The sequence below is a fragment of the Myodes glareolus genome, chromosome 25 (genome assembly GCF_982192425.1).
Source record: "Myodes glareolus chromosome 25, mMyoGla1.1, whole genome shotgun sequence".
Lineage (NCBI taxonomy): Eukaryota > Metazoa > Chordata > Mammalia > Rodentia > Cricetidae > Myodes > Myodes glareolus.
Window position 1 is genome coordinate 15334875 of NC_142050.1, and position 144179 is coordinate 15479053.

Genomic DNA, 144179 nt, shown 5'->3' on the forward strand with positions numbered 1-144179 from the left:
CCATTGCCACCAGGAAATGAATGACCTTCTTCTATCTCACATGTGATTTAAAACTACTTTAAAAGCCAAAAAAATAGTATGGTCATGTTTAAATTGTTAAATTTCATTGTACTGTGTTATAAATATGTTGCATATGAGATGTTCTTTAGAATTTGATAGAAATTCAAACGTGCCTTTCTGGTTATTGTAGTTCAAAAGTTTGGGACAGAATACTCATTCTCTCTCTCATCTGCACATAATCCAAGTGCTTCATTCTTAAGTCATTGTCACTGATACCTACTACTGAGTTTTCTAGAAAATAAGGATACTTCTCATTATTGTTGATTTTTACTTCTTTTTGTAGACTGACAACTTTATATAGCATATTTAAAATCTATTTATAGTCATTACTATTTGGTAGGTTTTACTTGTTTCATCCATATTGGTTATCCTAAAGTTACTATATTTCATGATTTGCATTTCACTGGATATGAATATTGCTATAGTTTATTATATTATCTTTTATCTGGCAAGTATTTTTAACCTCACTTTTTTTAAAGTTTCTTCTATATTTGTTTCTTTCTTATCATCTTGTGATATTATTTTATCAGCATGTCATCTTGTGAACATTTTGAAACAATCAATAATTAATTTTTAAAAAGTTTTTCTTTTCCTATTAATTGCATTTTCTCTGTGTTTTTCTCAACTCTTTGATGAGTTATTGTATACTTAGAAATCTCAAATTTATTTCTCTGTAGCCATATGAATTTATTACAGGATTGTGCAATCACTTCTCATGCAAGAAAGGTGACCCGTGTTCCCCGGCAGGATGAAGAAGGAGAGTGTCAGTGGCTGATCTGGGTTTAAGGGCCTCTGATGCGCTCTCTCTCTCTCTCTCTCTCTCTCTCTCTCTCTCTCTCTCTCTCTCTCCCTCTCTCTCTCTCTCTGTCTCCTTCTCCAACTCTCTCTCCCCATCTCTCTCATCCTACTGACCCCCACAAAGTCCATGTTTCAACACAAGCATGAAAAAGAAGAGAGAGCTAACTCATCCATGTGAAATTCTTTCTTACCATTGCATCTTTCCATTCTCCTTCTGCCTGTGTAGAGCCGTTTTCCAGTGTAAAAGGAAAGCTTTGTTATTTCCAAAAGTGTGTGTGTAGAAAGGTATGCATGGTGTATATGTATGTATGTATGTACGTATGTATGTATGTACGTATGTATGTATGTATGGTATATGGTGTAAATTCTCCTGTGTTAACCTTAATCAACATTGCTTGTAACAGGAGAGCAGAGGGAACAGAACTGTGATGCTTCATTCAGTGACAGCAAAGCTTGGATTCTGTCTTGGTCTCCCTCTGTAGTGACACGCTTTATAAGGAAGAGACTCTTTGATCTCGGTGGAACCACACAGTAAGTGTGAAGTAGCCAATCAGGGCTCTTGGGTCTTGTTGACGCCTGGATTTGAGCACTGCCTGTCCTTCCTATCTTTTGTTGACATGCTCCCTTTGTACCTCTGTTTGCTCCCTTGCCGCTTGTCTCAAATAATGATGCATATTTTTATTCTCTTGTTGTGTCAAATAGATTGTATTACATCCTACCCAACACACACACACACACATACACACACACACACACACACATGCACAGTTGCTGCAGACTCTCAAAGTGAAGAAGTACAGAACTTGTTCCTACAGTACTTCTAGCTTACCTATTTTCTAAACCCTCCACTTTCTATGAATCCCCATGTCTAAAGCTCAGAAAGAATCACCTGTCCCCAGATAAGTGACTACATCAGATCTTTCTGGTTTTATTTAAAGTGTCTCTTGACTTGTAAGTAGAGGGCATAGCTCTTCATTTTCAGCTGTGGACTTTTCCCTGGACAGTGGGCACTCTCTTCCCTACCCACTCCCAATGAAGTGGAGGGAAGTTCAGTAAGGACAACAAAAAAGGCCCATAAATTAATGTTTTGAACCATTGCCCCACCAAACGCTCCATGGGTCATCTTACCAAATGTTTCCTGTCTGCAGTGAGAGTAAGGAAGAACATGACTTTACTCTAAGTCTGAAGCAACTAGGACCATGAACTTGGTTGTACATGCTGAGCTGTAGCTTGGTATGCATCAGCAGAGCTGAGACTGTCCTTTGAGGGGCCTGTCTGGAAGATTCATAAAAGTTTAGATGATCCATGGAAAAATTAATGAAAGAAATGTCATCCTTGGTCCAGCTTTTAGCGACCCAGGTGCAACGTAAGCTCTGTCTCTGAGACCAGTGACAACAAAAGACAATTAGGTTTTTCATTGCCTTCTCCACTCCATACAGCAAAACTGCATTCCTTAGGACTAGCAGAGAGAAGCTCAAAGGGCCACACCCTAGATGTATAATACTTGGAACTAGCAAACAGGCGACTCCAGGCTTTGTGGAAGATAATTTCTCTCCTAGGCATTAGATTTCTTACCACCTCATTTAGACCACTTGTTGATGATCAGAGGAATAATTCTTTATGAGGTGACAGTTAAACATCAGTCCATTTCAGGCTGTTAGATGACTCAGTTCCTTCAGAAATATGGCGTGTACTGTCCACTTCCTGCAATGATGCTTTGGTGAGAAAGGCATTTCTTTACTCATCCGTGGAGGGCATTCACCCATGCAACTATGAATTTGTGGCTATGAATGGAAGAGCTCCAAGCCTCTTGACTAGAAAACTCATGCAACAAAGTGCATCTTGGAAATCTGAAAAGAAAAACGTCCAATTCTGCTTCTGAAATGATCATTCAGGAAGAAGAGCAGATCCCACAGCTAGGAAACGATTGAGTCTATCAGAAGCCACACTTGGTCAGCTTTCACTGTGCTGCTCATAATGAATTATTATTATGATGGGAAAATGATACAAGCTTGGTATGTACTTAGAATAAGAATATTCATGACAATTCTGTCATGCTGTGATGGATTCAGAATTAGGACTTATGATCCCACGGCTCGTTCTTCGATGAAACTTATAAAAATCCACTTGAGTATATCACAACTTTTCTTTCACAAAATGCACTTTTCAGATCCATGTGTCAATTAGCAAGCTTTGAAATAACTCACCGTGTTCTTAATAAAAATGTCTAATCTAAAGGCCAAAACTGAACTATAATTCAAATGAAGACTATTTCTATTTTTAAAGCCCGAAAATTCTTCAGTTAATACTAACAGAAAAATAGGAAAGAATTGGAAACTTGTCATATGCAACTACATGAAAGGCATAAGTGTTATCTCAGAGGAAAAGAAGGAAATGTCAATTATTTTAGTACTGTTTTGCTGCAATCTTAAATAGCAGTATTGGAAGTAGATCAAATCATACCTGCCCTATCAAGAAATTTCTATAAACAGGAAAAATTAATAACACACAGCAACAACTTCTGGCAATAGCAGTTCTTGCTTTGATATGCCTAGAAGGTCCACAGAGCCAAAATAAACACCACACTGTCCCCAAAGCACCTCAGCTACTACAAAGAAAATGAAGCCACTTCTGTCACGTTCTGGGGCTGACCCAGAGAAAATATTCACTCATTTTTTGAAACAATGAAAGAAAATATTCATTTGTGCTGCTCAGATGGTAACTCATAAAAGGATTCTTAGCTAGCAGGTAGCAAAGTCTAGGTTTACAATGGTGACTATCGTCTCTTTTATAATGAGAGAGGCATGCAAATCATTTCAAGGGGAGGTCCTATGCGGAGTGTAAGAGTTCTATCAAGTGTGACGAAAATAATCAAGAAATCTTTCCAGAAGGCTTGCATCAGTGACTGCAAGATAGGCAGCATCTGAGCTCATTTTGGAAGCACGAGCAGGATTTAGGGAGGTGCAGAAGCAGGGTCAGGACCCATCAGAAAGAAGGGTTAGCATAGGCAAGAGAAGGCCTGAGAGCCTCCCTCCTTCTAAGCCCAACAAAATGCTCAGGACAGCAGGCAGAAGGACGGATGTGCGAAAAGAGGGGCTTTGGGGTAACCATAAAAACATCTTGTAGAAGTATTTTTAATCCATTTAGAAGATTTTGGATATTTTTTCTAAGTTTCTGAATGTACCCATTACTGTATACTGGGAGGCTTATAAAAATTTCTTTCGCTGATGGGGGAGTAAGAAGACTCAGCCAGGGCAGGAGGAAGAGAAGTTTAAGGATTCAGGGAGAATTCAGTCCCCCAAAGAACTGTAGGTATCCCCCAGGACTTGGTTGTCAGTAACACCCAACTCTTTATATGAGTGGGGAGATGGATCCATACGTTGGAATCAGCTCTGAGATCAGTGATTAACATGGCACAGGCCATGTTGACCAAACAGGATTGACAGCACATTGACTACCAGGAAACATCCTGTGACATGGCAACCCAGGGTTCAGAGAAACATGGCTGCACATAGGCACAGGTGAAATTAAACATTGGATCTAAAGTAGGAAGGCATGCTGGGTCACTTAGTAGAGTGGGGTATTGTAATGTCTTTGTAAGGGTAAACAATGATAAAATAGAGAAATTATGCTCTTACAACCATTTTCTCTTTTACAAGTCATTGTGCATTTCATTTTTTTTCTCCTTTTTTTGAAACAGATATCACTATGTTGCTCTCTGGCTGGTCTGTAAGTAACAGAAGACTGCTCGCCCCATCTTTCTGAGTGTGTGCATGATGTCCAGTGTTCAGTCCCAATTTCTTAATAGACTTATTTTACATTTCATTTTAAAATTCTTTAAGAGCAAATATTATTTTCCTATTAGGGTTTCAACAAGGTTCTTTAGAGGTAAAGATTTCTTAGAATCTCATACATAAGATTATAGCTCAATATTAAGTGGACTTCTAACTAACGTTGCCTCGTCTCTTGAGAGCTTGCAGTCCGAAGATGAAAGGAACCAATAGCCAAGTTTGTCACAGGTCCTACAAAGAGCCTAAAGTTGCCTCCCTCACTATGCCAGGCAGGCAGCTCAGGCCTAAATCCTCCTGTTGAACTCTATCCACTGGCTATGACCTACTAGTAGGTATAATATATAGATTCAGGCTATGAGTCTGGGGTAGATATTTGAAAATGTATCTGTGATCTCCTGAGTAAATTGTGAGCATGGGGACCTTGGGGAAGGGTTAGAGGGGGGAGGGGAGAGGCAGGGAGGGGAGCAGAGAAAAATGTAGAGCTAAATAAAAATCAAAAAAGGAAAAAGAAAGTCTATCTGTGAAAGGTGTTTTCTCTTCAAAAACAGAGACTTCATCTTTCCATTGGGTGGTGCCTAGAACAGCCACAACCAACTTCCTGAAGGTTCTGTGTCAACCTGAGGCTGACACATATTGACAACTGTAAAGCTGCCACTAACGCCAGGGCTCAGATCAAGCTACACCTACACACACACAGCTGTCTGCTCAGCTTTAGCTGGTTTGAAATTGGCTTTCTGGGACTTATAGCTGAAATCATCCTATGGTGGTTTCAGTGAGAATGGCCCCTATAAGTTCATATGCTTGAATGCTTGATCCCCAGTTATTGAATCTCTTTTGGCAAAATTAGGAGGTATGGTCTTGTTGGAGGAGGTATTTCACTGAGAGTGGGCTTTGAGATTTCAGAAGCTCACACCCACCATCTCTCCCTCCCTCCCTCCCTCCCTCCCTCCCTCCCTCCCTCTCTCTCTCTCTTTTTTTGCCTCCAACTTGAGAATGAGATGGATGTAGGCTCTCAGCTATTTCTCCAGCAACATGCTATACTTCTGACCATGCTAACTGACTAACCCTCTAAAATTATAAGCGAGCTCTATTTTATTGAATTCTTTATTTTATGAGTTGCCTTTCTCATGGTGCTTCACCACAGCAATGGGATGGTGACTAAGTCATATCCCAACAGGAAGCTGTAGCAAATACAGGAAATAAAATCACAGAGGAGCAGCTGCTAGTGGAGGATTAGAGAAGAACCTTGGAGCTCCCCTGCCAGGGCTGGCTTTCATTCCACACCCTTTATCTGCACCTTTAACCTTAGGGGGTCACTTAGGCTCCCATGCTTACTTTTATCAGCTACAAAATGTGGACGATAATGCTCATTTCGTATTGTTAGAAACAATGAATTAATAAAAATAAATAAATATGCAAAAATGCTTAAAACAGTGCCTTCACCTTGTCCCTGCCCCTCTTCATTATAGACTTAAAAAATTTGACCATGCAGTTATTTATCACTACAATATGCAAGTATATGGGATAGTGCTTTTGTAGATTTCAGTACAAGCTTACAGCATGATGGACTGCCTAGATCCAGGACTGAACCTAGAACCTTTGGACTATTCATTCATTTAACAATTGTTAAATCCATCTTACATGAAAAACATTGTATATAAACAGACACATTTATTTAATAAAATCTCCAGTGAGTTTCTTCTCTCCTTTCACCATGTAGGTTCTGGGAGCAAATGCAGATTGCCAGGGTTCGGGGACAATGCCTTTGCCCACTGTCTTAGGGTTTTATTGATGCAAAGAGACACCATGACCACAGTAATTCTATATAAAGGAAAACATTTAATTGGATGGTTTACAGTTCAGAGGTGTAATCCATTATTATCAGGTTGGGGAGCATTGCAGCATGCAGACAGACATGGTGCTGAAGAAGGAGCCACTTTCTAGAACTAAAATTCTTTGAATGAATCCACAACACTAGAAAATACTCAGTTTACTCCCTAAAGGATTTTTATTAAATTAGATTTATTTTAATGATTTAATTGCACTGTTTTCTGAGAATTTCATATATAATGTATTTTGATCATATTCAACATTCCCTTTTCCTACCTTCTCCCAGATCCCCTCCACCACATTCTCCTTCCAACTTCATATCTTCCTTTTGACTGTTTTAGAACTCAAGAGGTCCAATTATTACTGCCTGAATGAATCTTGGTGTGGTGCCGTCCAGTGGAGCATGGTCAACTGACCAGTGATCATTCTCCTGAAGAAAATTAACTCTTCCTTTTGCAGTAGACAACAACTGCCTACGATTCCTCAATGAGGGCAACAGCATCTTAAGCCCTCCTCTTCCAAGCTAGAAAGTTGACTGGCACGATCTTGTGCAGGTCTTATGCAGGCAAGCACAGCTGCAGAGACCTCATGGGTGCAGCAGCTCTGTCATGTTCAGAATGCACCATGTTGCAGCATTCTTCTCCATGTCTTGACTCACATGATCTCTTCACTCTCTCATCAGCGGTGTTTCCTGAAGCTTGAGTCCAAGAATTTGGAAAGTAAATAAAGAACAAAACACACCACTGCAAAACATCAGAGCCTATAGATACACTGTTATCCTGTAAAGGCTACTATTACTAGGTTTTTATAAAAAGGATTTATAAAAAAGATTGAGCAGTATTGCTAATATGACCAGTGCAAGTAATATGTTGGGTATCACAGAATTGCACTACTCACACATCCAGATGTTTTCATGGGAATTATTTGTGCGTGAAATCATGTACTCTGAGAGCTGGTGGATGTCAAGGGTCGCCTAGGGGAGCGCTCATGCCAGTGCGTGAGGCAACCCTCTCTACAGCATCTAACCCCATTGACAAGCTTCTTTCCTTAGACATCCAGCCGATTCTTGTGAGAGTAGAAACAATGTGCAGCATGATTTGGTGAGAGTGGGAGAGGCGTGGAAGTCGGCCAAGCATATCGTCTCTTTCTTCCAGGAAACTTACTTTTTCAAAACATTGATTGCCTAGAAGTGAGCAATTTAGTCTGCTGTCTCTTCCGCATCGTAATCACACCCCCTCCCCCCAACACCAAAACTGCCTTCTGGCCACCCTTCTGGCCAAATCTATCTAAATATGTCCTGGAATGTTGTCGCCCAGCCCTCTGGGAGTAGCATGAACTCGATTTAGAAACAAGCCTGTTCCCCAAAGCTTCAGCTATTCTTTGATGCTCAACCCTTATCTTGCTCTATCTGCCTTTTTGTTTATATTTTTGAAAGCCGTTGTACTTACGAAAAACAATAATCATGATCAAAAACCTCCTCCTTGGGCTGGTGAGATGGCATGGTGGTAAAGTAGTTTGCCACCAACCCAAGTTTGGTCCTTAGAACTCACATGGTGAAAGAAGAAAACTGACGTCAAAAAATTGTCCTCTGGCCTCCATACATGCACAATGGCACACAGGGTGCCTCCACAATACAAAATAAACAATAAATTACTATAATAATTTAAAAAATAATCCTACTTGTCATTTTAAATACCTCATTTTATTACTAGCACTAGCTAGCACTTGCATAGTGCTTAATGTATAATAAGCACTTCTAAAAGTCTTTTATTTTATGTGTGTCTATGTATGTAGGTATGTACATGTGTGAGGGAAGTTGCTTACAGAGACCAGAAGAGGGCACCAGACTTCCTGGAGCTGGAGTTACAGGTGGATATGAGTCGCTTGATATGGGTACTGGGAACTAGAATTAAGTCTGTGCTCTTAACTATTATGCACTTTAAAAAAATACATATATGTTAACTCAACTCTAATTTAAAAAGTTATTGAGCCAGCACTCACTCATTTTATTCTCATTTTATAAATTAATAAACTGAGACATGCAAAAATTCAAAGGCTAAGACAAGGCCATGCTATTATATAGAAATAAGAAACAAGTCTGAGATTTCACAATAGATAAGAACCCTAATTTTCCTCACTGGCACACCTTCCCTCTGCCATGCCACCTCACCTCACTTTGTTTTGCCTAAATACACAGTGCTTTTTAAGTCATTTTCATTGTTAAAAATTTGCCACTTCCACTGGACTATGGTGGTACATGCCTTTAATCACAGCACTCGGGAGGCAGAGACAGACAGATCTCTGTGATTTTGATGCCAGCCTGGTCTACAGAGCTAGTACTAGGACAGGCTCCAAAGCTACAGAGAAACCCTGTTTCAAAAAAAAATGCCACTTCCTTCTGGATTTGATGTCAAAAGAAATTGCTGTGAAAAACTGGTCTGAAGTTGTTTTTCATCAAGCAATTCTCTTTTTGCTATACAAGGGTGTTGTGGATGATGGATAAGCACTCTACTACTCAGTTACAAGATCAGTAATGTGCTGTGGGAGAATGCTCTTGTACAGTGTAAAGATTTGTCACTCATATTGGTTTGATAAAACACTGATTGGCCAGTAGCCAGGAAGGAAGTATAGGCAGGACAACCAGACTAGGAAGGCAGAGACACAGTCACCACTCAGATGCAGAGGAAGCAAGATGAGAATGCCTTACTGAAAAAAGGTACTAAGCCATGTAACTAAACATAGACAAAATTATGGGTTAATTTAAGCTGTAAGAGCTAGCTAGGAATATGCCTAAGTCATTGACCAAACAATGTTGTAATTATTATAGTTTCTGTGTGATTATTCGTGTCTGGGTGGCTGGGAAACAAAAGCGCAGTCTCCATTTGTTGTAGGGAGTGGCTGCTTGTTCATCCTGGCTGCCCAGATAGCTCAGCCCTGAAATAACCATACAGAAACTATATTAATTAAATCACTGCCTGGTCATTATCTCTAGCCTCTTATTGGCTAACCCTCACATCTTGATTTAACCTATTAATTAATCTGTATATTGTCACGTGGCAGTGACTTACCAGGAAAGATTCAGCATGCCTGACTCTGGCAGCTCCATGGCAGCTCTCTCTCACTCTGTTTTCTTCCTCCCAGCATTCAGTTAAGTTTTCCTTGCCTACCTAAGTCCTGCCCTAGCAAAAGGCCAAGGCAGTTTCTTTATTCATTAACCAATGAAAGCAACACACAAACAAAAGGACCTCCTGCACCATCCATTTACATCCATGTGTGTGTGTATGTGTGTGTGTTTGTGTATGTGTTATGGTGTGTCTATGTGTATGTGTGTGTGTGAGTTATGATGTGTCTGTGTATCTGTGTATGTGTGTGGTGTGTGGTATATGTGTGTGGTGTGTGTGTAAGTGTATGTATGTGATGTATGTGTGTAGAACATGGGATGTGGTGTATGTCTGGTATATGTGTGTGTGGTATGTGTGGCATGTGTGTGTGTGTGTGGTATGTGTCTATGTGTGGTGTATATGTGTGTAGTGTATGTATATGTGTGTGTGTGTGCCTTGTATGAGCGTGGTGTGTGTGTATGTGATATGGGTGTATGTGTGGTGCATGTATTGTATATATGTGGTCCATGTGTAGGTGGTGTGTGTATATGTGTATGTGGTATGTGTGTAAAAGAGATGTATATGTGGGGTTTGTGAGGTGTATATGTCTGTGTATGTGATATGTGTGTATGTGGTATATGTGGTGCATGTATATGTGGCATGTGTGTGTGAGTATATGTGGTGTGGGGGGTGCATGTGTGTATGTGGTATGTGTGTGTGTGTATATTTGTGGTATTTATATGTGGGGTGTTTGTGTATTTGTGTATGTTCACTTTTGAGACATAGTTTCACTAAGTTGCTTCAATTAAAAGTTAGCCATCAATTCACTTCCCAGGACTCAAACTTGCAAATCCTCATACATCAGCTTCTCAAGAGGCTCAGGAGTTCTGTTCTACATGGAGAGAGTGACTGATCACCTGTTTGCTGTTAGCAGTTACCTTCCTCAGAATCTTCCAATAGACAGGGAGTGTAAGAGTCACAAAATCTTTTACAATTTCACATATCAATATGCTCATTCAGTGCATAATTACAAAAAAAATTTAAAAAAGAGTTTACAGAAACAGAGGTGCTTCACCTAGGGTGAAAGCACACCTTAATGTAGAGCAACATGATTCAGGATTTATGAAACCCATTCTCTTGCAAAAGCATTTTCCCAGTCCCTTTGCAAAGGTTGCGCTTCTGGGCCCCATCCTGTTTCTGCCATGGGCAGATAATCATCCAGTTACTGTCTAAAGTGAGCAGGCAGGAACAGGCTTCCACAGAGCTCCATGAGGCTGAAGAATAGCAAAGGAAACAGCATGCGTCTGCAACCATCACATCTCCGTCTCCTGACAGATTCACAAGCATCCACCTGTGCTTGTCCTGAAGACTAGCAGAGTTCCAGAACCCAGGCCACCAGGGCCACCCTTCGGGCCTTCCTCCTACACGATTAATATATCACAGGCAAAGGACATTTTAATGAGGGCAAGTTTACAGCACTTACTTGAGGCCAAGGGCATGGTACAATCTTTATCCTACTTCTGCGTCTAGCTATTACAGTTCTTTAAAAAGAGTTTAATGAATTTGTATTAAATTATCTCTATTAACATGTTTCTGGATCTCTTTGAAAGTTTCTATTCACATTTAAGAAAAGGTGTGCACACCCATAGCGTCATGCTTTCCTTTGTTGAGAAAAGCAGGTCTTATAGATGTTCCCCTCTTACAGTGCAGATCTGAAGGGGATGTAAGCAGCCAATCCAACCTCACCTAGTTCTATAAAGGGCTATGAAGCCTATGCTGGTGATATGACCAATGCACATTTTATAGCAGCAAGAGAAGCCCGATTATTTGAAAGGTTAGCAGTGACATAACGAGATAAAGGGGAAAATAGGAAAGGAACATGAAATGGGGATGGGAACGGGAGGGCAGGGTAAAGGAGGCAGCATGAGGAGGAACAACTAATACTAAAGGCATTTTAAAAAGCCATGTGGAAATCTACTACTGTAGAAGCTTCCGTGTGTGTGTGTGTGTGTGTGTGTGTGTGTGTGTGTGTGTGTGTGTATACATATATGTGTGTGTTTATGTATGTATATGGAGGAATTTAAATATATATATTTATGGGAAGGAATTATATATATATATGTATATGTGTGTGTGTGTATGTGTAACATTACCACACAAGGCATCTTTTGCTACCAAGTAAGTGCCCCCACCACAAAGAATAGGTAGACTCCACCAAATACTATAGACTACTGCTAATGCAATTGGCTGTTCACTTCCCCTAAAGTTAAACCTTATTTCTAAAGACATCTTTAACATATTATTAGCGTTCAGGCATTATGCTGGTCTGCCCCCTGTCACCTGGCAGGACGTGCTTGTCAGATCTCAGGCAAATTCCTAGCCAGCCCCAGGGTCTCATGTCTGTGCATGAGCTTGTCACTGTTCAGGCAAACACATAGTCAGTCCTACGGCAGTATGTCACCACACAATTTACACAAATATGCTGTGTGGCTGTGTAAGGCTCAGTACGCATGTGCAAAAGGCCCCCTTTGAAAGCTAGCTCCCCACCATTCCTTGCTCTCTTCACCACCTTCCCTTTCCCAGTCTACCCCATGACCCCTATCAATAAACTTCCATGTGGGTTTGTTGTATATCATGATTCATCTAGCTCTTGCCAAGGCTATTGTTTACTCTCCAAAGCCTTGGCAAGTCTAGATTCATCTTCTAAGCTACAATACTTATGGCATCAAAAATGGGGAGAACCGAGCCAATGCCAAACTACAAGCTTCAGCCCTACTGACTGGCATTCAAGGTACGGAAAGGCACTGTGCATGCTACCAGAGGAGAAAAGTAAGCATCAGTATCACTCAGCTATGAACCCCTGTGACCTACAATAGTTGTCTACCTGCAAGGCAGTGCAATCATGGCACAAATTTTATGGGAGTAACAAGTGTATTTGATTAAATTTAAAGCCTGCTCCATATATGGAACCCATGCCTGATACTTCTAAAGTGACCGAAAGCCTGAGACAATACAGGTCAGAAGTCTCAGAAGAAAACTTACTACTAATATTATACTAAATAAAAACAACAATAAATGGCTGATGATACTGCTGTGCCCATAGATCAGGATATTGTTCAGTTCTCATGAGAGAAGCTTCTTGCAGTATCCAGTTACTAACACAGAGACCCACAACTGGACAATGCACAGAGTGAGAGATGCTGGACTTTGTCACATTCCTCCCCCTTGAGTCATAGCCATCTTCGCAGAAGAGGAGTTGAAACGATGGTCAGAGCCCAAGGTTGTGGATGACTCCAAGGAAACAGCATCTTACAGACTCCACAGTGCTGGTTCACACATGAGCTCGCAGACAACGCAACAATGTGCACAAGACCTGTAAAAACTCCAGCCAGACAAACCCGAGCACTGAGAAGGGGAACCAGGGACAAGGTCCCATTCCTAGTCACAGAGCCATTTGCAATTGATAGCCGCTGGGAGAGAGAAGATCAGTTTTCTCCACTGGAATAGCACTGGGTATGTCTACCAGATTCCAGAGCAGATCCCATCTCAGTAGTTGATTCACACAAAAGGGATCCATGCTTTTGTAGGTTTTTGTTGCTGCTGTTGTTTTGTCTTAGTATTTTTGTTTGTTTGTTTTATGTCTGTTTTGAGTTTGAGTATTGTTTTGGCTATTATTATTATTATTTTAAAGAGAGAAAAAGTATGCAGTTGGAGGGCTAGGGAGGTGAGAAAGACCTGGAAGGAGTAGTGGAGGGGAAAGAATATGATCAAATATATTAGCTGAAAACAAATTTAGACTCAATTTATTTTTAAATAAATTTTAAATAAAATAGTTCATTGTGCTTTTATGAAATAACACTCCTATTTTTTTTAAGACAAGCTATAAAAATAGAGAAAGGAACAGTATGAAGTGATGTAAGAACAAGCAACAGTACAGTGTAACCCAATGCAATAACTGAAATGAATGCATGCCAATAAAAACATGAATACCAAATGAGAGAAAGTGTGGTTATCTAAGAAACTTGTCTATGTAAAATAAAGGACTTTAAGGGGTGTATGTGCATGCTTACTGTAAGACACTAAACCTATAAATAGAAAGCAAAAGCATAAGTTTACAGAAATCAGTTTTAAGGAGTCTAGAAGGTAAGTGGGAATGGAGCACCCGGCTTGGGCCCTGGGCAGCTGGAAGGAGGTGTGGGCCAGTCTGAGGAAGGTGCTCTGCTTTTCAGAAGCTGGAAGTTTGAAAGGAAGTTTAGAATCTGACAGAGATGAAAGAAGAGTGGAATAGGAGGAATATTTTCCCACAAACACTCCTAAATCAGGAATTTGTGTGACTAAGTCATGATACATAACTGAAGTTTGCGATGAGTCTAAAAAGATGTGAGTAATTTCTCTGTACTGTTTTTTTTATGTATTTCTGTTCATGAAAGAGTAATAAGCCCCTTGGGGAGGGCTATAGCATTTGGAAAGCTTCCCACCCAGAATACAAAACATTCTTCCGCTACCATGAGTCCTCCACAATTAACGCCTGGCTGCTCTCCTTACTTACTGTAAGACTGTGAACAATTCACCCAGCTTTTCTGTCTTGCTTTCTCAGCTATAAAATGAAGATCCCATTAGCATTAATAAACTGCTATAAATATTAAATGAGGTTATATACATAAAGTGCTTGTGCATGAGATTAGAATATATTACTTCACAGTGAGTGGAATTTATGTTCAACCCATAACTGATTTTTTTCTTTCTCAATATTTTTAAGCCCTAGACCATTTAATACGTAACCATTGTTATTTCTGTTCTAATATAATCTGCCCTGGTTGTTTAGAACACCATCCACAACTGGTCCTGAGCCTGCCTTATGTATTGGCTATCTGATGTAAATGGAATGGCTTCTTGCTAAAAATATATCCTCAATGTGGTGTGAATGGCCCTCTGTACAATGAAGTAAGCACTTCCTTTCCAATTAGACATTAGTAGAAACGATATGATCACACCTAGGGGCACAGAACATCAAACAATCATCCATGTTCTGCATTCATGAATCTGTATTCTCTTGTCAGGGAGCTGGCACTAGACAATATCCAGAGCCGCAGCTGGGAAGCACATGCTTGGTATAGAAACAAAAGCATAAGGCCACCAGGAGTATCAGGTTTGAGGGGCAAGTCACAGGAACGGTAGACTGGTGTGGGAGAATTGTCTGTATTCTGTCAATCATATTTTAATAAAACGCTGATTGGCCAGGCAGGCAGTATAGGTGGGAAAGCCAGACAGGAAGTAGGGGTGGAGCAAAGATACTGGGAATATTCTGGGAAGCAGGAAGCTCACTCCGCCATTCCTGCCCAGATCACCGAAGAGGCAACATGTGAGCTGTCACACTGAAAAAGGTACTGAGCCGTGTGTCTAACATAAATAATGATAATGGATTAATATAAGTTACAAGGACTAATAAGAACTCTGACTTAATGGGCCAATCAGTTCATAATCTTATGGAGTCCTGTGTGTAATTTTCTTTGGGGCTTGCGGGCTGTGGGGTACCCGATGGGACAGATACCCCAACAAGCCGGCCCTTCATGTTACAGTAGACTAGTTGCCTTTAACTCCATCTGACAAAACTTCCCATAGTCAGTCCCATTCAGACTTCAGGTGACTAAAGCATGAAGAAGACAGAAGTAAATAATTTTGTCATAAGCTTAAAGCTTTATGTAGTAATAATAACATATGGATTTCATATCACAGACAAGTAGAAATGTTACAGGGTGGTGTTCTTGCATCCAGATGATGTCTGTCTCAGTAAACATAGTCACATGTGAAATTAATGTGTTCTACCTTATCACAGCAGAAATCATGTTGAAGACAACGCATCTAAAGGAAAGTCTTTGGAGAATCACTCGGAAACGAAGAAGACTTAACTTCTGCATGGTGTCAGGTGAACTCATGAGGAACTTTTCCCAAAGACACTGCTTGGTTCTGGCCAATGTCACTGCAGGCTCTGGTGATCATTTGGAGTCTCCTCTAAGCTGCAGTCCCCATTATCTTCCTAACAATATTTCATTGATTTACTTATCTGCCTAAAATACCTGAGATTCACCATCATACATACATTATGGAAGCTATTATTTTTTTTTAAATAACAAATTAACAAATATTAGTAAAGGTGTAGAGAAACCCAAACTTACATGTTCTATTGATGGGACTGTAAAAAGAAAAGTGTGGCTGTTATGGGAAACAATATGGCGGCCCCTCTAGAACGTTCAGAAGGTTTCATGTATTACAGCTAACTCTCCTTCCGCCTGTGTATTACCTTTGTGTCACTCGGACAAAAATAGTCTAGAGAAATAACTGAAAGCAGGGAGGGTTTATTCTGGCTCACAGTTTCTGAGGATTTCGGTTCAGTATGGTGGGGAAGGCAAAACAGAGTCTATGGAGGCAGAAACATGTACCTGTCTCCCCACTTCGCAGCAGAGCAGGAAGCGGAGACCATAACCTGGAACCAGGGGCAGATGTAAGCTTCCAAGACCCAACTCTAGTGACATGCTTTCCCGGGCCAATCCCGATCTCCTTAAGTTCCACAGCTGTCAAAATAACACCCCAAGCTGGAAGCTAGAATTCAAGATATGAGCCTCTGAATATCATTTCTGATTCAAAACTGTACCAGTGTGCCCTCAAACAAGAAAAAGAACTAACAAACAAAGATGTATGTTCAAAGGAATGTAAAGAAGGATTTCTAAGAGACATGAACTCCCCGGGGCTGGGGGGACACCTCAGTGGGTAAGAGCACAGATGTATGAGAAAGAGGTCTTGAGTTTAAATCCCCGGGACTTACACATAAGTTGAGCATGATACATACTCCTGCAACCCCAGTTTTGGGAGATGGAGATAGACAGACACCAGGAACTCAATGGCTGGCCAGCCTAGCTGAAATGGAGAACTTCAGGTTTAGTGAAAGACCCTAGCTCTCAAAGTGAGGTGGAGTAATAGAGGACGCTAACTAATGCCCTTCCCTGCTTCCCACAGGCTTAACATGGGTACGCGAAATAAACCAACCGCAAAGGACAACTACCATGATGTGCCTAGAGGCCTCAGACTCCTAGAGACCACAAGCAGAAGGGTGGGTTCCAGGGGCTAATGACATGGCAATGACAGGTTACTTAAGAGTGTGATGTTTCATCTTTATAAGATAAGAAAGATTCAGGAGATTGGTCCTACAACAAAGACAGTCTAGCATTACTGAACTTCATAGTTACAACCCGCTAAAATGATAACTTTTAGTTGTATGTGTTTTACCACAACTCCTAGAAAGAAAGCACCCTCAGGTGCCATGATAATCCACATGTGGCCTTCTGAGGACGAGCATGTGTGAGGTCTAGAAATGGAAGCCCTCCAGGATGGCAGCCCTGCATCCTGTCTCAGGGCTTCTCCTTGTCACAGTCACACCTTGCTCTCTGAGCTGAACCAAGGAACTCCCTCATGGAAACCTCTACTTCCCATTTCTGTACTCGGGCACATTCTATCCTTCCACACAGCTAGAGTAGTGAGTTTACCATAAAGTCAACCAAACGGGAACAGCAGGCACATTCCAATTCCAAAGTGAATTGTTAAGATTTTTTTTAAGAACCTTGCCTCCTTAGAAGAAATTTACATGAACTTTCAACTCCACTAAGCTTGGATGCACACTGGCTATGTATCCCATAGGTGGTGAAGATGTCCCTGCCACCACGAGCCTCCTGTGGGCACATTGACCCCCTTTGGGGGATGTTGTCACATGTTATGTCCATTGCATTTATTTTATTTTATTTTATTTTTTAAATTTTTTTCTTTTTCCGTTCTTTTCCTTTTTTTCTTTTCCCATTGCATTTTATGTGTTGCCACAGACTGTCCTCTGCTTCATAGGTCTTCCGAACCTTGTTGCCTGTTTCCAAAGGCAACATTTGTCTTCCCAGCTTCCTGGAGCATGGTGTGGATAAACACATAGATCAGCGAAGAAATAAAATCTCTGCCTCTAAGTCATTAAGAAAGTTATGAGCAGAGCCAGTTATGGAGTTGAGCTTTTCGCATTTCCTACCCCTAACTCATCCTCTCTCATTTGCCTAATTAAAGGCACACACACTTCCCCTTAGAAACTTAAGGATACACTTTCTATGTCAAGCTAAATAGGCTTAACTTGCCATCCTGAGCTCTATGAAATAAATCTCTGTGTTAAGCCACTGAAGGCAGCTTAAGAAAACCAGGGCCAGAGATATAAATAAGCCATATATAAACTTGACAGTGCAACTCGGAGACAGCAAGAGTTGGATTCAATATCTCTATCTGTAAACAGTTATTAAAATATGAGATGCCTTAAAAGTACAACATGCTAGGTTTTTCATATGGAAACCAGAATAGGGTCCAGGACCTCAAAAATGCAGAAGAGGTAGATAACGGTGGTTCACACATCTGAATTCATTGCTAAGGAGGCAAAGCCTAAGGAAGGAGGATTATCACAGATTTGAGGCCAGTCTGTGCTGCAGTGTGAGAGAGACCCTGTCTCAGCAAAAAGAAGAAATGCAGGCAAACAAATAGCAAGGGGGAGACTTAAAGAATCCATGTGCAAATGCTTCTGTATGTTCAACCACGAATAATACTCCGAATCATTAACAGGTCAAATTAGTAAAAATAAATAACATTTACCTTTTACCTAATATATAGGGGCATTTTGAATTTTTCCACGCACTGATCCACTTTAACCTCTTGGTTATGAATCAGGTGCTCTTGATGCTGTTTCATGGAGTTTAAGAGTGGAGATTAAGTATCTTCTAGACAGAGCTGATATTCACTGTCTATCCTTCAAGATGGGCCTCTACCAGCAAAGATTTTCTCTCTCTCTCTCTCTCTCTCTCTCTCTCTCTCTCTCTCTCTCTCTCTCCATACACACACACACACACACACACACACACACACACACACACCTACCTACCTACCTATCAAGCCATCTTTAACCCAAATTAAAAAGAGTCTAGACCCAATGACAGCACAAGGTTAGTCAGGAAACAGGCAGATAAAAACCTGATGAACTTAAAACCAACAAACAAAAAAAACCCCACAAGTATTGGATCTATGTAGGCAACAACAAATTCAGACTAAGAATGTGGCGATGCTCTGCTTTTAAAGTTTTGAATTGTGTTAGCCCATTTGATCACTTCCTTCCCCTTGATTGGCGTATTTTATTAGAATCGCAATTGATTTCAAAATGTGGCAAAAACACGCCTGTCACATGGAATAAACAGGAATATATGTTTCATGTTGTTCAGTGACTTGTTTCAAAGAGTTGTTTAAACTGTAAACCATCTTTACAGAAGGCAGAGGCAAGAGAAGGCATGTTACCATCTCATCCCTGTAGTACAGACGAAGGCATGTTACCAATCTCATCCCTGTAATACAGACGAAGGCATGTTACCAATCTCATCCCTGTAGTACAGATGAAGGCATATTACTATCTCATCTATGGAGTACAGATGAAGATATCAAAACCAGTCACTGTCTACCAGGAGGGCAAGAAATTCTAACTAGAAGAGTCTAAATACGGAATCAAGACATTGTGCCAATACTTTAAAGGAAAATGTCTCTGCAAGATTTTTAAGAGCAACAGAGCAATAACTTGACTTTAAGTCAATGGTTGGTTTTTATGAATATCTTTAAATTTCAGTCTGTTTTTCCTTTTCAGTTTCTCAGAAAGTGTTGGACTACAACACTCCCCCCACCAAAAGTTAAAACAGTAATAAAATGCTACAGAAATAGAAAGACAATACTATATATAAAATATAATCCAACAATGCATTCCTGGAAGTATAAAGCCTGGTTAAATTACTATTGATATAGTGTTTTTCTTATGCATCAAAAAGAAATCTAAAATAGAAGTTTCTGATGCAAAATCGTGAACTGAAGATATTTTTCCTCTTATTTTATCTAAATCTTTCTAAAAGTAAACCAAGACTACGTAAAATCACCAAAACAACTATCAGCAAATACTAGTTCCAAGAAAATTTTGGAATGCAATAAATAAATAAATAATATTGAAAAGGGCAAGGCATGTACTTTATAAAAGTTGTTAGAATTTTATAAAATCACTTTATAAAAATGTCAGAATGCTCATTTCAATCCTAAAGTCACCCTGAATAAATACAGCAGGTGATGTTCATGGTGGGACCAGGACAGGGTGCAGAGGCTTTAAACCTGGCATGAATAACTGCAAGTGAAATGGTATCATTTACAGCAGAAAATAGGAATTTCAAGCAAGTTGTGCTGGTTAGTTTTAACTGTTGCTTGACACTACCTAACATGACCCAGTAGGAGTCTTAATGAGTCATTATTTAGATGAAGTTGACCTACCAGTCTCTGTGTGTGGGTTGCCTAGATTAATAATTGATGTAAGGAGACCCAGCCCATTGTGAGCAGTGCCATTCCCTAGGTAGGAAGCCCTGAACACCTTAAAAGGGCAGAAAGCAAGCCGAGTATAAGCAGACAAAGATTCCTACATTTATTCTCTCTGTGCTCCTGACTGTAGTTATGAAGCTTTACATCTCTACCCTGACTCACTGAGATAATGATATAATCTGAAGTTCTAGGCTGAGCCAACATTTTCTTCCTTAAGTTGCCTTTTGTCAGGATATTTTATCACCATAACAGAAATGAAATTAGGACAGAACAACAAGAGAGCTAACTGAAACATTGAATTGTTGTGAAGTATTTCTTTACACTGTGTGAAGATGTGCCACTGTGATTGGTTTAATAAATAGCTGAATGGCCATTAGCTAGGCAGCAAAAGGTTAGGCAGGACTTCTGGGGACAGAGAGCTCTGAAAAGAAGAAAGATGGAGCCATCAGAAGGACACAGAGGACACAAGATATGCAAGAGAAGAGGTAAACACCATGAGTCATGTGGCAACATGTAAATGAATAGAAATGGGCTCTTTTAAGTTATAAAAGCTAGTGGGACAAGCGTAACATACAGGCCAAACTGGTGTGAGAGGTCCTTTTTGTCTGTGTGTTGCTTTTCTTGGTGCCACGGACCGGCTCAGGGGAGCCACTCAGACCGTGGGGGAAAACAGGGCGAAGGACAGGAGTAATCAGGATACGGCGAGGAAATTGACAGACAGATCATTCTCAATGTATTTGAGACATGCTGATGCAACTTTATTCTTTTAGTGTGAGGCTTTTATATTTTTACAAAGAACTTGGTAAAGGCATACATCATCAGATTATAAAATAGAAAAGATCAGCACAAAACAGTTTTACAAAGAGAATCTTTGAAGATGCTTTGGCATGGGTACAAGGACTTTTGTTCCTTCACATTCTGTTAAGTCAGCTTTTTTTCTTGTTTTTTAGAGAGGCCACTGTTCTTAAGTTAGGCCATCTTTATCAGCTTATACCAGGTGGCTGGCTGGTTTGAGCTAAGTGACCTTGTGTGCCTGGGTGGGAAAGAAGAAGGCTACTATCTTCCTGGGAAAGTTTTCTGCTAGGAAATTTCTAAGGCATAGTCTCAAACTTGTCTGAAACTCATCTCATACCATTAATCTCAACTCCCTTCCCTTCCCGACTCTCAGGGTCAGATGTTGTAATTAGCCTAGGTTTTCTGGCCATAAGGAAGGCTGCATAGGCCTCCTGTTAAATCACACGTATTTCCCAGGTAAATGCCTAATCTTGTTTTCCTGTAGAAGGCTTCTAAGGTTTTTCCTAGTAAAATTAACTCCTTTTGTTCCGCATCATCAAGGAATTATCCTAATGATGACCCTGCCAATTCCCAGAACTGGCTACTTCTTTTAAGGCTTTAATGAATGGTGGGGCAGAGCTCGAAAATGTCCTCAGCAGTCTTGTTCGTATCGGCAACTGCCTGGAATAGTCTGATCTGTTAGCAATATGTAGGAATCACAAAGAACACACAGACAAGGGAAAAGACAAACATATGGCTCCAAGTTGAGTCAGTACAAATGGCGACTCAGGTGGTATTATACCACAGCTGATTGCCAAGGGACCACCTGGGACACAGCTCCGAGAAGCACAGATCCCAATCCTCCAGCAACACCTGCCTATCCAGTCAGCATTTCTCCTACACTGGCGAGACAGCTGTGGATGTAGCATCTTGGTTAATGAAAAAAGAAACTGCCTTGGTCTGTTGATAGCGCAGAACTTAGGTAGACAGGGAGATGGAACTGAATGCTGGGAGAAAGAAGGGTGGAGTCAGAGAGATGCCATGGATCTGCCACCGGAGAAAGACATGCTGGAACTTAGCTGGTAGGCAACAACCTGGTGTTGGTGCCCAGATTAATGGAGATGGGTTAAATTAAGATGTAAGAGTTAGCCAATAAGATGCTAGAGCTAATGAGCCAAGCAGTGATTTAATGAATACAGTTTCTATGTGTTTATTTCGGTTCTGGACAGCCGGGACAAACAAGCAGGCCCTCCTCCTACACCAAGCTTTTAAAATGAATAACAAGTCTCAGTGTCCTTATTTGTGAGCTGGAAGTTCAAGGAGAAAGTTTGTCTACACCAAGTCTAGAGACCGTCTCCAAAATCAATAGGCAATACAGAACATTGGTAAAGTCATACTGTAATGCTATACATCAAAAAATCTAGAGGGTAGTAGATGACAACACTCATGGGCAATCTAGCTAAACCCACATCAGTTTTGCTAGAAAGGCAATAATTAACATGTAAGTAGAAAGTAATGAAGTAACAACACAGCAGACATAGTACAAAGATTTGCAATGTTAATCAGCAATGGAGTCAGAAATGGAAAAGACTAAAGAGAAAACCTGTTTCCTCTAGGAAACAGAATTAAATATAGGAAAGGATGAATCAAAAAAGTTTATCCTTTTAACTATCAACTCTTCCATTTTTATGGAACTAGTTAGTTTTTCAGGTACTGAGTTATCAAACCAAGAACTTTTCACATGACAGATAAGCGGTCTACTATTGAGTTGTTGACTGTTTTGAGACAAGGTCTTGCCATGTGGTCCTGACTGGCCTGGACTTGCTCTGCAGACCAGGCTGTGCTCGAACTCACAGAGATCTACTTACTTCTGCCTCCACAGTACACCACCACGTCAGATACACTACTGAGTTTTCACTTCAGTCCGCCTTTAAAAGACATGTGCATGCATTTATTTGCAGGAATTCTGAATGCGTGCTTGGTAATTGTGTCAGATATCACTACTGTGTTGAGTCTGTAACTTTGAGCTTGACATGCAAGGTGAAGAAGCAAGGCAAATACACTCAAAATGCTGCATCCCAATCCTGCCTGAGAAGAGCATCCCCACACCTCTGTTAGGTCTGTGTTCACACAGTGATGCTCTTTCTATTCTGGCCAATACAGTCTGGCAGGCTATCAACTGTTACCCTTTGAGAAGGTCTGGAGAGGAAGAAGCGATTGTGTTTCATATGAGTGGCAGGCAAAAGCAGAAAGAGACTCTTTGGACATTCTCGTTCAGTCTTCCCTTCTTTGGTGCAGATGGTAGCAACAGGCTACCACATGGGCTTTCAAATCCTGCCCTTCATATCCCAGGTACAGATCTCCACAGTTCACATATGCTCTGCATAACCTGTGATTCGGGGGCTAGCGTTTTAGTAATGCTTAGGAGCTACAATATCAAAGGAATAGCTTGATTTTCTAGAGTGTGGCAACCTCATATAGCATCTACTAATTTAAGAAAAATGGTTTTCACAGAGTCAAACTTTGTATAGACTATGACTCATAGAGTATGAGAAAATTAAAGTTAGAAATGCAAACATGACAACACAAAGCTTCATTGTTTGGTTTTGTGCCAAGAGGAAATGATATCTTAAAGATAATAACAATGCTATGTCTCTGTCAAGCTCTCATTCTACATCTGACAGAGTAAATTTTTATAACATATTGAGAAGATATTCATTATTAACAGGGAGCAGAATGTAAATATTATCAGATAAAAATGTCAGTGACATAGTGATAGCTAATTTTGATTCCCAAGTGGATTGGATTGAGAAGTGCCTAGCGAGTTAGCTCTACTTCCTCTGCCTAAATCGTGAGGAGGTTTCCAGGGAAAATAATCCAGGGGGTAAAGACCATTCCTGAATTTAGCGGCACCATGCCACAGTCTGAGACTTTGAGTGGGGTGAGTAGCAGAAAAGAAAAAGCCCACTAAGCAGGCACTGCCTCTATCTGCTTCACGACCCCTGTCCTATGAGCCGAGAGTTCTGCTGGGCCCTCCCAGCAATGTTGGACAGAAATCATGAACAACAACAACAATCCAAACAACTAATCTCTTTGGTCATTTAGTGAGGTGTTCTGGTCACCATGATGGATAACTAAGTAAAGCAGATAGAGTTTGAACAACATACTTCTCCTTAGTGTAGCCTCAGATTCCCAAAGCTATTGACAATAGCTGCAGCCTGCCTGCCTTTGCCAAGTCCTTACTCGGCTGTGTGTGTTTTCCACTTCACGTCTCTTCTTTGAACCTGTTGTGTGGTTTATTTAAAGTCTTTGCTGTGAGTCTCATGGCATACTTGTGTCTCTTCTGTTATGTAACATAATTGCCTACTACATTATATGTCCCATAAAGATGCTGAATAAATATTTACTGAGTTGTTTAAGGTGGTTTAGGTAGACATGCTTTGACATTTTCCACAGAAACAATGTGCAACGTGTCCAAAATTATTCCGTTCCCAACTGTATCTAAAAAAAAAAGAAGACACAAAGTCAACATTTTCCAAGTCATTTAACTTCACTGCTTTAAATCTTGTGGCTTCATCTTGACACCAGTTAAAAGATTGCCAAATGTTCAAGCCTTTCCCCCAGATTCACATATTTGAAAACCTGTCTCTAAAACTTCCGTTTCTCCACCCTTAACAACTGAGCTTATCAAATGGGTTTTAATGCAGGCAGAAAGACAAACCAAGCATAGTGACATCTTCCAAATCCCCATCACATAAACTGCTTGCTTCAGGGAAAGCTTCCACTGTTGTGTGCCCTAGTCTTGCTCACCAAACTTTCCATAAAGCATGGAAGTAATAAACAACTTGCTATTAGTCATTAGTGATCTGTGCCCATAAACCACATGTGATGACCTCACATCTGCTAAGACTCCGTTTTTATGCTGCCTCTCTTGTGTCCTGGATTAAAGAAGAAAGCAAATGAGGATTTCAAATACGTTGGCCACATGCAAACTCTATTTTAAATTAATCAGGAAACATTTTCTCCATGCATATGAAAAAACTCAATTTACTTCATACAATCATTGTCGTGTATTAATAAAAATAAGGACAAGCAACATATTTTCTCTCATTATAATTAATATAATAATAGCAAATGTTAAAAAAGAAATAACATTCACAAACTGGGTATCCGGTGTCTAAGGTGACAGATAATGCAAAAGATAGATTGGTTGTGTTAGAAAGACACAAGCTTCATCCAGTAAAATTTTAATAACAATTGCTTACCTATAAGTAAATGTCAAAGTCTAAATGATACACAGCAGGGCGCTCTGGGTTATATTTACATGTTTACATTTTTAATAATGATATAGCTTGATCATGAGATTCTGGGCTTAGGGACCAGGGAGGCCCTTGGAGCCCTTAAGAGTTCCCATGCTGGCATTCCGTTATGTCCTGACTTGTAGAACCTCTAGTTCACCAGAAGACTTTAGTATTGGCATAAAGATGATTGCCATTATTAAATTCTGTCTTTGAGCCAGACTCTGCATGAGACATTATGAGTAAACACAAAAATGTTCTTGTCTTTGAAACGTCAATATTTTGTGGAAACAGATACATGGGGAACATATCAATTGCTAAGCAAAGAAATATAAGGTTAAGAGAGGTTTCAGAGCACAGTGGAAGATGGATTACTTCTGCCTTCGGAGCCAGGGTAAGGAATTAGTAATGAGGAGACATTTGAGCACAAGCAATTGTTGAAATTCCATCTTTGAGGTCTCAACAAGTACAGCCTAACCTTTGCACAGAGGTGAACAAGACATGTCTTCAACTAGGGTGGTGGCCCTTGCTTCATGGGAATCAAAACAGCTCCAGAGCCAATGGAATGTGTTTGCTTCTCATGGACTCCTTCGACGTGAGTCTGTAATGACCAGAGCATACCACGGTGAAAAACAGACAGTGCGTTGTTCTGTGTGCTATTATGGAATAACCATTGTGCTACACAGTCAGAGGATGATGAGCAGTAGTCCCTACAGAAGCTATAATCATTTCTAACTTCTGTTGAGTTTGCTTTCAATGCATATGCATCTGGGGCATGTGGAAATTGGACTTTGCTCCTGCTCTGATTTACTCCATATTGCACAGAACTATAGCACTCAGGCTGTGCCTTGCTCTGAGCAATTCCACTTTCCAAACATCAGTTTTCTCCACCATGGGCAGAAATGTTGGCTGAATAATACAATAGCTTGTTGATGAAAGTAAACAGCCACCACCTGTCTGAGGCAAGCTATCAATCGCACACTAGTAAATAATGTTTTAAGCAAGTAAAATAGTGTTACCTTCAAACATCAAATTAAATTAAGCACTAATGGATGTGTGGGTGGATCAAAACCATTCCAAACAAACTAAACTTTTGAACTCATCAAATGCACCAGCGCATTTAGCGATGTGACCTCCTCATGTGGACCATGCAAAAGGATGGCCATGTAACACTAAAGTAGAGTAAGATCCAAATACCTGCTATTGAGCAGTCTGTTGTGGCAATGACAAACCCCCACTTCCTTTCATAGGCTATCAGCTCAGTACACCCCTCTTCTAGACACAGTCCACTTCTACTGCCTGCCTTCGGTACCAGATCAGCACGGGGTCCGCTGACAGTGGCTCTTATCCAGTTCTCTGACTGAACCCTTGTCTTCAGGACAGGCCTTCTGAATTCTGAACCTCTTAATTCTTTCATGGCTACTAATAACATCATTTCGTGCTATTTTATAAAGGGTAATATATCATCTGAAAATTAATACTACTAATAGTTAGTGGGAACAAAACAATCTGTGATTGTCAGTGGTCTTGTCTCCTCTCAGTAGTAGTTGGTAATCTAAAGACAACACAATTGATGTATTGTGTAGATTTATCATCATTTAATCAATTCTGACATTAAAGAAAGATACAAATATGTTTGCCCATGTGTCTGGCATATCTTGCACTCAGGCATTCCTTTACTAGAGGACAAATTCTAAAGGATTCAAGGGAAAGAGGAAGTACATGTTGGAATACAGGGCATTTCACTTAGCCGTCCAAGACAGAAACTGACAGAGTTCTGAGGGCAGCAGTGGAGGTTGCAGAACAGGGGTGCCGCTGCAGAATGAGAGTGCTACTGCAGAACCAGGGGTGCCGCTGGAGAACCAGGGGTGCCGTCACTGCAGAACCAGCAGAACCAGGGGTGCCTGCTTGAGAACCAGGGGTGTCACTGGAGAAGCAGGGGTGTCACTGGAGAAACAGGGGTGTCACTGGAGAACCATGGATGCCACTGCAGAACAGAGGTGCCTCTGCAGAATGGGGGTGCTTCTGCAGAATGGGAGTGCCTATGCAGAATGGGGTTGGCACTGCAGAACAGGAAGTGCTGTTACAGAATGGGGGCACCACTGCAGAACAGGGGTACCTGTGGTAGATTTGATAACAACATTCTTCTTGATTTAGGTTTTAAAAGTGTTTGAAGTGATCTATAATGTATAGACACACTAGGGAGGAATAGTAAGAAAGACATAGCAGAATTACATCTTTGTTTGCTTGTCTGTTTTGGTTTCTTTAAAAAATAAAAGATAAAAGTGAACAACTTAAAAGAGGTGGCTAGTTCTGGGTCAGAGAGAGAGAGAGCAACACTGGGTCTGGCATGGGCTTTGAAACCCTAAAGCCCACCTCCAGTGACACACCTCTTTCAACAAGGTCACACTTTGTTGAAGGAGAGGGCCGCTTGTTCTTTCTTGTTCTATCTGGCCGCCTGGCTAGCTTAGACCTGTAATAATCACACAGAAACTGTATTAACTAAAACACTGCTTGACCCATTAGCTCTAACTTCTTATTGGATAATTCTTGCATATTAATTTAATCCATCTCCATTAATCTGTGTATTACCATGAAGTCAAGGCCTACCAGCAAAGTTTCAGCACATCTATCTCTGGCAGCGGATCCATGGCATCTCTTCTCTGTCTTTCTTCTCCCAGCATTCAGTCCAGTTTTCCCCACCTACTAAGTTCTACCCTATCAACAGGCCAAGGCAGTTTCTTTATTCATTAACAAATAAAAGCAACACATAGACAGAAGGACCTCCCACACCAACACCTCTTAATCCTTCCTAAAGAGTTCCACCAACTGGGAACCAAGCATTCAAATCTATGAACCTATGGGGGCCATTCTCATTCAAACCACCAAAGAGTTTAGCTAATTATGAAGTATTCAGCACTTTTTCTAATGTTAAGAAAAGAAGACAAAGCCATCCACTCTCAGCACTGATAAAAACCTAACTGTATTACTGGAGGTAATACAAAGGAAGAAAAACAAGTAAAAGGCACACAAATTGTAGAAAGAAGTAGACTTGCTGTTATTTGCACATGTGAGATTCTTCGCATAGAATATCCTAAGATTTCAACAAAGTAGCAAGTAAAATTAGAAGAAGGGAGTAAATTTATCAAAATGTTCCAACTTAAGGTCAGTTAACAAAAGTGAATGAGATTTTACACCCTAGGAAATTTAAAATTTTTAAATTAATGTGCACAAGAACATCAAAAATAAGACAAGAATAAATATAATAACAATATATAATAACAGAAATGCTGGATCTGTGGACCTACGAATGCTGATGAAAACATTTAATGACCTAAGTATAAGAAAGAACCACTGTGAAGATGCCACATTCGTAGATTCATGCTTGCCATAAAGCAGTCTGCAGATTCAGCAACAGCCATCTAGAACTCTGTGGGACTTAAACAGAAAGAAACAAGGTGATTTACATGCGTGCACACATGGCTACATTTTATATTTTTACACAAGACCTAAATGTAAGGGCTAAGAGATGGCTCAGAGAATGAGAACATGTAGTATTCTTGCAGAGGTAAGATCAGTGCTTAGCATCCATGTCAACTGTCTTTCAATTGCCTATAACTCCTCTTCAGGGTATTCAATGCCTTCTATGGGTCTCAAGGGCACCACACCCATGTGCACATACCCACCTAAGAGACACACAGTTATGCATAATTAAAATAATATATATTTAAAAATAAATGTATCTATGCATAGATATGAATGAATGATGGAGAATAGAAAAAGCAATTTTGAAAGAAGACAAAGTTGAAGGGTTTATATAAAAAAGTCAAGAGCCAAAATCTAAACTGAGACACTAAAATATGAATAATTTTATAGATTAAGTCTAGAAAGGGATTCACACTTACACGAGTAGTTATATTTTGATAAAGACATAGTGAGAAAAAAATTACTTTCAGCAAATGATGTCAAAACAATTGCTGAAGTTCATGGAAAACTATGCATCTTTGTTATTCTCTCATGTGAAAAACAAATCTCTTGAAATGGGTTTAGACTTAAAGACAAACACTAAAGCTGTAAACTCACAGGAGAAAATATTTAACACTTTGATTTAAAGTTAAACGATGTTGTCAGAAGCTGGGAAGATTGTCTCAATGATTAAAATGTATGGAGATGAGAATTAACATTTCCAGGAGCTGGCAAAATGCTGGTGAGTGTGGCCAGAATTGTAATTCCAGCCTCCAGGAGGCTGAATCAGGGGATACCCTGAGCAAGCTGGCTAACAAGACTGGTAACAGTGAGCTCTGGTTTGGTTGAAAGACCTAGCCTCAATGAATGTAAATATAGGAGTTTGAAGGATGCTTACAGACACTAACCACAGGCCTCCACATACACATATAAATATCTATGTATGCCAACCCACATGTATACTCCCACATATGTACAAACTCATAGAAAATGAAGAACAGAAAAATATATTGTTACAAAAGACACTGGTGGTTTGAATGTGATTGATTCCTATAGGCTCATAGATTGGAATACTTGGTCACCAGGGAGTGGCACTATTTGAGAGCATTCAAAGGTTTGGCCTAGTTGGAGGAAATGTGTCACTGGTGGTAGGCTTTGGGGTTTCCAAAAGCCAATCCCAGGCCCTGAGTCTGTCTCCCCACACCTTCCTGCAGATCCAGATGTAGAACTCCCAGGTACTTCTCCAGCACCATGTGTGCTTGCAAGCAGCTATGCTTTCTGCTGTGATAGCAGGGATTAAACCTCTAAAACTGTAAGACAGTTCCCAGTTAACTAAAACTATTCTGCCCCGTGATGAACAAGCTGTTTTCAAATTGGCAATTTGAAAGCATTTGACAGAATCTCTATTTACATAAATTTAACCTCAAGCATTTCAAGGTCTTTCTAAGTAGTTGACAATCATCAAACCAGGGAAGCAGAGAGCACAGTATCCATGTTATCACTTCACATGGGTGTGGATATTATAAATAATTATAAATAAAGAACCCCCACACTTTCATTACGATTTGGAATACTGGAAGTTTCTATTGATTGATGGAACACAGAAGGTTTTCTTCCTGTACACTTTTTGGGACTGGATGAGTCCAAAAACTTTAGATTCCAATGTAGACATTAGTGACCATTTCAGGGGAGGGAGAAGCTCGTTCCAATGTCACATGTTTCCCAAGCTCTCCACTTGTGCCCAGCTAGTCCTCTCAACTTTGCCCCTGCCCTCCGCAATCCTCTGGCTTCTTGCTCTGCTCATTAGTCTCCAGCCACTCCATTGCTCAATTCGTTGATTTCTCTTCACCATTTTGCTCTCCCAGCTTCCTTCATGGAAAACCTCATCACTGTAATCTTGAACTGAACACCCTACACTTAATACTTCCCAAAGGTTATCTGAAGAGAAAGACTCCATTTTATAGTCCTCAAATTATTAAAACCAATCCTTTGCAGAAAAAAAGACACTATAAATAACATTTTGTCATTTGACTCATTTCGGGATAGTTGCATAACATATAATAGATGTGTTAGAAATCCAAGGTTAAAATGCAAGATTCTCTCCGCGAAAAAGCATGTCATAGAATTTGAGGAAAGAAAAACTTGCTAGTCTCCACCACACAAAAAGTTAACTTTTTCTTATGTGTAGTCAGCATCTTGAGACATATGCCAGACCAAAAAATTATTTTCATGAGCTGATCACACCTCAATAGTTTCTAAAGTAATACTACAACTTGAATAAGTTCAAAGAGTACAAAGTGGTCAAAAATATGCTATTGAAGTATTCATGTAAGTTTTCGTATCATAGGACCCAAGTATTTGGGGGACCTGAAGACATTTGTGGATGGTTAGTTTGATGCTATGAAAGGCAGTAAATAGGGACCATGTCACATGCCAGGTATCTGACTAACATTTTTGGCCATAGTCATCTAATATAACCATTTACAAATGGCTTGAAGTTTCCCAACTTTGGAAAGAATTTTTTCTTTCATATCCCTTTAACCTTTTTTAATTCTCAAGGAATTTAAAATATCCTAGAAAAATTACCTTTTGCAGCACTTAAGTGAACGATGTCAGAGCTTAATAAAGTGTTATTTTTATATAAATGTTTACAACAGGTTACAGCATACACAATCCAGAAGGCAAAAAGTGGAAAACATGTCAGCAGTATGCCAGAGGAAACAAGCTCCAGAGAAGGAGACAACACATTCTATAATGCCAGGAACTGGAGGCAAAACTCCAAACCCTCCCCAACATAGGAGGAACAGTGAAAAAACTATTACAGAAATAATGTTTTACAGATCATGTGATATTTCCGATTCAAAATAAATGTTTCTTCCAGTAAACAGGGAATAATTCACAAATTTGCAGGCTATCCTTACTCAGCAGATGCGCTGACCTCAGGACGCGTCCCACTTTAATTCATATACTGCCGAAATGATGACAGTTATCTTCGGAAGAAAATCTCTTCCACTCTTCATTGTTTAGAAACAGAAATCACGTTCCCCACAAAACTGCAGTCCTACCTCAAGTAAATGAGTTCATCAAAACCACTGATTAAGGGTTAAAAAAAAAACCAGCCTGATGCAGGGTACGCAGCTGTAACCCAGCAGCTCATGAGGAGTTCCAGTCTGAGTTACACAGCGAGTTTCAGACCAGTCTGGGCTGCCTAAGAAATAAACATAGTCTGTCTCCAAAAAAAGAAAATAAAAAAAAAGAAAGGAAGGAAGAAAGACTTTTAAATAAAGTAAAAATTCATGATATATTTCCTTCTCAATGTGAGAACTCTTAGTTGGTTCATGCTAAAAAGAATTGATAAGACTCAAAATGTTTGCAAACAAGGAACTCTAAGTTTATGGAGAACCGGGAGGGCAAGAACGTAACCAGGAAGTGTTCTGTTCCGGGCCTGATTGTGTGACCTGCCCTGTGCAGCCATCCAGCACATCCTAAAGCCTGTAAATGTGTACAGAACAAAGTAGGCCGTTAAGACGAGAGACACGGCTCAGTACATAACGCTAGTCATGAAAGTACAAGGAGCTGAATTTCGACCCCCAGCACCCAAGGGAAGTGAGGCTTGGTGCGCTTACATAACTACAGTGTTGGGGTGCCAAGGGCAGATAGCTCCTTACAGCTGTCTGGACAGCCCAGCCAGAATGGCAACCTGGTTTAGTGAGTTTAGTGAGAAACCCCGCCTCAAAAGTAAGATCAAGGAAGACATCCCTCATGATCTTCTCTCTCTCTCTCTCTCTCTCTCTCTCTCTCTCTCTCTCTCCACACACACACACACACACACACACACACACACACACACACACACTCAGACCACCAGGGAGACCATCCCCACCACCCAGGAAGAGAGACACTAAAACAAAAGTGTGTGATCAAATTTACATTTGCAGTAATTTTCAAGAATCCATGTGTGTGTATGGAGAGAGACAGAGAGAGAGAGAGAGAGAGAGAGAGAGAGAGAGAGAGAGAGAGAGGAGACTTTCATATCAACAAAATATATAAATTGTGAACCAGTGTTCTGGAAACGTAATGAAAAATAGCCCCTTTAAGTAAGTCTTCAGGTTATTTTCCTACTGAGATCTGATTTAGCGCTTTCTCTATTGCTGGCATGGATCTATGTTTGCTGTTAGATTCCCCTCTCTCCAGGTTCCATCACACTGCATTCTTTAGACTTGAGTACAACACACATTTTTAAGTGTGACGCATACCATGTCACATTAAAAATTACCCAAAGACATAAATTTTCCCCACATTCCATTGTTCGATAAGTTTCCCGGGCAGAACACACTGAGACTCCTCCAGTCACTGCCTGTTCATTATGTCACCCTCTCTCTAACTCCCATCCCAGACTCTCTTCCTCCTTATAGTTCTGTTCTCCTGCTTCTGTGGACCAGTTCACTGGTCCTGCTTGTCTCATCCAGGTGTAGGAGGGTCTTCTATCTATGTGTTGCTTTCATTGGTTAATTAATGAAGAAACTGTTTGGCCTGATAGGTCAGAACATAGATACATGGGGTAGACAGAACTGAATTCTGGGAGGAAGAAAGCAGGGTCAGAGAGAGCCACCTGCCATGAAGCTGCCAGGTCAGACATGCTGAATGTCTCGTGGTGACATACAGATTATTAGAAATGGGTTGAATCAAGATGTGAGAGTTAGCCAATAAGAGACTAGAACTAATGGGCCAGACAGTGTTTAAATGAATACAATTTCCATGTGGCTATTTGGGGGATTAAGCTAGCCCAGCAGCGAGAGGTGGTCCGCTCCTCATTACAACATCATCCCACTAGCAGTACAATTAATTAAACTGCTTCTAAGTACATCCTTCCAAAAGCTGACTGGGCATCACTCACACCTGAAACAGAGTCCAATGAAGGGCAGTTCTCGCCACCATCCTTTAACCTGTTCCCTGTTGAGCTACCTCTTCTATGGGCTGTGTTAGTCACTTCTGGGCATAGCAGGGACCTCAGGCCAACTTTCTTTCATCTATGCTGCCAAAACTCTGTCTGTCTGTCTATCTGTCTTCTGTCTGTCGGTCTCTGTCTTTCTCTCTTTCTCTCCATTACATTGTGGCCACATGATTCTCTCTACTACAAGCCCCCTTTCCTTCTCCCTTTGTGAGTATTCTATCACCACTTTGTAGTTCTGGTGTCTAATACCATGACAGTATCTATTTCTTGAAAGACTCTGTAAGGCACACCTCCAACCAGCTCTGGAACTAGCCTATCTCTCCAGTTTATTCAAATACTAGAGCCATCATTGAACACAGTATGAACACAGAACTCTTTATTGCTGAAGGGTTGTGACATTACCAATTTTCCCATATGAGATACCTTGCCATTAAAATCCCCAACACATACTCAAAGAACACTAGTTCCATTTGTTAGCCTTTGTCACCTCCTCACTGCATTGTCACAGGGCGATGTCTCTTACATGTCTTTTAAAGTCCTCATTGAGGGTCTTTGCTATCAGTATTTCATCCCAACTCAATTGCCTTCCTGGGACCCCACTGTCTAACATCATTGACTTGGAGAAGCCCAATATTGACTCCATCCAGTCCCCTTAGAACTCTGGGACACAGCCATAAAACAACTTTCTCCTACACTCACCACCTCTTAACATTCTAGTGTACTGTTGCCCTCACTGAACTGGCCATCCTCCACCTGCTCCCCAGCTGTCTTCTGTCCTCCTCACCCTGTGCCTCAGAAACTAACCTTAGAGATTCATTTAGGATGACCGTGTTCTTTGGGCACTGCCTGGATTCAGCTAACTGGAGACATATGCAGAAGATCAGAAGGTGGAAGGCGGTGGACCTCAGCTTGATTCACCCAGAGGCCAACACTGCTTTTGTTCTATAGTTTCAGGCAGCTGTGTGTTCCATCCCCTGCCTTTCCCTGGGTTCTAAAGCAGTGGCTAGTGATGTTCTCACTGTTGTTGGTTCCCCTAGACAGCAGCCCCTCCTTACACTTGTTATTCATTTTCTTCTGTCTCCTTGATCTACTGAGGATGCCTTCTAAATGCCAAATTAATCGTGAGCCTGGATTCCAGATGAGGAAGCTAAGTGCTAAGACATCAGGAAGTATAAGGAGCAAAGAAAATTCTGCTTTGTCCCTTGTGGAGAGACGTATGGAAGTGATAAAGCCAAGTCAAGTTGTAAACAGAAGCCTGTATATGGATGGACATTGCAAGAGTTAAAAGCTGACCATATTTGGCTTGAAGAGATGAAAACCCTTTCCACGGCTGAAGCTTTGCCTCTTGACTGCCAAAACAAGCATTGCAGTATGCTTACCAACTTGCAACACTCACAATGCTTAAAGAGCCAATTTCCTTACCTACAGCTATGGCAGAACTAGCGTTTTCTTTTAACAGTAAGTAATAAGTAGAATTGAAGGTGTTTTTAAAATATATTAGCCAAAAAAAGAATTAAGTGATGAAAATCTCATGTTGTTGTTGAGACCTCTAGGATCTCTCTAATAACTTGTAGGGAGGTACCCATGTCTAGCACCGGAATTTTTGTTTAATAATCCATGTCTTCTGGAAGCATCATTTTTTTTAATCTAGGTAGAATATCACCACTCAAATTCCATTCAGTCACACACTCATTCATTTATTATATTTTGTAATTGGCCTAAAAAGTAGCAGATTTCTACTAGACTTTTTCACTGATCCTTAGTTTTGGAAAAGCCCCTTCTCCCCTCATTTATCTATCCCCACTCCTACTAAAACTTTTAGCCCCCAGCATTAGCCCCCTTTTCTTTCATATCACAGATTTCCTACTGTCTTCTATTGTTACGATTTTTACTTGGGTTGAAAGACAGTTTTCTATTGGGCTTTTTTTAATATAGGCTTCAGTTTTGTTGCCATTTCCCACCCTCTCTTTTTCCCTTTAACCCACTTTCTCTGCTTTCACATTTCCACCCTGACTATTCTCTTCTCCACATTCATTTAATATATTGTTGCTTTATTGTAATGCCCTATCACCCTATATTGGTCTCTTTCTAGGTTACTGGCTTCCACTCATACTCCAGGTTAAGCGCACAAAAAAGGAACGATTCAAAGCTGGGATCCACACAAAAGAGCCAATGTGCAGTGTTTGTCTTTCTGAGCCTTGGTTACCTTACTTGGAATATTTTCCCCCAGATTTATCCATTTACTTGTATTTTAGGCTTTTTTTTTAGCAGCTGCCTAGAATTTCATTGCATATACGTGCCACATCTTCCTTACCTCTTCATCAATCGATTGGCTTTTAGGTTGATTATGTTTCCTAGCTATTAATAAGACCATATTTCTGAAAAATACCACAGGCTTTGATTGCAGAACAAAGGCAACTCAATTTCAGACTGGAAAACAGCCTACCTGCTTGTCTTTGTGGTATGTATAAACTTTTAATAATCAAAAGCGCATGACTGGGACTAAGAAGATGGCTCGGTGAAAGTAGTGGGGATAAGCTGTGATTCTATAGCCCTAAATAGGCAATGCCTGTCAAGCTCCCCATCCGGGGCTCCAGGAACATCTGGGAGGAAGAGGGAACATCTGTGAGGAAGAGGGCATGGAATGAATGAAAGAGCAGAAGGGTAGGAAGTACGTGCTCAGAGACCCAATAGCTGCATCTTCCGCTGCTCTCAAGACCCCGTCAAGATTTTTGATACAATCAGCTCCCAAATTAGTATTGAAAACAACACCAAAAAGGAAAGTAAGCTATAGCAAATAAAACTGGAGGGGTTGGGAAGACGTCTACAGCAATATAGAAAAAGTTTCCCTTTGTAAACTTCTAAGTTGGCATGAAACGTCTTCTTCACCACAGTCTAAATGGCTTCATGGAATGTAATTTCCAGAATCTTATAAATACTAACAATACTCTTAAATGTAGCCAGTGTGATATAAACATCCCACAAACTTGACGTCATAACCACGTATTTTATATGACAAGATTTTTAATTGGCAAAAAACTGTTTGGTGCTTTATACCTCTTGAAATAATTACTCCACATAATTTCAGATACAAATTCTTCAGACATGGTTTTATTGTCACAGTTGTGTAAGACAGGATCTCATTCTGAAGTCACTGTTTAACCCAGGCTAGCTTTGAATTCCTAGTGAGGCTTCTGCCTCAACTCCCAAATGCTAGGATTACAGGCATGTACCACTGACAAAGACAGAAGCCACAAATGATCCTGGGTAAGTTACAGTCTTTTGTGAAGCAAAGGTACATTAGCCATAAAGCAGATACTGTTAGAAAGGCTGTGTACAATAACTCAATTGTCACATGATAAATCTAACAGAAAGACATATTAAAAGATGTTAGTTATGTGAAATGAGCTGAGAATTACACCAGGAAAGAAATGTTTTAGATAAAACTCTTTAACTTTTAATTTAAAAGTTCAAATGGCATATATAGGCAAACATCTTGAATCAAAAATAAAGAAATTTATAATCATCCTTCAAGAACATGTTAATACCATTTCACATGCACTAGTGTGCATACAAAAAAGACAGATTAAAGTACACGTTAATAAATATGTACAAAAACAGGAGTTCTCAGACACTACAGTAAAGAGTGAAAGCTGAAAAAGGGATGTCATCACATTGCAGAATTGTCTAGCAGCTTCTACAGTGGCTAAGCACAGAGTCCCTGTAGGACCCAGCATCTCCAAACATAGACACAGGTCCAAGCACCATGAAAACACATCTATACAGAAACCTGCTTATAAGTGCTCAAAGCAGCATTAATTATAGCCAAAATGAAAAATAATTCAAATTTCCATTAACCAACGAGTAGATGACATGATTAAGAGGCACAATTATTCAGGAAAACATGGCAGAGTGCTGGCTTTATGATGCAGCAAGAAAAGATCAGGGAAAGTATGCTAGGTGAAAGGTGCATAAGAGAGTTACATGATGTTGGTTATATTAAATGCCCTAAGTATGAAAATTATGGAGGCAGAGAACAGCTCAATGGTTGCTCAGGAATGGTGACTTTGAATGGGTCAAGAGACAATAGCTAATAGGTACAGGGTCTCTTAAGAGGGTCACCAAAATATTCTACCAGAGAGGCACTGTGCACGACTAAGCAAAGAAGCCACATGATCAAAAGATTCTAAACCCGATCATGATCATGGCTACATAGCTTTGTGAGTATCCTGAAAACACTTAAGTCATGTCACCTGACAACAAATTATCTTGTGTGTGGAGTTTTAGCTCAATAAATTGTTTGTTTTTTTTTTTAAGGAAGCTAAATATCTGTTATTTTCTGAGTAGACCCCAAGCTTCATTTAGCACGTTCTTCTGAACTTTGCAAGGTGTATATATTCTCTTCACTCTTTCAGCCCTTACTCTTCTGAAGCAGTTCAGAACCGTTCAAAAGAAGCTGCAGTCACATGAGTGGCTGGTCCTCTGGCCAGTATTCCAGGTCAACCACTCCTCTCAGAAAGGCGTGTGCCACTCCCACTGAGTTGGAATATTATCCATCGGCTTCCCCTCTTTTTCTGTTGTTGGGAGTGTAATACAAATAGACCCTTTCCTCCCCAAGCTATTTTGGTCATGGTGTTTCATCACAGTATAGAATCTCTAACTACAATACACTTAAACTGTGCTCTCTCCTACCCACTTGCCTTGTATGTGAAGAATAGCAATGACCTATTAAACTCCAACTCTCTTTCTCTTATTAATTCTACTTTTCTTACACCATCAATCAAAAAAATTCACTAAACAATAATCCTAGGAAGTTAGTGGTTACACAGTTTCGGTATTTTCCTCGAAATGCATTTTAATTGCAGTTTGAAATTAACTCTATTTTGGAAAGACTGCCATAACTTACATAGCATCATAGTCTCCCTAGAGAGAATTGAAACAAGACTCTCTGAGATAATTCCGGCAGTCAAGGAAACATATTGCAGGACTGTGTTTGAGAATGACCATGCTCCACACAGGGAATGAAGGGCTGGGAAGTTTTAGTCATGAACTGTTTACTGAACCATAATCAACACCTTGCTGGTGTCAAAACTAAACTGTAGCCCATCACAGAAGGAAACATGCCTTAAATACTTTAGGGCAAGTTTCCTTTCACATGCAGGTGATGCATTATTGGCTGGCCATGAGCCTAGAGGGTAGGCTTATATCTGGACCTAACACTAATAATCATAGAGATTTGTCAAACCTACCAATGTTTCAGAGCACAACAGGAATTACCTGATCCACTAAATTGTTCATAAAATTAAATGTAAACGTCCTCAGAGAAAAACATCAATGATACATATAATGTCAGGAATTAGTGAGTTACATGTGGATTTCTGGGGCTATGGTGTTTCATTTAATTTTATGTCCCTTCACCATGAAAATGCAAAGAAAGAAGCAGTTGACTAACAGACAAAACATTCCAAGTCTAAATTCATGTTATTTCTTCAGTATCATAACTAGGAAAGGATTTCTCCTTTCCTTGCTCTCTTGAAAAACCCCACCCACTTACGTTATACACGTTAGAGGAAACACCATCCATCCCCCATGCATGGAAGAAGAGGATATAGACATGTATCACACTGGGGCAGCAATAGTGCCAGCTTCCTAGGACAATCTTTACCTGGGTCGTTTATCTAACGCAGTTACCAAATCTCACTTTTCACGTTCAAAATGTTTCCATTTGAGTCTGAAGCCGACCAGCGCTAGATTCACACCCTGAAAGTTAACCAGCACCACCCAGCCTAAGCTCCCACTCCTCCACCATCACTACTTCAAATGCACCAAAAACTAGAGATATCTAGATGTAGTATGGATTTTTATTTTCAAGTTTTGTGTGGTTAAGCTAAACAGAATACCCATCTCTCCAGATGGCAGCCAAAAGGTGAACAATTAAAATGAAGAGATAGAAAAGGCAAGAGAAATAGAGTCATAAGTGAAAAATTATGAGAGAGCATGTCATAACTCCAAAACTATTGGCTCAGCAGCTAGATTAAAAGCTCTTTTTGTTTTTTTTCTTAATACTTTTTTTATTAAAATTTTTAACACCTCCACTCCTTCCACTTCCCTCCCCTTCCCCCACTCCCCCTCCTTCTCCAGGCCAAAGAGCAGTCAGGGTTCTCTACCCTATGGGGTTCCCAGGTACAAGAAGAGGTCCCCAGCTTGTTCCTTGGGCAGCAGAGGAAAGGGTGCCTGAACTGGCCTTGTCCCATAGCCACACTGATCAATATCTTGCATATCACCATAGAACCTTCATCTGGCGATGGATGGAGATAGAGACAGAGACCCACATTGGAGCACTGGACTTAGCTCCCAAGGTCCAAATGAGGAGCAGAAGGAGGGAAAACATGATCAAGGAAGTCAGGACTACGAGGGGTGCTTTCACCCACTGAGATGGTGGGACTGATCTAATGGGAGCTCACCAAGACAAGCTGGACTGGGACTGATGGAGTATGTGAACAAATTGGACTCTCTGAATGTGGCTGACGTGGAGGTTGGCTGAGAAGCCAGGGACCGTGGCGTTGGGCTTTGATTCTACTGCGTGGACAGGCTTTATGGGAGCCTTGTCTGTTTGGATGCTCACCTTCCTGGACCTGGGGGGAGTGGGGAGGACCTTGGACTTCCCATAGGGTAAAAGCTCTTTTTGTAAAGTAATATGGCTCTTCTGACATTCACATTGTCTCTTCCAATGAAGGGAGTAGAACGAGAGTGCATTTTCCATTCCCCAGAAGGCTATTTAAGTAAAGTTGGCTCTTAAATTTTGCTATGAGTGTTTGCAGTGAGTAGTCTATCCCTCAGCATGAATATCTGTCTCAAGTCAGTACTGGATCCTGCTTTTCATCTACCTCGTGAGTTCAATAGGATAACAGGGGTATCTCTTTTTACTCTAGACATAGTCAATTTAATATGTGTGTGTTTGCTGAAGTATCTAGTACTTTTAAAACTTCAGAATCATAGAGCTTTAAAACTCAAAGTTTGTGTGCATTTAGTCACAAAATTTTGTGTGCAGTTTCCTGACAGAGAAGGTGTAATTTGCTATAAGTATTGAACATGTATTTGTCCCTTAACAGAAATCTTCTCTTAACTTTGTACCACAAATAAATGTGTATAGACCATCAATAAGGAACATATGTAGAAACAACCACAAAGTAATATATCCTGTCACCCCAAACTGGAAACCAGATTTTATCAGCTTTAAAATGGAAAAATCAATTGCTGTTTGCTCATACGATGACAAGCTACATAACAACGAAATGAGATAAAATGAAAGAACCACTCTGATATACAATGCAAACGAGTTTCACAGTCATAGCTTCTGAAATGAACTAAACAAAACAGAAAAGTATGCTGAGTGAAACTATCTGTGTATATAAAATTTTAAGCAGAAAAATATAGTGCACTATGTGAAAGTTTAGGGTTAGACTTCCCTGAGGCGAGGAAGGAGAAGTGACAAAGATGGGCCTGTAATTAGCTCCTAGGATTGGTGACTTCCTAAAATCCAGGTATTACCAACTACTATCGCCTTTGCATAGTGACCTAACCAAAGAAACAGAAAACAGAGAGTTCAGTTTCCAATGAGATTTATTTGAATCAGAACTATAATACAGCAACCAAAAGCCAGTCTATAGCACAATGAAAAGAAAATTATGTAATATTGTAATGCTAAGCCCTGCTGCTCAGACCCCAGACCAAATGTTTTTACTTTGTATGTGTCTTCTGACATATTGCAATAACCTACAAAAAGAAAGAAAGGATACCATAAGACTGAAAACCATTACATATGAAGAACAACTGAGATCAATTGGGTAACTTAGCTACAAAAATGTTTAGCGAGGAGAAACTTGCTGTTTATAAACTAACCTTTATGAAACAGAAGTTGGGCTTTAATACTTCTTTTCCTAGAATAGCAAAGGCAGAATTAAAATAGATGATAGATTAGATAGATAGATAGATAGATAGATAGATAGATAGATAGATAGATACGTATGTACGTACGTACGTACATACATACATACAGAGGCAGATCTTTACATAAGTAGTTGATGAAACACAATAATAACAAAGAAGTTTTAAAAAACCTTATTTTCGTACTAGCTTCTCATTGTCATGATATTCCAGCAGAGTTTTTAAAGGTGCCTGGTAGCAAGGGCATTGGTCTAAGGCTTCTAAGTTCTTCCCAACTCTGAAATGTCGTGAATGGGCCAAACTATGATTGGGAAAAACAAGATCTTAGGAAGAAGCAGAAACTCTCAAGAAGGACAAAGGAGGGAGGAAGGACAAAATTAAACATTCCTATCATGTGAGGCTTTACTTGACTGGTAATAAAGACCGAGAAAATAAATCAGAGCTGAGCAAGGTGGTGTTCACCTTCTTAGTCCCAGCACTCAGTCAGGAGAGGCAGGCGGGTCTCTGTGAGTTTGAGGTCAGCCTAGTCTACATAGTGAGCTTCAGTACAGCCAGAGCTACAGAGAGGAACCCTGTCTCATAAAACAAAACAATTACATTGCAGAGAAATAGGCAAATCTTTTCCAAAATGGTAAAATAATACTCTATTTTTGTCCCAAACATTTAGCTAATTGTGCTCTACTCCTTCAGAAAATACTTTTGCTTTCATAATAAAAGTCTTCAGAGCCTCGGCACTTGAGTAGCCTGCCCTTTACAGCCACATTCTGCAAATTCTACGGCTTCCAAATAAAGCAGTGTGCAGTTTCTCAGGACCACAGTTGTTTTACTCCCCAGGTTTATTTCCAGCGTCCTGTTTATCCAAGAGCTTCCAAGGACAATGGTTTTTAAAGGGGAAAGGACATGCTTTTTCACGGAACTAATTACCTGAGCCAATGCAGACTGATAGTGATGATCAGAATATCATGTTCATTCACTGTTGGGAGAAACGACTCTGTTTAGAAACAATTATTAAACACTCTGCGAAAGTGAAATGACGATATACATACAGATTTTACAGAAACAAATGGTATTCCAATAAGTGCTTTGGTGTTTCTCCCGGAAATTCCTTGATTCTCCAGGAATTTCTCCCTCCTCTCATCCCATCGTTGTCTTCTTAACAAAAAGAAAATACAAATATCTACTAAAATTACTTTGCAATACAATGCCTATACAATTACTAATTGATTACCTAGAGAAACATTACCTTACCCCCACACATAAGTATGTCAATAGTTCTGTTGGTAATATATTGTAATAAAATAACCTCATTTTTATCTCTATTTCTCTCCAATCCTGGAGCCATTTTAAACGAGAGATTAAAGACTTAACAAGCATTTGGAAGAGAGTTTGAGGGTTAACTATGGTTTTGAGTCATACAAAGAATAACTGCAGACACTTATATTTTCTATTTTTGTGCCTCTGTGTGTTACAAAAAAATCTGATTCACAGTTTTATGCCACTAAGGAACAAAAATAGACAAACATATTTTAGAAAGAAATAAATTCTGGAACCAAAATTATTCCCAGATATTTATTGATAGGAAAATCTAATCTAAAATTTTTCCTGCCCAGCCCTTTGGCTGCATCCCAGTCTTTCATTTGCTTTGCAGAGCTGAGTTCCCTTTGCTCTTTGCTCACAGATGATTCTCTCAAGCCGTGAATAAGTCTAATGGACACTCACATGGTACTTTACGAGAGCCAGGTGGAGAGCCCTCTGTGCTTGTGTCCTATTTCTCTACTGAAAATATGTGACGAGGTTACAACTTAAGAGGAACTTTCCTTGCCATTTTTTCTCTTTCTCATCCTTTGAACTTTGGAGGGGGAGGGGACATGTGGAGTGGGGCTGTCCTGTCCTGTCTTGGCTAATGTAAACTAGACATGCAATTTTTACAAATTTGTATTAATTCTAAGGGAAAGCTGAAAATATTTGAGATGGGGAGATGTGTGGATGGCGTGGTGGCTGTGACTGTCAACTTGACAGAATTAAAAATCATCTGGGAGACACACCTCCGGGCATGTGTGTAAGGTATTAATGGGTGAGGTGAGCTTCTGGCAAGCCCCAGAGAGATTATTGAGATTAGGCTAATTAAAGTAGGCAAATCCATCCTAACTGTGGGCAGCACTCTTCCTTAAGTTGATCTTGGGGCATATTTGATCACGGCAAGAGGGGGCGGGGCGTAACCTACATAGAGGAAAACCGCTTGCTGGGCAAGCAGGTGCACTTCAGTTCCCATCCCAGCACCTATACGAAAGCTGAGCATCATCCTATCTTATGACATGCATCAGAAGAACAGGTCTAGAGAGGTAAAGGCAGGTGAATCCTGGGAGCTCATTGGCCAGCCTGTCTAGCCAAAATGTTGAGTTCCAGGTTCACTGAAAGACTTGCTCTCCAAAGAGCAAGATAAAGAGGTATAGAGGACAGTATCAGGCTCCAATCTCTGGCCTCCGTATGTTCACACAGGGGCAAGGGCACCTGCACACACACATGAGTACACCGCATGGATTCTTGCACATGAGTGCACACAGAGAAAGAAAAGGATTATTATCATACAACACAAAGCCTTAAACCTTAGATAAAATCATTGTTTTTGGTCTAAAATAAAATCTCAAATCAAGCACCGGTGGATAGTTATGTGGTTTAAGGCACTTTTTACCTAACATAGCAATCAGAATTCTGTCCCTGGAACCTATGTTGTGGAGAATGAGAACTAAGCTCCTCAGGTTGTCCTCTGACCTCCATATATGGGCTGTGGCATGCACACACAAAATTAATAGATAAATGTGATCAAAGTGTTTACCCTCAAATCAAGAAAACAGCTTCATGCTCCATTGTTAAGACTGGGGAAAGGCAACTGCACAGGGCAGCAAAAGCCAGGATCCCACCTGCACACAGAGGAAATTGCACTTCTTAAAAATATAACTTGAATCTAGTGCTCACTAAAGTTTAATGAGTTCCTATTTCATGTTCCGGAAATATAAACCATTAAAGTCCTATAGACACGTCTTTTTAGTATATACAGTGCTCCAGAAATCAATGAGACACTTAGAAGGCTAAACAGGAACATCCTTTACTTATGGAAAACAGGATAAAATCATGCTAAAATTAATTGCCTTGCATTGTTCTGGATGGGAATAGAATGACCTATCCTATCACCATCAACAGTGAATACAGACTTAGCAAGCAAGCACCCTTTCCCCTGCTGTTTCTAAGAGCCAGGCATTCCCACAGAAAAGGTGCTTCGAACATTCTTGTGTATGACATTTCTGGGGCAGGGGAGGTCCTGTTTGAAACAGATAAAATATCAAGCTGGCACCAATTATAAACAAACTTCTGGGTCTTAATATTAAACCAGAAATTCCTGGTTCACTGATGCATGACTTACTTTACTTGGAGTAGGGAGAAAAAAAAGACAAGCTATATAGAAGAAAAAAATGGGGAAATTTTCATAAAGTATCTGGCACCGCTTCACAAGCGCGATAATTGAAGACCTGCAATGACACAGACTTTTTATCTGATCCAAACTTCAGGCAGGGCCCGGTATATTGTCAGGAGATGGGGAATGATTGGAGGGAGAAGATAAAGTGAGGAAGAGAGGAAAAGATGTGAAAACAAAGTAGAGACCTATTTGAATAATTGCATATTCAAAGCCCACTGTTCCATGACGGGATCAGCTCAAACAAGATGCAACACTTTCTCCAAACTTCTCAAGTTTTGTCCTTGTGACCGTGGGACACTGATCAGCAGGTGCCTCATTGTTTTTCTAACAAGGACACAGATTCCTTAATTAAAGTTACCTAAAACTTGGGGAAATTATTCAATCGGTGGGATTTGCCAAAGATCCCTGAGTTTCATGTAGTCTTAAGATGAAATATAAAGGATCAAGACGTCCCCCAATCCGTGATTTTCCAGATATAGTCATCTAAACGAGCCAAGCCATTGTGAGGAAAATATACGAGGCCTGGCAAACAGACAAAATTTGAACGTTGTTTATTAGGGGTCTCTTGATGGGATTACACATTCTAATTGCATTGGAATTTAGATAACTGATTAGTTAAAGAACAGACAAAATCCTTAAGTTTAGCTTTCTTCCTTCCTTCTTCTGTCCTCCCCTTTCATTTCTTTCCTTCTCTTTCCCTTTCTTTCTTTCTTTCTTTCTTTCTTTCTTTCTTCCTTCATTTCTTCCTTCTTTTGTTCTTTGCTTCTCTTTCTCAAGGCAGGGTTTCTTTGTGTAGCCCTGGCTGTCCTGGAACTCACTCTATAGACCAGACTGGCCTTGAACTCACAGAGATCTGCCTGCCTCTGCCCCCCCCCCCCAGTGTGGAGTTTAAAGGTGTGCTTCACCACTGTCCAGCTGCAAGCTTAAATATATGTATGTATGTATGTATATATATAATCTTGGACTTAATTTTTTTTGTAGACATGAGGCTGTTTCACAATTTAAAAAAAAATAGGGTCTCTGATAAATTATTAGTATAATTTCCAGCTTTGTCTTAGCCATGGCCTTGCTAATGCACTGAAGGGCCTGCATTTCTCCCCATTTGTGTGACATTACTCACTACTGTCGAATTTCGAGGCTCCCAGACCCAGGAAGGCGGGGAAAGTTGACTTGGGTCCTCAGGGAATGTTTAGCAATGCCTGGAAACATCTGGGGTTGTCGTGGCTGGACAGCAGCATCTACAGCTAGTGGGGCAGAAGCCAGGGGTGGATAAACATTACAGGTCCTGGGGCAAGCCCTCATAGCACAGGATGGTTTGGCAGAACCTGCCAAGAACGTCGAGGCCGAGCAAACCTCCTCTAATCCACATGCTGTAATTATCTTGAGATTCTGTTAATAACAACCAACTCCTTGAATACCCAATGGTTATAGCTGTATGTGGGCAATACAGGCCATCAGAAGACAGATTTGTGATCTGAGGGGAAAACTGAAGGCGAAAATTGACTTTATTCGTATGAATTTTTACAAACACATTCGAATAAGCCATTCAAAGAACTTTCTTAGACAATGGGATGAGAAAATGCAGGGAGGAAATCCTACTCAGAAATCCTGACCAATGACTTGGTTGGACTCCGCCATTACTTTAATGTGTCCTCTAAAGCTCCATCTTACTGGAAGCCAGAAAAGGAAGGCACCAGCATGGGTTTAATATGAAGCTTTGTGTCCTCTTCCTTATAGCGGATATGTTTTTGAGGCCGCTGGAGGGTAACCAGCACTCTAGATGACACAATTGTGAACGCAGATACTTAGCTCCGAGGCGGCTCCTTTACTTTTTTATTTCTTGGAAAAATCTATGGAGAGTAGCAAGGGTAGGATGATCTATGCTGTGGGAATCGTGCTGGTTTAATCCCCTTGAGGACCATGATAGCTGCCATGGTCTAAGAATAATCCAGTAGGATAAGTAAAATCATTTTTAAAGCAATGCTTCAAAAAAAACCTCAATGAATGAAAATAGTGACATGGGCAAGAATGTCATTAAAATAAGAAAATGAGAGTGTCATCCAGTTCCAACCAGTGGTGAGGGAAATAGTCAATAGGTCAGCAGGTGAGTCTTCGTGTTCTCTTCAATTCTTTATGGCATCCACCAAATCTAGACAACTTCTGTTTTTAGTTTCCGCTTCAGAACGTCCTTTTCTAAAAATAAACACCCCTAATTTTACAAACGAATCTGTAGCTGAAACCGTCCAATCAAGGGCATATTGATTTCACCTCTTAAGGGCCTCCTGTCTCTACTGCCTGGAAAATTCAGCAGCTATTGGCAGCGGTTCTGCCGCTTGGCCTACTGACTGCACTGAAAATGTGCAGGTACTCCGAAGACTCGGAAGGGATGAAGCCTGCCATGCAGCCGTCACCTGGACTGCAGCCATGTGGTTTTCTTCTCTTCGTGGGAGATCTTACAGCTTTGAGGAAATGCAAGCTTTAGGAAAGATCAATTGGATGTAAACTATCTCTTCCATATCCTGGTAATCAACATGGTGGCATCCCCTGCAGAATCCTGCCTTCCTGAGGCAGCAATCATAATAGTGATTCTCAACCTTCCTAACGCTGTGACCCTTTAATACAGTCCTTGGTGTTGGGGTGACCCCCCAACCATAAAATTATTTTGGTTGCTACTTCATAACTTTAATTTTGCTACTGTAATAAATCTGCATAAATAAAACTGTAATGTAAATATCTGTGTTTTCTGATGGTCTTAGGAGACCCCCATGAAAGGGTTATGACTCAAAAGATATGAAACCCTAAGCTAGGCCCTACCCAGTTCTCAGAAGTCAGCCTGTTCGAATGAATGCAGGAGAGTGAAGTGCTGAAAAAAAAAAACCCTTAGTGTAAGGCCTAAGTCATCCCTTTCCATTCAAAAGAAGTTAACAAAACCAGGACACTCACATACAAATGCCAGGGTAGACTGAGGCTCCAGTAAGAGGACTACATGACCGGGTGGGGGAGGGGCCTCCAGGTCCTGGGACTCAACCCTGCCACATCCTGCACTGTTGCCACACTGCCCTCTGCACACTGAAGACACTTTTTATTTAACTATAAGAATATATAACTATAGAATTTTAGCTCCAAAGTATGTTCCCCGTTCAGCTCCTGTCTTTTATTGCTATCGTTGTTTTTTGGTTTGCTTTGTTTTTATAATTTTCATTATTCCCCAAGTAAAGTTTTCTTTTCCCAAAGAACCCTTCGAATCCAGTTCCTACACTGATTTGCAATGTGCAGCTGGCTCTAAAACCTACTGTGCATGGCGTTGCTTACTCTTTGGGACTGCCTCTTGGGCCCTGGGCAAGCTGCAAGCATTATCCATTCTCAAACTAGAGTCACGAAATTCCTGTTACCAGCAAGCAAATGTCTGAGTTTACCTGCCGGTAAACCCTTTATGCCAACTCCTCCCTTCTGAAGCTCCTCAGAGAATGATCGGCAGACTCCCCTACATACCGTGGCATGGTTTTATGCTTCTGTTTTCGCTGCTCCTCTGAGAGTATTGCAGAATTCGTCTGCATATTAGCAGTTCCTGAAATCTTTGAACAAAATCCTGAGTTAAGGAAAAATCAAGAGTTAGTTGTCGTTTGGAGGTAAAGGAGCAGACTTCTCCTTGGGCTATGACGGTGCAAACTTCTAGAACATAAGTCTCACATACCCAATTCTGGGAAAACTGAAGGGCTGGGTGCATCCCCTGTCAATCACTGTGCTTGGCTTCTAGCCTCACTAAGCAGCAGTAATGCTGATTGGATGCCTATGGTGAGTTAGGGCCCAAGTAAAAGTTTAACATGAATTAACATCTTATTCTCTCAAGATAGCTCTGAGGAGCAAGTGCCAAAGACATAAAGCAACAGGCAATGAACATAGGCTTTCCTATTTCTTACCTCCCAAGTACTTCGAGACCTCGCTCCAGTACACACATCTCCCTGGCCAAATTGCCTGCCATTAAGCACCCAGGTCTGAACTGCTAGCCAGGGAGGCCCGCTTTGCCCAGCTCCACCGAGCCAGGAGCGTGACTCATCGGGCCGCTTCCCCGAGCTCCTTCGGGCTCTGGCAAGCAACTAGAGAGGTGCCTGCCCTCCCACCCAGAGTCTCCGGCGGGGCGGGGTGGGGCTCGGCCAGCCAAGGCCGGGAGCGGGAACCGGCAGCGGGAAGCGGCCACCGCCCGGGCAGCGCGACCTAGGCGAGGGGAGGCGAGGCGAGCGGGGCGGGGCTGGGCGCCACTGGAAGGGGTGGCGGCGCTGTCCGGGAACGGACCGACCCGAACCGCTCTCGCAGAGCAGCGCCAGCCGCAATGGGGCTGGAGACCGAGAAGGCCGATGTGCAGCTCTTCATGGCCGACGACGCCTACAGCCACCACAGTGGTGTCGACTACGTAGATCCCGAGAAGTACGTGGACTCGAGTCACGACCGGGATCCCCACCGGCTCAATTCCCATCTCAAGGTGAGTTTCAGCCTGGCCTTCACCTAGGCAGGAGGCTGCTGTGGGTCCCGAAGTCTCTGTAGGAGGATGCCCCTTCAAGTCCTCCCCAACAGTGGCCACTGGTCCTATTGGCACCCTGTTGACCCAGACACACAACCCTTAGTCTCCCTGCACAGTCAGGAATGTTGCCCCAATTCCTGTGTTCCCATGGTCACCCTAGAAAACGCTGGGAATAGTCTATCGGTCTTGCCTGAAGACTTTCCCTGTTTATAGACTCCCCCAACCCCTCCAGACAGGCTGGGTGACAGCATGGACCCCTGTGTCTTGTCTCTGCAGCTAGGTTTCGAAGATCTAATTGCAGAGCCTGAGAATACACACTCCTTCGACAAAGTGTGGATCTGCAGCCATGCCCTCTTTGAAGTCAGCAAATACGTGATCTACAAGTTCCTGACCGTGTTTCTGGCCATCCCCTTGGCCTTCATTACAGGGATCCTGTTTGCTACCCTCAGCTGTTTGCACATCTGGTGAGATGGGACCCAGGGGTGGATCTGCCCTCTAAAGCATACTGATGTTTTTACCACCTGCTCACTAGTCTTCCTATTTCCCAGGCCGGGTTGCAGAGAGAATGCTTGCATTGGTTCCCAAGCAGTAGCAAGACCCAAGGAAGCTTGAAGGGCAGAGTGCTTTCTTTAGAATAATAATGGTCCTTTAGAATAATAGTTGAGGGTTTAAACAGAAGGAAGCAAGGGCCTCTTTCCCGGGTGTGATTTTTCCTTCCCTGCAGAAGACAGGGCTGAGTGCGGAGGTGGGGGCTGGAAGGCTGCTTCCTGCCCCAGGCTGCGCTCTCAAGGCCCTGTTGTGACTTGTGCCTGTGGTTCTGGGCAGGTTCTTTCTTTCATTGCCTCTTATTCAGTCACCATCTGTGCTTGGGCAAAACAAGCGCCATCTCAGAGCAGAACTCCACCGCCAGTCTGACCAAGCAAGAACGACAGGCTTTGGCAAACAGTGCTGTGGAGGGTGCCCACTCAGGTTTTGCCTTTGGTAAATGGTAGTAAGGGAACCAGGTGAGCTAGGAGGTGTGGACAGCGATGGCGTGTCACACCCACCACGGGTGAATGGAAGCTCAGAGTATGCAACGATAAAATAAGGCCATTATATTATCGCTTCACCTGTGATGTGCAGATGAATAGGACATCTAGTTACCAGAAAAAGAAATCTGGAAACATTGGAAATGCGTCATAAAATGTATAGAGCATTTTTAAGCGTTCAAACTTTTCTTAAGGGGGAAAAAACACATTTCTTTGAGAAATGTCCACTTTATTCAAAGAATCATTCCCAGTGTCACCATAGTTCTCGGGTTGGCTCCTCAAGATGGACCTGTGACATGTGTAATCAGAGATGCCACCGTCTAGTTCATCACTTTATATGACATTGCCACACGCTAATGTAGTCTTGGTGCTCAGTGTTAGAACCCTCCAATCCATCCCTTCTTTCAGCCTCTAGCTAAATGCAGCTACTGTTAGCCAGCCTGTTCTGCACACTGAGTCTATTATGTGTTCTGTCTTGCCGAACACGTGCACCGAATTTTCTTGAGCTTGCCCCCTGTGAGGGGGGTTTTAGATACAGACATGAATGGTGAGAAAGTACCACTGAACAGCAATGGGAGACTGGAAAAGGAGGGTTACTTCGTTCATTTATGATAAACATAAATCCAGATGACCAAAGGGTCAACAAAGAACACCGATGCAATCACCTGAGATTGTAAGCAGTCATACCGAAAGTGCCATAGATGGCCAGAGGAACCGTCTGCCTCTGTGTGTGTACAGACCCACAGAAGCCAGATGTACAGATCTCTCATCTCTGACATTCGTACATGTGGCTTTTTCACATGCCTAAATCAACATACGCAACTGGACGTTCCTAATGAACTGAAGCCGCCAATGACATGTCTAAGCCAGTTTTGCTATGTCTTCCCACCCCTCCTTGCTAAGAATTGGAAAAAAAGGGAATTTTTCCTTTGCTAAACGGTGGAAAGACAATAGCAATACTACAGTGACCCAAATGAGGCTTTTTCTCCACCTGGCTTTCCCGGAGTGGGCGGAGTTTTGCATTTGGCATCCGCTGCTGACTCATCAGCCCACCTTCCCTTTAGCCACATTCTATGTATTATTTAACCTCAGCTTGTTTTTCAAATTGCATTCATGTGGGACATTAATATTTAACTGTCACCTAGCTGTCATCCGGGAGCTGTGCATCTATGCTTAGATGTTACTTTGTGCCTTGATGGAACATATTTTATCATTAATGGATTACATCCCCCTGACAGATTAGCCAAATCAATGGGAAGCATTGTTAAAGAGTAGACTCATGTGAGCAAGACTGGGGTTTGTTTGGTTTTTTTTCTTTTTCAGTTGTTTATTTTATATTTTTTTAAACATGGGATTGTTCATTGTTTAACCAAAGAAGAGGAAATAAAAAAGGGACTTTTAACCAGTCACAATATCACCACACATCTGATTTTAGATTTTTGCCTTGACTGTGGTTATTGTTTGGGGAGGCGTTTGGTTGGTGGTTTGTTATTGTTTTGTTTGGGTGTGAGCACAGAGGCTCACCATGTTGCCCAGGTGGGCCTTGAACTCCTGAACTCAAGGAATCCTTGTGCCTTAGCCTCTCTAGTAGACAGAACCCCAACTATTCACCACTACAGGTAGATTTTGGATTCTTTGCCCAAACACGTAACAAAAATTGAAATATAAAAATTGAGTTATATTGGATCTTCAGCCAAAAGTTCAGATCTTTAGGACTTGTGGGATCATTCTGTTTGATGCCTCGGTCAGATCCACTCACCATTTGGCAAATAAGCGAATAAATAAAGAAGCCAATAAATAAATGAACCATAATCAAAGAAATGTGGCTGGGGCATCTATCCTCCTACTTTCCTGGGACACAAGGCAAACGGGTGTCCAGTTGCTGTAAACACAGTGCTCAGCGTCTCATTCTGGGTGTTTTCGGCACACACATGGCTGTGCTAGCACAATCTTTAAGATACTGCAGTAGAAAAACAGCTGGCACTCCCTGATCTCAGGCTTTTTACCCAATGGCGGTGCACAGATCTGTAGATTATGGTGTTTGCATGAGAAGCATTTGGTTGGCGATGTCGGGCATTTGTCATCAGTCTAAACTGTGTGTAGTTGTACAAAATTAATGGTTCACACTGTTGAGAAAACTCCAATTCTATATCCAAGGATTGGTGAGCGCTCTGACACAAAGAGAGGATAACTTGAAGAAAATAAAATGTGTCAGTCATATCCAATGATGAAATCTTCCAACATGGCAACTGGAATTTGTTGAATCAAAAACGTTGAAGTCCCTTTTAGAGGCCAGAGATATAAGGGCTGTGAAGATAGAGAAGGATTAGCTTAAGGAAGAGCACAATTGATTCAGAATCAAGTGGACTTTTTTAAACAAACTTTAAGACATAAACTTCAGGCTTCTATTAATTTGAGGCTAATTTTGTTAAATTATTTTCACTATATATTCTGACTTAACATAGGTCTGTCTATTATTATTTGTAATGTGACAGCATCATGTGGACATGTTAGGGACATGCAATAAGGCTTAGCCCTGATAACTGGTTCTGTAAGATTTCCAGTCTCTTTTTAATATGAGGCAGTGTGCGGAAGTGACAGCCAGTGAGAAGCGTGATGCGGAGTATGAAGTGAATAGTTGTTAGCTTTTCGTCACGTGTTTAGTTCTAAAGCACCCATAATTAATTTTCTTATAAAATTGTTTCAAATATTTAGCCATTGGAACAAAACATCACATAAATATGGTCTATGTAGATGGGCAGTAGGAATAATTCAGCGTTCTAAAAATATACCCATCAAACACACAATCGCTGGGCCGTTGAGTGCAATGTAACAAGTCTTTAGTTGAGTCCCATTTTAAGAACAAACCAAGAAAATGGACCTCAGTCTCAGCTCTCCAGCCATGTACTAGTAAAGAACCTCTCCGGTGCCCAAAGTTCACAATTCTTTCCTGCTCACAGGAAACACTATTCAGAGGATTACACAAAATAGTCACCTGGATGATAGAAGGATAGAAAAAGTATCAAAAGAAAAACTATACAAAAGTGTGGGAATGCGTCGTTTTCTCTCTGAACTGCACCACACAGCCCTTGTTGGTGAGTGTAATTCCTATGAAAATAACAATATGAAGCCATTAATGGCATAGTGATGATAGTAACATGAAGCTACAGAAAATACTAAATGCATTTCCATTCAAATCTTAGTGAAAAGTGAAGGTCAGTGTATGTTCTAGAAGGAAAAGCAGAAATTTCAGTATCTACTTACCAGCTCTTTGATAAATTTGAAAATGATGAGATTTGTTTCAGTACACTAGAAACAGGAGACGCCCACCCAGCCTGGCTAAGAGGGGAGGCAAAGAGAGAGGCCACAGGAAAGGCAGGCAGGAAGTAGAAACTCTCAGAGAAACAGGAAGTGCTAGCAGGTTAATCTTTAGAAGCAGAGGTCTGGCAGAGAAATAAACTGCCTTGTTTATTTTTGTTTTACCGTGTCCACTAGCGTTCAACCAGCCGAAAGAATATTAACATTTATCATCTATGTGCCTGTTTATTTTTTAAACAGCTTACCTCTTGCACCTCTTATCACTCTGGCCATTGTTCATTTGTTTATTTTGAACTGTTGAACCATATTCAAGTACGTTAAGTCATTCTGATATTTGTTCATGTGTGTGTGCCAGTCCCCTTGGTAACAGTAACTGCTGGTGGTAACGCTAACAATGCTTATGTTTCCCTCTTCCCCCATGCCAGGATCCTAATGCCTTTTGTGAAGACCTGCCTAATGGTCCTGCCTTCCGTGCAGACCATATGGAAGAGTGTGACAGATGTTGTCATTGGTCCATTGTGTACAAGCATAGGACGCTGTTTCTCGTCTGTCAGCATGCAGCTGAGCCACGACTGACAGCTTGGAGCCCGGGCCCAGACGTGTGGACGCTGTACTACTTGTTGATGTAGCATTAAACGCTACTGCTCCGCTCACTTCCCAGTTGTTAGAGTCAAGAAGACTGTCAGGATGGGACCCGTGTTCAGAAATGTTCACTGACAGATCTTAACAAATAATGATTTCCCCACCATAAGCCAAGGATTTCCTATCTAATTTTATACCAGTATTAGCAACACTCAGTGTAGGGGCAGACAGTGTTTGCTTTTACAGGAAACATACATTTGTGGTGATGACGTGATAATGTTCAAGGGGCAGTTTCCACAAGCACTGCAGTCATTTTGTGCGTAACTGCTCATAAAAGTATGGGATTTCTTAGTTTCTTTTACTCAAGGAGTAAAGCTTTTAAAATTATTTTTACAGCTGTCATCAAAAGGCTAGCTAGAGGTAATATATACAAACATTCTAGAAACTTCATGCAGCAGGGTAATCTTTAGAAACGCATATACCTATGATAATAACTATCAACTATAATAAGACAAATAAATGTGAAACGTGTTCCTCTGAGATATTAGCCTGTAAGCCTATTTAACAAGATGTTTCATTTTGCTGTATATTTTTGTACCTAATACAAGTGTTACTCTAATTCAATTGCTTTAGAATGTTTTTAATATATTTGCCATCTTGTTGATCTCATATATAAATTAAGCATCACTACTGTTGGGTAACTTTCTTTGTAAGATTTATGCTGTCACATATGAGAATTGTTGTAACTTCTTTGGAATTCAATGTAAAATGGACGGTCTGGATTTCCTGTCTCTCCTTCCCCCCAAAATGTTTTCTGGACGTAAGACATGTAGTGGCTTTTGTTTACTAGACTTTTTACTCCCATACAGTTAGGAGTTTAATATGCATTCTACATTCCTATGAACGCTTCAGTTACTTCCTAGTAATTCTGGTGCTAGTTAATAATATTTTTATGACAAAGGCTATCTTTAACACCTAAGTACAATTTTCGCTACAGTGGCTCATGTAGAGAAACTTATAGCAGAATTAACAATTGTGAGGGTTTATAATACTAAAGTACATGTGTAAATTAAAAAAATGACAGTTAAAAGTTTTCAAGATGTCATCTGGTATGAATTTTGTGACCTATAAAACATTATCCTACAATTTTTCAATTGCAGAGCCCTAATTGAGTATATTCTCGCTATATGCTTTATGAAATTGGCATGTAAAAAATTTCTGCATTATAATTACTATAAATTTTTAAATTTGAGAATTATTATCAAGACCTGAATTACCATTTGCTTAAATATCCTCTTGCTTAAATATCTCTTGGTGTCAAATATTCATTCAATGAAAATTACTAAAAATGTTTTAAGATTTCCAAATCTGATCAGTATTGTGTATGGGTGATTGAATTGGAATTCTACTGCAACCTAGATCAAAAGACCATGTCGAGGAACTAAATTTTAAAGGTCATATATTTTTGAAGGTAGTCACAAAAGGAACATTTTAAAGGTCCTCAGAAGAGAAGTCATAGCCTGGTAACAGCCTCAAAGTGTTGCCACTAACATGACTATGGAGATTGTATCATACTGTTTTCAAAAGTCAGTCTCATGGTTTCATATTATGTTTTGTAATTTGAGATTTAAACGTTTAGACATATTGAACAGCCAAAAAACTGATAATAAAATACCAATTTAATAAATTATAAGCTTCAACCTTTTAAAATAGTTTTGGCATATTTTGAAGACAATTATGTATAATTATACACCAAAACCTTTCATTTCTAATATATATGATTTCCTTTTCCTAAATACTAGCCATCATTTTCAAGTGAACTTTTATTAAAACTTTTCATGAATCATTTTGTATCAAAAACTCAAATTATGGATAAATCAAATCAAAGTTAAGTATGTAAATATGTTGGTTCTTTTATCTGGGGCAGTTGGAATTCAGAGACGAAAATTTTTCTCATTATCTAAAATAAACATCTAAAAAACAGGGAATGAGTTCATTGGTTTTATTATATTTTGTCTTTCTGCTGCTTACTTCATACATCTGAAACTGAAGAATAAGAACCTTTACAAATTCAGTCCAACACATTAAGACCTCCGATAACAAGAACGTGAGTTACTGTTCCAAGATGTGTCTGTTGGGAGGAGGAGATGGGTAAACGGTTAAAGTGCTGGCCATGGAAACAGAAGGACTAGAATTGGGATTCCTCAGAACCCACAAAGAAGGCAGGTGGGCTTGGCAGCCCATCTTCTGATCCATCTCTGCAAAGACAGAGATGGGACCCTCAGAGCCAGCTGGCAGCCTAACCTTGCCCACAAGTTCTGAGTTCAATGGAGAAACCCTGCTTTAGTGGACGAGGTGGAGAAAGACTTCCAATACCAAATCTCGGGCCTCTGCACCCATATGTATGCATGCACGCCACACACACAAGCCGGAGCATATGAGAGAATGTGTACACACACCACATGAGGAAAAAGAATGTTTCCTTTTCTGCCACCTGATGAATAATATGCAGTGGCTTGCTCACAAGCCAGTCACCCTTAATCTTTGTAAAGTCTCATTTTACTAATCCTAAATAAACTACTGTCTCCATTCCTAACTCTTAAATGCAAAAGTAATGACAATATAAATCACATATTAAAATACCTTGAATCCCAAAGTCAGATTTATCCAAAATTATTTTTGGAAAGTAAGTATGTGAAGAATAATTGCTGATATTGGCACAGACCTTCTTGTGGTCAATTAATGTGATAATAAATCAGATATTTGGCTTTTAAAAATGTTCTCTATGGATTGAAAGAACTTTTAAAAACCATCTTTTTAATAGTCGTCTAAATCCCACTAACTTATTTCCAAGTCTTTCTTAGGAAGTCGCTGCCTGCAGGAAAAGACCCCTGCCCTAGCCCTCAGCACCACCATGACTCCTTTGGTTCACCTCCTGCAAATGGCTTAGCTTCTGTGTCTTAAATGATTTATCTGTAATGAAAAGATCGAATTAAATGGTCTTTTTAATTAAATGTGGAGCTCCATATCCCACTGTTTCCTGTAACAGCAAGATTTGGGTCTGTCTCTTCTTACACATCTAGCAGTTTAGTCCAGAAACATGAATAATAATAATGAAAATAAAGAAATATAGCTCTTGTCAATCATTCAGTTGGGATACTAAATATAAATCCATGGGTATGCTTTTCACTCTCCCACTGATTGTAGGAGTCCTTTTGTAACTTTGGCCCTTTATGACAGAAATTCCTAGATTCTTATGACCTCTAATGCTATTATTCTATTCCTTGAATTAACATGTTATCATATATTTTAATGAATTCAGATTAATTTGAACAACAATATCAATGATTTATCAATGCATTTTAAATGGTCCCCAAGAGGCTTGTGTCCAGAAGGCTTGGTCACCTGCTTGTGGTGCTATTGTGAGCTGGTAGAATCTTTAGGCGTCTGGGTCTAGACAAAACAAGTCATATCCTTGGAAGTGTGGCATGGAAGAGGACATTGGGATCTGAGAAAGATCTTCCTGTCCTTTCCTTTAGCTTCCTGCTTGCCAAGAAGTGATCAGTTTACTCTACCATAAGTGTTACCCTTCAGTACAGCCCAAAGGAAACAGGGTCAAGCAATTGAAGCGTCTCAAAGAAAATATGAACCCCAAATAGTCCTCTCCATCTCAAAGTTATCCCAGCTGTTTGCCACAGCAATGGAAGCTGATTGAGAACCACCCATCCCCCACCCCCATCATCATCGCCACCATCAGCCCAGATGTCCACCAGAGCCTCCCAGCTGTCCTCCCCCCTGCTTCAATCTCTTCTCCACTCTGTGGAGATCCCAGGATTATGGCAGCACCCAGTGCATTCAGGCAACGTTTTCTGAACGAATAACTAGGCGATAAATACCTGAGGAGAATCTGGGGTGCCTGGAGAATGAGGAGTAAGAGTCACATTTCAACCTCCCTTTTCATTTACAAAAGGAGTGTGAAACAGACCGATTTTGGTAAAAGTTTCCTAGTTGGCTTTTAGTGCTCATAAACCACTAAGGGAAAACTAAGCCTTATGTAAGGCATGTGAGCTGCAGACTTTCCTTTGGGCCAACACCAGTCATGCTGGTTTCTCTACTCACTGGCATGACAAAAACCCCTGGCAAATACACCTTCATGAAGGGATTATCTTTACTTGTGCTTTAGGAAGGGAAATGTTTGGTCAGAGTGATAAAGGTGTGGAAGAAGAAAGTGAGGTACTAGGCCCTATTTGCAGTCAGGAAGCAGAGAGCAGGCCAGAGGCCGAGCTAGAATCTCTAGACCAGTACCCATAGGTCCTATTTCTTCTAGACAGCCAGTCAGGCTCCACCCCCTAAAGGTCTGTAAGTTCCTACAGCTCCATCCACAGAAGACCAAGTGTTCAAACAGGTGACATTTCTGACTCAAGCCGGGCCTGCCTTATTCTTCATTGTCTTGCTTGAAACCTATTTTCAAATCTTCAGAAACAGGGAACTCTAAGAACTTGGGAACCTGATTGTAGACAAGCTTATGTGAATGGTAATTACCTTTGCTACTCCATTTCCCGCTAAAGTCAGCTAAAACATGATTTCTGTAAAAATTGACCTGTTAGAAAACAGGACCTCTGCACTGTGTCGCTGTGTCATAGGATAAATTAAACAGCAGTGAAGAGACCGTGCAAATGACTCCATTTCTGTGGTTGCAACGTTAGCACTGCACAGTGTAGGCTAACAAGAGCTTCCAGCCGTTCTGGAGGGTCGCACAAAGCAGGCAGGAGAGAAATAGATAAAGCCGCAGTGAGAACTTAGGGCAGCTGGTGCAATGCATCACAATATAGGACATCTCCTCTGAAAGGCAGACCCAGGAGGAGGCAAAGAATGTCAGCGCACTAGAAACCCAGGCTATAGACTTAAGGAATAAGAATAATTTGGGCTCGATTCACCCCAGTGTCTTCTCTCTTCACTTCTAAGTAGCAAAATGAGCCCAAGACGGCTCCCCTCGACATAGTTTAAAGTCATTTTGTACCCTCTAGCCTTTCTCTGGGTAACGTTTGAAATGCTACCACAGGGATCTTAACTCTGATGCTTTTTAAGTGGAAAATAGCCTTGAGTGGGGTCACATTTCAATTGATTGCAGCCTTATATTTTAAACTCCAGAATGAATGGGTAGTCTAAAGGGGAGATTGAACACTGCAGAAGGGATCCCAGGAAGAGCCCCGAGTATTGCATGGAGCACATACACAGACCAAGAAGAAAGTCAGGTTAGAGACACAAAGACAGAGGGCTGCAATGACATTGACCTTAACCCGTCCCAGCTCTGCTTTGGAGACCTCTGCTTCTCATTCCTAAGCGTGGCTCAGTGGAAACTGAATAGGAGTGGGGAGAGTTCAGTCCACAAAAGAGACTTCTTTTTCTCCACAAAGAAGAATTGCTTTTGTCTTATTGAATACAAATGGGCCTGGGAGGGAGCCTAGGGGCTCCACAGGAACCATGTCCCCCAAAGACCATCCGGCGAGCAACGCTGAGGATGAAAACGGAACCATGGCTGTGACCGCTTGTGCCGCTTTCACCTTGCCTGGCTCCGCTGTTGACCCCAGCCGTGGTGTCTGTGACGGAGAACGGATACCACAGAGCAGTCAGAGAAATCAGAGGCCATCACTTCCACAATTACCCCGAAATGGGACAAGGACACCTCTCTGCCTGCACTTGGACGCGTTATGTTACGCAGCTTGGCTGCACGGCTGGAGAAGTCATTCTGCCATTATGAGACCAGGTAGAGGTGGAGAGGGATGAGAGACAGGAAGAGACAAGACTCAGTGGGAAGCGGCATGTTGCCAAGGGCAAACGCTCCTCTCCGATGTAAACGGAGCAGGAAGATGAGAGCAACAGGTCACCTCTAGAGTGTTCTTTTCTTTCCCTGCCTTCCAGCCACTTGTCACTGAGCACGATCCAGTCACAAAAGGGGAGAGAAGGGCAGAAGGCAGGTCCTGCTGCAGTTCCAGACAATTGCTGTCTCATCTAACTGGGGCAGTGAAACAAGGAGTCGTTTGGGAAGTTGCAGGGCAGAAGCAGGCTCGTTTTCGGGGAGCCAAGTGGCAAAGAGTAGCGTGCTTGTAATCCTTCGTGCATACACAGCTGAGAGTTGTACTCTCGGTACGTGCAACGACAGGAAAGTATACATTGGATAAGTACTTAGGAACTGGGAGCTTCATCTGTGACTTACAGCATGGATTCTACTGTTCCTGTTTTCGAAATGATGTAAATGATACCTGGAAGTTGAGGGATTTGCTCGAGATCACCCTTGAAATAAAGATTTGAGCCAAGAAAATCTGACACTAAAGCTTGCATTTGGGGGATGTCTGCTTTCCCGACGATTCTCTGTGTGGCTTCTCCTGCCTTTTCTACCAGCATTCAGTCATGTAACCTTCCAGAAGCATGTGCTTTCATTCGAATCAGTCCCAGCTCCTCAGAGGTAGGGCCTCTCCCAACCTGAAAGCTTTTCCCCAGCTCGGGCATCTTCTAATACAGCTTAATACCCTGATTCTCTAAGTACAACTTTTACAGTCTTGCTTCAGGCTCTTATTGATGTGACATTCCCCTCTGTATGCTGTGAATATCATTGGTTAATAAAGGAACCGCTCTGGGCTTATAGCAGAGCAATAGCGGTACAGAGCTAGGCAGGGAAAACTAAACTGAATGCTGGGAGAAAGGAGGCAGAGTCAGAGAGAAGCCATGTAGCCCCGCCGGAGTCAGACGGAACTTTAGCCGGTAAGCCACAGACACATGGCAACACACAGATTAGCACTGGACTTAGCTCCCAAGGTCCAAATGAGGAGCAGAAGGAGGGAGAACATGAACAAGGAAGTCAGGACCATGAGGGGTGCATCCACCCACTGAGACAGTGGGACTGATCTAATGGGAGCTCACCAAGGCCACATTTAGAGTGTCCAGTTTGATCACATGCTCCATCACTCCCAGGTCTTCTAAACAGGTATCCTCTGAGTAAAATCACTAGGCTGGTGTGCCTCGGCTGGCTGCTCACTATGTCAGGTATACTTAATGCAACTCAGTCCTTTCTTTAAAAAAAAAAAAATCACATTGGTTAATGCCCAGTGCATAATTCCTAATGTCACACCTATGAAACTAGTTTCTAAATGGCAAAAAAAAAAAACACCTGACATTTTTCTGCAAGGAGCTTCGTCAACGTAACCTATGGGGCTCCCTTTCGATGATGCTTGCTGTCATTTTCTTAGAAACAGTCCTTTAACAGTCCTTTACTTCCGCTTGTTGAACTCGGGTTCGCTGTCAGACACCCTGCTGTGTTTCCACAGATCTTCATCGGAAAGTTTTCTACTGCTTGTGTTTTCCATTTTGTTTTGTTTATTTGTTTTATCCATGGTTCCCGTACAGGTGAGTAGTACTTACCGGCATGGATCCTGCTTTTCAAATGTCTTAAAGTCTCAACTTTCCACTGCATCCTGTCCACCGCACTCCTTAAGGGCGCGTCCCTGTGCACTGCCTGTAGATTCTGACAAGATGCAATTCTGACTCAGTGTGTCTGGGACTGGACCTGAGATTCTGTATTCCCGGTGATCACTCCTGTGTTACTGAACCTCTTGGTCACCCTCTGAGTGCCATGGCTCTAAAAGTCACTTGTAATAAGATGAGGGATGAGAGACATATGAGAGAGCTCCAGAGATAGTAGTGATGTCATCCATGTCCTTGGTTCTCTGAGAAGGTACAACATGTAATTTACATATTATAATCTCCTCATTTCTATCCACTTTTAAAACACATTCCCATGCTCTCATGCTCTCTGAAGTAAGTAGAGCCAACTGAAGCTAACCTGTAAAACACACAATAAAAAACTAAACTCAGTCACCAGCCACATAAGAACAAGGTTGTAGTGCTGTCTTTTCTTTGGAAAAAATATTAAACATTATATGATTGTGGAAACCAAACCATTTAATATCTAATATTAAACTGTACATACATACACACACATTTGCCCCTATGCTTTTTTAAGAGTTACATATTTATCATCGAGTATCATTGCCTTGGAGGAAGTGGTGTGTAGAGACACATTTTCCCTAGGTAAAAGCAATTCCTGGGAAATAGTTTGTTTACTAGGGAAAGCACCAAAGTAAGGAGCGTTTCCTTTGTTAAATAATGAAGCATTGGCTTAAAACCAGATGTGTCTGTAAACAAAGGGCTTCTGGGGAAGACTCCTCCCAGATATTTACAGTTGCTCATGAAAAACATCAGAGTTTCATATCTCTATCAAAACTAGTGCCATTTTTAGTCTTTACCATTTCATCGTGATCAAAATATATGTTTTGACCCAATAGAATTAAAAATAAAGTATATAGTTTTGTAATATAATACAGGAAAAGCTGTGTGGCTATTCCAGAAGTATGTATCTTAGTTCCGGTTGGTCACACTGAAGTACACTAAGCTACTTCATATTATATATTGCAACTTATTGCAGTCAGTTCTAGACAGCATTTATGTCCAAAAGGGAGTCACGATTTATTTAGCTTGGGCAGGATGAAGTGTAGTCATTATTGCACTACACCAAGTCTCTCAACTAGATAAAATGCAATAATTTGCTTCATCACTTGACTTCACACTTTCTGAAACCTTCCAACCCAACACTTACTTATGGTATTTTATTTTTATTAAATAGAATTGCATTTGTATTTCCACTATTGATATAAATCAACTCAGATGAAAGAATAAGCAAGATATTTAATTTTTAACTTTACATTTTCAGAATATATAATCCTTTGATCATGTTACAATTGGCTGTAAGTTTGGACTAAGATTTCTTATCTTGAAGAATGATAGCACAGTTATGATCTAGTTATCAATATGAGGTAAATAGATCACTCAGTTTCATGGCAGCTAATTTGATCTGATAACAACTTGAATCGACAATTTTACATGGGCCTCAAGCACCTGTCCCTACTCTAGAATATTCCTAATACACTGCATAATGCTTCCTAAGAACGAGATAAAGGATGGCAATAGAGAATATATCAAAACTTAGATGAAAACCTAGAAAGTCAGTAAAAAGCCAATCCCTAACATTGCTCTGGCTTCCTTTTGTTCACACCCTACTATGGCTTTCTCATTGGTGGGTTTCAATTTCTCCTCCCTTGACCTAGGATTAGGCTATGTCATTTTCCATAGGTCAGGTAACAAAGCAAAAGTCACAATTCACCATTCCAGCTCAAAGCTTTAGAAGCACTGTATATTTTTCTTGACCTTTTGGACCTCAGCTCCTTCTTGGAGCATGAAAGGAGCATTTTAAAGGAATATTACCCATTCAGCTAGTGGTACAAGGAAGGAGAGAAGCACGGAGATCAACTTCCACAGACCAAATCATCCAAGAGCAGTCAACTAGGCAGTGAATCTTACAGAAGAAATGGTAGCTGTATTAAACCCCTGGATTTTAGAGTGGTTTATTTATACAGCCATGCAGTAGCCATAACTATGGGTGATTGATAAACCCTAAAGTTTAGTTTTAAGGTAAGTATCAAATGTATGATAACAAAATCATGCTGGTTTCCTTCAACTTTAACTTTCAGTTAGTTATTATGGTAACATTTAGACAGCTCCATGAAGCCACAAGGACTGCTAGCCTAACAAGGCAACCATGCTTTCAGCAGCTTTTGAGGGGACACAAAAACGAGTTCACTTTTTTTGTTTGTTTGTTTGACTGGTTGGTTGGTTTGATTTTTGTCTGTGAAGATAGAATTTCTCTGTGTGGCCCTGAATGTTCTAAAAATCCTCTCTGCAGACCAGGCTAGTTTCAGACTCAGAGATCTACCTGCTTCTGCCTCCTGAGTGCTGGGACTAAAGGTGTGCCGGGGTAATAACAAATTCACTCTCAGGACAGGATTTGGTGCTCTAAAGTTTTCTGGAGACCGCACTCCCAGTAAATCGTGAGTCAGATTGGCTTAGAACTGAGTAGGAAAAGGATTGCTGACTCAAGGGCAGGCTGGTGGTCTGGAAGCTCCATGGAGGCCATATTGCTCCAGTATTACTATTTTTGGTTAAACAGAGGGATAAGGGCTTTAATATGAAGCTGTCCGTGAAATAGAAGTGTTGTTTGCAACTTGAGTCTGCTGGTTTGTTTCAGTTCAGACAAACTAGATAGAGCCCACAGGTGTTACTGGGAACGAGGACAATTTCCAAAGTTTACTGATGTCCTTTCTGTTGCCCCTGGAATTTTCCTTCCCTTCCCAAAGCAAGACTATAACGAAGGGGAGCAGAGTAGAGTCTCTTCACCCCCAAAGCCTTGTTCCTGGGGATTCAGAGCATAACAGTATTACTGGGTAGCTCAGGGCTAGGGTGCCCGCGCAAGGGAAATGAAGTTAAGGGAATGACAAAGGAGTATTTGATAGGTGTGCATTCATAAGCAGATAATTGAAGAGGTTCAGAGAGCAAAGGTAATGTTTCTTATTTCTGAGTAGGGCTCATGCTGGTAGCAACACCCCGGTGTTTCTCTGAGCCATGGCAAGGCTAGGGAGTGACTCTACGTAGCCAGAGATGGATATCCTGCACTCCTGCATAGTTCCTGTCTTCCTGGTCCATCATCTTTCCTCAGAGCCCAAGGGACAGGATAGAAAGAAGAAAGCATCACTGGTCAGATGATAGTCAACTTCCCATCGCTGGAACAAATGCTTGGCCTAGGCAACTTGTAAGGAAGAATGAGTTGTTCTCACTCCAAGTTTGTCTGACTCTAGTTCATGGTCAGTTGTTCCTGCGACTTCGGGGACAGTTCTAAAGCAGCACATAGCATTAGCACCGAGCAGACCCAAAGTGTTTGCTTTACAGCAAGGATGTAACAGAAAGCAAGGGGAAGAATCTGGAGTCCTATAGACTCTGAGTTCACTGACGGCGACCTAAAGGTCTCACCTCATAATGTTTCCACCACCTCCCAATAGCTCAACCCTGAAGACTCTGGGAGACAGTCATGACAGAACCATGGTGAATGGTGTAGGCAAACTCACTGCCTGAGGACAGCTGTCAGGCTGCAGAGCAAATGAAGAGACTCCTCCGTACACATGCCTCAAAATCCCTCAATAAGTCATAAACTCTCTTTTAGATACACTACTGAGAAGGTGTGGGGAAGAAGGAATTGCCCTCAGTAAAGTTTCTATCACTTAAAGGAATGGGAGTTTCTAAGAAAAATTTAGTTCAACTGAAGTAAAGGGTTGTTACGACTCACAGGGGACTTCAACATTGTCTATGTTTTCCACTTAAATTCTAAAGCAAACAAGAGACAGGACAAAATGATTATATCAAAAAGCTTGACGGGGCCTGCTCATATATGTGTTCACTTTGGACAATTGGATGGTTTTACTGTGAAAACACTGTGTGGTGGTTTGAATAAGAGCAGCTTGTAGGCTTCTAGATTTGAATGCTGGGTCTGTAGGAGTGGCACTACATGACCAGGATTAGGAAGGAGGTTTAGCCTTGCTGGCTGAGTGGGGCTGGGCTTTGGGGTCTCACACGCCTAAGCCAGGCCCAGAGTCTCTCTGCTTCTTGCTTCCCTGCTACCTGTGAATACAGATGTGAAACTCTCAACTACTTTTCTAGCACCTTGTGGGCTTGCTTGTCACCATTTTCTTGCCGTGATGATAATGGATGGAACCTCAGAAAGCTCTAAGCCCCAACTAAATGCTTTCTTTTTGCTTATAAAAAGAAAGCATTTAGACTCTATGGCTTGTTGGAGCCATAGAGTCTCTTCAGAGCAATAGAATATTGACTAAGACATATCGTGAGGTAAAATGTATCCAATCCGTTATTAAATTTGTGGTCTAAACTCTGTCCCCCACATTAGCAGCATTCGTTGTGATTTAGGTAGCTTCACCAATACTTTTATTTTTAAAATTAATTTGTTTCACATTCCAACTGCTGTTTCCCTTCCTTGCTCTCCTCCCATTCCCTCCAACCCCCGACCTCCCCTCTGCTGCTCCTGCCCCCCAATCCACTCCTCCTCTGTTTCTGTTCAGAAAAAGGCAGTCTTCCTATGGATATCAACAGGGCAAGCCCTATCAAGTCTCAGTAAGACTAAGAACATCCAAGTGTGAGCAGTAGGTCCCAAGAGACAGTCTCTGTTCCCACTGTTAGGAGTCCTACAAGAGGATCAAGCTACACAACTGTCCCATATGTGCAGAGGGCCTAGGTGAGCCCCCCCGGAAGGCTGCCTGGCTGTCGCTTCAGACTCTATGATCTCCTAGGAGCCCAGGTAGCTGATTCTGTGGGTTTTCTTGTCTGCACCAATACTTGAATTGTATCATTTTATGGAATGTTCACAGCACCCCAATGGGTATGTATCAACTATATTTTCCCATTTTTTTGTCTTTTTTTCTAATTTATTCTTCTCTCATATATTGCACCCCAACCATGGTTTCCCCTCCTTCCTCTCTTCCCAGTCCCTCCTACATCCCCTTTCCCCTAAATTCACTTTTCCTCCTTTTCCTTCAGAAAAGGGCGGGCCTCCCAGGGATACCAACGAAGCATTGCATGTCGTTATAATAAGGATAATAAGATGTTAGTTAAAACAAAAAATAATTAAAAAAATAAAGACACAACTAAAAGAGAGAATTACAGACTGATCTTACTCATGAACATTGATACAAAAATAGAAGACAATTAAAATAATAATCTGCAGGACTCTTGGTCAAGAAACCATAGAAACAGTTTGTTTTCTTTTGTTTTTAAGATATAAATTAAAATATAAATTAACCTCTGAGATGGCTCAGAGGTTAACAGCACTGAGTTAACCAGAGGTCCTGAGTTCAATTCCCAGCAACCACATTATGGCTCACAGCCATCTATAATGAGATATGGTGCCCTCTTCTGGCATACAGGCATACATGGAGACCAAATGTTGTATACATAATAAATAAATCTTTAAAAAATATATAAATTAGATAGACAAAATACCTTTAAAATACTGGAAGAAAAGCTGGGCATGACATACCTATAAATTCCAGTATTTGACAGGTAGAAGCAGAGAGAACCAGCATCCTCTGTCACAGGGAGTTTGATGTTGGATGATGATGGTGACAATGATAAAGATTAAACCAAAGAGGGCCCCCAACTAGGCCTCAAGACAGACAGGGATAAGAAAGGAAATAGCAACATACCAAGTGTTCATTCAGAGTGCTCTTAATTTCTGAGTAAAATTCAGGAAATAGAGAAAGGAGGCCTCCAAGGAATCTGGGAGACAAGATAAGCAGGGGAAGAGGTGTGAGGTGGTGATGACAATAAACAGTTGAGCTAGACAGAGCCGGCGCTAAAATGCTGCCATGCTTATACCCCTACGTGTGACTAGCGACCACCTGACAGGTACCCTTTATCCAGAGGGCCGTCAGATAATTAGCAGTGTCCTGAGAAGAGCCCCAGTGTCACAACTCAAGTCTGGAATGACCAGTGAGTGACTTTGTCTTACACACACACACACACACACACACACACACACAATGGCAAAGCCATTTACAACTTGTGCCAAAATCTCTTTTGTAAACGAATTGATAAGGATACACTTGGGTAATCTATGCATCTGAATGCTGGAAAAGATTGGAAAGATTTTGCATCCTGTTTGAAGCTGTATTTATTTTATTTTATCTGTATGAGTGTCTTGCCTACATGCCTGTATGAGCACCATGTGTGTGTCAGTGCCTGTAGGGGCCAGAAGAGGGCAGAGGATCCGCTAGAACCGGGGTTACAGACAGTGTGATCTACCGCTTGGGAACTCAAAACAGATCCTCTGTAAGAGTAGCAAGTTCTCAAATCCTCTTCGCCTCTGAGTCATCGCCCCAGCCCAATTTTGCTTCTATTAAGACCACTGATGTCACTGTACGTGGTTCAACCTTAGTCTTCTAACCCCAGAGGAGAAATAAGATAAGACTGGACGAGAAGAGGAAAAAGGCCCAGGGTGTTAAGAAGGGGAAAAGGACCCCGCTGCAGGATGATGAGAAGGAAGAAAGAACACAAAAAGCCGCCAGTTCGTTATTTAGCCATGAGCAGCTGCCTGTGACCCTGGACGTACCAGGTATGGCTATTTGTCAGCACAGAAAAAGTTCATTATCCAACATAATTTCCTCAGAAGGAAACTTCAGTTTTTTCATCTCTAACGTAGTGGGAATTAGATTATCCATGTCCTATTCAGTTAAGTAACTCATAATCCACAAGCTGACGTTTTATGTTGCTCCTAACACGAAAACAAAATAAATCGACTGCAGTTTCTAGTAAATGATTTAGAGAAAGCTATTAACTTGCCTTCAAGCCCACAGCTATCCGTGTGGCTATCAGAGGAAGGGATTGTTTACCGTCTACTCACTGAAATCTTGTACCTAGGTTAGCGAGTCCTGCATCTGTACTTCTCACGGGACTGGAGCTGTTTCTCCCAGCCAGCTGTAACAGCCAGCATAAGAGCTGCTTGTCTCTGGTGCCTGCTTCTTGTTGAGGCAGGTTACTTCAACACTTTGGGGTTTTTTCCACTCGCTAGGAATTCATCTTGGCATTGACAACGCTTCACTGAGTGTTACGATGCCAAGCGCCACTGTTGATTTGACATGGATAAGGGTTTCCCCAGTGAGGTGGCTTGGTGACATTCCCTCTGCCAAGGACTAGTTAGGCATCCACTGGAGACCTCTCCTGGAGCTCCTTTCCTGCCTGGAACACAAGAGAAGCTCTCCCAGCTCCTACTGATTTCTTCACAGCCAGAATTACTCATAGGCAGCTGAAAACTGAGTAACAATAAGTGGGAACCAGTTACTACATTTTCCCTAGAACAGAGCCCGTATTGCCTTGCAGAAAATATCGATGAAAGAAAATGTATGTAGTATAGAAAGGACACTCTAAGAGATCATCTGTGTGGCCAGTGCAGAGTAAATGGAACGAAAAAGCATCCTTTTTCTGAGTGTTTATCAAGTGCTTGGAACACAAGTTGACTAAAGACTTTAGTAAGAAGGGTCGCTTGTTGGTTCCCAGCCTCCCAGCTAGCTTAGACCCAAAATAATCACACAGAAACTATATTACTTAAAACATTGCTTGGCCTATTAGCTCTAACTTCTTATCGGCTAGCTCTTACATTTTAATTAACCCATCTCCATTAATCTGTGTATCACCACATGGCAGTGGCTTACCAGAAAAGTCTCAGCATGTCTGACTCTGGCAGCAGATCCACAGCATCTCTCCGACTCTGCCTTCTTCCTCCCAGCATTCAGTCCAGCTTTCCCAGCCTACCTAAGTTCTGCCCTGTCAACAGGCTAAGGCAGTTTCTTTATTCGTTAACCAATGCAAGCAACACATAGACCTCCCACACCACTTTAGAAAGGTAATTTAGCAGAAATAAAACCAAGAAAACGTGTCTTTTGGAAGATCTTTAATCTCATGGTGAATAATAGCTAGCGTAAGTTATCTCCTGTTTATCACACTGACTTCCCCCTGCCATCTTTAGTTAAGTTGATCCTTTGATTTCAACAATGCATAGCTAATCGCCCTTATTTCATCAGCATAATATAAGCAACTGTTGAAATATCATTGCATTAGTAGTATGATTACCACATACCAATCAAAATAACTAATTCAAAAACTGTATTGCCTTTTTCCCCATGAGCAGGGGTCCAGTCTGCTTAGGTCACTGGTCTCTTCATGTCTTCTTTCATGATCAGTTCTCTGAGGGTGCCGTTCTCTACTCTCAGGCCCGCGTTTCTTCTTCATCTTCTCCCTGATCCCATGTTCTGGCTTCTTGATAGCAATTTTTAAATTTTTAAAATATCCTTTGAAGCCGGGCGGTGGTGGCACATGCATTTAATCCCAAATTGGGAAGACAGAGGCAGGTGGATCTCTATGAGTTCGAGGCCAGCCTGTTCTACAAAGAGACTTCCCGGGAAAGCCAGGGCTGTTACATAGAGAAACCCTGTATCAAAAAAAAAACAAAAAAACAAAAAAAAAAAACACAGAAAAGAAAGAAAAGGAAAGGAAAGGAAAGGGGAAAAAAAGCAAAGAAAAGAAAAAGAAAAAAAGAAAAGAAAAGAAAGACTAAAGAAATCCTCCGTCCCTTCCAGTGTCTATGGCAGTTTGTGTATGAATGTTTAGATAAAAACACCCTTTTCAGTTTGGTGGGGGTGAATTTCTTAGCTTCTGCCTCTCGTTAGCTACTCAGTTCTTTAGTGAAAAGCAACTATAGTTGATTCTATTTGTAATAAAATAAAAGGAGGTTGGCCAGATTTTGAAACTGACATTTTAGTTGTTAACTTAAAAAACCATGTCAAGTCAGTTTGTCAAAAGCCATCTCCTCTCACAGTCAACCTTATCTCTCTGGGCAGGGGGACTCTAGTCCTGAGGATGGAATTCAGTGGTAGAGTGTTTCCGTCCAGGTATGATGTACAAAGCCCTGGGTTTGATCTCAACGGGATAGAAAACTCCTCTCTGGTAACAAACTTGAACCTTCAACTAAAATTTTCTACAGTTGGAAATATTCAAAATGCTTGTGATTATGGCATAACCGGTTGGTAGTAATTTCATTTTCATTTTTACAGAGATCATTAATAGCATGACAGGCACCCACACAGATTCCTTCCTTTTTTTTATGTAAAGTGCTCCTTAGGCTTCCGAGTATTCTCTGTGAAATAGAGAGGCAGATCATCAGTCCCTGGAGGTAATGGAATGTGGGCGAAGCAGGGAAGCTGCTTAGGACAGGGCAGAATTCTTTCTGCTGCTCCGGATGCCCATACTGGGCATCTCTGCAGACTCTGGTGCTCCCTCCACCCCTGCTGTGATGATGCACTGGGAAAACATTCGCTCTCCCAGGGATGCTTCTCTGTTAGTTTATAGCTGGGAAAATGTTGCCCCGGGTCTAAAATATCTGCCCAAACAGCCTAGCGCTGATGAAGGCTTTCTCACAGGCTCTCAGCTCCCCGCGGGCGCTCCCCGCCCTCTGCTGCCAGAACCTTGGGGATGTGCCTAGACCCGGCGCAGAGCACGTCCCAGCCAACTGAGAGCAGAACAAACCACTGGCGGATAGCCAAGAGGCTCCCTCCCAGCCACCGCCCCCCGCCAGCGCCTTTTCCCCCCTATACAATACAAGATCTTCCTTCCTCAGTTCTCTTAAATCACAGCCCAGGGAAACCTCCTCAGAGCCTGCAGCCAGCCACGCGCCAGCATGTCTGGGGGCAAATACGTAGACTCCGAGGTAGGCTTGGGTGAGGGCGCGCCCGGCTCCAAAGTGCCTGCTTTTGCTATCTCCCACTCCAAATGCTCCAGCTGCTTTCCTAGCCCCTGCCCTCTCTCCGCCTTCACAGCTCTCCTCTCCTGCTGGCACCGCTGAGGAATGGGTCTGGGTGGGGAGGTGAAGAAAAGTCAGGAATTGTTTATGGCTTCCTTTTGGAGAGGGAACCAAAGGAGCCCACCGGGAAACCGAGGATCGGGGTCCTGCGTTGGTAGTCTGGCTTACTTAGAACTAAGTTTTTGAGATGGCTCCGTATGCAATGCCCCCCACGGACAAACCACTTGCTACTGGGAGGCTGAGAGCTGCTGCGGCTGGTGGTGGTGGTGGTGTGTTTGTACTGAGGGGGGTGTCATTTGCCCACAGCTGAGGACAGTCCCCACAGGAGCCTAAAGTGGCTGGCCTGAGCGGCGGCACGCCTGTCTTGCACTTAGCAAAGTTCTCGAGCACTTCAAAATGGGCGGCGGCCCGGGGGAGTTCCGAGGTGGGGAGTCTCCTTCCTCACAAGTATCACCACCATTGGCAACTAGTTCCTGGCACTCAGGTGGCCTAAATGTGGAGACCTCGGCTTCCCAAATGTGATTCCCGTTCAGCCTCGGGCAGACAGCCTGAAGGTGATCTAAGTAAGGGTGGGTTAGGGAGTCCTTCAGGTGAGAAGCCTTTCTAGAACATTGGGGTGGGGGGAGTCTGGCACATTCTCTGACATAAAAGTATGCTAGAAAGTATGTTAGATTTTTGACCCACCCAGTTCACCCCCACTGCCTAAGAAAAACTATGAAGCAAAAGGGGCTAGAAGAAGGGTAGGGGACGCGGCAGGTGCGAGGGAGCCGCACGGAGGGACAGACAAGATGGGACCACTGAGTCTGTCAGTATGGTTCAGTTGAATCGTAAAGATGATGGTGGAAGGGATCGCGGGACACGATTAACAGGGTCAGGGAGGGACAGTGGAGCAGGTAAGGTTGTGGGGACACGGGTGGCCTGACGTAGAGAAGGGGGGCAGAGTAGGGAGACCGCAAACCCCCTGGATTGAGGAGTCTCAGCCGCCAGGAGCGGCGGGGAGCAGGAGGGCGAGCACGGGGCTTAGCCCTGACCCCTGGCGGCAGGCGCGGGAGGCAGGAGCTCCCTGCCTGGTACCGAGGGGTGTGGTGTCCTCCCCTCCGTCCTCTTAAAAAGCTTGCGGCGCCCGGAGTTTTCTGTGCGCAAAGCCTTCGAGGCTGAAGTTAGAGAGACTTGGAGCGCCAGGCTCCCCCGTCACCCAGATTGATTCCTGACGCTTGTTTTTCTTTCTGAACTTTTCTTCCCACCTCCGTTGCCGCCCTCCCCTGGCTTGGCCGGCTGCCCTCACAGGGACATCTCTACACTGTTCCCATCCGGGAACAGGGCAACATCTACAAGCCCAACAACAAGGCCATGGCAGACGAAGTGAATGAGAAGCAAGTGTACGATGCACACACCAAGGAGATCGACCTGGTTAACCGGGACCCCAAGCATCTCAACGATGACGTGGTCAAGGTAAGCCTTGGTGGCTGTCTGAGTCCCACCACCTTACTCTCGCGAGTGATTGTACATCCTTTCATCGCTCCGTCACACAGGCACTGTTTCCTAGGCTTGACTGTATGTGAACCCCTGCGCTGCCTTGTCAGAAATCCTGGCTAGTTCAGCAGGAATTTTAAAGTGAGCCTTGTGGGCGTTCATAGACCCTCAGCCACAGGTGGGGCCCCACATTACTTGGGAAGGGAAGATGAGTGTGGTCCATTGCCATGTTAAAAGTCCAGTGACAGGTCGTTTTCATGTTGGTAAAATAATTATGGGAGACTTTGAACCACCGGTGGCGGTTAAAATAAAATGATCTTATTCCTTCAGCTACAATAATCAAGTTATTAGCTTAAAAATATTAAGCAAGTGGAAATGATTAACGCTAATAACCTATGCATATATATTGTATGCATATATATTCATATAGATATGAACAGTGTTTTGGCTGTAAAGACTCAGCACATGTGCAAGGCTCAGCCAATTTACCAAACTGAAAATCATTTCCACTTCTTGACTTCTGGATCCCTCTAGTTAAATGTGGCAAGCCACGTCTTTGGTGACAGCCAAGGTCAGCCTGCGCTGGGCTAACGGAGCCTTAAGGTTGGAATTCCATCTTCGACTTTCGGGATAACTTGCTGGGATTTAAAACCCTTTACTTTCCTGCGTTGTTGGTCGAGTGGAGACTTGACACAGTGGTCTGATTTTCAATATCATTTTATTATTCAACTTTGACCCTTTCAGCAGTTCCAGCTCAAGGAATTTATTGTCTGAACCCGTGTGGGTTGAGAAATCCTGGGCTTGTGCTCTCCTTGGCAGAGGGTTTCCTCCGAGTGGCCTGGAAGGCCAAGGAAAATCCTGGCCTGGGGGTTCCAGTGGGAAGCCACTGTCCTGCCCAGCCCCTAATGCACCCCTGAGGAGCTCAGGGAGTTTCCACCCACAGCCTCTTATCTATGGATGGGAGGGGTTCCAACGCAGTTTCACCTTTATGAATAATATATTTCAGAACGAGAAACGGTTTAGTCTACAACTGGAGGGAACATGTACCTGTCAAAATTTACTCTCTTGGTTTACTGGTAAAGTGAAAAGGAAAATTGGACCGCTTTTCTCCTGGCCGCATTGCGGAATATTTAAAACCAGCAAAGAAGGCATCTCATAAACTGAAAGCTAAGATTGCTAAAATCTGTTTATTAGCCACATTTCCTTAAAGGGGAAAGGACATTTTGCTTCTCACCCTTTGCATACTGGCTGCTTTGATCAAGGAGGGGGACTCGAAGGATAAAAGCAGATCCCAGGATTTCAGATTGGCTCCTTCCACTGGACCCTCCCTGCTGTGGCCCTGTGCTGGGAGCGGAATTCCCTGGAGCCAACTAGACTCCTGGGATGAGTCAGAAAGGCCAGCAGTGTGGATGTGGGTCTCCACACAAGCATGACTAAGTGGAGAAAGAAGGCCCCACTGGGAAGAATCCTCAACACAGATGGGAAAAAAAAAAGGCGTGGCAGGCGTGGAGGAAACAGCAGTTTACAAAATATCATTTCAAGGGCAAGTGTGGGGATCCTCGAATTAGAGAAAATAGAGGAGCTACAGCAATGCCTGCCTACTTGCTCACAGAACTAGGGGCAAATCCAGACAGTCCAGCAGACAAGAAAAACCCACCTTGAGAAAAGAATTTGGCAGGATTTAGGTGGAAGCCCTGCCTAGGAGGATGCCTTCAGAGAACACACTCCCTCTGCAAAGAGAGACCCAGGCTACCCCTGCACATTTTGCTCCTCCCCTCCCCCACACCACTAGCTAGAAATTTTCCATCCTCATAGCAATCTCTGCTGGACAGTGGCTACAGTGTCCCTGCTCCTCACAAATACCTTCGCATCAATATGGGAAAAACAAATGAGGATCAAATTTAAAGGATGGAGAACAGCATGGTGCATGAGACACGTCCTTTCAGGCCTACACATCAAATAGGGAGGCCTGGCAAGCCGCCAAAGCCTGGTGCGCTCTCCACTTGAACTTCAGTAACACAGAGCACAATTAACCAGTCCACTGGTGACAAGAATATCAATTTAAGTCTAGAATTGATTGCCAATAATATTGTTTTCTTACAGAGGTTTGCCATTCCACATAGTAATTTTATTTAACTGTGCTAATAAAATTTTTTAAAAATGTGGTTACATTTTCCCTGGCAGTCAAGGTAAAACTAAAGGGGACCCATTGTGGTTGTGTGTGTGCTTAAGATTAAGAATGAATAATATGTGCATCCCTTGTCTCGATCGCAGTAATAGTCTTATCTTCAGGATTTATTTTAAGACTAGCAAGCATCCAAGCTAACATCCCATGTGGTTTTATGTTTTCCCTTCCTTTTTTTTTTTTTTACTGACATGAAGTTTTATGAGGCTCCATAGAAAATCTTATCATTTTAGAAATAGACAAAATATATGCTAAAATAAGTCAAAGTACATTGCATCACATATTGCAGAATAAAATAGTGATTGCTGTGGACATTGACTGCCAGGAAGATGCTGCAAGGGAAAGAGCAACAGGTGGATAGAGGAGTGGTGGAAAACGCTTTGATGGAGAGGGTCATGAAGGACGTGCTGTCTGACTGGGTGGAAGAGCAGGTTGCATGCAACAGCCTAGCAGGTGCAGGAGGATGCAAGGAAGACAGACAGGGCTGTCTCACACAGACACTTTTTAGAATATATTTTAATAGAAATAATATATATATATATATTGTATTTTGAGCATATTCTCTTCCACACTTCCCTTCCATTTTCACTCCTCTCATTGTCTTCTTTGTTCCTCTAGATACATCTACTCCTTTTGTTCTTGGAGATTATAATTGCATCACTGCCCCCTGCCCTTTCCTCCTTCCAGCCTCTCCCATTGTAACCCCTGGCTCTTTCTCAGATTCATAGCTACTTTTCCCTCAATTTTTGTTACATATATATGTGTATACATATTTCTAAATAAATACATATAACCCGCTCAGTCCGAAAAGTGTTATTTGTATGTATGTTTTCAGGACTGACCATTTGGCGTTGGATAACCAGTTTGTGAGCTCTTCCCCGAGGAAGCCAGTTTTTCCCATTCCCAGCATCCCTTAGCTCTCTGTGCTTCTTCATCTAAGGTGGAGGCCTCCTGATCTTTCCCTCTTCCTTAGCACGTCTTTTGATGCCATCCTTGCTCAGACCTTGTTCAGTCAGCCCTTTTGGTGAGGCCTCATGGATGTTGCTCCTCTGACATTTCTAGGAGACGGTGTTCCTCTGACTCTTAGAATCTTCCCGTCCCCTCTTCCACGACAGCCCCCGAGTATTAGGTCCAGTTGTACCATACAAGTGCTAGCATCTCACTTTGACTGGACTCTAGGGACTCATATGGCAGAGGGGAAGACAATAACAATGAAATGGGTGATTCTGATCAGACAGCACGGCTCTGAATCTCATATGGACTTCAAGGGTGTGGGTGGGCTCCTCAGCCAGCCACGGAAAGCTGTGGAAGATTCCAAGAAAGGGCTTGAGGTGAGAAGCTGAAGTTTCGGGAAGGAGCAGGTGTGTGGCGGCCACGCTGGGTAAGCTGGAAAGGGGTGAAATACAGGTGCTCCACAGCTCACAGCAATCAACCCGATTATTCGGTTTTAAAAAGCTACGAAAACAAACATTCAATGAGAACTAGTCTTCAAAATTTTGAATCTTGACCTTTCCCTAGTTCAGCACTATGTGGTACAATGGTCTCTTGTGATAATGGGCCATGGCAGCCAGCCATAACTCCCAGTTGGCCACACAATCACGAGAAACAACCACCAATAAATACGACAGCGTACCATGTGGCTAAACTCTGGTGTTCAGTAGGTTAGGTTTGTAAATGCATCCTGGACTTGAAATATTCTCAGTTTATAGTGAACTTAATCAAATGTAATCCCATAGTAATTTGAGAAGTATCTGTGTTTACCCCATGGTCCAAATGTGGAAATGAAAAGGAAGGTCCACACACTGGGCAGGGAATCATCTAAGCACAAAACAACACAATTTATGAGAACGTAATGGTTACCAGCCCAGCTTCTAGTTTTCCCTTTTGACATTAATAGAAATTAAGAGTTAATGAAGTTTGAAATGTTTTCCACAGTTTCAAGGAGTGCTCAGAACAGATATTTTGAAATGGACGACTAAGGAAGAATAGACAAATTACACGATTCGTCATGGATTATTGTCACGGGGAAGAAGCCAGTTTAGTGATCTTGAGATTAGCACTGTGACAAATCAGAGCATCTGGGAAGAGGTCGTTGTTCGAAGGTCAAAATATGTGCTTGCAACTTTCTCTCCTAAAACAAGAATGTAATTCTTAAATGCATACATAGTTTTCTTTAATCGTGGAGCGAAGGCATGTGTGTGGTGTATAGACCACTGTCAGTGAAGTAGTCCACAAAAATTGTGATTAATTTTAGATAAGGATCATATAAAATTAATATTTATATGTGTGCATATATATATATATAAAATCAAAGCACATTTCCAAGGCCACAATGGAATTCTTTTCTGTTGAAATTGATAGCAGTGTTACTTGTTTCCTTTGTTTGTTTGCTTGTTTGTTTAAGATGCTTCATAACTGGTAATTAATGTTCTGCCACACCTGAATTCATACACAGAACTCAGGATGTCCAGTTTATAAAACCACATTGTAATCATCCTTGATTGCAAGTTTCTACACATTACTGAGCAAAGGAAGGAAGATGTTAAAATGAGGGACATTATTCCTTTCTAAGCTTATGAAGTAGTTTTAAGTTCAGCCAGCAATGATGTGTGTATGTGTATCTCTATATCTATGCAAAACACTTTTTTAAAAGTTGCCTTTTTATCTCCATCCCTTAATTGTATATTAATTATTACGACAAAGTACACTATATATCATTGAATTATGAGGTTTCATGATGTGGGATACTTTTCCATTAACAGCAAGCAGCGCTGGCTACAATTGAAGAGGGTTGAGTTATGAACAGCTGCAATGGGGAACAAGATCTAAAATGTCCAGAAACTTCAAACGCCACCTGCTTATGCATCCTGTCCACTCAAGTGTATACCATGGTGGGCACATTTTCATTCTTCCTAGTTTGCCCTACTTTTAAAAAGCAGTTCTCTATGACTAAATGCCAGAGAGAACTGATTGCCAGGAAGAGGAGTCTCTGTGCACTGCACTGTGGGGCTCTGGATCCTTCGATGACACTGTGTTTGCAGTGGGGAAATGGTAGGGATGATGAATTCCTATGAAGATGGCTTATGCCAGGATGCATTCACCCTTTATTCTGCTCTGGAAATTTATGTGTGTGTGTGTGTGCGTGTGTGTGTGTGTGTGTGTGTGTGTGTGTGTGTGTGTATGCATTCTATGGAATTGCTTATTATATGATACTCATTGTACATAAGGTGATACGTATTATATGTGTGTATATATGTATAGATAAAGCTTCTATGATGTTGGTGGAATATCTTTGCAAAGATGCTTCGTTTGTGAAAGACATATATATATATATATATATATATATATATGTCTATGTTTAAAAGAACATAGTAAAGAACATAGTAAAGGCGCTCTCCTTTTGCACAAAGCTGCCCAAGAGAGAGGAATTCAGAGATGTCCTGGTGTAGTGAGATTACTTACAATCAATGTTCTCTTTTGGAGTTCTGTAAACTATGATTAAATTGTATAAAATATTGCAGTTCATATTGAATACTTTCCTGTTGAAAATGTGAAATCTGAAGCCTTAAACGGTGCATTGCCTCTTTTCAAACTTTAGAGATGTCTAAGATTTAGTTACGGCACCAGAGTCAACAGAGGAATTCTTGAAAATTCAGATGCCTGGGACTACCCAGCTCTGTTAAGTCAGAACATATAGAAAGCAAGCCTGAGTATCTACATTTTCAGAGCTTCAAATGATTACACCGTGGAGTCAGGATTAGAAGAAGTCGTGCCCAAGTTGGCTTAAGGATATGTACTCTGGTTTCTTCTATCCCAAGAGAACACATGAGTCACTTCGAAGAGGTTCTGTTTTTTGATTTTTGTTTGGTTTGATTTTGTTGGTTGGTTGGTTTTGTTTCTTTTTTTTTTTGACATTTTCTCTGACAGAACACTATTTGGGGATCTGGAATTTTAAACCTCACCAGAGAATTTTGAAACAACATGGAGTACTCCCAAGTCAGCCTTGCTCAATGGCTGTCCATCTCTTGAGACCATTTGAGTTTAGAGCCAACTAGAATCCCGAAGACTAGGGTGACCTGAGTGGGGCAAGCTTATGTTCCATGTTGCTCCATGGCAGGCAACACTGATCAGTTGGACTACCTGGGTTTTAAAAAACCTTGAGCAATTATCGATGGTGCCCCCCATGCCATACTCAGAAGTGCCTTAACTTGTAAGAAAAAAAAGTGATCAAAAATGCATTGGCAATCACCTGTTACTGATTCCTGTGCCTGGGATGAACTAGAAATCTCTCTGCTCACTTCTCTAACAGACAGTACAAAGTTTTCACAGTCCGAGTGTGTTGCCTCCCTCCTCCACATTCCCCAGTGTCATACTTCCTGCCCTTCGTCACAGCCAGCAAGCTGCCCCATCTGGATGAGCCGTTTCTAACCTCCATCTCCCATACAGGAACCCGTTGGGTTCTTTCCATGAATCACAGGGTTAAATAAACTGACAACCCCCATCACATTTTTCATCAGTGAGCCAATCAAAAGATTGAAATGTTTAACTATTTTTCAGTTAGTCCAGGAAACATAAAGCAGCATATTTTCACATGAACCATTGTTTAGGGAGGGGGAAATGTTTTTTAATTTTGTCTTAAAGGAAATCTGCAGGCTCCGTGTACTGGGTGGCTACCGAGGGATTTAGTCGGTAGAACAGGGTTACACCTGCAGAGAATACATATTTCCTGCCTCTCCCGGAAACTGTGCTGATGGTCCAGATATAAAATACATCTTGCTTTCTCTATTGAACCTTGAGGAGATGTCTCTTGTTGGTCATTACTTCACAGAGAGGGAAGTACAAGCTTCCCTTTAACCATTGTTACCTGTTTCGGTAATTAAAAACCAGGCGTTTTTAATTTTGACAACACCTAAATATATTTTGGTCGAGTACAACTCAACAATAATTTAAAAATTTAAATTCTGAAGCTGCCGTTAAGTATATAACCCTTTACCAAGCCCAATAACAGCATTATATCATAGCCAGTCCTTGACAGATTCCGTGCTAGCTATCTATGTCTAGAAATTATTCTGAGTTATGTGTGGCGCAGACGTTAAACACAATGACATTTCTCATTCGCTGTGAATATTGAAAGGCGCTGAGCCCGAATAGTGAAAAAACAGGTAATGGGAGGCAAACAAACCAAAATTTAAAAAGTCTAATAAAAATCCTTGTCCCCAACTGGGCCGAGGTGCACACACCTCTGCCCCAGCTTCCCCCACATTCACATCTTTGTACACAGTATTGCCAAGTATTCATACATGGCACACTCATGTATGGATTTATATATTCATGCATTCAGCCAGGCTCAGGCAGTCTCTGGGTAGGCGAATCATAGCCCCATCTCCAAGAGTATAGGTTTTAGGGGAGGATATGCACACAGGCCATTGGAAGATCGTGTAACAAAAGGACAGAGAACAGTCAAGCCCAGAGCACAGAGTTCTTGGCAGTCTACAAAGTCAAGTGTATGTTTGCACAGAAAAGGTTCCCACCGAGAAGACCCAGGGAGGTGAAGGCCCCTGGTGCCACCAGCAGCTTAGTGTAGCCAGAACCACATGTGAAACCACAAGCCAGTTCAGCATGGCCTTCTTTACCCAATCAGAGTAATTGTATCTTTATAGACATCGGTGACCCACAAAGGGGCTTCGGGGCCACAGAGTCAGCTGGTGGTATATGCCCTTTCCAAGGCTGGCTACAGCCTCCTGGTGTTAGCTGTGTGGATATGAGGGAGACAAGAATGGGAGGCCCCCTCTAGCACTTCCGACAGCATGGCTCAATGGCACTTACCCCTCCAGTGGTCCTGTGAGCTACATACTGTTGTTACTATCAACAGCACACTCGTTTTTGCAAAAAGGAAACACGGATTGCTCAGAACTGCACAAACAGAGAGTAAAAGAGTCAGGATTAGAACCCAAACAGAGAAGGCAATAGTCGGAGCTCTTAGCCACTGTTACCCTATACCCCTCCGTAACAGGCCATACTCCAGGGAAACAGAGGTGTTGAGAAACAGTTGAAATAGGTGACGGCAGCCCCAGGATGAACAAACACATATTTTCGATGTGGCCTATGTTAGGAGTAACAGAAATATCATCACTGTAGGACCTGACTCCAGATCCTGGTAGGTTGGTAGGAAAGAAGAAAATTTGATGTGGAAACTTATGCAAATTCCCAGACACACACATTCCTAGGGAGGCACAGGGCACTACGTTGCAAAGACCAGCGATAAGCACAAACTTCTGGAGCTTCTCTGTGCGTGGACATAGAACCAAAGGCGTTGGCTGGAGAGCTTTCAGAGCGCCTGGATCGCCCAGGTTCATGAAAGCTCCTCGGGCGGGGCTCGTCCCGCTGGATGTGAAGGGCGGGGTAAACCGGAGAGAACAAGGAAGCAGGTCCCAACAAGTACAAAACAACTATTCTGAAGGTTCTTCATTTGCCTGTTTGGTCTGTATACACATACGTGCCACGGAGCCATACATTGTGGAAACAGGAAGCTATTGAGAATAACCTTAGTTAGACACTGGTGGGAGAAAGGTCTATTGAGCTCTGCGGGGAGTTTCTCTGGGACTTCCTCCCTACGCATTACGTATTTGTTCTAAAACACAAATGCCAGGAACAAAAACAGACGTAACTAGTGCATTTTACAGGCCCCATTAATCTCTGGGAATAACTGAAGTGTCCGTTAGTCATACCTCGCTGTGTGTGCACCTTCCCGCACCTCCCCTAGGCTGTGGGCAGAAGAACGCAGCGGAAGTGGGCATTTCGGGATGGATCAAGGAAAAGGCACTGGATTTGTTAGATTCGTCGCTGATTGTTTTTATTAGTTCAGCAACCTCCTTTCTCGTTTGTTCCTCAAAAAGCCAGGCTTTTTGTCTGTTTAATTTTTTTGGGGGGGGAGGAGGAGGGGGAGGGAAGGAGCATCAAAAAAAACCAATTACAACCAATCCCCCGAATTATTTTTTGATAACCCCCTTCTATTTCTGTAGTTAAGTAGATCTGAAAATAAATTGTTCTCATAAAACATGCTCAAGAAATATTTAGGAAGACCAGCTCCCCACCGGACCCAGAGTCCATAGAGTCCCAAAATAGTACCCCATGCCCACACGCAGGGATCCCTCCGCAGCAGCTGCTTCAGGTGCCTGTGCTCCATGAGAGTCAGCAAGGTCTGCTCTAGCAGTTCCGCTCTCACCGTTGCGGCTCTGGAAAGCTTTCCGGGCACGGTTTCACTGTTCACTAAGTGGACAGTTTGGAGGAGAGTGGCTATTTCTCTCCCTTTCGTGCCTCATTTCACGTCTGAGTCCAGCGGAGCAAGGCAATGGCCCTCGCTTCTGTCGCTGCCCTAAACCTCCAGGTGAACCGACTGAATGAGTCAACAGAAAATAGAGGCTGAATCGAACCAACACTCTGAACTTCCTAGGCTGATTCAGTCCTGTTTGAATGAAAACACAGTTGGATCACATTATCACCTAGCTTCCTTGGTGCCTTTTATTGACTACAGTTCAAAACGTTGTATGAAAACAAAAATCTGAAAGAGTGATAAAAGTGTCCAAACTATCAGCCTACTAAGAGAAGGAAAACATGTTCTATATGTATATACGCCGATGCACACCGTTTGCCTGTGTTTGAAATACTTGTGTTTTAATATGTGTTTTTTAACGTTAATTTGATTTTTTAAAACTCGGGTATCAGAGGAACACAATATAATATGTCCTACTTGGGCCTTCTAGTGTTGACCTCCTGGGCTGCCACGGAGCTGCTCTAAGCTCCAGGGTGTCCCAAGCACATTCTCGGGATGCCACTGGCTGCTGCTTGGCTTCCCCACTTCTTCCTCCTCTTTGGCTTAATCACTCTGATGATGAGCATGCCGAGCTTGGGGCTTTTCTTGCTTAGAGGATCCGAATTGTCATTCACTATTCCAATGGCAGAGATGGTTTCTTTCACCCCAGAGCTAGTCTGTTATAGATCACAGATCTCTTCTTCCAGGAAAAGGTAAAAACGAAACCAGAGCAGAGAGAATGTAGAATTCAGGGGGTCAGATATTACTACTTCTTTCCTGGTGTCTGTGCCACGTGTGATGACAGGCTGGCTTTTAGCTCAGAGATGCGACCTGTTCTTGCCTCCTGTAATGGCAGATAGGTATACTAGAATATGTCTAAGAGTCACCAACTCGACTTCCAATAGGAGGCTCGACAAAAGACTGAGTGTAAAATATCTGCAATATTATTCAGTTAGAAATACATAGGAAGAGGAAGCGGCATCAGGAAAGAGTGCTGGAGAGTAATGAGAATGTTAGGTGTGTGACCAGGTTTCAAGCATGCAGGCCAGAACCACATGTAGTACCTATAACGTTTTGTCAGAGCCTGGAGTAGACAAGTGAAGAGGTCTTCCACCTCACAAATGGCACCCGTAATGACCCTATTTTGTGCTTAACACAAAATCAAAGTGACTTTGACAAATTACAGGTAGCCCACAAAAAATAATGACTACTACAAAGCACAACTGTGTTGAAGGACTAGAAATAAAATATATAATGGGAATTATATATTAACTAAACATGGAAAAAGAGGGACAAGGAAAGATGGCTGTTTTCAAGAGAACATGTGATGTGGAAAGTCAATATGCCCGTTAGCATAGTGGACTAGATTCCACGGCCCTCAAGGACCATGACCGCTTTTAAGAATGACTAGTGTAAATACGTCCTTACTGGATTCACACACAAAATACCTTGGCAGCGGGAGATACATAGTAAGTCTGTCAGTTGCTACAGAACATTAAGCACCCCCACAATCAGATGATGTTCTAAAGCAAGTGTGACTTGATGTCTCAAAGGTAATGTCACCTTCAATATTCTTCAACTTGCCATGCTACAGACAGCTTGGTCTTGAAAGGGGGGTGGGGGCTGGAGAAAGCCTTGAGAGGAGCAAGATGCTGGTGATCAGGAGTGAAGAGAAATCCAGGGGAGGGGACCGTTTTGGTTTGCATGATAATTTGGAAAAGACCTTGGAATGAGAGCTCTTTGCTTATTGTCAGGCTCCTGGGAGATTTACAGGACAAATGTTACTCAGACAGAGTCTTTATTGAAGAAAAAGAAGGCTACCATGATTCACTTCAAAAGAAAACAGAAGATACTTTCAAGTCATAATGGGAGTTAATCCCAGGAATAATCCCAACAATGTGTCGCAAGAAGCAGCTTCCTGATGGCTGCATGTTTATTTCTTTGTCCCTACAACTTCTCAGATCCTCTACAATCACAATTTTGTGTGTGACAGCCCCTCCACACAGCCTAGCATAGACATATATGAACAGCTTCCTCCATTTCAGCCGAGGACCTGGCTTGCCTGGGTAAAGATTTGCTGTAGCTTTGCTTTAATAAGCAATGGAGAATGAAAGTGGTAAATATAAAAAGGCAGTACTCTGAAAAATGCAAGCATTGTAGGGACCCAAAAGGTCAGCACGAAGCATTATCCGTGCGGCAAGCCTGCCCTCCACGCCCTCCTACACAGCACATACTCACACTGCTGGCTGTGTGTATAAACCCCATTGTGGTAGAACCTTGAGATGTAGCCCCATGAGAGGGTGTGGCTTCCACAGAGAGGCTCTTCATCCGGCCTCAAGCCATCTGCAGAGTGTTTTAAAGCACTGCACATTGAGATGTAGAAAATAGGATGTAATTGGTCTATGGCAGGGCCCAGGCTCCATGGAGTCCTTCTTTGTAGCTCCTAGATGTAGCTGATATACAATCAGAATTAAACTGACTTTGATTTAAATTATTGGAATTTACCAATAAAAAAACGTATGTCACAGTAAGATTTTTTATAACCATCAAGGCAGTAAGGTGTTACTTCACTCTCTGCTTATTAATGGTGTGCAGGGGTGTCTTAGCAATTTTACCAGAATATAATGTTTTCTGCTGTAGCAACTACATGAGATACACTTTTCATGCAGAGTGAATCTCGTGGTACTTGCAAAACCCAGCTGCCTCCTGTCTATTTGACTATCTTTGTCTATTCTTCCCTAAAAGGACAGCCAATTTTTTGGAACACCAAAATGTCACCTCCAGTCCTTCCTCTTACCTGCTCTGGCGCTAACAACTCACATTGGTTTTTCTCCTAAAAATTCTGTCAAATTTCTGCAGTGCCCGTAGCTCAGAGAATCCACTCCTGGCAGATGTCACTAAGTCCCCCAGTGCCTCATAGAGAAGAGAACCCAAGTCACTGACTGGCATTTACTGATGCCAGTCACCCCTCAGAGAAGAAGGGAAAACTGAGTCCGAAAGTAAATTTTAATTTCAGTTCTCCCTTAGACACATCTCCAATGATACGTTGGACATTGGAAAAGTCCTATCTACCTTTTGTGTCTATAACAATGGAGAACAAGACAACCCCTAAGTCACTTTCATTTCTAAGGATTTATCCTTCAAGTAGGCTAACATTTATGCAACAACAGAAACCCTGAAATATACTGACAAAGAGAGAGTGGTGGATGACTTCTCATCAATAAACAGTGTGTGTAGGAGTTTGTTTGTTGGTTGGTTGTTGAGACAGAGTATGTAAGTAACTATAACAGTCCTGGGACCATCTATGTAGACAAGGCCAGCCTTGAATTCACAGTTATCCAGTTGCCTCTACCTCCAAAGTACTAAGATTAAAAACTTGTGCCACCATGCCCAGCTAATCGTCAATAGTATTTTTATTATGAGTTTCCTAAACTTTTTCAAATGGCTTCTTTGCTCTTAATACTGCAGCTACGGCAATTAATTAAACCATCTTGGAAAGACTGAACTCGCTGGCAGCCTGCTGTTCCCACATGTTCCGCAGTGCACCCTTAGTGCCTTCTGGAGACGATCTGAGCTGGAGCCACTTCACAGATCTGGGTTCTGTACTTTGCCGTCTTCTCTTTTATTGTCTCCAAACTGGTCGCCTTTGTGTTCCAAGATGAACCAGAAGTCAATTCCAAAGTTAGCCACAAACCTTCAAGATTTCTTTTTCCTTTTTGCAGAAAAGCCATAAATGAAGCTTTGGTTAGAGCTATGGTCTAATAAAGTCCTAGCTAAAGAGCAAATTCCTATGAAGCCAGCAGTTGTCAAACTCACCTAGTTAGTGTGGCCCTGTTTCTAGAGTTCCTTTAAGGCCTATCTGTGAGCAATGGATCCGATGACTAGCAGGCAAAAAAGGAGAGTTCCTTTGAGTCATATTTTCCTGTTGGGGAGCTATAAAGTCTGTTCCTCTCCAGCTGACATAAAGTTTAGCATTTAAGGGCCCACATGGTTTTAACCCCATCACTTAGCACCCCAGCTGTGTGACTCTGAAGATAAACATGAAGTCACTTGAGTTCTCAGCCACCTGAGTACTCCTAGGGGACTCACTGGCTCTCACAAGCAAAGCTACATCACAACCCGTATGGTGGAACCTGAATTTGCATAATATACAACACTAAATGAAGCGATCTTCTTTGCCATTAGTCAGCTCCTGTGCATGCTTTCACCAAAATTATACCTGGATTGAAAGGAGATAACTATATTGGTGAATTCGATTTCTAATTCATGAGCCAGATAATAACATATTCAGAACTCTGTTTCTTCAAAGGGATGTAATAAAGACAATGATTTCTCTTGGAAGGAGGAGGAGCTACAACTTTCAAATGCCCAGTGTAGTGGTTTGGATAAGAAATGTCCTAAAGGCTCATATATTCGAATATTTGCTTCCAGTGGTGTAAGTGTTGAGGGGAAATTAAGTAGTGTCCTTGTTGGTGGAGGTAGCCACTGGGAGTGGACTTCAAGGTCTCAAAAGCCCATTTCAGACTCAGTCTCACTATCTTTCTCTGCCTTCTACCTTTGGACCAGGATGTAAGCTCAGCTGATGCTCAATCATCATGCCTACCTGCCTGCCCCTGTGCTCTTCCAACACCCGTGATGGTCATGGAGTAACCGTTGAAGCAATAAACAAGGCCCCAGTTAAATGCTTTCTCTTAAAAGCTGCCTTGGTCATTGTGTCTTTTCACAGCAATGGAAGAGGAACCAAGACAGCAAATTTCACTAATTCATTCATATATTTAACAAATATTGATTTATGAACCACTATACTTCAGAAACTTAGAGTCTACTAGCAGAAACAACACATGACACAAGGGAGAGTACAGAGAGAGGGAGAGAGAGAGAGAGAGAGAGAAGCATACCATTAAATATGGAGTGATGAAGTAATAACCTGGGTAGAAAAAAAAAGGTTCAAGTGAGAAACCAGTAAATGGCTAGAAGGAAATCTTTGATGCAGGATGAGACATAGAGAAGCAACCAGGTGGAGAGTGGTGGGCGAAGCAAGCCAAGCACATCCCACGTCCCACAGCCAATGAGAGGCTCCGCAGCAGGAATGGACTTGGGCGTGTCCCTGGGTCTCGGCCTGGGCACAGGAGATAGCTTCCTTGATTCCTGGAAATTCTAGATGCTAGTGATCTGGAATCATACGGGATAACGACTCCCTCTCTTACCTAAAAGCAGATGTGTACATCCTGAAGGACGTCAGCCCTCCCAGGCAATGGCTCCTAAGTGAGGAGGCAAAGTCAAGGTTCCTGTCTATCTAATTATACTGCCCCCTTTTCAGTGACCTATAGCCAGCCTTGGGACCATGACCTGGCCCTGTTTTCTCATTTCATTTATTCTGTCCTCAGAAAACAAATGCTTCCCAAATGTTAGCTGGATAAATAAATGGTTCCTCCAGGTCATGGCCGTGCAAAGCAAACATCCCTGCAATAAACAGAGGGATTCCGGGCCGCAGATCCTTCTAAACTTAACGTAGCGCCTTATCGCAGCCTATCATCCTTTCCTAGGGCAGGATTCTCAACCATGGCCAATCTTTCCTCTCGTCCAAGGACAGGACATCTAACCATGTCTGGAGACGGCACTACTTGTCACAATTTGGAGGATGTTACTGGCATCCTCTGAGTAGACTTCAGAGACACAGCTAATCATCCTGCAGTGTACCCCCACAATGAGGGCTTATATAAACCCAAATGTCAACCTGCCAATCGTGTCCACGTGAAAAATCACACTGTGAAGGTCAGGGGCTGTGTCTGGGTAGCCACTGCACATAAAGCGTCCGTTCTGTACAACGGGCTGTGATTCTCCTGGCAAGGACAGGCTTGTGAATCCTTGCCCCGTTTTGCGAAGTAGCGTGCAGGCATGCAGGGATCTATTGGATTCATTTTCTATTTGTTTAATAAACAGACTAAAGGCACTGGAGGGGAAAAGACTCCAGCTCTGAGGTAAAATGGACGCCGTTTGCAGCGCTCCTTCGACTGAGCTGGACGGTAGGAGGCAGCGGCTGCCACCAGGAAGGGCACTGTGACAACTACAGAAGGCGCTCGCGCTGTTCCAAAAGCTGTGACTCAAACAAACACATTGAGAGACTAAAGACGAGCAAACGGCAAAGGCGTTTCTGCTTGTTCTATCTTGAACAAAACATAAAGCGCTTCTTTTAAATATACTATGGTCCTCATTCACATAGTCCCCTTGGCGTATCCAGAAGCCTAAAGAATAACAAACACCAAACCATAAACACAGAATTTGGTGAGCAAGCCAGACCTCCAGATGAGGCCTCTAATTGTGTGTTTGCACAAAATGAGGTTTCCACACATTTGGTGACGCAGGCCTTTTCCATTGAAGACACTCTGGATGGCTACACTTATTCCTTCTTCTCTGGCATGGCGGATAGAGGTACGCCTGAATAGTCACCCCGCTCTGTCCACTAACACGCAGTCACCAGCTTCCTATCTCTGGCCCTTTCTTGGTCTATTTTTACACGGTTGTCTGTTCTCTGTCACCTGTTTGGTGACACTCAGCATCAACAAGTGGCACCAAACAGACACCAGAAGTCTGCGGAGAATAAAATGAACCAGGAGGTGCTCAGCCTGCTGTGTAGAGAGACATGTGCAGCTAGGCACTTCGTGATAAGAAAATGTGACGTTGTATCAGCAAAGCATACTGGACTCCCTAGGAAGACTCCTGTCCAACTGACCTCAATTACATGCGACTTTTGGTTCCCACCTGGGGTCACCCTAAAAAAGGGTGTACACCCTATATGAAGAGGCATGGAAACACTCAGGAATCCCTAAACCCTGACATTGAAAATGGAGACTTCCATGCATTTCCTAGGCGTTCCCACCACCAAATGGTTACAAGTTGGGTGACTTAAAGCAACAGACACCCATTATCTCCTGGACTGAGGGCAAGGGGTCTGAAATCAAGGCATTAGGAAGACCAATCTGCCTGTGAAACCTCTGGTAGATCTATGTCTTTTCCTTCTTTCTGGTGGCTTGTTGAGCATTCTCAGCAGACTTTAGACGGCAGCTGCTCAGCACAATTCCCTGACTCCCTCAACACTTGCCATCTCCCCCAGGTTTACTAGAAACTGGGGTTTTGACTTAGCTTGGAATGGGGATGCAATTCAAAGCATGGCAAGATGTAAGCATGGCAAAGTATAAACTAGGAGTGTTCGTCTGTGCTCTCAGGCCAGGGATATTCAGTCTACAGTGTAGAAATCTAATGTGAACCCCAGAGACTATCGTACCCTCCTGGCCAAGACAACCGGACCAGTGCTCCTGGTACATCTGGCTCTATCCTAGACATTTTCCATGTTAACCCTTGTGGAGCTAATACCACCACACCTGCATGGTCTAAGTAAGAAGCCAAGGCAAGGAATGGATGAGCAATTTCTATGATGTAATGTTTCCTTGTTGTTGGCCTGAACCATCTATCACATCAAAAACAATACACTCACATACGAATGCATTAATTCAGGTCTCCATATTGAGGCTTTGAGAGCCTCTCTACTGGCAGCTTCGTTTTTCTTCCCCAGATATCCTGTGTTAAATTCATGGTAGGAGGGAAAGATGCCCAGGTACCACACACACACTACTGATTCTGATTCAAGACCCAGAACCTTGTGTTTTTACAGTATCTCCAGCAAATTCTGAAGTATTTTAGTGTTTGAGAAACTGTCATTGGGAATAAGGGAGAAATAAAATGCTATGGTAAAACAAAGAGACAACAGAACGAAATGGCAGGAGACACCGGCCCCAGAGGTTCTGGCCTGGGAAGAGTGAGATTGCTGAGGACTGGACGTGAGGGTGAGAGTTCAAGGCCAAGCTAGCATCCAGGCTTCTCGGTGTAGACCTTTTCCTGCCCTGTAATCCACACTCCAAACTCTTCCCTTGTTCATGCTTGTCAGTTCACACTGACACTCTGGTTATGGACGCATCCTTCTCCCTTGCTCCCCAGCAGACAGTCTTGGGGAAGTAATAAAAGACAAAGTTAAAGTTACTTCACATCTTCCACTGAAAGCAGCAGGCCTTCAAACCAAGAACAGGCAACAATGTTCCTACCCCAGATTTACATTCCTCTGGAGTTATGGGTGGGTCACCATGGGGTTCATGTGATCGTAGGTGTTTATAACATAATCCAGACCCTCCGCCTTCAGTAACGACGGCAAGAACGCTGCAGCCTCTTGCCCAGTGGTGTCGGTTTTGCCCAGCAAAGTCTGCCTTTGAGAAAACACATGGGAATTAAGGCAAAGTCGCTGTGTTCTGGTAACATTTAATTGTGTTCTTTCTCATCCTCGTCCATACCCATGTGCTCACACACAATACTATTCCATCAGCTTCAAAGGCCTCTCAACATGTTGGAAATTTGTGTGGGAACAGAGAAGGGAGTTGGAACACACCCTCTCTGTGTGTGACTAGATTTGGTGTACACATTAAAATTTTAGAAATATGTATCTAATTTTGAAAATAAACATAGTGTTTGCTTTTATTGAATATAGAGTGATGGAAATACAACTGGATTTCTACTGAATTGTTTTTTATAATAATCATGGTAATTTCTTTTAACTAATAGTAATTTCTTTTAACTAAAAACCCATGTTTGTAGATTGAAATTAGAAAAAGGTTTTCTGAGGGTGTTTCCATTCATTTACTCATTAGCGTCCTGATGTTATTCAGCATATAAGGATCCCAGAGAAGGAAGCAAGCCCGGGCTGCAAGGCCCAGAGGATACAGCATGGACACATCAGGGCTGTCATTAACTGCAAGGAGCCGTGGCAGGCTCCAGTACCTTTTAGCAATGAGGAGAGAAACGAAGTCCTATTTGAAGTGAAAGCCCTGGGGGCGGGAGAAATGCTTCACTGGTTAAGAGAGGGAAAAGTTTCTTCTGAGGATCCAAGCTTAGTTCCCAACATCATTCTCAAATGTCTCACGGTCACTTGTTTGACTCTAGCGTATGCCACACCCTTTTCTAGGCTTTGCAGATGCTTACTCTCATGACCCACAAACAGACAGGCGCAAACGCAAATGATTTTGAAGAACATTAAAAATAAAACTGGAGCCCCAGATTCAGGCTGTAGTCTTAGCACTGAGAAGGCTGAGGCATGAAAATCTGCAGTTCAAGACCAGCCTGAGCTCCATAAGGAGATCCTGCCTGAAATTAGAAAAGTGCCAAGCCCATATCCCACCCCAGAGAGACTGATAAGAATGTTAACTGAGAATACTAGCATTTTAGCAGTTACTTTTTTCTCTAGAAAGACCCTCTTGCCATGTTACTCATACTGAGAACTTCTGAAACCCAAGAACAATAACTATTACATTGTGGAGTCCTCGATTTAGAAGTCTAGATTTGGTTGTCTGGGTGTGTCTTCTAGGTCAAAATGGCTCTTAGTCTGTGGAGCACATCTGGTGTTCTGGCAGGACTCTCCTGAAGAATAGAACCAATGGGAAGCATGTCTCATAGAAAAGGACTTATTAGACCAGGTTCCACTTTACGGGTTGGGTAGTCGGACAACAACCACCTGACATGGGACAAGTTGAGAATCCAGTAGTTTCTTACTGCAGAAAACTGGATGTCTCAGAAGACCCAAACAGGTGCTAGTGGCCAGGAAGATTCCTGGAGAGCTGCTAGTGTCAAGTTCACAGTGGAAGGCCAAAGAAATTAGAACTGGATGCACTCAGGAAGGAGCAAATGCAAGCAGACAATATTGTTTTTTTCTTTGGACTCTTTAGGTATCAGCCACCATTGGAAGGTACCACCCAAACTGAGGCAGTTGATCCTCTGTGGATATGTCCTCACAGATATGGGTTGGATCGTAAATGCTGGGTTGATTTTAAGTCCTGTTAAGGTAAAAATTAAGACCAACAATCACATTTGATTATAAGCTAAACCCATTTGAGACATGTGGTGGACAGTCTTATACAAACACTGCAAATGGTCTAATTGTTTTTCTAAGATAATGTGGATTATAGAAAGTTTAAGATGTTGGATTTTGTTATCACATACTTATGGATTTTTGTCTCAGGACCAAATTCTAAGAAATTAGGCATATATCCATTGTACATGTTTTTATGTAGATATGGAAGTTAAACTGTCTAATTCAAAAGACATAAAATGAAATGATAATGTAAGAGTGACTTGTTTTCAAATTGGATTCATTGCCACACATTCATAGCCAATTATCTTCCAATTTAGTAATGTAGAGCAAAAGACATCCATCACTTTACCCTTTCTGTGTAGTGGGAAGGAAAGTGTGGCTTACCTAAGTGGTGGCGCAGGGTCTCTCCCAAGGCGCAACACAGCTGTCTCCCAAAGACAAGGTGGTGGAGGTACCATACCCAGACTTCTCCACACGGTTGGTGGCTAATCTGTTCCTTCCAAGGTATTAGACTGAGGACTTCAATGTCTCAATAGTTGGTAGCCAGAGGCTGCCTTTACTTCTTGACCATGTCTTCCTCTTCTAAGGGAATCCGATCATGGTGGCTAGCTTCCAGCACAGCAAACCAGAGAGCAAGAAAGGCGCACAGTCAGATGTTATGGTTTTGTAACTCATCTTCAAAATGGCACCCTTCACTTTTGAAGGGCAATCATGACTTCTAGCCACCAACTCAAGCAGAGCGCATTGAAAGAACATGACCAGCTGGCGAGGGGTCCTTGAGAGCCATTTTCAAAACTATTATATTTAAATTTCATTTTTATAGATGAAAAACACATTGCACTGCTCCATTCATAGTTAATTTGTCATTCTGATATTAATGTAAGGTAAACATTTCCTGAATTAGTTTTGGCTGCATTCTGTGGGAATTTCTAGCAACGTGGGAAGGTTGAAGCCAGACATGGAACATGCTTCTGAAAGTATACACAGTATGCCTACCAAAAGAAATGTATGTTCTAGGAATGAAACCTAGAGCTATGGCTGAAAATAATGGTATGTACATACCACATAAGAACAGCCATAAGGTCAGCATTGCTGGCATTGTTCCCACAGCTGACCAATGGCTAAAAGAGCATCATTTCCATTCCCTTCTCCATTACTCATTCATGCACCTTCATGGTCATATAATTACATCAACTTATGTAAGCAGCACATACTATCTAAGCAGGATGAAAAGGATCTTCCCATGAGGTCCTGTCTTTCTTATTAAGAAATATAAAGTTTTTTCTGGGGGCCGGAAATATGACTCAGCAGTTGAGAGCGCTCACTGCTCTCTCAAAGAACCAGAGATAGATTCCTGACACCCACATTGGGTACCTCAAAACTGCCTGCAACGTCAGGTTCAAGGAATCTAATGTCCTGCCCTTGCTTCTGTCAGCGCCTGTATACATGTGCACATACTAACACACACACACACACACACACACACACACACACACACACAAATGAATAAAAAGTAAATAAAAGCGTTCTTGAAATTTCTACCCAGCAGACAAACTTACATCTTATTGGTCGAACTGAGTCACGTGTATATTCTCAACAAGCCACAAACCACTCACCTAGAAGACTAGCCTGATAATCCCAGATATAAACTAATCATGACATAACTCTGAGGTCAGGAGACCCAAGTGTTTAGGACTCCGTTGGGGCAGCAGTGTGACTGTGTTGGACAGACAACAGATGGGTCTTCAGCAAACATCTTGGTAGTTGTTTTGTAATATGTCCTACAAATACATTTAATCATGATAATAATGTTATAATAGATGTTCTTATATTCTAATAAAATCAGAGTTTCCACTTACAGTGCTAAAACATATCTTTCCCACTACCAAATGTGAAAACATTGTTGTGCATAAACTCACAAAGGTACCTCAATTTTCTTTGACTACTTCTTTTCAGAAAAAAAAATGATCCATATTTTGAGACAGAAAAAAAAACCTTGTCCCTGTTTCTTTAAAGCTGTGTGTACGTGTAAACTGCATTTAAAATATTACCTTAAGACACATCTAACAGGATGGGATCTTCTGAGATTTATTGCATTAGTCAAACATTATCAAAACATAACAAGACAGATTGCTTTTCCTGACATCTGTTGCTAGATTTTGTTATGTTTCAGAAGCAGCCAATGCTGCACAAAGGTATTCTAGCATCATTTATAAAAATCTAGTAATATAAACTGTTGACTCCTGGGAAAGCATCCATTGAGACACAGAAATACTGCTGAAGCACATCCCAATCTTTGATGTGTAGGCCCGCATAATAACTTTTACCAAAATGGCAATGGGTTCCTTAGGTTACAGAACAGAAAACCAATTCCTTGATGGCATAATTGAGCTTCATTTGAGGCATCTCATTCTGAAACCCACAAAGTGCTTACGCCCCTTAGGTTTGTGATCTTGTCTCATCTTTTAAGAAAAGCCAATTTCTAACTCCTATACCATTCCAAATTGGAGTGAACAGATGAGATGTTGCTCTAGGTGAGGCCAGCAACGATGAACAGAACATGGTTCATCAACAGTCACCTAGTCAATGGCAGGGCACAATTCCACACCAACCAAGGTACAGTTAGAATGGGCAGGGACAAGTGGGATAAGCTCCTTTGTAAACAGGACTCAAGAGTGGCCATTTTGACGGACAGTTACTCCATCTGATGCTTTATGCAAAGAGTGAGTGCCCAGGGGACTGGGAGAAAATGGCGCCATCACTTGTCAAACAAATGGACCCATGGGGCCTATGGAGATCAAGACAGTGTTCAAATGGAAGTAGAAGGCCAGAAGTCATTCTCGTTGATCACAGAGTACAGCCACAAGACTGACTGGGAACAAGTGGTGATGTCAGGCAGAAGCCAGGCATGTTCCTGAGACTGAGTTCCAATCCTGTGCCTATCTTTGGTTGAGTAGACAGCCTTGCTCTAGCCAAGACTGTGGTGGCCATTGATTTTTGTGTTTTAAATGGGACTCCAGTTCTCCAAGGAGCCTTTGCTTTAAACTTCTATGAATTTTAAAATTTAAATTCCTACGGAATTCTTTTGAATAATTTCTATGAATCTGCTCAATAGCTGTGCCTTAGTTGGTGGGGGAACTTTGCCCTGCTGCTGACTAGATGGCTGTTCACTTAGCAGAACTACATTCACCTCCGTGCACTTTGAGTGCGAGTCAGAACATACACTAAAGATAGTTGTTCATTCCTCATGGCTGAGCAGCTAAAAGGGCTGGCTGTGCAATCATGGGCATCAGAATTTAGACTCCAACACTCCCCCCATGCAGACATGCACACCAAGCTGAGCAGACACACACACACACACACACACACACACACACACACTTTCTAAAAAAGTGAAAGTATCCATTTCCAGTTTTCTTCATTCTGGCTGAAGTATTAAAATGTCCTGAGCACAGTATTAAGAGGACATATCTCTAAAACCTGTGCAGTGATACCGACAAGCCAGAGTCTTAGATGGCAGGGGGAGATGTGTGGGTGCCTAGACATGGAATAGGTACATGAAAAGGGGGAGGTGTGGGGAGGGGGCTGTGGCTGTTTGTACACCTGGGAATGGTAAAATTCCCATTCTAATATCAGCTTTTCTACAGACTCACTTGGGACCAGGGTATTGTCTGCCTCGTTTTAATCACTCTGTGCCTCAGTTTCCATTTCTACCCTTTAGCTTGACAGTCCCTGGCTGAGTTCCCAGGATTGCAAGAGCATACTGTTCAGGGCAATATAAATATGAGCAGTTCACACAACTCAAAATATTCCTATTAGCAGATGTCCTGACTTAAAGTGGTAATGTTAACAAGAGTCTGTCCTTCAGCAACCACAGTGTGAGCGCTTCTTGGTGCCAGTCTACCCTTGTAAAAATCAAACCCCAAGACTCGTGTACAAGTTTGATTCCCAGCAGTGCAGCAGCAGAAGGAGTGTAGACCTGAAATGTGACACATTCCGGCTGTGCTCGCTAGCATCTGGGAGACCTGGAGCAATTTGTTAACTTCCTCCAGTAACGTCATCTCCAAAAAGGAGTAAGAGCGGGCATCTCAGAGATTTGCGAGGAAGGCAATCACAAGCACAGTTTCGTCCTTTTGAGCCAGGGGTAGGCACTGAATTTATGTCTTTCAGGGGCTGTCAATCCTACTTGTTTATCTAGTAAAACTCTAATCAGCAGGTGGAGGAGCTTGCCAGTGCTGTAACTTAGGGAGCGCTCGCCACATCACAGGGCTTTGTACTGACAGGATACACTCCTCAGAGCAGCTGGCTATTGTTGTAGAAATGGGGGTAGAGAGGAGGAAGCATCCCTCTGGCTTTTGGCTCATCAGCCTGCCTCGCTTCTGCCCCCAGCTACACTAAACTTGACTACACTGTTTCATCCTTTCAAGCCACCATAAATTCTTAAGACTAAATTAGCAGCGTAACTATATTCATGTAATTTGTCCCCGCAAACCTGCACAAAATTCTCTGAGGCGTTTAAATATTGTGCTCACTTCCTGTTTTCAGAAGGCACTGAAAATGTTTCAAAAGTACCTAACATGAGAAAAAAAAAGAATTTCCAATACACTTGCTGAGAAAATACTTAGATGTGCAGTGAAGAAAACTGTTTTCAGGAAGCTTTACATACAAACATACATTCCTAGACATCTTCCCTAACAGAATATACTTTGCTAATATAGTCCAAATACATGTATTCACATATATGTGTACACCCAGACATACACACATGTTCCACTGGTCCTGAGGTCATGCTAGGGAAAGATTAAGTACAGCAAGCCTCTCAAGCTACTAAAATTCCTTTTCATTACTGTGAAATACTCTTCATTTTTAAAAAGTATTTTTTTTGTAAAGTTGCCCAGTATTTACCAAAACATCAGCTTCTTTCAAAATAGATGTGAGCCTCAAACCAATCTCCAATTCACCTGGACGATTCATTGGTATTCCTGGGGGGATAGGGTACAGACGTCCCCTTTAGTGAAAGCAATAGGTCTCCTCCCTTTGTGCACGCAAACAGGTGAGCATGCCAGGGCATTTGTAAACCGCCATTGCTTAGATTTTGATCCCTGATTTAAATTTTCCTGAAAAATGTTGCAATTTTGACATCTTCAGTTTCACTTACGAAATAATGGCGTCTTTTAAAAAGAACAGAAAAAGGACTATATTTTAGCTGAATCAAAGGAAAATCATAATTTTCCATTTTCCATTGCTTTGACAGAATTTATTATTATAGCCTCAATAGTAGGCAATGGAAAATAGGCAATTATAAATAAGCATTATACTATAATTATGAATAAATATATAACATCATTCAAGTATTAATCTAATTTGCCTTATATTTCCTGTGTGGTGTGTGTGTGTGTGTGTGTGTGTGTGTGTGTGTGTGTGTGTGTGTGTGTGTATAGAGGACATGTCAGGTGTTTCTTCTCCAAAGTCCACCATCATTTTCTATGAAAGACAAAGTCTCTCACTGGTCTGGAACTTCACAATTAGACTAGGCTGGCCTGCTGAGCCTTGTCTGTTGCTTTTGTTTGTTTGTTGTTTTTTAAGAGGGTTCTGTGGGCTAAACTCAAGTCCTGGTTCTTTCTTGTAACTGAGCTATTTTCCTGGCTTCTTAAAAACTGTGAAAAAACACAAATGAACATTTTCCTCCGAGTCTAGTTCTAAATGTGCTGAGAAAAAAAAAATGCAATGGCTATTTACAAAATTATAGCCAAACTATTTTTTGCATATTATACTATTAGGACACTGGGCAACAGAGCAAGAGACAGAATGTTCTGGAAAATAATCTTTAAAACTGGTGAGCGTCATGTACTTTTTCCAAAAGTCATTTTGGTGTGCTAAATCAAAGGTGGCTCTTGGGCACTGAGCAGCAGCAAGAAGGAACCCAAGTTCTAGCCTTGATGTTGAGTTCTGGTGGCTGTAGAAACAGCCAGCAGTTTGCGTGAATTTCAAACCATACCGGAGTCTTTCACATGGCAGCAACCACGAAGCCATAGCCCTAGCACTCGCTAGCCTTCTTGATGACAATTTGTTTTCAATCCCATGCTTCATTTAGTTTATATAAAGTCTAAGAATTAGCTACATAGGTGAACGGGTACCTGGACATGGAGGCTATTGGAAAAGGATGCGTTTGTGCCAACATCCCCCTCTGTCTTTAGAAAGTCGTCATGTGTCTCTTCTGTGGCAAAGTGACAGGAACCAACTGCTCCAGGTAGCTTTGAAACCCCAGACCACCAAGCCCCAGAAGCATTTGGTGACTGAAGTGTTATATGACTGCACACTGGACTGATTGCTTCCCAAGAGCAATTTCTGAAGTAGGTCGTGATTTCTGGCCCGTCTTGATTGTTACCAAAAACTATATTCCCATCTTCTCAAATTCTAAAGTAAGCTTCTCTCCTGATAGCTTAAAATGTTTTCCTTCGTAATTTTCTCCTTGTTCTAATGCCACCTGTGCTCTCCCCAACGGTCAGAGCAGGAGTTCAAAGGTCATCCTTTGCTCCTCTCTTTAAAGTACCAAATCTTCCCATAATATCCAGAAATTATTTTATCTTTTCTCTTGTTTCTTTCCCATCCTCCATTTTCCTCCTTCTCCCCCCCCCCCACTTCTTTCTTCCTTTCATTTTCTTTTTAGGACCCCTCTCCCATCTTGACTCTGCCATCTTCTCTTGGGCTGTGCCACAGTTCTCTGCTGGTCTCTTTCTCCCTTTTGTCCAGCATACATATTTATACACACACACACACACACACACACACACACACTCACACACACACTCACACACACACACACTCACACTCACACACACTCACACACACACTCACACACACTCACACACACTCACTCACACACACACACTCACACATACACACACTATACACTCATACACACACTCACACATATATACACACATACATACTTTGCCAAGTTCATCTCAAGAAACTCTATGTGGTTGTGGTCACACTTCCCGGCTCTAACATCTTCAATGACTCTCAACTGTATGGAAAACAACATTTCGGCCTCATCCTCGTCCTGACATTGTCTCTCCAGTCCTCTATGCCTGTGACACTCCCAGTCCTCAGTCTCGCTGGCTCCTGAGGCTTGACTCCCTACCTTTCCAGCCTCCTTCATTTCCCTGTCACACTCATCTCCAAAGCTCTGCTACAGCCTCACCTCCCATCTCAATGCCTCAGCTCACCCGTGACCGAATTTCCTGACATGATTCTGCTAATCCTGTTTGGAAAGTCATTAATGGATTTTAAAATAGCTAGTCCTCAATGCTGTATGATTGTCTCTGAATGCAGTAAAATTATGTCACATTCCTTACATTTTACTGTGTTTTGTGTGTCCTTAGCCATGTTGCTGAGTTTTACTTTAAAGAAGTCAAAGCGTACTCATTTGTCCCAAAAGCAGTCGGTTCTCAACCATTGACACAGTAAAGAAACACTTGGGGAATATGTGAAAATGCCTTTGCGCTCCACCCTAGAACAATCAGATCTGAGAAGAACCCACATAGTCATGTTCCCAGGGCGTTCCAAGGAAACAGATGCTGTTGGTGGCTGATACTTGTCTGGCACACGGCTGGCAAACAAATCTAAGACATTTGCATATATCTCAAGCAGTGTCTCCATTTTCTTCTGTTTACACTCACTGTCGGCAATTTCTTTCTTTCAGATCGACTTCGAAGATGTGATTGCCGAGCCAGAAGGGACGCACAGTTTCGACGGCATCTGGAAGGCCAGCTTTACCACCTTCACTGTGACAAAATATTGGTTTTACCGCTTGCTGTCCACCATCTTTGGCATCCCGATGGCACTCATCTGGGGCATTTACTTCGCCATTCTCTCTTTCCTGCACATCTGGGCAGTGGTGCCGTGCATCAAGAGCTTCCTGATCGAGATTCAGTGCATCAGCCGAGTTTATTCCATCTATGTCCACACCTTCTGTGATCCACTCTTTGAAGCTATTGGCAAGATATTCAGCAATATCCGTATCAACATGCAGAAAGAAATATGAGTGACCGTTCAATGATGGAAATATTCCCGATTCTTTTTTTCCTTATTATTCCTTTGGTGCCAATTTCAAGTTTCAAGTTGCTATCACAGCAGCCATTGATGAGTGGTTTGTCTTGGTCCAGAACAAAGAAGTCATCAGCTCAGTTTTTCATATGTACTATTTGTCTCTTTGGAGCTACTGCATTTATTTTTGACAGTCTGAAATGTTTAAAACCATTCCTACCCTCTCTTCTGTTCATGGATCATTGTTCTGTTGGTTAAAATACAAGCATATAATTGAAATATAACATGAGAAAAATAGGAAGAACTGGGGGTAGGGATGGAAAAAGGACCAACAACCTCAGCTGTCTATTCTAAAATGATGATGTCCTAGAAAGTGAAGAATTCCAGGCTAAGGCCTCATGCTTAGGGACATGGGGGCAGGTTTTAAACAGATACTTCCCAGCTATTTGAGGAGTTAATTGCCATCACTTTTACCAATCACAATCTAGCGGGATCTAGTAATCACTGTCAAATTGGAGACCAAATTTTTCATGCTCATGATATCATTAATGTCTTATTCATCTTGACATTTTTAACCCGTTATTTTGTGTGCCTGAATATTTGTTATACCTATAATAGGACCTGGGTGCCTTCTAATTTTTCATGTTTTTTTTTTCTAATAGGGTCTAACTCATCAACTTTCGCTATGCCAGAGGCTTTCCTAAAACAAAACAGAAAACCTTGCTAGCTCTCTATCCTTGTTTCTGACTCTGAGATACAGAACCTGTTGAAACTGATCTCTGTACTTGGTCATGTAGCATCTTTCTCTATGACAAGCCTGGTCAACATCAACGCAGATATAAAATAGACAGAGATGAGCTCTCTCTTGGGTTGGCAGGAGCCAAAGTCAGCTTTCCCTGACTCTCAGTCACAAAATGAGGTCAGCATGTCTAGTCAGTCTCACTTAGTTTCTAGAACAATCATACGTTCCTGAGTCTAAGGCGGTCCATTGCTGGGATGATTTAGTGGCTCAACACTGTGCTCCATTTTCAGCTGATCATCAGTGGGCCTCCAAGGAGGGCTGGCGAGAAGGAGGCCACCAGAAGGAGGCTGCTAAAACTGTTGCAAGCACGACCCGTTCTACACTAGCCCTTGCAATAGTCTGTAATGCTGTGACACCTGACCCCTCCCCCTGCCAGGAGCCTTTGAACTCATCCAAACATCACTTTGCTCAGAGAGAGGATGGGGAAGGGGCGGTAATAAAAGCTTGAGGTAATGTTCTTGCTGGAATAAATTCTAGTTCTCCTGAACCCAAACTGAGGAATTTCACCTGTATACCTGAGTCCCCCAGAAAGCTGCCTACCTGAGACACCCCAAAGCTTTTTGTTCTCCACCCACCTTCCAGCTCAGCCCCTGGGGATATTTTTTTTTTAATTCCAGGTAGGCTTTTATTTTCCTTTTTATACATTTATTGGAGTTCTGCCTAACTGTTGTTTCCTTCCTCGGTTTTGCCACACTTTAACTACCAACCTGCTGCCTACCTTGGTTGTTTGCATTTAAAACAGACACTGGCATGGACACAGTTTGACTTTTAAGCTGTGTGCATAACTGAAAATGTACTATACTGCATACTTGTTTAAATGTAAAGTTATTCTTTATCTTTATGTAAAGAGAATGACTTGGGAAATGACTCTGAGATTCAGTCTGTAAACTGTGTGCCCCAAGACATGTCTGTTCTTCCTAGATGCTCGGTCTCATGTAAGTCCATTGCTGGTTCAAAAGGTTACTGAACTTTTATACGCTTACTGATATATTTTACACTTTTTTATGCTGCATGTCCTATAAAGATTTCAAATCTGCACAATAAAAATGTTTAACAGTTAAACAGGTATGTGTGTGTCTCTGTGTATGTTTGTATGTAGTAAGCGTGTGTATCATGCATATTTGCATGCTTGTATTGTGCTTGGGGGTGGCAAACATCTCAAATATTAAAAATTAATTTAAGTGAAATATTTCTGGTAAAAGTCATTGCTACTTGTGGATTACTTCAAATAACTTAGTTAAAATTCATAACTAAAACCAAAGGTATTTAAACAATGATTTATTATCGATGAACTGGAATTCCAATAACTTACATGAAGGATATCCATAATGTTGTCTGATTCCATCTAAATTTTGATTTGGACTTCTGTATTAAAGTTTTCCGAAGAAACAAACCCACAGGACAGAGCTATGATAAATATGGAGACTGAAATAGAAACCAAGATAAGCATGGGGAATAAGAGATTTATCAGGAGGACTTGGCTTCATGATTTTGGATACTGGCTAGTTCTAGAAGATGAGTCAGAATGCTGGGGATCCAACTAAAGCCATATGAGTTCAAGACTCCAGAAAAATTAATATTCCACTTTTCCAATAATAACAGCGGGAGGAACTAATGTACCAGTTGGAAGGACCCAAGCAGAAGGGCCTGTTTCTTTCTTGAGGGAAGATCAGTCTCTTAAGATTTTTGTGCCTTCCATCGACTGGATGATGTCTGCCCACGCGAATGAAGGCAACTTGCAGTATTGTGTCTAGCAATTGAAATATGGTATGATTCAAACCACTCTTGAAGGAACCACAGCATAAGGATTAACCAGAAATCTGGACAACCCAATGTCCAGTCAATTTAACAAATAAAAATTAATCAGCAATGCTCCCAAATTTAATTTTTAAAAAAAAATCTTTAAATTTTTTTGACTAAGAAAATTTCCTGAACATCACAGGCTTCTTCTCTTTGGTGAGAAAGCGCAGAAGGCGGTTAACAGGCAATTCTGCATGGACTATGGATTTACCCATCAATTTATTTCCACTAGACAACACCCTGACTATTACCACGTGATCCTGGCAGAAGTGGGACTTCCACTTAAGGGAGAATGAGGGAAGTGTCCTTAGACAGGAATAAATTATCCTTCTGTTTTGTAATGTGAGTGTCTGACTGCCTATATATGAACAAAATCACACTACAGCTTGGTTCATCCACACACACATGAAACAGGTCCATCACTGTATACATAAGCCAACCGCATGGTTTTGGGAGACTTTGATTCCATATTGACAATGAACAGCTTCATATATCACACAGTTATATAGTTCCACGTACATAAAATACATGTCAACCCAGGGCACTCGGGATCAGCCTGAATAGACCCCTTGTATCTTCCCTGGCATGAGTACTGGTCTTTCAATATTTCATCTTTCAAACTTTTCACATTTTGAACAGATAGGATGTGACGAAAGACATCCTTTCTATAAAAAAATGGGAAAAGCTACAAAAGCTAAGATGTGCTATTTATTTATTTATGCTATATTCATTTATTTATATTATCTATTTATTTATTTATGAATACATAAATGTATTAAATTTCTCTATATCAAAAATATACAAAATAAAATGGCAAATAGAACCAAAAACCACATGCTTTATATATAAAATATGAAATACACAGCATCGTAATATACTTGAAATATCAATTCAATATTATTTCTTAAATTAAGATAGTGAACGTGGTAATAAAAAGGCATAAATAATTCACCCAAACAATTCACCCAAAGTCACACAGCTGGTAACTTACAAAGTCACGATTATGAGCACATGGAGTCTGGCTCCTGATTCTGCTCACTGAACAGTGACATAAATACACACAGCAACAGACAATGAAGAAAAAGGCGGGTGTATGCTAAGAATCAGTGGCGGTCAGCCTTCCAGGCTACAATTAAAGTGCAAATTAAAATACCTCATGTTCATATATGAAAATGAAACCACCCTCATAAGTTTATCAAAATCCTATTTAAGGCTTCAAAATAAGGGGGCTCAGGAGATGAAGCCGAAGTCTCATCATAAGGGCTTAAAGATAAGTTTTACCAGTTGCCTTGGGGCTTTTGTTTGTTTATTTCTTTGTTTTTTTTTCTTTTTTTACCTGAAACTGGACTGAACCAAGGACTTTGCACTTGCTAGGTGAATGCTGTACCACTGAGCTAAATCACGTTTTTAATCCCAGCACTTGAGAGACAGAGTCAGGCAGATCTGTGAGTTCAATTCAGCCTAGTCTACAGAGGTAGTTTTAGGACAGCCAGGGTTAGACTGAGAAACCCTGTCTTGTGGGGAAAAAAGGTTTTTAAAACCTAAAAATAGTTCATGATGCTATATACTTTGCCATACAATTCAGTGATCCTTAGGGTCCTTGGGAACAAAGATGACCCTTAACTGTCCCCTTTAATGTCACTGCATTCTTTCCAGATTGTCTTTATTATAGTCTTCTCACTTCAAAACCTGCCTTGAACTCAGAGCTTCCTCTTACCTAGTGGTTCTCAACATGTGGGTTGTGGCTCCTTTGGCAAACCACTGTTTCCAAGAATATTTATATTACGATTCATAGCACTAACAAAGTCACAGTTATGAAGTAACACAAAAATTACTTTAGGGTTGGGGGTCACCACAGCATGAGGAAGTTTGTTAAAGGTCGAAGCATCAGGAAGGTGATAGAGAGCCACTGCACCCATTAACTATCGTAACTACTTTATTTTAACGGTCAAATTTGGACATTTTCCAAATACTATTAAATTGCCCTCAGCAACACTACAGTTATAAAAAAAGCAAAAAAAACTTTTAAAGTTTTTTGTTGTTGTTGTTGACTTCAGATACCATCATCATCAGTGTAGGGTTGTCTTTGACTTAATGTTTCTTATTTTGTTGCTTATTTATCATTAATACCTAAGAAATTATCACCAAACCAAAGACTGGGATGGTGGCTCTATTATAAATGTATTTCATGTCAACTATCAAATATTGAAGTTCATACTTATTTAGAAATGTGATGTTTTGTCCTGTATGGGGGTCATAGGCCCTAGTGCTCAGGAGACAGGAAGATCTGGAATACAGGACCAGCCTGGGATGTAGAAGGAACAGCGGGCCACTTCCCGCCGCCCACCTGGCTAGCTTTACATCCGAAATGATTACACGGAAACTGTATTCTGTAGCGAAGAGCTGTGGGCAGGCCTGCTTTTCATCCCGCCCGGCTCCCACATGGCTAGCTTAGCCCCGGAAATAACAACACACAAATTGTATTCATTTAAACACTGCCTGGCCCACTATCTCTAGAGAGTTAGTTACTGGCTAACTCTCACATCTTGATTAATCCATTTCTAATAATCTGTGTAGCACCACGAGGTGGTGGCTTACCAGAAAAGATTCAGCATGTCTGACCTGGTAGATGGCTCCATGGCGTCTGACTCATTGCCCTCTTCCCAGCATTCTGTTCTGTTTACTCCGCCTACCTAATTTTCTGTCCTATCAGAGGATCAAGGCAGTCTCTTTATTAACCAATGAAAATAACACATAGACAGAAAGCCCACCTACATCACTGGGATGTGAAGTGAGGCTTGCTCTCAACCAACCAAGTGTGGGGATAACACATGGCAAAAGATAGCACTGCAGAGGACAGCACTGCAGAGGATAGCACTGCAGAGGACAGCACTGCAGAGGATAGCACGCAGAGGACAGCACTGCAGAGGATAGCACTGGAGAGGACAGCACTGAAGAGGATAGCACTGCAGAGGATAGCACTACAGAGGATAGCACGCAGAGGATAGCACGCAGAGGACAGCACTGCAGAGGACAGCACTGCAGAGGATAGCACTGCAGAGGACAGCACTGCAGAGGATAGCACTGCAGAGAATAACACATGGCAAAGGCAGCACTGCAGAGGATAGCACTGGAGAGGATAGCACTGCAGAGGATAGCACTGCAGAGGACAGCACTGCAGAGGATAGCACTGGAGAGGATAGCACTGCAGAGGACAGCACTGCAGAGGATACCACATGGCAAAGGCAGCACTGCAGAGGATAGCACTGCTGAGGATAGCACTGCAGAGGATAGCACTGCTGAGGATAGCACTGCAGAGGACAGCACTGGAGAGGATAGCACTGCAGAGGATAACACTGAAGAGGATAGCACTGCAGAGGATAGCACTGCAGAGGATAGCACTGCAGAGGATAGCACTGCAGAGGATAACACTGCAGAGGATAGCACTGCAGAGGATAACACTGCAGAGGACAGCACTGCAGAGGATAGCACTGCAGAGGACAGCACTGCAGAGGACAGCACTGCAGAGGATAACACTGCAGAGGACAGCACTGCAGAGGACAGCACTGCAAAGGATAACACTGCAGAAGATAGCACTGCAGAGGATAGCACATGGCAAAGGCAGCTCTGCAGAGGACAGCACACACAAAGGACAGCACGTGCAAGGCCCTGGACTCTATCTTCTGCACCACATAGAAAACTTGCATCTATTTTTGTTTTCATTTTTTTGAAATTATAATGTAATTGCATCTTTCCTTCACTTCCCTCTCTCTAAACGCTTCCATGGACAACTCCTCCTTGATCTTTATCAAATTGATGGCCTCCTCTATTCATTGTCATTCATATGCATTCATATATGCAGATATATTTGCATATATACTTATATACATATAATTCCTAAATGTAAGTTGATCATTTTTTTTAATTTTATGTAGACTGGAATTTGCCTGCACGCATATATGTGGGGGGGTCAGATCTTGGAGTTACAGACTATCACAAACTGCCATGTGGGTGCTGGGAATTGAACCTGGGTCCCCTGGAAGAGCAGTCAGTACTCTTAACCTCTGAGCCAACTCTCCAGCCCTGCTCATCATTTGTTTTTTATAACGTTACTTGTGTGCGTTGTTTTCAGGACTGATCATGTAGTATTTGTTAACCAGTTAATGTGCTCTCCTCCAGGGAAGACTGCTGCTCCTACTCACAGCATTCTTTAGCTACTGGTAGTTCTTTGTGTAGTATCGAGCTCCGTGGTTCTCTGGCAAAATAAATTTCAAGACAAAGCAATTCATTCAATATAGAAAGACCCACTACATAACTGTGGAAGATCAATAGACAGACAGACAGACAGACAGACAGACAGACAGACAGACAGACAGATAATTCCTAGATACATAGATTGATAGAAGCAGAGTTGGAACTGATGATCTGTTGTTTGACTAACAAGTTAACTCTACTTGTAAATAACAGAAACATTTTGCTTTTCAGGGTTTCATTTAAAGAAACCCACACACACGCGCGCACACACACACATCACAGCTTACACCTCTCCTTTGATTTCTCATTTCATTCAGTTATAAAATTGAATCCCGTTACCTAGACCGGCATAGTCTTACATGGTACTGTCCCTGCCCATTTCTCTGGCCTCATCTCGTCCCGTCTTCACAGCCTGTGCTCCAGACACACCTATGTTCCTCCATCTCTGAGAACAGTCTGTGCCCTGTCTGGTCACAAGACCGCACAGTTGTTTCCTCTGCCTCTGCCACACCTTCCCATCCTTTAGCTCCCAGTCTTGACGTCAGCAGAGAGATGTCTTCCTCAACTGAATTAAGTCCTTTCTTCTCAATTTCTACCTTGACCTCTTCCCTTTCTTTTTCACAGCATATTTCGACTATTTGCTCTGGCTGTTCAGAAGACAGGCATTTTACCATAATAGTTGATATTTGTTAGATATATTCTTTCTCAAAGTGTCCAGAAGCTATGAAGGCATGAACTGTCAACTTCTCTTCTTACCACTAGTAAGGTCGTGAAGTCTCCTAACCAATGCTGAAAAGAAGTATAGCGTTTTCAACAGGACCTCTGTCATTTGTCCTCTTCTTTTATTTCATTTATCTCTCCACAATGTTGTTCCCCATCAAACTTCTTCTATAGTCCTCATTGAAACACTGAGTCAAAACGCGAGGTTCTAATCTGGAGAGATGCCTCAGTGGCTAAAAACACTCTCTGCTCTTCCAGAAGAACCAAGTTTGATTCCCAGCATAAGTACAGTGACTCACAACCATCTGGAACTCCAGTTCCAGGAGATCCAACATGGTTTGCTAGCCTCTGTGGGCACCAGGCACGCAAATGGTGCACAGATCTACACGCAGGAGCAACGGACATGCACATAAACTTAAACTTAAAACTGCAATTACTTTGCAAGCACGCCTTTCTTTAGTGAAAGCTTTAGCAAAGGCTAGCATGGATGTTTGATGCATCTATTTTTCTCGCTGGGATAATCGCAAACACATGTTGATAGGGCTATTAATGGGAAATACTTTCCAGCAGCTGTTGACTTCATCAATTCCACTATTCAATGAGTCATTTTAAGTTCTAGAGCTACGCAGTTAAAACTGAGGAAGTGTTTTTTTTATTATTATGAGAAGAGTGGGAAGAGTTAGACATGGAGAAAATGAAAAGTACTAACCAACTGAAGGAGGGATTGCATACTATAGAAGCTGAGTAATCCACATGCTTAAAAAAAAAAGGATGCATCTACCAAGTGCTTTAATGGAACAACTGAACAGCTGGGGGAGGAGAAGAGGGCTGGAGACTGCATGAAGGGTGTGATTTTTTGCAACAGAAAGAAAATATTCTCTTTTTTATGTTCAAAGTGTGGCAGTAGCTGCCAACTGGAGCTGCCCTATGAACTCCCAATAAAGAAGCCTATGACTGTATTAATTATGCCAACTATCAATGAGTTAATAGCTATTCTGGGCATTTGTCAGCACTCATTTCAAGGATACATCTCTGAAATCCCATATCATATTGCCCATCATCTTGGAAAATGTGACATTCGGTTACATGCCAACTCTCAGTCAGGAGGCTGGACTGACCATGGAATACAAGTGTACATTTTGTGAGGAGCACAGCCAGTCTATACCGTAGTAGGTATCATTTTGGGCTTGGCAGAGACTTCTGATCTGTGTTAAAGATTAGGAAACCAAAGCTCGGTCAATAACTCAATCTGGGCTAGCCAATGAGCTTAAAACCCATGACTGTTAACTGTAAAGTTTTTCTGTGTGGAAAACTCCTATTATACTTGGGAGAGTGTGCTAAAGTGTAGTTCCTTTTTAAAGTCATACAAAGGAACAGTATGTCATCAGCCAGAAAAAGAAAGCAGTAGTAAATGGTTAAAAGAGATTGAAACAATATATTTATTATTTAGTATATGATTCTGTTAACAATGCTATTTAATTTGTTCTCGCAATGGGCGTTAGTGGAACAGTGATTTATCATTATGGGGAATAGGAAGGTCAATAAAACAAGATCTCTGTCTCCATGGTGCCTAATGAGGCAGCAGTGGCAACAATTGCAAGATCAGGTGGATTCATAGTTTGCTGTCTTCAGCTGGAAAAAATAGCTTTTTCATTAACAAAAACTTTTTAGAATAAGTTGTACAGCTTAATACAGTGACCTTAAAACCTTTGCCCTGTCAGATTTCTGAGAACCTTGGGGTAAAGTAAAGCATTGATGTGGTCTCTGGCACTTCTTGGAAGAAAAGTTGTGGTTGAACATTTTTAGGGGCTGATTCTCAGCCTCACATTTTCTTTGACTATAACATCCCATCACAGAGATGATCTAAAAACTACTGTGTCTTACACTGACGTGGATCTTAAAGGAAACAATGGTACTTGAGTTTGAAATTACCACTTAAACATATGAGTAGTGATATTTAAATTTTTATTTTATTTTATTTTAATTCTGTATGTGTGTATGTCATATGAGTGCCAGAGCACACTGAGCATAGAAAAGGGTTTTGGATCCCTTGTAGTTAGAGTTGCCAGAAGTTTCGAGATGCCTGATGTGGGTGCTGAGAATCAAATGGGACCCTTGCCACGGGGATTACAGGCTCTTTACTGCTGAGTCAGTCCTGCTGTGGGATTACAACTCTTTTCCTGAGTTGTCATCTTCGTATAAAGCAGGCTTGACAGAGCAGATGACCAAACACAGGAAGCATGTCTCAGAGCCACGAATAAATACCAATTAAAATATATGATGGCCTCGCAAACTCTCACACCCTTCTTCCAACAGAAGGCAGTAATGACTTGAGTGGAACAAGTAGGAAAAATGTGGTAGTGTTTTTAATAGGGCTGGGGAGGAAGTAAATTTAACAGTGAGGTTATCAACACTCAGATGGATGTTTGAGAGGCTGTAAAATATTGCTCAAGCCATTACAAATAACGTGTCAGCCTTCCTCTGGCTTGTAAGTTGGACAGCAACAATTCCTTTAGCTCTTATTTGATATTTAACTCTAACCTTAAACAGTGCTTAAAGAAAAGAAACAGGAAGAGATTTGAAACTGAGGCAGAAAGAAACCCATCATCACATGTAAGCTAACTGCAGAACCATCGTGACTTAGGGAGAGCTGTGCCATTTTTCTTTGGAAGCCATACTACCTCGATAGGCTGTCATGGCTGAGACAAGCTGGAAATTGCTAGCCAGACTCAGACCTCAGGCTGAGGATGAGGTCTTCCTTATTCTTTAGAATAAGGGAGAATTCAGGCTGCCTCATGATATCTAAACCTAAACTTACTCTTTCTAGAATCCCAGAGTCATTTACCTGATTTTCTTACCACAGACAAGCCTTTTTCTGGCCTTTTTTAAATAGAATACATCTCTCTGTGTGTTCTTCAATATGATCCAAGTCAACAATTCCCTGACTATACCTTGTCTTTTAACCTCAAGGTTGTGTTACCATTACTGCTCCTGCGTTTGGTGGGTGATATCTTATTGGTCCAAACTAGATCATAGGATCAATTAATCTTAGATTTATTGTTCATTCTGGCTCTAATCAGTTATAGGAGCACAGTGCCCAGGTTTGGGGCAATTGGGAAGTTGATTAGAAATTGGGCTATAACAAGAATCCTGGCAAACACTCTCTTTACAATCTATACATCCATAAAACAGTAGTCTTTCAAATGCACCCTTACCCTGTCATAGTCCCATGAATAAGGAAGGAGGCTTACAACCCCATTTTACAGAGAGGAAGACAAAACCACCAAGATTAAAGGATCTTCCCAGTGCAAGTGATGACTGAAAGAAATGTAAGAGCCTTGTCCGGCTGCTCTCTCATTAACTGATGCTGTAAAGTTTCAAAACCTACACAAGTACAATAATGCAGCATCTGCATCAAACAGCAGAGGTAGACTCAGACCCACAGAGAACAAAGAGCTATCAAAGGCCACTAAAGTGAGAAAACATCTTTAAATAGGCTGATATCTCAATAGCAACAGTTTCACTTCTGGAGAGCTTCCTCCCTGTCAGTGACATTGACACAAGCCAGCAATGAACCTGAAGGCTAAACCCTTGACCAGGCCTGAGTGGCCGTGGAGAGCTTCCCTTGCCCTCACAACTCAATAGAAAAGTAGAGTTCTCTTTAATGTGGTTCTCAAAATCACAGGGCACATAAGCCACTGCCTATGAATGAAGTGAGTTATCTCATTGTAAAGGACATAACTACTCCATCACCTGTACAATTAAAAGGAAAATACTACATCTGGGGAGAAATGATCCAGCAAAAGGTTTAATAAAATGTCACTGCTCTATGCCTTAAAACTGTGGGACCACTAGGAAGGCTAAATGTAACCTCCACCTGACCTCTGCTGCGCGTGCGAGCAGAAAGGGAGAGGCTCTCAGCTGTCCTCAGCAGAGCACAGTGAAAGACATCCCTGGCTTGTGGTCTAATCGCCTGCCCTGTGATTAATGTTGCTAAACAAATTTGTGTGTTGCCACAGTTCCCACCCTGTGGTCCACGCTCATTTAGAAAATGGAGCAAAGAGAGCCCAATGCTTTGAGAATGTCAGTGCAAAATTACAATAATTGCTCATTACACAATACGGCTATTGAAGTCTTTTCTGTTGTTTGAGGAACAGGCATGCACATTGACTGAGAAGACAAAAGAAATTGACATAATTATGTTTTTCTCTGATAACTTTCCCAAGCAGAGAAAGTTACTATGGTTTTGGAGACCATGAGATACATATTCTTATCTCGAACTAGAACCTAGTGGGGAAGGTAGAGGGGTAGAGTCCAATTTAAAGCCTCTTTGTATCTACGGAATTTAATATAATTATTAACACACTAAATACCTAACAAAATCATGTCTTAAACTGTTGCCTGTTAGAGAATACACTGCACAGAATGTGCCTTACCACATGGATGTACCATAATTACAGGTCCTTCTAAGTGGCACTATACCTAGTCTCTTGGCAGCTTTGTGAGTCTTAGTACCTGTCGTCCAGTAAACATCTTATGATGGTGGAAATGGTCCATACTCATTTTTTAAAATGGAGACTTTTGAAGTTTCCTCCTTTAAGAATCACTAGTCATTGCGGCTGCTCTACACTTGGAGTACAACCAGCGTGAGAAAAAAAAAACTGACTTCATTTCTCTCTATCATTTGTGACTGACTCAGTCACTGTGGGTTATGGTTAGCACTCCAGACAGAGAAGAAATAGATTGTAGGAGGGTGATTGGCACATAGCAGTTACTATTTGAGTGTCCCTGAACGAGTGAATGAATGAAAATGATCACTTCCCCATAAACCTGCACCCTGCACACAGCTCTCAGCTCTAGAGCTAAAGGCACTTCCTATGCATTGATTTCCTGGGTAGTGTCAATGCAAGTCGACAACAGTGTAGGGGTGATATCTGTAGTTAGTGCAGATTTGTTCTCTCCCAACTCCTTCTCCAACACAGTTGTTTGTAAAGGATCTAAGAAAATCAATATAGAGGATCTTCTGAGGCATGGAGGAAGGGAAATCTAGGGAGTGTCTTCTAGGGCTGCGAAGACAACATGGGTGTGTGCACAGCACAGTCACAGGCAGCCTGTACCCTGTTCTCCCGTAGCACCCCACAATGTGACGCAACCCCAATGAGGAATACCCATCTGGAGCTCCTAAGGAGCCTCGCAGTGACTTCTGCGCTGTGGACGAGCGGCCCGCGTCCTTAAGGAAGACACGGCGCTGCAGACCAAGAGTGTCATCTGTGGTTTGTGAGAAAACAAACAGGGCCTGCATGCGGCCCACTGAGGTTCACCGTCATGATGAAGTTTGACCTTCCCACCAGATGGGCAGAATAATGGCTTGGACCATGTTCAAGCTGTGCAGAGAAAGGAAAGAAATGCAACATTACTCACATCCTGTGTTTTAAAATAAAATCATACTGCTAACCACTTTATGAGGGCTACCTTCTATTCCACCCTTGGACAGACCGGGGCGAAGAGGATGTTTAACTCCTCCTCGGCCACACACCACTCACATTCTCCAAGGGATCTGAGTACAGTGTCGAGTCAGTTACGCTGTGCTTCCTGGCTGTGTTCGCTGCTGCTTCTTTTGACTCATGAATGGTGTCTTAGATCAGGTGAGTTTAATCAGGGAACTGGTCTAAGAAAACATGGTCATTCATGAGTTCTATGTTCCTCTAGTAAGTAGTGACCACTTCCTGTAGCTGCAAACAGGTGGGAGCTGAAATTCTTCTCCCCCACAAGTTTTTCCTCGGTACCAAGTCATGCTGATGACCCACCTAAGAGGAAAATTATCGCGTGTTAAATACTAAACGTAGGCTTTGAAACAATAATGTAACTTGGTGCACGAATGCAATGAAGTAGCAGGTGACACCCGATGAAATTTTTGGTGTATCAACACCCCGATGAAGTATTAAGCTGAATTGGTTAAACCTTCGTAGATCGCAGGCTTTCTGCGGTGTGTGCACTTGGGGGAAGCAATGGTCGAAAACTGCTGCCTGAGAAGGAAGCAGTCAGTGATGCTTTTCCAGATTTTTCCTTCCTTCCTGCTATTTTTATAAGGGCAGAAGTGCTTACACAGTGTTTCCTGCTACTCCACGCATCTTGGTCACCACTCACTCCAGCAACTGCCGTTCAGGTCTACTATTCCTTGTGTGACTTAGCACACTGTACTGTGCTCGCTGGAAGTAACATGAGAACAGGACAGATGTTCAGGGTCTTTCCAACATTGGCTGAAGATTCCTGGATCATGAATTTCTTGTCTCACAATTACAAAAGTTTACTGTCCACCACTAAGCTGTTCTTTAACACACACCACACGCACACATACAAGCACACATGCACAGACACACACACACACACACACACACACACACACCACCACCACCACCACCACCACCACAACCACCATTCACACACCTTTCTGTTAGCCCTATAGGATTATAACAGTTTATAGAGAGTATAATGATTTTTTTTCCTCAAGAAGAGATCAAGAACACTCCCTCTGACCAGCTTGGTTATTTCCAAGTTATTTCCAGACTTCGGGACTCCCCATTGCGTGAGGACCAGCACCTATGAAGAGCCTTCTGTTAACACCTGCCAAACTGGAGAACAGACTTGGGCCACTATGCCAGAAACTGGCAAACTAGCTCCTGTATGAAGATCTGCTTCTCCTTCTGAGTTCACATTAACCTCCCTGTGCCGGCCTTTCTTCTGTCAGCCATGTACCTCAGACCACACTAGCCTCCCTGCTCTGGCCTTTCTTCTGTTAGCCATGTACCTCAGACCTGGTTCTAGAACTTAAACAGAAACCATGTAATCTCTTCCTAGATTTGAACCATAGCACCTTCAACTATGACCTACCAGTCGTCTCTGGATCTTGGCTGGAGAGCTAAATCAAGACAATCTGAAAATGCAGTGCTGAAATGGCCAAGCCTGCCTTAGCTCAGGCCCTCAAAAGACTGCATAGAAGCCTACGCCATGCCCATCTATCTCCACCCAGCGCCAATGTCTTCTGTATGAGTAACAGTTTCCACTAAGCTGGTCCACAAAATTTCAGGGTTTATCTGTTACAGCAGCTGGCCTTCCATTATTGAACAGTCGTCCATGACACAGGCAATGCTGGCCAGTGCCCAAGTGGACTACCCAGCTGCTTGCAGCTTGCCTTTCCCCACCACAATCATGGAGTTCCTGCTTTCTTTCCTGCAGAGGCAGTTTGGACATATAGGGTGAGCAGATGGGTGGGAGGCACTGTCAGGAGATGCTTCTTCGGGAAAAAAAATCTAACTTTTCCATGCGTTATAACTAGAATTTTCCATGGTCACACAATGAGTCACTGCTAAGCCAGCATTTTTTTCTCCCTCTCCTGGGGGCATCCATCCCACCACAGGATGGGGATCTGTGTCCACTACTGGAGTTACAGTAGAAAGATGAATAATAGGAATAAACCTGAGCCTGGGATCCTGCCTTCTGATGGGGACCCTTGGGAAGGCACATCACACCAGCTTCAGACTAGAGAAGAAACTGAAAAGCAGTTAACAGTCTCCTCTTGGTGTAAATATAGCACTATTTCCATCTTTTGTCCAGATGTCTTTATGCCATCATTATTTTCAAGTCATCGGAAATGCACATTGCAACGATTTAGTCTCTAAGCCACGTTGCCCAACTGATGTCTACACAGAAATAAATTGAAAAGTCCTTTCCTGGGGCAAAGCTGCTGCCACCCAGATCCACAGCAAATGACTTTAAAACCTGGGACAAAGAAAGACGCTCTAGCAAGGTGTCTTGGTACCCCTGGTCTTATCTAAAAATGGAGTTTAGCTTGCCTTGCCCTTAGGGAATTCAGGAATGTTTCATCGGCCCTACCCAGAGGAGATGGATTCCTCAGAACAGTGTAAAGGGCACAGGGCCGAGAGAGAGAGGAGGAGGAGGTTCATGGGACATAAAATGCCTCTCTACAGAGTGCACCACAGCGCCGCAGTTAGTGTAGCATGGGCAGTACCAACTCTGTGCCTTGGCACAGCATCAGCCTTGGCAAGGCCATGTGAGGCCAAATGTTTTTCTCATTGTGGCAGAGCTCTGATTCACTAACTTAAAAAAAATACATGGGAACAATAGGACTCAAGGGGATAGCGGAGTTCCCAAAGAGAAAGAGTTGCGGGTGGCACAGCAAGCATTCCTGCAGGCTGAACAAAAAGACAAAAGTCCTGGAAACGTTTCCTAGGCGGCCTCCAGCAAGCTTTCTTTTCCTAGTGCATGAGCCCAAATGGCACCCAATCCTACGGTGTAGTTTCCATTGAGTTCTATGAACTGGAACCTTGTGGGTTTTGTAGTTGTTTGTTTGTTTTAAATGAGTGTTTGAAAAGTGAGAAGCTCTTTAGTGCTGGCCCGAGATTAGCTTAGTGTGTCTTTGGCATCAGGCTTTGAAGAACTGAAGCTGGAATTGTAAGAGACATCGTGCAAGCCAAGGGACAGCCGGTTTGACTTTAGTCTTGAATCCCGAAAGAGGTTAAAGAGATATTGGCTAATTTTCAACCAATTCTGTCCCAATTCTATAAATAACTTCCTTCAGGCTTAGGAAGGTTTCAGAGTCAGATAGTCTTTGGGAGGTATGCAGGGCGTAGGGACTTTTGACAGTTTCTACACGTTGTCATTTTAGCCCTGAAGCAGTCAGCAGCAACAGGTAAATACGTGGGTATAGCTAGCTGCGTGTCAATAAGACTCTTTCATGGGGATGAAAAGTCAGGTGGTCGTCAGCTAAGCCTGTGCCCGTGATTTGATGGTCCCTGCCTTAGTGACAGGAAGGAAGTAGTACCAATGATACTGTACCTCATCCAGCCTTATGGCTGAGCTGCATCCACTGCATGTCCACAAGTGCTCAAATAATTCCTCTCCTAGCCACCCAAGCATGCACGAGAAGATCAACCAATTTCCGTATGTCTTCCAGCACCAGGAAGCTGCCAACTCAAGCTCTGACTTCATAGGAAACAGTTGCCAGAAATCTGAAATCAGTAAATGCTTTTCAGTTGAGCACAGAGCAGAAGAGAAGCTCCCATGTTTGTAGGACTTGGAGTCTGAGTCAAATTGTACAAATTCAGTTCTTGTAAAACCAGGTTTTCAGGACTATAGGCGGACCAGGTTCCAGGAACATTGTAGAAGATTTGTGTCACAGAAAGCACAAAAACCAAGAGCTCTGATGAATTGTCCATAGAAGCCTGGTCTCTCCACTAGCTCTTCCCTAAACATCAGCATTAATGGAACATTGAGAGACCCACCCAAATGTGGACATCTTACTTTCATGGAATACGGTTGATGCTGTTTGAGAAAAAAACAAAAGGAATAGCCTACGTGATGATGGTATATCATTCATACACACACACACACACACACACACACACACACACACACACACACACGTGTGTGTGTATATATATATATATATATATATATATATATATATATATATATATACTTCCTTCAAGGAGATAAGACACCCTCACCACACTTCCACACCTTGTAAAATCTACACATCAAGATTATCACCTTGGCTCTTTCCAATGAGGCTAAAAGCATGGAGTTAGAAGAGAAAAGCAAAGGTGTTTTCTTGTTTTGTTTTGTTTTGGGTGCTTTTCTCTGTTCTGTTCTGTTCTGTTCTGTTCTGTTCTGTTCTGTTCTGTTCTGTTCTGTTCTGTTCTAAGACAAAATGACTTTTATAAGGCAGGAATTCTGAAAGTGGCCAGCCCTTCATTTTGATCTAGCCAGGACAAATGACAAGCACAGAGACAAGCACACCCAATCTCACGTGGGCCTATCAGGCGTGGCAATTTGAAAAGACGTCAAAAAGCAACAAATGGACCGATGAACAGCCCCCACCCAACTTTGCCTGTGTCTGTCTTAGGAAGCAAGGGTCTGTTGAAGAAAAAACATCTGAGACGATATTCTCATTGCTTCCGTCCTTGCTTTCAGGCTCTACCATACTCCCTGCCTATCTTCACCTCCATAGCAGATAAAATCAGTGCCTATTAGAAGCCCAAGCTTCAGTGTGGTGGTCCTAAGTCCTGGGTTAGTCCCTAGCCAGAGGCAAAATACGAGTTACGAGAGATCCTCATCTCAAAGGCTTCAGTTCAGCGTCTATTACAGGATGCAAGATTCTTCATACACACCTTTTACCTGTCCCCACCCCACCCAGTGGAAATGGAAAAAGGCAATGACATAAGTTCAAGAGCCAGCTAGCACTGGAAGTATGATTAAAACTAAATCTGTCCCCAGGATCTAAACAAAGCTGCATTATAGCTGGCACCTGCAGATCCAAAAGAAAGATCTGAATGCCAGCTAAAGCATTCCTAGCATAATCTATTCAACGTTTTCCCTCTTATTTTTAATTCTTTCTAATAGGGAGTAAAATGCACATAATTTTTTCAATAAAAATAATGCTTTTGTTGAAGCACAGATATGCTGATCTCGATTTTTTGAGCACACACCAAGCCCATTGTGCCAACTTCCTCATACCCTTTTCTCCTGGCTCCCTTGGCTTGTCCTGCTCGTCCTTGACTCCATAGCACCTTCCAGAGTGATAAATGTTTGCTGACCTTGCTGCAGAAAAGCTCTTTCCCCTCTATTATCTCTATCACCGTAGATGCCACCTCCTCTGTATCTTGAAATAATTTTTCTGCATTATCAGACACTCATTTATCTATTACAGAAATATTGGCAGTGAGCCTGCGACAGAAAAGATAATGGCCTTGTGAAAAATGGAACAGCAGTGAGCATTCAGAGGTGAGTGGTGGCAAGGCTGGAGGAATGTTCGGTCAATGGGTCTCACTTCCCCTGCTTAACACTACAGACTTTCTACCAACACACGCTTATCTTCAACAGTCACAGATGTTGCCTGGCACCTCCTTAGCCCTTCAACCCAGAAAGGTTTCCTCTTTTATACACTCATATGCAGTCTTTTAAGAACACAAGCACCACCACAAAGGTGAAAATCTAAAAGCCTCTTCTTTCTTAGGGAAAAACTTCCAACCTTCTGTCTCTTTGTCTGTGTGTCTCTTTCTGTCTTTCTCCATCTATTTTCTTCCCTCCTTCCCTCCCTCCCTCTCCCTCTCTTTTTCCCGGTCCCAAAGGTTTCATTTGACAAACTGGCCGCTTTTAAGAGCCACCTCTTAGTGTTTCCTAATAATAACTTTTCGGCTCACAGCTCTAGAGATTTCAATCCATGAACAGATGACCTCTTTCTCTGGGCTGGTGACAGCACGCTGTGGCTGAAATGCAAGACACAGAGAGCAAAACCACTCACACAACAGCCCGAAAGAAAAAACCAAGAAGGAGCTAAAATCCCACAATCCCCTTCGAAGGCACTCTGGGTGGTTGGAAAGACTCCTGCTACACCCTCCCTCTTAAAAGGTTCCACTATCTCCCAACAGTGCCAAGGTGGAGACCAAGTCCGAAACTTGGACCTTTGGGGACATACTTCATATCTGCCCCTAAGTTGGGCTTTCAATGTAAAAGAAAAGCTTCCGGGAGGACCAAGAGTCAGCTAGCACGTCATAGTCACATTTAAAGGGCAGCTCTTGGCTGCCAATCACGACTTCCAATTTGTAGATTCCTAACAAACCATAAAAACTTACAGGAGGGAAAAGTTATTTGTTGCTCTTGTTATCCCAATATCTGTGGGTATTTTAAGTAAATTATTTAGTTTACTTTAGTGTATTAAAATCTTTTTCTAAAATAATGGTACAAAATAGCAAGAGCATGTTTCGTTTTATGGCTAAGGTTGAATCATGCATGGAAGAGGGTCAATGAAAACCAGTGCATAGACTGCCATCTGCTGGACAACCAGAAAACTAACTGCTGAGCCGCCTTAGGACCTTGGGCCACTATGAGGGAACATACAGCAAACATCACTACTTTTATAAGAAAGGCAAGAATTAGAATAGATCAGTGGAGCAGATAGGAACTTGTAGGCATGACAGTGTTCCAGCTCTGAAGTGACTATTTGTAAAGGAGTGCACGTTTCCACTTGTAGTGTGTGTACTCTGCTGAGCTCAGAGCCAATGGAGCTACGACAATAAAATGATTTTCAAATTTTGGTTCCTTGATACACCCAGAAAGCAGAGATGACTCATAACTTCATGTGATAGATTAAAAACCTATATGAGGAACATTCCTTTCCACCCAAATAATAATAGGATGGTATTCTCTGTAGTCACATATATGTATACCTTATATACATTATAACGTATATATTATAAGCCTAGGTACAATTATATACAGTAAAAGGAACTCATGCCTTTCTAAGGGCTTGGGCTCAGACACACACTGATTTCTAACAAAACCCTATTCTCACTTCAAAGGGTACTGTAGGGCTTTGTAACGCCTCATGGTCACTTTTGACATCATTCTTTAGAATAATACTGTGAAGCTATCACAAATTGACCTTTCCACTTCCTGTTCCTCCAGATAACAGAAGGTTATCATCTGAATGGAAAGGTTATCATTTGAATGAAATCACAAAGATTTCACAGCAAAGTGTACAAAGTAGCTAGTCATGGACACATGTAGACCTGCTGTTCTTTGAGAGACCCACAATAACTTTAGTCTAAGGTAGAAGTTTGGAGTAGAGTAGGCTTAGCTATAGAAAAGATGATATTAATTGCATAAATTATAATCAGCTTTCATAAATTAAATGTCATTTTTTTATTTTTATTAAAAGCCCCCATGCACATGCTAAAAGACATGCCTTAAACACCCTTGTTAAAAGTCACTCCCAGGAACCTCAAGCCTTAGAGGAGAGAGAGTGTGTGTGTGTGTTTGAGATTGTGGGAAAGAGAGTGAGAGAGAGAGAGAATGAGTTTGCATGCAAATATGTTTGTAATTGTTAGAAATGGCACAGGAAGTCAACAAAAGAAATGACAGATTACACACTAAGAAAAAACTTAGATGAGTATATTTAATTTCAACCACAAGAACAAATTAAAATACATCTAATGTTAAATAATAAGGAATGGATGAAAAAGATGAAGTTCCTATTCAAAATCCCTTAGTGTTATCTACATAGACGTTTTGCAATTTTTATTCATGTATATTCATTGTATACAGTGTTGGGATTCATACAATAATTGGTCTCGAATACATCTTATATTTTGGCAAGATAAAAAGTCTGCATTGTAAGAATGCTTCATAAAATGTACTAAAACTCTCTAGGTATTTTTATTTTCTACAGGTATTTAGTAGGTAAAAAATAATAGAAATCTATATCGTATATCATAACAAATAAAAATAATATAGTTTTATCTTTCCATGGATGATAAAGTTTTAAAAACCTGATTTCTTCTTTGCAGAATGTCGTCTTGGAAAACAATTAGGATTTGGGCTTTAAAATTTACCTCCACCAAGAATGACCACAGCTTCCAATGTTTTTGGCAACTTCACTCCTGCTAGCAAACTAGGAAAAGAAATTATCTTTATCTCTTCTAATTGAATCCATCTCACAGCTGACCATGAGAGAGAACATGGTCAGCTATAGAATGAATCCTAACCTTCCTGGACGTTGAATTTACACCAAAGTATGGTAAATCGGAGCTAATCAGTAAGCTAATCAGTATGGAGAGGAAATCAAGTACGTTGGCAAATAAACCCCATATTTATCAAGAACATCTCTTTGTTCCAAACTCAAAAGCAAACAAACAAAAACCCATACTTTCTAAGAGGGAAGCCACTATCCATGTGTGGATATTTATATTGAAGTTAATTTTACATTAACTATAATTACATTGTAGTCCTTTCAGTAGCTGCGCTGAGATTTTGTCAGCACAGTGGAGGATCTATTAGATGGCATCACACTAAACCACCCAGATCCCATCTGCACTCTGTATTATAACATGTAGCAATGCAATGACGTTTTCCTTGGGATCTTAACAGCCACACAGCTAGTGACCATGTACTTTATTTTAGCACTGAGGACACCAGATTCTAAGAAGAAAATAATTCTCACAAAGTCACAGGAGATTTAGCGTAACAACCAGGTTGCAACCCAGTTTCCTGACTGTAAGTCCCATTGTTTATTTTGAACACCAACAAGTCAGCTAGATATAAAGTGAGAACATATTATAGCCAGAAGAAACCTCACAAGTTAAGAAACTCAACAGAGTAAGAAAAATGCAAGTTTTACTACAGAAACTTCCCATGTGAACATTTAGCAGTACTCAAAATTAACACTAGGTGTCAGGGCCTCAGATTTGAAAAACTAAATTTAATCATTCCAAAGATTGTATGTGTTCAATGAGAATCCATTTCTTCAAGATATTGCAAAATGACATAATATTTACTATATTTACATTATTTTAAGTAATATTTACTTTTTGTAAACCTTCATTGGGTTTTGTTAATTATTGAGGGACAATTTTTATTATTTTCATTTGTATTGAGGAAGAAACTGAACTTATTATCTCTTAGCTGTAACGAGACCAATGTGGGATTATGCTTTATCTTGCAATGTTTGTCTACTATCTGTCCGTAAGATGGCATAGCTCTAAAGCATGTAGAGAATGAATGAAAGGAAAATATGCAAACACAAGACAAGGAATGAATATTTAACCCCAGCAGGAACACGACAACGTAGCAAGTAGGGAGAAGGGGAAGGAATCTGGCAGAGGGCAGAGCCTTCGCAGGCTCTGTTGTTTGGGAGATGGGTTCAGACTCATGGGGCCACATAGCAGGAGGCTCTGCATTCAAAGCCAGCTCAGAGGCTGAAGGGCAGAGTGAAGAATGAAGCTTGGCAAGGGAAGGGAACAGGAAGGAATGTCGGTGAAGATAAGGGGTACAATCTAGCCAGCCATGACTCTGCCCCCTCCCTCTGAAGAGGAGAGCTGGGTAGAAGGGAAACCAGCCGACAGAGGAAGAGAGAGTTAGAGGACCTTGAACTGCAAGGACCCCCTGCAATTCTTGGGAAAAGGAAAGAGCAAGATGAAAAGAAATCAAAGTTCAGAGCACAAGAAGGCCTCTCAAGAAAATGTTCAAACCAAAGCATATGCATTTGAATCACGTTAGCTTTTGGGAAAGTCGCTACACCGCTGGCCACGAGGCGTTCTGACTTGTTTTTGCTGTAGTCTTGCTGCTCGTGTTTCTTAGTCTCTGTCTTGAATCCAGCCTGGAAACAATCCGCTCAAGTATTTCATGTCCGATGTCTGTGCTTCCGCTCCTGCTGTGGGGCAGCCTCGGTGAGCCTCTTGCCCCCAGCCTCAGGGACTATGCTAGCTCATCACGGGAACACCAAAACGCAAGTGAACAAAGAGTCTTCACGTGGGGATTGTTTTCAAGGTTCTCCATCTTGTGAGAGTACACCCCGTGGTCCCCCCACCCACACACACACAGCATTCCATCAAATCTTAGCCTCCCAGGAGTCAAGATTTTAGACAGAAAAGGAAAAAGACAAGGTACTATGCTAGTGGGAGGAGCTGGGCTACCATTATAGTACCTGCACTTGGTGACTGTATACAGGGCTGACTTTGAATCTCAACAAGAAAAAGATCACAAATCCATTAAGAACACTGAACGGTGCGGACGCTCACCACTTCCTGCTCACATTTCGGCTTGTCTTTCTAAGAGTCGGGTTTCCAGTGCTCTCAGACCCGTCTCTGTGGCAAGCCACTTGAAAACAATCTCATAAAACTCAGGAGAACCCTGCTGCTTTATGCCCATTCCTAGAGCTCGGAAAGGGGAAGCAGAGATTGAAGGAACACAGTCATAGGATGAGAGCAAAGGATTATTTCCCAAAGGTTTTAATCCCCATGGCGGCGTAGGGTGCCACAGTGGTGCCTTGGACCCTTTTATAGTGGAAGGGGAGCCATGACGAGGGGAAACCTGAGTGTGTTATAGGACCCCCTTCCTCCAGCCTTGGTCTGAAATACACATTGCAGTTCAGGTGAGAGGATTCTTTTTTCAAAATCTTTGCCTTAAAAAACAGATTTTCTTCACAGTTTGGGCTCTGGGAAGTCCAGGGCCAATGTCTCAGCTGGTTTTGTCACCTTGCATCTGAAATGGCCACCTTTTCCCCTGGCGCGCTCTACTCAACGTGCAGAGAGAGAGATGACTTCCTCTCTCACAGTCCTCATCTTTCTTCATCCCCTCTTTCCCCCCTCCACATCCTCCAGATTCCCCTCTTTTTTCCCCACTAATTTCCTCATGATTCCCTCTCTAACTTTCTTGAAATCTTCAATAAGGAAATGAGGATTTAGATTAAGGCCCAGAATTCTTCAGCAGTAACATACAATGTTACAGATTTCTGAGGGAAATTATTCGCCAAAAACAATTGTTGTGGGTTGAATATCTGTGCACCACTGGAATTCATGTGCTGAAAACAAATCTTATTTTTAATATAGTATTTTATAAGTTCTTTGAGCATTTCATGGGATGTATTTTGATCATATTTGCCTCCCTCTTATTTCTAACTCCTCCCAGATTCACCCTCTACCTCCCAACCCTTTCCTAATTTTGCAGCTCTTTTTACTCCCTCATAGCGAACTCAGCAAGTCCAATTTGTGCTGACCATGTCTACTCGGGGTGTGGGGCCACACAGTGGAGTGTGATTGACCTACAAGGGGCTTCACTCTTAAAGACACTCCTCTCCCTCTCTCAGAAACCATTGACCTCAGTAACTCTTCAGCCAGGGGTGGGAACTCATGAAACTCTCCTGCTCCAATCTAGAATAGCAACAGGCTTGACCGTACGCAGATCCTGTTCAGGCAACTCCAGCTGCCGTGATGAGTTCACCAACACGGGGGTTCTGTCATGTTCAGAAGACACAGTTTCTCTGTGGTCCTCACTGCCCTTTGGTTTTGGATACCTTTCCACTCCCTCATCTCAGAAGGGGATGGGGGAACAGTGCAGTTGTCCCATTTGTGACTGAGCGGCCCATGCCTTGTGCTCTTTGACTGGTTGTTAGTGTCTTTGTTCGCCACCATCCAGTACACAAATAAATTCCTCTGTGCTCTAAGAGCTGACCTAATCTGTAGACAGAGAGATACAAATTCAGAGGGACAGTTTGATTCTATATCCAGTTACTTGCTATATTGCAAAGGAAACTGTCCATCAACTGGAGCAGCAGCCTAGAGAATGGGAAAAGTTATCTGCCAGCTATGCATCTGACCCAGGAAAGATGTACATTTCTCAAAATGGTTTTACCGACAAATGTTACCAACTGGCACTCCAAAGGGTATGCAAAACATTGTTTGCCACTTTATGTCTGCCTCCTCTCATGGTGTTAATACTCCCACTGGGTATGACCAGTTCCAGGTTGCCAGCAAGTCTCTGAATGCAAAGCTGGGAAGTGAATTCTCGCAGCTATTGTGAGCTGCTAACATGTGCCTGTGTGATCTCTCTCCCAGTTGTTCGAGCTTGCTTCTCGGTTTCTGTGATAAAACACCGGTGTAACCAAACTTGTGGAGAAAAGCGCTTCATCTTATGACTCCAAGTGACAGCCCATCACCAAGGGATGTCAAGGCAGGAACCTAAAAGGAAGAACCGAAAGTAGGACTATAGAGGAATGATGTTGATTGCCTTCCTCTCCAAGGCTTACTACTCAGCTAGCTTTCTTATTCAGCCCAGAACCACTGGGGGCCTGGACCTTCCTGCACCAATCATTAATCACCAAAATGCCCCCATAGACATGCTCACAGGCCAATCTGATGAGACAGTTTCTCAACAGAGGTTTTTGTAGCATGATTAATAAAAACTCAAAGAGAGAAATTGGGCTTCATACTGAAGGTCAGAAAAGCAAAACAGCCAGCCACTGGTTCTTACCTCTACCTCAGTTCGAAATGGCAATCCTGCCTCCAGGAATCTTAGAATAAGACTGAGATTGAGAGCTGTCTCCTCCAGTTTTATAATCCTCTCTAGGGCTGTGATTGAATGCATGCACCACTGGGATTGAAGGCACACACCACCCAGTTTGTATGGCAAACTAGTGTGGCTACTGGGATGAAAGGTGTGTGTCACCACTGCCTGGTCTGTAAGACTGACCAGTGGGCCTGTTTTACTCTCTGATCTTCAAGTAAGCTTTATTTATTAAAATACAAATGAAATGCCACTACAGGTTTCTTCTCCCTAGGTGACAATAGATTGTGTCACTCTGGCAATAACCAAGTATCATGACACTCAAGCAACCTTACCTTGCTTTCCTTGTCTGTCTTACACAGCACCAAGCCCTGTAACATTCCAGTCACACCCTTCTCAACTGTCTTCATGCGTTTGTCCTTTTACTTTCCAAGACTAGGGACAGATATCATAATCACCTGCTTATTTACTTCCTAGATGGCTGCCACAACGTGATGTCATTCATGCTTGCCATTGCGGACGAGTATCTACTCAATGCAACAGCCAACCCAAATGCAAACATTGCTACTCAGCACCATCGCCTCTGGTCTGGTGATGAGTTTCCTCATACATCCTACCTATTTGTTCCTTCTTGATTAGTCATTGGCTCACCCACAGATCCCCAGTTGTTTTCCTGACATGCAGGCAAAGGACACCATGTCCTGAAACCTTTCTCCTGGGAACTAGCTGTTAACCAACAGTGTTAGGAGCTCACGTTTCTCAGTGTCATGGCCCTCAGGGGGTCATTATTACTAGTATATGACAGCTCCAGGGCTACCTTTAAAGGAGATTGCCCTTAAAAGTGTGCCTTTATTTCAAAAAAAAGGAAAGGAAAGAAAAAAGAAAGAGAGAGAGAGAGACAGAGAGACAGAGAGAGAGAGACAGAGACAGAGACAGAGAGAGAGAATAGAAAGAAAGAAAGAAAGAAAGAAAGAAAGAAAGAAAGAAAGAAAGAAAGAAAGAAAGAAAGAAAGAAAGAAAGACTGGTGAAATAGGTTGATTTCCTCCTGTTGGGGGGGCAGTAAAAGATGGGTGTGGCTCTGTGTACTATTCTTTAAATACTTGAGCTCTGTAGTTACAGGAGAAATTCAGGTAATAGTCCCAAATAATAAAATTATCTCTTTAGGATGTAAGGCAGTGTCTAACATGTCACTGTCACCTTAATACCTTGCAAGAGCCAAGCTCTTCATTTGATCTCTTGGAGACATTTAAAGCCAACAACAACAACCAATGAGAAAGTGAAACCTTCCTAAAAGGCCCCTGCAGCTCCTGGGGGCCTTGCATTTGGATCAGAGTTAAAAGGAAGCCGGGTTCGAGCCCCATCAGCATTGATTGTATACAACAGTGTAGCATCTGACCCAGTTGTAGCTAGCTCTGGAAACTCCTAAAATCACCCCCAAAGAGCTTAGAAGTCTGGGGAGATTTTTTATACTCTGGGGCAGTGTTTCTGGAATGGAGCAACTCTCGGTTCAAGGAATTTCTTCAGTGTGGGGATTGTTGCCAGCAAAGCACCACTGTGATTAAGAGCTTCTGGCCACACATGTGACTGTGGCATATGATGAGACTGTAGATGTCCCCTGTGGAAAACCCTTCACTTTAGTGTCCTAAAGGTAAACCACCTTTGCCGGGAAGATGGAAGATCTCAGATTTAACCCTACAGCTTCAAGTGACAATTGACCAATGAATATAAAAACAGTGTGGACTCTAATGGACACATTCCAAACTTAGACAGTAGGACACCTTGTTTCTGGATAAAGGAAGGAAGCAACGATGGCCCTTGGGGTAATAATAAGGATATTTGGGGACTTTCAGATTCGGAAACAGGAGTAGTCCAAAGAAAGGGCTTGTTAAGGCTACAGCCAATCAGGGAAAGTAGAGAGGAAAGCCTCTGAAATTCCCCTGGAAGTCAGAACTTTAAAATAGACATGAATTTAAGCTCAAAATAGGGGGGAAAAGATTTAGAAAGAAGATGAAAATATTTTATTCAGTTTCCATGCTTCAATTTATTAAACTAGTAAAAATGAGTCTTCTTAAGTCAGCTCACCAGTGGCAGAGCGGAGTCTCAGAAGGGTGAAGAAACAGACTGGTCCCAGGTAACAGCAAACAAAGGAAGCCAGGTTGAAAAATACAGTCTGTCTGCCTCCAAAACCATGATTACCACAGTGATGTGGAAGACAGAGCTGAGAAATGTCAGTGAGGGTTGCATGGGGTTCCCGGTGTGAGCCAGGCTCTGTGGCCCACAGTTTGCTCCTTACAAGAGATGAAGTTGGCGCTCTGCTCTGCTTTATACCTGGAAGCAGTCTTCTGAAAAACCCACGGTCCCAGAGCAGAACTCCGCTGTCCCTTTCTACCGTGACCACACCCCTCCTCATGCTCGGGTTTTCTGCTGCTAACTAAAATATTCAAAGACCTGGGCTTCCTGATTCCTTTGGAGTTACAGTTCAGAAGTGTATCTCAAGGCAGAGGCATCCATCCCATAATTGACACCAGAGTCACCTCAGTCTAGAACCGACCAGTTCTCCCCTAATACTTCAAAAGTAAGAGATCACTCATTTACCACAGTAAATAGGTGGATAGCCTAAAGAGTTTAGGTGGATAGCCTAAAGAGTTTCTCCTCTAGAGCCAAGGGGCATTAGCTCTGCTCACCCATGTTTGTCTTTCCAAAATCATGCTCCTCCCCAGCCCCATGCTCTGTCATGGTATCTATCTCCTCCTCCTCCTCCTCTTCCTATTCCACCCTCCTCCTCTTGTCTTCCTCCCCGTCTCTTCTCTTCCTCTTCCTCTTCTCTTCCACCTCCTTTTCTTCCTCCTTCCTCCTCCTCCCTTTCCTTCTCTTCACTTTCTCCTCCTCCCTTCTTCTCCTCTTCTCTTCTTCGTCCTCCCTCCTCCTCCTCTTTTCTTCTTCCTTCTCCTTCTCCTCTTCTTCTGCAAAGTTCAGCAGAAGGGACACAAAGACCAGGTATCCCAAGCTCCATCTTGGCTGCCTTTTCCAATGGTACAAAGCATGAGATGAAAACACACATTATTTGTTTCTACAGACAGTGGTCGTGACCCACTGTTCATCTCTACACATACCATTGTTTGATTCCTTGTGTCCCATCATGTATATAATATCTGGGTCTTACTCAAACTTAACAGGCCTACTTTATTAAGTTTCTTACTCATAATCGCAGGAAGACTGGAATTTCTGAAAGTGGTGTATGCTTTTAATTCTTTTCCTCCCAAAAGTCTTCTGGGCCCTTTATGCAAATTTTTTAAAAATCACTTAACACATTCCCAAATAATCAATACAGACCACCTCTTTGTTTGTGGGTTTTCATCTTCAGATTAAAGTAAGCATGGATAGAAAACAAAATGTGTTTAATTGTGTCTGTACTGAACAGACAAACATTGATTTCCTTGTCATTATTTTCTAAACAATGCACCATAACAAGCATGTATACCACATTTGAATTATATTGGGAATTGTAAGTAACTTAGAAGTTATTGAAAATATAAAGTAGGGTGTGCCCTGGTGTATGAAAGTGTAGCATTTTACTTAAGAAACTTGTGTATCTACAGATTTAGTGTCCTCAGGGGTCCTGGCACAAATCCCCAAAACAGATATTGAAGGATGACTTCAGATCATCTCACAGCAGGAAATAAGAGTTTATCTTCTCTTTTGCCAGAATTTCTTTACATGGATGCAAAAGATGAAATTCAGATAAATTATTGACCAAATAAGTAAAGGGAGAAAAGAGGTAGCCAAGTCCTTTCAGCTAGTCAACAGAACGGCTTCAAGCCAACCCGACTGACCTATGCCATGTGCGTCAAAGATTCTCTGAGATTCAAGATGCGGAACATCATCCTTGAGGCATTTATTTGCTTGGGAACCAAACCGTGAGAATTCCAAGCCACACAGAGAAGTCACTGGTAAGTATTGTATCCCCATAGACCATAGCCCCAGCTAAGGCCAACCTTTCGTTCATCCCCTCAGCTACTTAGAGGTCCAAGCCATGATTCCAGACCTCAGACATAGAATGGTCAGGTGACTCCAGCCGTTAATCATCCCATTTACTCTCAACTGATTGCATTTTCCCAGCTGAGGTCCCAGAAAAGCCATATAATCTCCTGGTGGCTGAGCTCCTGATTTATAGAACGGGTAAACACAGTTAATGGCCACTCCTTACCATCCATGAGTTTCGTGGGACTTGTCATGCACCAACAACAACCTGGGGTGATTCATCCAGAGAGTCAGAAAACTGTGACGCGCTCCCTGACCAGCAGGAATGGACGGTCACAAAATCAAGAATCCTTCTCAATCACAATTTATTAGAGCTCCTTGCTTGAAAGGGGGAATGGGGAACAGGGATGACGAGAGAGAGCGAAAAATCCAAAGACAGCCGCTTTTCTAGGGTGAGAGGCTCGAATGCTGATTGGTTGATGCCATTCTACTAGGATCCAAGGCCACGGGACAGGTCAGGAGACCGAGTCTCTTGAAATGCAAAACAAGGCTCCAGCACACCGGCCTAAGGCGGCAACATCAAAGGATATGTATACCTCCAGGCTGTAGGAGTGCTGGCACTATCTGGCCAAGGCCACATCCAGGCGGCTCCCTACAGCTCCTCCTTTTATTGTCTTTTAGAGCAATAAGGCAAAACTATTTTCCAATCTGGTCCCCACCTCATGATGTGTGGACTGATTAAAGAAAAGAAAAGCAAGACACACCCTTCCCGTGCAATGGGACAATTACTTCCCTGGGAGTGCTAGGGCTGTGTCTGCACACCCTCCGCCTATGCATACCTTCCTCTGTGCCGTGGGACTATCTGGTCCCTAGAGGGTGCAAAGGCTATGCATGGCTAATTGCCTGTGAGCTCTTTTGAGGCTGAGAGCCAAACCTGGGGTGAGGATACACATTCCAAGACTGCCAAGGCTTGTGCCACAAAGACCTTGTCCCTCCTCACTTGGGCTAGCAGGTAGCACACCAATCAAAGACATACAGCACTTCCACCTAGACACAGCATGCCAAGGATATCTCTGCTCCCACCCATCCCCAAGGAGGGAGAAAGGCAGAATAGAGTCAGTCAGAAAATTGTTAAGAGATAAGAGGTTGCACAGGGTGCTGCTCAAGGTGATAACGTGAAACAGTTGCTCTTGACACCGCCCAGAGGGTCATCACTGCTGCCTCCGCACGAATCTTCCACAGCAGGACACTCAGCATCCACTGGATCATCTTTCTTCTTTATTTCTCTTGTCAGTCTCGTTGGCACCCAGATTGGATCTTCACGATTCTGAGGGAAAATGCAAATTGCTCCCCTGGATCTGGTAATTACCTGATCCGGTCCACACCATTTATTAATCAATACATCCTTCCACATGACCAAATCTCGCTCTGTAGAGCTTTCAAACAGGGCATGCCTGTCTGCTGCTGTTTTTCCAGCAATATTTTGAATTAAAAAATTAAGTGTAAAGAGTGCAAGAGAAATCCTTTCTCTGGGGGAAGCTGCTACAGCTATTCCCCCTTTTTGCTTTCGCAAAATTTCCTTTAAATTTCTATTTGCTCTTTCTACGATACCCTGGCTTTGAGGATTGTATGGTAGGCCAGTGGTATGTTCAACTTGTAATTGCTTGCAAAAGGCTTTAAAGCCCTGTGAGGCATATGCTGGGCCATTGTCGGTTTTTAAACGACTTGGCTTTCCCCAAGCTGCCCAGGCCTCTAAGCAATGCATTTTTACATGAGTTACCTTTTCCCCTGCCAGTGGGGTGGCATGAATTATTCCAGAGCATGTGTCCACCGACACATGAACATACTTTTGTCTGCCAAACTCCGAGATGTGAGTCACATCCATTTGCCAGAGTGAGTTTGGCTTTAACCCCCTGGGATTTACCCCAATATGTGGGGGATGTAACATGGTCACGCAGGAGGGACAGGCTTTTACTATCCTCCTGGCATTTTCCCTAGAGATCTTAAACTTTAAGCGAAGTGTATTTGCTGGAACATGATAAAGTTGATGGAAATCTCTAGCTAGCTGGAGTGAATCTGTAGCCACAAGGGCGAGTGCTCGAGTAGCACCATCAGCTTGAGCATTAGCCTCTGCCATAGGTCCTGGCAAGAGAGAATGGGCTCGAATATGAGCAACATAAAAGGGATTTTCTCTTTTTAAAATATGTTTTTGTATTTGTAAAAGAATATTAGACACTGTACTTGAGCTGCGAATTGAGGCTGCAACCTCAAGAGAGGCCACAGCATTGACCACATATTGTGAATCTGAAATTAAATTAAATGGCTCAAGAAATCTCTGAAACACCTCCAAAACCACCAAGCACTCAGTGACTTGGGGGGAATCAGGCCGAAATTGAAAGACCACAGGTTTAGCATTTCCTGCCACCAGAGCCCCTTTTCCGGTCTTTGAGCCATCTGTATAGATAGTTAAGGCTCCTTCTAATGGGTGGGGTGAGGTAATCCTGGGAAAATACACCAAATTTTTCTCCACAAAATTTATTAAGGGGTGCCTTGGCACATGATTGTCAATAACATTAGGGAATGCACAAAGCAGGATAGCCCAGCCATCTACTGTGGCTGTCAAAACTTTTACCTGTTCCCTCGTATAGGGAATTATCAACTTGTCAGGCATTCTCGCAAAGTGGGCTAAGCAAAGCTTTATTCCCATTAATGCTTGGCCAGCCACCAATTCTGGATAATATTGAACAGATCTTGCTCCTATGGAATTTCCATGCATCCACCAGAGGGGTCCATCTTGCCATAACACTCCAGTGGGATAATTTTTTGTTTTGAGAATGCATAGCAAAATTGGTAAGGATGGATTCACTCGCTGTAATTGAGCTGTAGTAATAGCAGATTCTACCCTCTTAAGGGTCTGCATTGCAGCCGGGGTCATGGCTCTAGGTGAACAGATATCAGGATTGCCTTCTAAGATGGAAAATAAAGGCAAGAGCTCAGATCGAGGTATATTTAGATATCCTCTAATCCAATTTATATCTCCCAGCAACTGCTGGAAATCATTAAGAGTTTTAAGGTGATGGGTGCGAATAAGCACTTTCTGAGGCCTGATGCTTTCAGGGGTGATTATAGTCCCCAAAAATTTCACCATCGAAGATGTTTGTACTTTATTTGAGGCTATGTGGAGTCCTTGCTCCTCCAAAAGGGATGTAACCTTTTGGAAAACTTCCTTCAGGGTCTCCTGATGTGGGGCAGATAATAATAAATCATCCATGTAGTGAACAATTTTTACCGTAGGAAATTGTCTCCTAACAGGACTCAATGCTGCATCTACATATAACTGACATATGAGGGCGCTATTGGCCATTCCCTGAGGCAAAGTTTTCCATTGAAACCGAGCATTGGGTTGCTCATTGTTAACAGATGGAAGAGTAAATGCAAACCTTTCCCGGTCCTGGGGACACACGGGAATTGAAAAGAAACAGTCCTTGATGTCCAAGGAAATTACAGGCCAATTCTTTGGTATTGCTGAAAGCAATGGAAGACCCTGCTGGGCTGGGCCCATGACCTGCATCTGAGCATTGACTGCCCTAAGGTCATGCAGTAACCTCCAACCTCCAGAAGCCTTTTTAATCACAAAAATAGGCGTATTCCAACGTGATACAGAATGTTCTAAATGTCCTAGTTCTAACTGTTCTTGTACTAATTGTCTTGCAGCTTCCAGCTTTTCCAAGGAAAGGGGCCACTGAGGGACCCATACCGGCTTATCTACTAGCCAAGGGATGGGCAATGTCTTTTGTGTGGAAGCTACAGCTTCAGTGGCCCCTATGAAAAACCCAAGCCTTTTCTATCTAACTTGGAGACAGTCTCAATAGGATTCTGTCTACCTTGGAGACATTTACCAAGTCCCTTATTGGGAACATAGCCCTGACGTGCCATCATTTGCTTACTGGTATCAGAATAATCATTTGTAAGTCTCAATCTCATTTGAGACTGCACATCCCTGCCCCATAGGTTGATGGGCAAATCAACCACAAAAGGCTGAAAAGTCCCTCTCTGATCTTCTGTTCTCCAGACTAACTCCTTAGCACTTATATGCGGTGTTTGTGCATACCCCAGCCCTTGAAGGGACTGGGAGGCCTGTTGTAAGGGCCAGCGTTTTGGCCATGCTTGGGATCTGATGATACTTTTATCTGCTCCAGTATCCACTAGGCCTGAAAAAATCTTTCCTTCTATTTCTAAATTTAAGATTGGTCGCTGATCAAGCTCCAAGGATAAACAAGCCAAATCTACTCCCATGGGAGCAAGGCTTTTGTCCTTTAAGACAAGCCCCTCCGCTGGAAGCTTATTACGCCCTGAAGGCAGAACTAAGAGTTGAGCTATTCTGTCTCCTGGGGCGATGGAAACTACCCCGTATGGAGAATGGCAAAGAATTTTAATGCAACCTTCATAGGCAGGGTCTATGACTCCAGGATGGACTATCAGGCCTTTCATAATTGAGGATGAATGTCCCAAGACTATGCCAACAGTATCTTTTTCTAATGGCCCAAACACGTCAGTTTCTATGACCTGAACTCCCATATCCTGAGTTAATAGCAGTTTGGAGGTGGCACAGAGGTCCAGCCCTCCGGAGCCTTTGGCTGTCCTTCTTGTTGGGACGATGGAGTCATCTCGGGGACTGCCATCGTGTTCTGAATTGCCCCAAATATTTTTGGGCCCTGGGTGCATGGGCCCCTCAATCCGTTTTTTGACAATGACTGAATAGGCATAGGAATAAGTTGTCCATTTATATCTCTAACTGATCTGCACTCATTAACCCAATGTTTCCCTTTCTTGCATCTGGGACAAATGTCTGGCTGCCTCTGCGATGTTGCAGCTGAGAGCCCTGAAGAATCTGAGGCATTATGACTATTGGGACATTGTTTTTTGAAATGCCCCAACTGTCCACATTTAAAGCATGCCTTTCCCTTATCTCCTCTGACACCTCTGGCAGCAGCAAGCACAGCAGCCGCCAGCCCTGCATTGGTTAGAGGCCCCCCAACTTCACGGCAGGCTTTGATCCAGGCTTCTAATCCCTTTCCCTTTACTGGACCTATTGCTCTTTGACATTCCTTGGTGCTCTGCTCAAATATTATTTGCTGGACAAAAGGCAATGAAATATCTAAATTCCCAAACATTCTTTCAGCTGCCTCTGTCATCCTAGCCACATAATCAGAGAATGGCTCTGCAGCACCTTGAATAATCTTGGTTAGGTTACCAGCTGTTTCACCTTTATTAGGGAGTGATTTCCATGCTCTATAATGAATCTCACTAACCTGCCTATAAACCTCCCAAGGATAATGATTCTGATTTCCAGCAAATGCCCCCTGTCCAAGAAGCATATCAGCCGTCCACTCTGGGTGGCCACTTTGTATGTTAATGCGCTCTTGGGTCTGAGCCTTGTCCTGGACTATAGATTTAAAATCCAGGAACTGCCCTGCTGGAAGAGCTGCTCTTGCAATCTCCTGCCAGTCTGTAGGAGTCAGCGCTGTTGTAACAATCCTTCTCAATAATGTGATTGTATAACTGGCGTTTGCTCCATAATTTCTCGCAGCTTCAACCAAATCCTTCAGCTGTCTGTATGGGATTGGTTCATACCACCTATTGTAATTCTGTGGCTCCTCAAAAACAGGAAAGGCAGCAGCCAGTTGCGACCAAGTTTGCCTTCCTATGAAGCTGTGACCTTCTGTAGCTACCTGCTGGTACATGGGTGGAGGGGCGGATGGGGGGAGGGCAGCAGGAACTGGCGCCTCGTCTCTTCTGCCCTTTGTAGTAAACACATCAACATCGCCCCGCCTCCGGCTACCTTGCTGCTCTTTCTCGGATTTAGCAGCCGTTCCCTCTAGTTGTTCTTCCTCCTCTGATAAATCTAAATCTACAAATTCTTTCACTACTAAAGCTATGGGGCTTCTCTTCCCCTTTTCTCCTTTTTTTATTTCCGGATCCTTATCTTTTAATTTTTCCTTTTTCTTTCTAGGCCTACACTCTTGTTCCTCCTTCTGATCTGATTCTGAAAAGCTGTCCTGATGTTTCTGTAATGCCTTGCGACCCTGTTTTAATATCTCTATATTACGTTCTTCCTTCAAGCAGTCCCGCACCATCCTCCAAAAAGGAAGTGTGCCTCTCCCAATATTTCCTTCTGCTTGTTCCAAATCCCTGCCTAGCTTATTCCAAGATGGTAAAGTTAGGTCACCTGAAGCTGCAAACCAAGGTGAGACATCAATAATGTCTTTTACAATGTTAGCGACAGTGCTAGAAGAGATCTTTAAATCACGCTGTCGCAAAAGTGCCTGGATTGAGCGATAAATCTCCCTGGGGTTCGAACTGGCTCCATAAGAATTGCCCATGGTGCGCACTTACCCCCTGGGCTAAAGAAAAAAACCTCCTTTTTACTTACAAGGAAGTCCTTTTAGAAAAATGCTGCTTGATCTACTGCGGACTTAGTTTTACTTTTGACTAGAGCTGTAGTCGCAGCAGCAAAGGCACTCACCACCTGGTTAATCACAGCGCAACCCAAAGCAACAGAGAAGAACAAATGCACACATTACCACTCTGGACCAGCCTTAGCAATCAGCTTACATCTGGAGGATTTCCTGACGTCAGTCACCGCTCTTTGTGTTGAGTTCTGAATTCTGCTCCCTCCTTGGCTTGTTCAAATCCGGCGTCCCGGTTTTCAGCACCAAAATGTGACGCGCTCCCTGACCAGCAGGAATGGACGGTCACAAAATCAAGAATCCTTCTCAATCACAATTTATTAGAGCTCCTTGCTTGAAAGGGGGAATGGGGAACAGGGATGACGAGAGAGAGCGAAAAATCCAAAGACAGCCGCTTTTCTAGGGTGAGAGGCTCGAATGCTGATTGGTTGATGCCATTCTACTAGGATCCAAGGCCACGGGACAGGTCAGGAGACCGAGTCTCTTGAAATGCAAAACAAGGCTCCAGCACACCGGCCTAAGGCGGCAACATCAAAGGATATGTATACCTCCAGGCTGTAGGAGTGCTGGCACTATCTGGCCAAGGCCACATCCAGGCGGCTCCCTACAGAAAACCAAAGACTCTTACAGGCAAGGCTTGGGATTATCTGAGGCACATTGTATCAAAACACTAGGAAGTGCATTCCATCACATAAGACATCTATACGCAAGGCCCCCAGTACCCACACTGGAAGGTTATCCTTAGCTGAGTGTTGTCCCTGCAGGGCTGGAAAAGGCTTTGCTGGCAACATCAGGACGTTGAATATGGAGTCTGTGCTGTGGAAATCGTTTAACAATGTCCTTTGGTAAAAAGCACTGTTCTGGGAAAGCCTGGTCACTGTCTTTCTGGGCTGTTCCTTTTCCTAGGAGGCAAAAAGCAATTTTCTCTTACATCTGGCTTGCTCTCAGAGATTTTCGTAAACAGTCCACTGAATGCAGATAACAGCACATACAAGAGGAAAAGCTGTTCAGATGGTGGAAAACTTTTGATAAGGCCATAAACTCTAAGACAAAGGCCCATAACTACAGGGTCAACTTTCACTTTAGAAAGTCTTTTATTTTAAAAATAAACTCAGAAAAAATATTTTTAAACATCTGTACTATGTAATATACCTATATTACAGGTCTCGTGTGTCTCTGTGTGTCTATCTGTCTTTCTGTCTACGGGATAAACTCCTACTGTTAAAGCTTTTGGTTCTATGGAGCTAAAATGTAAGAATGAAAATTCCAGCTCTATTCTCAAAACTATTTTTCTATCATAGTCTCAAGCATTGAAAGTCAGATATATAAACTATTATTCATTTTCAGAAGGTGTGCTGTCATGGTCAAGCCTGCATCATACATGTATTCACTAAGAAAATGTAGATCGAACATGTAGTATGTCTGCAAAATAGTTCTGAATACTGCACACAGCAGCTGTGACCAAAGAAGTGCAACCTTGATCCCATTCATCTATGCTTAAACAGGAATAATTAAAAAGTAAAAAAAAAAAAACACTCAAGATTTATGACGTCTGAAGACCGTACAGAAATGTGGTAGGCACGAGGCACTACTGATATTCAGAATTCTGCCTATTCTCCACTGAGTATCCCATTTTCCCACAAAGGAAAGTTCTTCAGGAAGGCACTCCCTATCTCCCACCATGGAAATCAAGGGCAGAGACTCTCCCACTCACCCAGCTGCAGAGCAGAAGTGGGCCTGTTTAAGATGCAGCCCATTGGAACTTTGATTTCTGAGGTCTGGATTCCTCGCAGGTCTCAATGATGGTGGGCGATATAGGCTATGCCAACAAAGAGGATATTGCAGGGAGTTATCGGTATCAGTTTGACTCATCCAAGATACCCATTTGTTCAAGTGTTCTTTGGTGAAGATGTTTTTAAGTTACATTAGTGTTTAAGCGCATAAGTTCTAATAAAAACAGAGAACACTCTTTAAGCAGTTGGACTGGATTTTGTCCTTCAGTTGAAGGCTTAATAGGACAAAATTAACCTAACAAAGATTTCTCCTGGCCAGCCGAAGACCTGATTCAAGCTGCATCAGACATTCTTCCCTGAGGCTCTAGCCTCCCCACTCCATAGTTTTTAGAATTGCTAGACTCTAAAATCATGAGCCAATTCTCTGTGGTAGATGAATAGATAAACAGACGCATTATGTATAATTCCTATTACATTGGCTCTAGTTCCTTGAAGAACTTTAAACACATGAAAAGTTCTTTCTATAAACCTCCACATTCCCATCTTTCTCCCATTTCCAAACCTGTTCCTCTAGTCCTGTTCTGTTAGATGATACCTGCACTCCTCAAACACGGACAGACGGACAGCCCCAGGGAGAAAGGCTACAGTCCAACCACGCAGACAATCATCACGATAGCACAACCAAAATTTCGGGGTGTCTGCCCGTCTCAGCCCAAACAGTGGCCCACACTCATGTTCACACCTGTGTGCCCAGACTTCTGGGAGGCTGTAGCTTTTGAAATTCGTGTTCTCTCTGCTGTCTTTTTTAAAATTTTATTAATTTTTATTGAGATCTACATTTTTCTCTGCTCCCCTGCCTCGCCCCTCCCTTTCAGCCCTCTCCCAAGGGCCTCATGCTCCCATTTTACTCAGGAGATCTTGTCTTTTTCTACTTCCCATGTAGATTAGATCCATGTATGTCTCTCTCAGGGTCTTCATTGTTGTCTAGGTTCTCTGGGATTATGATTTGTAGGGTTTTTTTTTACTTTATGTTTAAAAACTACTTATGAATGAGTACATGTGATAATTGTCTTTCTGGGTCTTGGTTACCCCACTCAAAATGTTTTCTAGATCCATCCAAGATGTCATTATATTTTCTGTTGTGTAGTACACCAGTGTGTAAATGTACCACATTTTCCTTATCCATTCTTCAGTTGAGTGGCATTTAGGTTGTTTCCAGGTTCTGGCTATGACAAACAATGCTGCTATGAACATAGTTGTGCACATGTCCTAGTGATATAATTGAGCATCCTTTGGATATATACCCCAGAGTAGTATTACTGGGTCTTGAGTAAGGTTATTTCCTAATTTTTCTGAGAAATCACCACACTGACATCCAAAGCGGCTGTACCATCTTGCACTCCCACCAGCAATGCAGAAGTGTTCCCTTTACCCCACAACCCCTCCAACATAAGTTGTCATAAGTGTTTTTGATCTTGGCCATTCTTACAGGAGTAAGATGGAATCTCAGAGTTGTTTTGATTTGCATTTCTCTAATGACTAAGGATGCTGAACATTTTCTTAAGTGTCTTTCAACCATTTTAGATTCCTCTGTTGAGAGTTCTCTGTTTAGGTCTGTACTCCATTTTTTTATTGGATTATTTGTTCTTTTGATGATCAGTTTCTTGAGTTCTTTGTATATTTTGGAGATCAGAACTCTGTCTGATGTGGGGTTGATGAAGATCTTTTCCCATTCTGTAGGCTGTTGCTTTGTCTTTTTGACCATGTCCTTTGCTTTACAGAAGCCTTTCTGTTTGAGGAGGTCCAATTTATTAATTGTTTCTCTCAGTGTCTGTGCTACTTGGGATATATTTAGGAAGTGGTCTCCTGTGCCAATGCGTTCAAGTGTACTTCCCACTTTCTCTTCTATGAGGTTTAGTGTGGCTGGCTTTATGTTGAGGTCTTTGATCCATTTGGACTTGAGTTTTGTGCATGGTGATAGATATGGATCTATTTTCATTCTTCTACATGATGATATCCAGTTATGCCAGCACTGTTTGTTAAATATACTTTCTTTTTTCCATTTGATATTTTTTGCTTCTTTGTCAAAATCAGATGTTCGTAGGCTTGTGGATTAATATCCAGGTCTTTGATTCGGTTCCATTAGTCCTCCTGTCTGTTTTATGCCAATACCAGGCTGTTTTCAGTACTGTAGCTCTGTAGTAGAGTTTGAAGTCAGGGATTGTGATACCTCCAGAAATTCTTTTATTGTACAGGGTTATTTTGGCTATCCTGGGTTTTTTGCTTTTCCATATGAAGTTGTGTACAGTTCTTTCAAGGTGTGTGAAGAATTTTTCCGGGATTTTGATGGGCATTGCATTGAATCTATAGATTGTTTTTGATAAGAATGTCATTTTTATTATGTTAATTCTACCTATCCAAGAGCCTGGGAGATCTTTCTACTTTCCGGTGTCTTCTTCAATTTCTTTCTTCAAAGATTTAAAATCTTGTCATTCAAGTCTTCTACTTGTTTGGTTAGAGTTACTCCAAGATATTTTATGCTATTTGTGGCTATGGTGTAGGGTGATGTTTCTCTGATTCTCTCTGCTGTCTTTTGCTTATGATGTTTCCTAGTCTTTGCCTGCTGCTGTAAATCACGTATTAATTCAGAACATTTTTAGACGTTCTTACATTCATTTTGCTTGATTTACACTTTTTAGCTAAAGCTTACCTGTGTCTCTCCTTCAGAGCCAAGACACTGTTTTGCATTTCCTCAGGACACTCACAGAAGTACTTCTAAGGACTGATGATGATGAATACAGATGGTCCCTTGAGGTAGTGGAGGTTTCGTGTCCCCTCCAGGGGCTGGGCCACCCTTCAGCCAGAGAATTATACTAGCTCCAATAGTAGTGACCAGTTTGATTTATCACATATCTTCATACCAACAAAAACACAACGTTTTGATCATGTCATTTTATACTTAGAAGATAATAGCAAAGAAAAAAAAACACAGAAATCCAATAAAGATAAAAAGCATCGCCACGATTGTTTCATAGGCAGAGACAGCTAACGGTAATCTGAGAAGAGTGGTGAAGTCACCCTTGTTTTCAGCAAATCACACAATGTTTTCCTTTAATTAGGACAATCAGTTTATCAATAACTGAGATAAAGATAAAAAAGAAACTAGTCTGTCTGTACCTGTTTCCCTGACTGACAGGGAGAAGATGTGATGTAGGTGGGTCTTCTTTCTATTTGTTGCTTTCATTGGTTAATTAATAAAGAAACTGCTTGACCTGATAGGTCAGAACATAGATAGGCAGAGTAAACAGAACAGAATGCTGGGGGGAAGAAGGCAATGAGGCAGACGCCACAGTTCTCCTCTCAGAGACGGACGCCAGTTAGACTCATTTCCGTAAGCCACAGTCAAGTGGCAATAGGCATTAATAGAAATAAGTTGAATCAATATGTAAGAGCTAGCCAATAAGAGGCTATAACTAATGGGCCAGGCAGTGTTTAAATGAATACAGTTTCCGTGTAATTTTTTCCGGGTAAAGCTAGCCGGGTGGCGGGAAGCAGCCCGCCGCTCCTTCTACAAAGATGAAGGAAGCGGGAAAGTAAAGAAGGTAGGAGGGATAATTTAAGCTATTAATATCTGGTTAGGACAAAAGAGGCAGGATCCAAGCAGCCAGAAGGAGGTTATGTGCTTCATCTTCTCCACCCCAACCCCTGTGCATGAAAGAAATCAGAAGAAGGATGGGTACAATGCTGATGAGCTGCAGGCTGACGCAGCTCAGATGTGGTGTTTATCTCATTAGCAATAAAGACCTTTTCTAAAACATTCTTCTTCTCCAGCACAACAGTGGTTTTAACATTCATTCATAATCACTCTCAGCAATGGAGACCTCCAAGATCTGCCCGTGGAGGATGGCAGACAGTGTGGACCTCTCCAGCCTTTCCCCAAGCCTCTGAAGAGTGATTTGACTCCAAAAAAATCAACAAAACAAACAACAACAACAAAACACTCCTAATCATGCAAAAAAAAACACTTCCGGGTACCTCCTTACCTACCATGAGCTTACAGTCAAACACACTAATAAAATAAGAGGCTGTAGATACGGTTTTGGACTTACTGGAATATGGATTGCTTGATGTTTCAGCAGTTTGTAAGTGGTTAGCCATGAAACAGAAGACAGCTAAGATTCTGCCACTTCTTGAGTATAGTTTGCTTCCTGCTATCAGTACTCAGTTCAAATTCCAATTAGTAAATTACTAGCTACAGGGACCAAAAGATAACAACAATCAACTGGCAAAAAGACCAGGGAGGAACCTAAATGGAATGAGGGGCCTGCATAGACACACACAGAATTGAAATTCCCACTCTGGCTCAACTTGACTTCAAATTTATTGCAGAGACCATTAACTGCCGATGCGAAAAGCATTGAGACAATAAAGGTAAAATTTAAGGCAGCTGAAAGGGAACTTGGCACCCACGCTAACTTTCTCGTTAAATGGCTATCATCGCAGACTCATTTCCATCACAGTCCAAGTTACTGGCTTTCACTAAGAGAGTCTAATAGGCAATGCAGGGAAATTCTTGTTCCGTTACAGATTACACGACTCCAGTGCGTCGTGTAGGCTGAGAGTAGCCGTAAAACTCCACCACGGTGATCAGCAAGAGGTATTTACTTAGCAGCTCTCTGCATGTGGCACCTAATAAGTGCTTTGCTATGTGGGCTTCTGCGGTTGCCTAGAATATGGCGGAGGCCTGGCCTCCAAATCAAATTCAGTCCTTAAAACGGCCGTAGTCAACTCCTACCTAGAAAGTAAACTTCTGCCATGGCTTCCTGCTTTTGTAAGAGCTCATGCTAACGCATTTCACCTCCTTGAGACTTGGTCCTGCACACAATGAAAACCAAAGTGATGATAATGATGATGACAATGAAGACAGTGATAAGTGCATCGGGGCTCAGTCCTGAGTAATTGGCAGGCATCTCGTTAATCCTCAACATAACCACATAAAGTAGGAACTGGGTCAATTCCTTGCCTCACAGGGCCTTGGATACTTGCAGAGAGTTATCTAGGGCTCAGTTCCTTTGTTCACATGTAGTTGGTCTACAGAGGTGCCACGTTAGGGAATATGCAGTTAAGTCCATGATGGGAAATAACAACAGAAGCCAGCAAGATGGCTCAAAGGGTAAAGGCACTGACTACCAAGACCTTACACCAGAAGTTCAAAACCTAGGGCTTACATGGTAAAAGGAAGGGAACTGACTACAAGTTGTCCTTTCACAGCTACATACTTGGTACACATACACACACACACACACACACACACACACACAAGCTTGCACACAATGGATGATAGATAGATAGATAGATAGATGATTGAGAGATAGATAATTAATAGATAGATAGATGATAATTAATAGATGGATAGATGATTGATTGATAATAATTAATAGATAGATAGATGATAGATAGATAGATAGATGATAGATAGATAATTGATAGATAGATAGATAGATAAATGATAGATGAATAGATAGATAGATAGATGGATGACAGATAGATAGATGATAGATAAATAGATAGATAGATAGATAGATAGATAGATAGATAGATGATAGATGGATGATAGATGGATAGATGGATAGATAGATAGATAGATAGATAGATAGATAGATAGATAGATGACAGATAGATAGATAGATAAATAGATAGATGATAGATAGATAATAGATAGATAGATAGATAGATAGATAGATAGATAGATAGATAGATAGATAGATAGATAGATAGATAATAGATAGCTGTGAAGGAAAATCACATCAAGACCTTGTCAACACTTAGAATTGTTGTCTGGATATTTCTGCTAAACTGAAACATCCTACCTGAAGGAAGAAGAGAGACTCAGAAGATTCTGGAAGTAAGCAAAACTTGCAAGGCTCAGGACACTCCTAAATCTTTGAAGACTCACAAGGTCCTTCCCC

General features: G+C 42.1%; 3 protein-coding genes across 8 annotated transcripts; 2 read left to right on the forward strand and 1 right to left on the reverse strand.

Moving 5' to 3' along the window:
* Positions 1 to 41086: 41086 nt before the first annotated feature.
* On the reverse strand, positions 41087 to 49126 carry LOC148117833 (uncharacterized). Of its 5 annotated transcripts, none has more exons than XR_015736614.1 (6): positions 48824 to 49112; positions 48396 to 48492; positions 44265 to 44349; positions 42353 to 42401; positions 41384 to 41421; positions 41087 to 41257 (listed from the first exon to the last, which is right to left on the reverse strand). XR_015736614.1 is itself a non-coding variant. In XM_087901619.1 (6 exons), the coding sequence occupies exons 1-4, from the start codon at positions 48883 to 48885 to the stop codon at positions 41603 to 41605; spliced, it is 321 nt and encodes a 106-aa protein (XP_087757745.1). In that variant the 5' UTR covers positions 48886 to 49126; the 3' UTR covers positions 41087 to 41257; positions 41384 to 41421; position 41602. The 5 variants fall into 5 exon arrangements, 3 of the variants coding, with proteins under 3 accessions (XP_087757745.1, XP_087757743.1, XP_087757744.1); XM_087901619.1 differs by lacking the exon at positions 44265 to 44349 and adding an exon at positions 41602 to 41729 and having other exon boundaries at positions 48396 to 48478; positions 48824 to 49126; XR_015736613.1 differs by lacking the exon at positions 44265 to 44349 and having other exon boundaries at positions 48824 to 49092.
* Positions 49127 to 49159: 33 nt separating this feature from the next.
* On the forward strand, positions 49160 to 56333 carry Cav2 (caveolin 2). The gene is made up of 3 exons (XM_048448989.3): positions 49160 to 49383; positions 49699 to 49886; positions 54194 to 56333. Exons 1-3 carry the CDS (start codon positions 49234 to 49236, stop codon positions 54342 to 54344), a joined length of 489 nt encoding a protein of 162 aa, XP_048304946.3. The 5' UTR covers positions 49160 to 49233; the 3' UTR covers positions 54345 to 56333.
* Positions 56334 to 71403: 15070 nt separating this feature from the next.
* On the forward strand, positions 71404 to 102454 carry Cav1 (caveolin 1). 2 transcript variants are annotated; one of them, XM_048448990.3, is made up of 3 exons: positions 71404 to 71562; positions 72943 to 73107; positions 100247 to 102454. In XM_048448990.3, the coding sequence occupies exons 1-3, from the start codon at positions 71533 to 71535 to the stop codon at positions 100586 to 100588; spliced, it is 537 nt and encodes a 178-aa protein (XP_048304947.1). In that variant the 5' UTR covers positions 71404 to 71532; the 3' UTR covers positions 100589 to 102454. The 2 variants fall into 2 exon arrangements, with proteins under 2 accessions (XP_048304947.1, XP_085539995.1); XM_085683869.2 differs by lacking the exon at positions 71404 to 71562 and adding an exon at positions 72228 to 72245.
* The last annotated feature ends 41725 nt before the right edge of the window (positions 102455 to 144179 follow it).

Coding starts and splice junctions, on each gene's coding strand:
- Cav1 (XM_048448990.3), top strand. CDS start 71,533: ATGTCTGGGGGCAAATACGTAGACTCCGAG. Junction 71,563..72,942: donor GCAAATACGTAGACTCCGAG/GTAGGCTTGGGT, acceptor CTGCCCTCACAG/GGACATCTCTACACTGTTCC. Junction 73,108..100,246: donor TCAACGATGACGTGGTCAAG/GTAAGCCTTGGT, acceptor TCTTTCTTTCAG/ATCGACTTCGAAGATGTGAT.
- Cav2 (XM_048448989.3), top strand. CDS start 49,234: ATGGGGCTGGAGACCGAGAAGGCCGATGTGCAGCTCTTCATGGCCGAC. Junction 49,384..49,698: donor GGCTCAATTCCCATCTCAAG/GTGAGTTTCAGC, acceptor TTGTCTCTGCAG/CTAGGTTTCGAAGATCTAAT. Junction 49,887..54,193: donor CTCAGCTGTTTGCACATCTG/GTGAGATGGGAC, acceptor CCCCCATGCCAG/GATCCTAATGCCTTTTGTGA.
- LOC148117833 (XM_087901617.1), bottom strand. CDS start 48,885: ATGGCAGGCAATTTGGCCAGGGAGATGTGTGTACTGGAGCGAGGTCTC. Junction 42,402..48,395: donor AAGCATAAAACCATGCCACG/GTATGTAGGGGA, acceptor TTCTCCCAACAG/TGAATGAACATGATATTCTG. Junction 41,258..41,383: donor CCAACTTCTGTTTCATAAAG/GTTAGTTTATAA, acceptor TTCTTTTTGTAG/GTTATTGCAATATGTCAGAA.